Source organism: Lynx canadensis, chromosome D1 (assembly GCF_007474595.2).
Source record: "Lynx canadensis isolate LIC74 chromosome D1, mLynCan4.pri.v2, whole genome shotgun sequence".
Lineage (NCBI taxonomy): Eukaryota > Metazoa > Chordata > Mammalia > Carnivora > Felidae > Lynx > Lynx canadensis.
In genome coordinates, this window is record NC_044312.2 from 26,153,384 (window position 1) to 26,297,562 (window position 144,179).

Here is a 144,179-nt window from a genome sequence, read left to right on the forward strand (position 1 = left end):
CTGGGTGGCTCAGTCGGTTGAGCGTCTGACTTCAGCTCAGGTCATGATCTCACAGTTTGTGGGCTCGAGCCCCGCATCAGGCTCTGCGCTGACTGCTTGCTCAGAGCCTGGAGCCTGCTTTGGATTCTGTGCCTTCTTCTCTCTCTGCCCCTCCCCCGCTCACACTTTGTCTCACTCTGTTTCTCAAAAATAAATAAACGTAAAAAAAAAATTTTTTTTTTAAAGTTGATTTTTTTCTTTCAAAGATGCAATAAAGGGTAAATTACCAACTTGGAGAAAATATATTCTTTTTTTAAAAAGGTCTTTATTTGCATTTATTTATTTAATGTTTTAAATGTTTATTCTGGGAGAGACAGAGTGTGAGTGGGGGAGGAGCAGAGATGGAGGGCTGTCAGCACAGAGCCCGATGCCAGATTCGAACCCACAAACTGCTAGATCGTGACATGAGCTGAAGCTGAACGCTCAACCAACTGAGCCACCCAGGTGTCCCATTATTGATTTATTTTTAATGTTTATTTATTTTGAGAGAGAGAGAGAGAGAGAGATCGTGTGGGGGGTGGGGAGAGAGGGAGAGAGAGAATCCTAAGCAGGCTCCTGCTGTCAGCTCAGATCTTGGGTCTTGATCTCACCAACTGTGAGATCATGACGTGTCTGCTAAAATCGAGAGTCGGATGCTTAACCAACTGAACCACCCAGGCGCCCTGGAAGAAATATCTTCTTACTGTGTTTTGTTCCAAGATGTCTTGAAAACACCAAGTACATGTGCAGATGTGGAAGGTGGCCTCTATAAGTTAATGGAAGCTGTTTTTATATTTACAAGAGTATACAGAAACACCTGTGTGCATATACATGTTCATTTCCCTGTGTAGACATGATTGTCCTTTGTGGCTGGTTTGGAACTCATCCTGTTCCTAGTCTTGCAAAATTCAAACTTGTATTGGTCATAGTAATCATAGACGTTTAGACCACAGAGATGACATAATCCAACAACTGCATTTTATAGCCGATAAGCCTGAGGTCCAGAGAGCGGCTTGCTTAATGTTACCACATCACTGAGTTAGTGGGAAAACCAGTATAAGAATTTGGGTATGTTACAGGCTGAGTTTTATGCCCCCCCAAATTCACATATTGAAGCCTTAACCCCCGGTACCTCAGAATGTGACCATATTTGGAAAGAGAGTCGTTAAAGAGGTAATTAGATTAAAATGAGGTCTCTAGGGTGGGCCCTAATCCAATCCGACTGATGTCCTTATAAGAAGGGGGCACTGGATACCGATATCTGCAGAGGGAAGACCATTTGAAGATGCAAGGAGAGGATAGCCATCTATAAAACCAAGCAGAGACATCTCAGAAGAAATCAACCTGGTGACATCCGGATCTTGGACTTTTAGTCTCCAGGATTGTGAGAAAACTAAATTCTGTTGTTAAAGTCACCTGGCCTGTGGTAGGTTAACAGCAACTCCAGAAAACGACTACAGATGTCCTGACTGCAAGACCCATGCTCTTGTAACTGCCTCCACAGGCTAGTAAGAGGAGGCTGTGATGTCAGGCAGGAGTTCCCTGCAAGTTCTCAGCTGCTGATGGGAGGCTGGGGCTTGCGCTTGGCGTGGACAGAGGTCTCTGTCACCACGGCACTTCCCCAGCCCTCTCCTTACTCTTGAATGGATGTTATCCCAGGCTGCGCCTACACAACGCACAGGCTCACCCAGTGAATTAATTTCCATTCACAAGACTCAAAAGTCTTCCACCAGTGTGAGCCCAAAGAAGAGTCGAGACCAATGGTATTTTGTAATTGATAATAATGATGATGACAATTTTTGTATGCAGTGACAATAAATATGGCTGGTTTATTTGCGTGTCTTAACTCTCTTGACTGTAGTCTTACTGTGGGCGATGACAATAGTAATGTCCTCATTTTGTGTTCTTTGCTGTGGATGACAAAAATCCTCATTAGATGAGAAGAAAAATTATCAGCAATAATCCAAACAAACAGTGCCCCTGCTTTGGCATCAACACAAGTTCATTCAATTGGGGCCTCTTAGAAGCGCTCCTGCCGGCTCCCTGTTGACATACTGCCATCTGGTGGAGTGAGGCCTGTGGCTTGGCTTTCACAGTCTGATGTTGCCTGTGTCTTGACATATGTTTGTTCCCATGTCCTGCTGGCGTTCTTGACGGCTGTCCAAATTCAGGGGCGAGAACTACTCAGGCCCAGGTCTTTGCAAACTATCGCAGGAGGCACAGACTGTCTTTGATTTTTCTCCTGCTTTGCCTTCTAATGGTGCTAGTAGCCTGGTATTTCCCCCCTTTCTGGATGACTTCTTGAATTCTAGTCACCAAATTAAAATCTCTCTTCCTCGTCCAAATCTGTTTCATTTGCATAGAATTCACACTTTAGAAATTGCTTCAGAAACTACTCTCTCATTTGATTCTCAAACAACTTTTTGGAGTAGGCCCATCTAGAATATTAACCACATTCAACAAAAATTTATTGAATATTGGTTGTGCTCATACTAGAGAACTAGGGATACGAAAATGGAAAGACTAGGGCCAACTCAATCCACTGGGTAAGGGAAGGCCCAGGTTTAGAGTCCATATTTTTTATGGGACCCATGAAATTTTTAGGGACCCACGAAAATGTTTTAATTTATTGTAATGTCAGAAGAAAAAATACTTTTAGGTGGAAGAAAATGTGTTACTCAGTAATATTAATATATTTATCATTATGCCAATGCAAATTTTAAATACGATTTCACTACCTGTAAATAAAATTTTTAGCATTTTTCTGGAGGAAGAAGTCCAAGAAGGCAAAATTGCCTATAACCCCTTATGACTAAATGACCATAGGACCAAAATGCAGTCCTAGAAAAGACAGGAATAAAATTAGTCAGTGACACAAACAAAAGTAATATGAGTAGGGAGATTTTAGTTTTTGTCGAAATAGGATTGAAGTGTGTTTGACTGAACACAATCAAGAAAGCCAGAAAGTAATTTGTATGTGAGTTTACAAAATGCCGGGGAGGGAACCAGAGCTATGGTGGGGTTCATAAATGCTGAGGGTAGCTGGTGAACAGGTTGTAAGGCCCAGCGGAGATTCATTGTTTTTATTTATTATTATTATTATTTTAATGTTTATTTATTATTGAGAGACAGAGCAAGACAGAGCATGAGTATGGGAGGGGCAGACAAAGGAGGAGACACAGAATTTGAAGGAGGCTCCAGGCTCTGAGCTGTCTGCACAGAGCTGGACGCGGGGCTCGAACCCACCAACTGTGAAATCACGACCTGAGCCAAAGTCAGACGCTCAACCGACTGAGCCATCCAGGCGCCCCGGAGATTCATTATTCCAGGGATAACATGCAAGGGAATTAGGAGTTCTGGAAAAGAAGTCATCCTGAGACAACAGCCACAATGTTCCTGGCCCCACAAGAAAGTCTCGCTCACCCTCCTGAAGGGAGAAATGATTGAAAGGATGCCCATCACTTGGATTTCTCGCTTGCCCAGTTCTACGGGGAGAATTAAGGTGACACGGTTTATTGGCGAGCACCTGTGAGACCCTGTTAGAGCTCTCAGAAGCACTTTGGACAGGGAGACCACGTAGAGCAGGGCTGCCCTCCTGGTGGGTGTGATGTGATATCTCACTGATTCAAAAAAAAAAATTAATGTTTATTTGTTTTTGAAAGAAAGAACGACAGAGCGCGAGCAGGGGAGGGGCAGAGAGTGAGGGAGACACAGAATCTGAAGCAGACTCTGTCAGCTGTACTGACATCTCAGAGCCGGACATGGGGCTCAAACCCAGTGGCCACGAGATCATGACTGGAGCTGAAGTTGGACACTTAACCGACTGAGCCACCCAGGCGCCCCGCCCCCAATTTTTTTTTCTTTTTTCTTCCTTTTATTTATTTATTTATTTTTTTTTTTTTGCGAGAGAGCGACTGCAAGCTGGGGACAGGTAGAGAGAGAGGGAGAGAGAATCCCAAGCAGGTTCCATGCCCAGTACAGAGCCCGATGAGGGGCTCGATCCCGTGTCTGTGAGATCATGACCCAAGCCAAAAACAAGAGTCAGATGCTTAACCAACTGACCCAGCAAGTGCCCCTCACTGTGATTTTAATTTTCATTTTCCTGATGACTAATGATGCTGAGCATCTTTTCACATGGTTGTCATTTTTGTATCTTTCTTGGTGAAATGTCTAGTCCAAACCGTTCCCTATTTTTTTTTTTTTTAATTTAGGGTTATTTATTTATTTTTGAGAGAGCAAGAGAACCAGCAGGGGAGGGGTGGGGGGGGTGGATCCAAAGCAGGCTCTGCACTGACAGCAGAGAGCCCAATGGGGGGCTCAAACTCACAAACCGTGAGATCATGACCTCAGCCAAAGTCAATGCTTAACCAGAGTAACCCAGGCACCCCTGTGTTTTTTTTTTATTTTTAATTTTTATTTCAGCTTTATTGAAGTATAACTGATGTAAACAGCTCAAAGCTATTTAAAGTGTATATTGTGGTAATTTGATGTACACATACATTGTGAAAAGATCCCCCCATCTTAGTTAATTAACACATCCATGAATTCAAATATTTATTCTTTTTTTAAAAAACGTTTATTTATTTTTGAGAGAGGACAAGCAGGGGAGGGGCAGAGAGAGGGGGACAGAGAATCCACTGTGGGTTCTGTGCTGACAGCAGCGAGCCCAACGTGGGGCTTGAACTCATGAACCGGGAGATCATGCCCTGAGCCGAAGTCGACGCTTAACCGACTGAGCCATCCAGGTGCCCTTCAAATATTTATTGTTTTTTGTTGTTGCTGTTGTGTGTGTAAGAACATTTAAGTTCCACTAGCAAATGTTGATTTTACAATACAGTCTTATCAATTGTAGTTACCATGTTTTACGTTGGATTCTCACAACATTCTCATCTTCTAGCTAAAAGTCTGTATCCTTTACCAGTCTCCCTATTCTCTACCACTTTCCCTCCCCAGTCCCTGGCAACCACTTTCCTTCTCTCTGTTTCTATGAGTTTGAATTTTTTTTTTTTTTTTTTTTTTTTTTTTAGTTTTTCTTTTCAGATTCCATATGTAAGTGGTACCATGCAGTATTTGCCTTTTTCTGTCTGGCTTATTTCACTTACCAGAATGCTCTCAAGGTCCATCCATGTTGGCACAAATGGCAGGTTTTTGGGTGCCTAGGTGGCTCAGTCAGTCGAACGGCCAACTTTGGCTCAGGTCGTGATCTTGCGGTTTGTGAGTTCAAGCCCCGCATCCAGCTCTGTGCTGACAGCTCAGAGCCTGGAGCCTGCTTTGGATTCTATCTCCCTCTTGCTTTGCCCCTCCTCCACCCATGCTCACGCTCGCGCTCTCTCTCTCTCTGCCTCTCCTCCACTCAAGGTCTGTCTCTCTCTTTCTCAAAAATAAATAAACATTAAAAAGAATTTTTTTACATACATACATACATACATACATACATAAAGTAGGCTCGGTCACAACCCTGAGATCAAGACCTGAGCTGAGATCAAGAGTTGGATGGTTAACTGACCGAGCCTCCAGGCATTCCTCCTCTGCTCATTTTAAAATCAGATTGTTTGTTACTGCATTGTATTTTTATATATTTTGGATATTAACTCCTTATCAGATATATGATTGACAAATATTTTCTAATACCCTGTGAATTGCCTTGTCATTTTGCAGATGGTTTCCTTTGCTGCGCAGAGAGTTTTCAGTTCAATACAGTCCCATTTATTTATTTTTGCTTTTGGTGCCAAATCCAGAAATCATTGCCTTAATTTCTCTTTCTGATAGTTCATTGCTAGTGTTGTTAGAGGAAGTCTTTGAAGGGACGTGACCATCCGCTGACCCATGAGTTGGATCCATGCAAACAGAGGATCCTCACTCCCTTCCCTGTCCTTGGAATGTGTGTTCTGCTGGCCTTCCCCACACTAGAAGTTGCCTCAGAGATACAGCCTTGAGATAGTATTGTGTTGTTGAGGTCATGTGGACAGTATACATGAATGAACCCAGTTAAAGATTCTATATAAACTTTTAAGATTCTGGTGGGTGGGGGTGGGGATCTACTCATCTGGTGGCTAAGATAAGTCTCATATTTAAGTTCCCTTGCTTATTAAACCTACTACCTATCAACCTGGAGTGGTCTGTCTTTCTTGGGTCTCTCCTTGCCCTCCATGTAGGGAGACCAGTTTGCAAACCAACAAGTGTTTAGAAATGCAACTGATTTTTCTGTATTGCCTTTATATTCTGTAACATTACTGAACTCATTTAATAGTCCTAAGGATTTTTTGGTGGGGTTTTTATAGTTTTCTATATATAAGATCATGTCATCTGCAAACAGGGACAATTTTACTTTTTCCTTTCTGATTTGGATGCCTTACATTTTTTTTTTCTTTTTCTTTTTTTTTGTTAATTGGTCTGGCTAGGACTTCTAGTACTATGTTAAACAAAGAGGCAAGAATAGGTATCCTTGTCTTATTCCTGACCTTGAAGGAAAAGCTTTCAGGTTTTTACCATTGAGTAAGATGTTACCTGTGGGCTTATTATATTTGCCCTTTATCATGTTGAGGTTATGTTTGCCTTATACCTAGTTTTTTGAGAGTTTTTATCATGAATGTATTTTGAATTTTGTCAAATGTTTTTTCTACATCTATTGAGACGATCATACGATCATTTGTATCCTTCAATTTGTTAATATGGTGTCAATTGATTTGAAGGTGTTGAACCATCCTTGCATCCCTGTAATTCATTCCACTTGATTGTGTTGTACAATCATTTTAATGTGCTGTTGTAACTGGTTTGCTAATATTTTGTTAAGGATTTTTGCATCTGTGTTCATCAGGGATATTGGCCTGTACTTTTCTTGTAGTGTCCTTGTCTGGTTTTGGTGTTATGGTAAATCTGGTTTTGTAAAATGAATTGGGTAATATTCTCTCTGTTCTGTTTTTTGAAAGAGTTTAAGAAAGATTGGTATTAATTCTTCTTTAAGCATTTGCTAGAATTCATCAGTGAAGCCATTGGCGCTGGACTTGTGTTTGTTGGGAGGTTTTTGATTACTTATTCAATCTCCTTACTAGTAACTGGTCTGTTCAGATTTTCTATTTCTTCCTAATTCAGTCTTGGTAGCTTGTGTGTTTCTTGGAGTTTATCCACTTTTTCTAAACTGTCTAATATGTTGGCATAGTCCTTTGTATTTGTGTTGTACCCGTAGTTATGTCTCCTCTTTCATTTCTAATATTGTTTTTTGAGTTCTTTTTCTTTTTTTCTTGGTAAGTCTAGCTAAAGGCTTGTTTATTTTATCTTTTGGAAGCCAGGTTTTAGGGGTGCCTGGTTGGCTCACTTGGTAGAGCATGCGACTTGATCTCAGGATTGTGAGTTCAAGCCCCATGTTGGATGTAGAGCTTACTTAAAAATAAATTATTAATAAAAAAATAAAAACCAGCTCTTATTTTCATTGATCTTTTCTATTATCTTGTAAATTTTCATTTAATTTATTTCCTCTCTAATCTTTGTTATTTCTTTCCTTTTACTAACTTTGGGCTTAGTTTTTTGTTTTTTTTTAAATTCTTTGAAGTGTAAAGTTAGGTTGTTTATTGAGCTGTTTCTTTTTTAAAATTTTTTTATCTTTTAGAGAGGGAGAGAGAGTGTGTATGAGTGGGGGAAAGGAGCAGAGGGAGAGAGAAAGAGGATCTTAAAAGCTCCACACTGAGCATGGAGCCTGACATGGGACTTGATCACACGACCCTGGGATCGTGACCTGAGCTGAAATTAAGATGCCACTGACTGAATGGCTGACTGATTCTTTCTTTTTAATTAGTGGGATATTTATTGCTATGAACTTCCCTCTTAGAACTTTTTCTGCATCTAATACATTTGTTATGTTGGTATGTTGTATTTCCATTTTCATTTGTCTCAAGGTATTTTTTAATTTCTCTCTTGATTTCTTCTTCGACTCATTGGTTATTTAGTAGCATGTTGTTTCTTCACCACATATCGGTGTTTTTTTCTTCTTCTAGTTTTCTTACTGTAATTGAGTTCTAGTTTTATATCACTGTGCTGGAAGAGATGTTTAATATCAATATGCTTAAATTTATTAAGACTTATTTTGTGACCTAACATATAATCTGTCGTTGAAAATGTTCCATGGGCACCTAAGAAGAATGTGATTCTGCTGCTTTTGGATGGAATGCTCTGGAAGTATCTAAGCCCATCTAGTCTAACATGTCATTTAAGTCCACTGCATCCTTGTTAATTTTATGTCTGGATTATCGATCTATTGTTGAAAATGGGATATTGAAGTCCCCTACCATTATTGTGGTGCTGTGAATTTCTCCTTTCAGGCCTGCTAATATTTGGTTTATTTAATTATGTGCTCTTATGCTGGGTGCAAAAGCATTTACAAATATCATATCCTCTTGTTGGATCGACCCCTTTACCATTTTGCAATGACCTTTGTATCTTATTACAGTGTTTTATCACTTTTTGTTTTTTGTTTTTTAAGATTTCATTTTTAAGTAATCTCTACACCCAATGTGGAGCTCAAACTTACAACCCCGAGATCAAGAGTTACATGCTCTACCAACTGAACCAGCCAGAGCCCCTACGGTGTATGTTTTAAATTCTATTTTGTCTGATATAAACATAGCTACCTCTGCTTTCTTGTGGCTTCCATGTGCATGAAATGTCTTTTTCCATCCCTTCACTTTCAATCTGTATGTGTCCTTAAAGCTGAAACGAGTCTCTGGCAGTATACAGATGATTTCGTTTTTTTTTTATCCATTCAGGCACTCTATGTGTTTTTATTAGAGAACTTAGTCCCTTTACATTTAAGGTAATTATTGATAGGTATGGACTTAACTGTTACCATTTTGTTACATGTTTTCTGGCTGTTTTGGAATTCTTTTATTCCTTTTTTCTACTGTTGCTCTGTTGCTTTGTGAATTGATGATTTCCCACAGAGGCATGTTTAGATTCCTTTCTACCTTTTGTGTATCTACCAAGGGTTTTTGGTCTGTGGCTATTATGAGGCTTACATAAAACATCTTATATTTATATATTTATATATTATATTTATAACAGTTTATAACAACTTATTTTTTGGTTTTGCTTTTTTTTGAGAGAGAGAGAGAGAATGTGCATGTGCATGAGTGGGGTAAAGGCAAAGGGACAGGGAGAGAGAGAGAATCTTAAGCAGCCTATACATCCAGTGAGTGCAGAGGTTGATGTGGGACTTGATCTCACAACTGTGAGATCATGACCTGAGCCGAAATCAAGAGTCCCTTAACTGACTTAGCCACTCCGGGCATCCCAACAACTTAACATTGAATGCATACTATAACTCTCCATTTTTACTCTCTCCTCTGAGATTTTACGGTTTTGATGCCACCATTTACATCTTTTTACCTTGCATTCATTAACAAATTATTGGTGACATAGTTATTTTTAATACTTCTGTCTTTTAACCTTCATACTAGATTTACAAATGATGTACCCAAGATGAATACACTTACAGTATTCCGAACTTAACTGTGTCTTTACCTTTATCAGTGAAATTTATACTTTCAGATGTTTTCCTCTTACTAATTAGTGTCCTTTTGTTTCAGCTAGAAGGAGTCTCTTTAACATTTCTTATATTACCAATACTGAACATCTTTGTTTTTTTGCTTGTCTAGAAAACTCTTCATTTCTCTTTCAGTCCTGAAGGGCAATCTTGCCATGTAGAATTCTGCATAGACGTTTTTCTCTTTCAGCACTTTGAATATATCATGACACTCCCTTCAGGCCTCCAAAATTTCTTCTTTTAAAAAAGAATTTTTTTTTAACGTTTATCTTCAAGAGACAGAGAGAGACAAAGCATGAGCAGGGGAGGGGCAGAGAGAGAGGGAGACAGAATCTAAAGTAGGTTCCAGGTTCTGAGCTGTCAACAGAGTCCAACCTGGGGCTTGAACCCATGAACCACAAGATCATGACCGGAGCTGAAGTTGGACGCTTAAACCGACTGAGCTACCCAGGAGCCACGGGTCCTCCAAAACTTCTGATGAAACGTCTGCTGATAGACACTGTGTTGGCTTTTGTACATCAGATAATACTAACACTCAGTCTGATGGAATGGTCGGAATAGGAGATAAACATTATTTAGGTTGGCCTGGGGCAGGTGGAGGGAGGGCTCTTTGTTTTCTCTCAAACCCTTGTGATTGTCCAGACTGCTCTCTTTGTTCTCAGCTGAGGCTTCTTAATGTTTATTTTTGAGAGAGACAGAGACAGAATGCGAGTGGGTTGGGACAGAGAGAGAGGGAGACACAGAATCCGAAACAGGCTCCAGGCTCTGAGCTGTCAGCACAGAGCCCGACGCGGGGCTCGAACCCACGAGCTGTGAGATCATGACCTGAGCTGAAGTCAGACGCTCAACCGACTGAGCCACCCAGGCGCCCCTCAGCTGGGGCTTCTATTAGTTGAAGGTGTGTCAACACCTATCAGCCTCCCACAGTGGGGAGGGGGTCTCAGTCAGCACCTGGATGCTAGCTGATTGAAGCCAGACATTTAGGCAACAGCTTTTAAAGTATGCAAATAGGCCTTTTTCAAGGAAAGGCTAAGAGATGGGCATTTCTGTCTGCTCTTTCAGTGCTAATCCCTGGAGGGGAGGAGAGCCAGTTAAGAACTCTCTGTTTGCTAAAGTCCTGTGGAACTTGCAAACACAAACTGCCACTGACCGAGGCCCTGCGGGAGCCAGGTGATCAAGGAGTGCGACCCTGGGCAGGAGCCCCCAAGCCAGCCCAGGGACCAGATGTGTGCACAAGCTCTTTCCAGGGAGGCACCAGCATCCTGGAGCCGGACACGGGGAGAATGTGGTGACAGTACCTACTGACCTCGGGGAAGATCCCAGACAGCTTTTAGATGTGTCCCACTCCCCTCCCCTTTGGCAACTTCCAGTTTGTTCTCTGTAGTTATGGGTCTGTTTCTGCTCTTTTGGTTTCTTTGCTTGTTTTGTTTTTTTAGATTCCACATATAAGTAAACCGGTATGGTGTTTGTCTTTCTTTGTCTGACTTGTTTCACTTAGTATAATACCTTGTAGTTCCATCCGTGTTGCCAATGGCAAGAGCTCATTCTCTTTTATGGCTGAATAACAGTACATTGTATAGATAAACCACATCTTTATTCATTCACCTATGTTCGCTACTGTGAACAAAGTTGCAATAAACACAGGCCTGCATGTATCTTTTCAAATTAATGTTTTTATTTTCTTTGGGTGAATACACAGTAGTGGAATTAATGGATCATGTGATATTTCTATTTTATTTTAATTTTTTAATTAAAAGAATTTTTTAACGTTTATTTTTGAGAGAGAGAGAGAGAGAGACAGAGTGCAAGCTGGGGAGGGACAGAGAGAGAGGGAGACGCAGAATCCGAAGAAGGCTCCAGGCTCTGAGCTGTCAGCACAGAGCTGGACGCAGGGTTCGAACACCAACTGTAAGATTACGTACGACGTGGGGCACCTGGGTGGCTCAGTCGGTTAAGCGTCCGACTTTGGCTCAGGTCATGATCTCACAGTTTGTGGGTTCAAGCCCCGCATTGGGCTCTGTGCTGACAGCTTAGAGCCTGCAGCCTTCTTCGGATTCTGTGTTTCCCTCTCTCTCTGCCCCTCCCCTACTTGTACTCTGTCTCTCTCTGTCTTTCAAAAATTAAAAAAAAATTAAAAAAAAAAAAAAGAAAAGATCATGACCCGAGCCGAAGTCTGATGCTTAACAACTGAGCCACCCAGGTGCCCCTATTTCTATTTTTAATTTTTTGAAGAAACTCCATACTATTTTACACAGTGGTGGCACCAATATTCTGTGTGTCCTTGAATGTTGAGGACAGATATATCACACACGTCATCGATGCTGTGCTCGTCCTACCGTAATTCCATCAGGGGTTGATTTGTTCTATCATTGGTGATGTTACTCTGGTCACTTAACTAAAGTGCTATCTACCAGGTTTCTCCACTGTAAAATCACACTTTTCCCCTTTATAATTAATACTTATTTTGTGGGTAGGTCTTTTGAAACGCTGTAAATATTCCATTACTTATCCAACTTTATTCCAGTAGTTTAGGATATATTCATATTTCTTGCTTGAATTATTACTATGATGTTTTCTAGTGATTTTTCTTATTTCACCATTTCTTATACATTGACTGCTTAGCATTGGCTATAAGGAAAGGTTTTTTTCCTCTCTCCTCATTTATTTATTCATTTCTGTTAACTTCAGTATTGGCTCATAGAATCCTTTTTTTTTTTACTCAGTGAAATATAATTGTTTATTTTCATTATTTTGGTTCTTAATTTGCCCCAGGTTTGTCCAGTGGAAGCCGCTTCACACTATCCTCTTTGCCCTTTTGACATGTCCCCATTGGTCCTTTAACTCCCTTACTTTTGGTCACAATAGGATGTTCCAGGCTCATCTTGAATTTTTCTGCTCCAATCCTAGAATTGACTATTTCTCCTTTTACTGGAGAATGGTATTTGGAAACCAAAGTCTGGGTGTACAAGTTACACTCATTGCTATTAAGACATTGCTGCTCCAAAGCACACTTGGGTCTAGGAATTATACGCACACCTATGCACACACACTGCTGTGGGCTCAATTGTATCCCTCCCAAATTCACATGTTGAAGCCCTACTCCCCAAGAAGTCAGTATTAAAGATGGAGGCTTTGGGAGGTAATTAGGGTTAGATGAAGTCATGAGGGTGGGGCTCGCATTATGAGATCAGCAGTTTTATAAGAAGAGAAGGAGAGAGAGGATCTCTTTGTCCACTAAGAAGACAGTTAGATGTTTGCAAGCCAAGAAGAGGGCTTTCACCAGGAAATGAATTGGCCAGCATTGATCTTAGACTTCCCAGCTCCAGAACTGTGAAAAATAAATATGTGCTTATTAAGACACCTAGCCTATAGTATTTTGTTTTTTTTTTCTTTTTAATGTTTATTTATTTATTTTGAGAGAGAGAGAAAGAGAGGGAGCACGAGTGGGGGGGCGGGGCAGAGAGAGACAAGAGAGAGAGAGAGAGAGAGAGAGAGAGAGAGAGAGAGAGAGAATTCCAAGCAGGCTCCATGTGCTGTTAGTGCAGAGTCCAATGCTGGTGTTTGATCTCATAAACCATGAGGTCATAACCTGAGCTGAAATCAAGAGTCAGATGCTTAACTGACTGAGCCACCCAGGCGCCCCTATGGCATTTTGTTATAGCAGCTTCAGCAGACTAGTACACACACACACACACACACACACACACACACACACCTATATTTAATTATTCTTCCCATATGGAAGACCATAAGTTTATACCAACATCTCCAATTCCTTTCCAACAAGAGTGTTCCCTATAGCTTTCTCTCTTTTCAAATTTATGATTCCCTTCTCTCTGACAGTGAAAAACCTGGTTCCTGATGTCTTTGATACTTTTATGTAACTCAATTACCCTATATAACCAATCTTTTGATTCCACTGGATCTCACGTGGCCACCTCTTGCTCTGTCTACAATCTCCTGCCAAGCTGCCTTTCTGCCCAGTCTTCCTCTTTGTTGCTTAATGGCTCTGTGGCTGAATTATTTAAGTAGGAAGAAAGCTTGTGTTATTTTAAAAATGTCTTTTAACTTATTTTGAAATAGAATTTCTGTTCTCTTCTGTGAATTAGATGTTGACATGTTTCATTACCCAGTAAAGATGTTATTTTGTTTCTTGTTCTTTTATTTCTTGTGAGAATTTCCATGGGATTTGATTTGATGTTCGTTTTTATTGCTAATTTTTATTGAAATTGGTTTTCCTGAATGTTTAGAAGGCAGCATAGTTCACAGTGGTTCTTGTAACTTCACAGTAGTGTTGAAAAATATAGTGGCTTTCTTTCTAAGATTTCCTTCCTTTATCTTCATCTGGGTCTTTTCTTCCTTTGTCTTTGTTATCCCTGCCCTATGAAATTTTGATTTCACTCTTAGGACTTTCTCCTCAGTATGGGTCCTATTCTGGAAGGGAGTCTTGGAGGGTCAGTTTTGAGTTACAGAGACCAGGCTCTCCAGACCTTTCTGTCTTTACCTCGGCCTCCTTGCGCTCACTTACCATGGGGTTAGGCCAAACTGCTCAGTTTCAGCTGCTGTTCTCAAGTTAGATCACCACACTTTCCAGGGGATACCGGCTGCTATTTTGGGGTTCACCTGTTGTTGGCTTGTCAGATAAGCCATTACTTCCATTTGCATTCTCTCACACATATACCAACACCCTGCTGGTCTTGTACTGTTGGTAGTTGCCCTCACTGCTTGCATTTTACAGTTCATAGGGACACCTTGTCATTTGGTTTTCCCTGTAAATATCATCCATGGGTCTTTGGTTCTTCTATTAGTTATTTTATTCTATTAGAAAGAGTAAGAAATTATATGATCATTACATACTCTTTTTCTTGTTTCTAATTGTTTTCAAATGTTCCTATTTAGTTTGTGCAGGAACCAGATGAATAGCTGCCAACGATTACAGAGTAGGGTAAACTTAATCAGGTGGTGATGCTTATCACGGCTGCATTTCTGGAAAGAGCATCCTCACTGGAGCACAGTAACAGGGCTTTTGGCTCCTGCTCCGCAACCATTGGCCAAGATATCCCACAGAATATCACACTTGACATTGATGCTGTTTTTCTGTTTGTATCTGGAAGAAGGCATTAGAAAGCACTCCAGCTACCTTGGTATGACCCATATATGCTAGAGAGTGGGAGCTGAAACTTGCTTGCTACATCGATGAAATCACTAGGGTGCTGTGGTCTGAGGCATGTCAGGATATCCACCTCTAGGTGAGGCACAAGTTTCTGCACCTTGCACTGCTCACCACAAGGGAAGGGCACAGGCTATGGGCCTCTCTGGATTTTGGAAGATTGCGTATGATGTTTGGCTGTGCTGGTCTGACTCACTCATTGGGTAACCCCTAACGTTGCATATTTTGGGTGGGGCCCAGTACGAGAAGTCTTGGCAGGGGTCCAGGCTTCATTTCAAACTGCCCCACCAATTTTACTTATAAAACCCAGCAGACCTAAAACTATTATAAGTGTCTCTGGCAGACAGAGATGCTATGAAACTTCTGGAAGGCTCCAGTAGGACACCCCAGGGCATGGCCATGCCCCCTTCTGTGGACAGCTATTCTCTATTTGCCTGCTTGCTACTGGGCCTTAGCAGAGATGGAATGTCTGACTACGGGACACCAAGTAATTATGCAACCTGAATTGTTCTCCCTGAACTGAATCTTAACTGCTTGACTAAGCTATAACATTGGGCCTACAGAGCAGTATGTCATTGTAGGATGGAAATATGTCCAAGGCCAGGTCTGAACATGTCCAGAAGGCACAAGTGCTTCCGTTATTCATTGCTGTGGAACAAACCATCCCAGACCTTAGTGGTTCAGAACAAGGACTCATAGTTTCTAATTCTGTGGCTCAGGAATTCGGGAAGGACTTGGATAGGCAGTTCATCTGCCCCCTGTGGCATCTCCATGTTGTGAGGTCACTGACTTGGCTGGACTGGATCGCCTCACAATACCCGGCTCCTTGGGACTCCTCTTCCTGGTGACTGTCTTCCCACATGGCTGGTTTGGCTTTCCTCACAAAGAGACCTGGTGTGGTCTCTCAGGGAAGCTAGACTTTTTACATGACAGCTGACTCCCAAGAGGGAAAAGTGGAACTGAAGGTTCTCCTGAGTAGCAGGCCCAGGACCGTTCTGGTGTCACCGATGCTGCATTTTATTGGTTGAAGTCAGTTAGAAGGCCAAGTCAGAATCAATCTCTTTCTCTCTCTCTCTCTCTCTCTCCCTCTTTTGAGAGGGGAGCAGGGGGGGAGCCTGACATGGGGCTCTATCTCAGAACCTCGAGATCATGGCCCAAGCCAAAATCAAGAGCTAGACGCTTAACCAACTCAGCCACCCAGGTGTATTTTGACTCCACTTCTTGATGAGAGAAACAACATAGAATTGTGGCCACTATAGCTAGTACATTCTATGAACAGGTGTCTCAGATTCCCATGTTTTGTTTTGTTTTTTTATCATCAGCCATTGCCTCAAGTAGCTTCAGAAAACTCTGAAGCTGAAAGCAGCAATGGTTTATTGGCAGGTTGGCTGAGGGTTGACTGATTTGGGCTGACCCTGGCTGGGGTGATTTGGTCCTCCTCTGCATGTCTCCCATCTTCCTTCTGGGGGAAGTGACCCACCGGGTATATTGTTCTCATGGTGACTTCAGCAGTGAAAGAGTATGAGTAGACACAGAAGAGGTCTCAAGTCCAGACAGACACAGAACAGACACATCACTTCTGCTTCGTTCTATTGGCCAAACGAGTCACGTTGTTGAGTGAAAAGGTGCTGAAAATGACAAATGGATGGATACAGGGAATGGTGGAGAATTGGGGTAAATAATACAATTTATGACAGCACTTGAAGAGAACGGTAATAGAATGTGAGGTGCAAGATGTAGGTACAAACCAGTTCTTGTAGTTCCAAAGGAGTTTGAATTTTACTCCGTATAGAGGGTTTACATTTTTTATATGCCTCAGTTTATCTTTTTTTAATGTTTATTTTTACTTTTGAGAGAGAGACAGAGACAGAGAGAGACAGAGAGAGCACGAGTAGGGGAGGGGCAGAGAGAGGGGGGACAGAGGATCTGAAGCAGGCTCAGTTCTGACAGCAGTGAGCCCAATGTGGGGTTCGAATTCATGAACTATGAAGTCGTGAACTGAGCCAAAGTCAGACGCTCAACCGACTGAAATATCCAGGCATCCCTGCCTCGGTTTATCTTTAAAAACATTTCTTTTAAAGTAATCTCTGTACCAATCGTGGGGCTGGAACTCACAACCCCAAGAACAAGAGTCGCATGCTCTACTGACTGAGCCAGCCAGGCACCCCCCATATGGCAGGTTTTAAGCAGGAAAGAACTGGACCCCGAAGACCTGATCATCTCTATCTCCTACTTGCTCTTCGTTGACAACACTTTTCACTCGATGCTTTATGAACGCGGAGCTCATAGTTCTCTGCTTCTCATGACTCAGGCTGAGGTAACTTACAAACTCATTCATCAGTCGCAACTCAGAGTCTACTCTCTCAGAGGAACTTTTCATGAATCCCTCAGAAAGATTTAGGATTGCCTTCTCCCAGTGCACCTGGTAGAAACATCTTCATTATAGTCATTATCTTGTAATTGTTAGTTTATGCGGTAGTAATAGCCACCATTGGTTGAGTACCTTCACCGTATTGGTGTTCTGTGTATATAATTTCTAAACCTATGACAGCTTTGCTAATTAGTTTTCTTTGGCTGTGCAACAAATTACCACAAACAGCATTCATGTGTTAGCAGCTCACAGTTCTGTAGGTCAGAAGTCTGGTGTGCCAAGGATAGATCATCTACTCAAGGCTAAAATCAAGGTGGCAACTGAATTCTTTTTTTTTTTTTAAGCTTATTTATATATTTTGAGACAGAAAGAGAGAGAGCATGCATTCCATAAGTGGGGGAGGGGCAGAGAGAGGGAGAGAGAGAATCCTAAGCAGGCTTTGCCCCATCCGTGCGCAGAGCCCGATGCAGGGCTCGAACTCACACACTGTGAGATCATGACCTGAGCCAAAGTCTGAGAGTCAGACGATTCTTTTTTCCTTCTTTTTTAAAAGTCTTTATTTATTTATTTTCAGAGCGACCAAGCAAGTCAGGGAGGGGCAGAGAGAGAGGGAGAGAGAAAATCCCAAGCAGGCTCCACACTGTCAGCACAGAGCTCGACGCAGGGCTCCATTTCATGAACCGTGAGATGATGACCTGAGCTGAAACCAAGAATTGGATGCTGAACTGACTGAGCCACCCAAGTGCCCCAGACCTGAATTCTTATCTGAAAGTTCTGATGAACGTTTTGCTTCCAAGCTTAATCTCATCAATGCCAGAATTGAGCTCCTTGCAGTTTTAGTGCTGAGGGCCCCAGACTCCCTGCTGGCTATCAGACAGGAGCCGCTTTCCGCCTGCAGAGGCTGCCCACGTTCCTTACCACATGGTCCTTTCAATCTTCCAGCCAGCAATGGTGCACTGAACCCTTTTCTTGTTTTACATCTGTCTCTGACCTCTATGCCCCAATTTAAAGGCTCGTGTGATTAAGCCAGACCCACTCACATTATCTCCTTATCTTAAGGTCAGCTGCTTTGAAACTTAATTTCATCTGCAAAATCCCTCTTGCCATATCATCCCAGGAATGATATTCCATCATAATCACAGTGCAGAACATGAACTATATCACTATACAGAACACGTATACCAAGGGACAGGAATCTTGGGACATCTCAGAATTCTCCCACATCTGCTAAAGATTATTTTACTTTTTTGTGTCATCTAGTAAATATTCCTGAATTTATATGAAATGGATCATTGGGTTCTTTCGTTTTTCCTCACGCTGTTTTTAGATTTCTCTAAATTGGGAACCTACCACCACTGCCAAGGACTAAACTGTATTCCCTCTCAAATTCATCTGCTGAAGCCCTAACACCCAATGAGCTGGTATTTGGAGATGGGGCCTTCAGAAGGTAATTAGTTTTAGATGGGGTCATAAGGGCAGGCCCTTAGGGTGAATTAGTGTCCTTATAACAAGAGACAACCGGGGCGCCTGCGTGGCTCAGTCAGTTAAGTATCTGACTTCAGCTCAGGTCATGATCTTGTGGTTCATGGGTTCGAGCCCCACATCAGGCTCTGTGCTGACAGCTCAGAGCCTGGAGCTTGCCTTGGATTCCACGTCTCCCTCTCTCTCTGCCCCTCCTCCACTCATGCTCTATCTCAAAAATAAGTAAACATTAAAAAAAAAGAAGAAGAAGAGACAACCAAAGGAGACAGCTCTCACCTGCTAACACAGACCCTGCTGGTACCATGATGTTGAACTTCCAGTGTCTAGAATTGTGAGAATAAGTTCCTGTTGTTTAAGTTACCCTGCCTCCAGCCCGAGCTGCCTAAGACAACAATTTACAGCGAGCATCAGCAAATGTCAACTGTAGATACAATTGGTGCTGCATTCCCTTTCTAGGATATTCTGCTCCTTCTATATTTGTCTAAATAATCCAGTCATTAACTTTAAAGGGCATTTAAAAACATTTTTAAAAATTGAGATAAAACACACATAAAGTACACACTTCTTATGTTGACGGCTTCAGGAATTTTTATAAAAGTGTAGCTCCATGTACCTCCCACGTGGGTCAGGCCCTAGAACATTTCCAGCACCTCAGAAGGCCCCCTCAGACACTGCCCAGTCACTACCTTCCGCCAAAGGTAGACCCCATTCTGATTTACTTCACCGTGGATTAGTTTGGCCTGTTCTTAAAAATAATAGACATGGAATCATATTTCATGAATCTATTGTGTCCAGCTTCTAGCCCTCAACGTTTTTGTCTATGGAATTCATGCACGCTGTGTGTCTAGCAGTTGTAATTTATTTGTAATTGCTGTGGTAGCATTTCATTGTACGGGTGTAACACCATTTATCCCCTCTCTGGCTGGTGAACATTTGGGCTGTTACCGTTATGAAGAATGCTGCTATGAACATTTGTACATACGATTTGGTATGATTGAGTATTTTCAATTCTCTTAGGTATATACTCTGTTTAAACCCCTGTTTTGAATTATTTATGGTATATATCTAGGATCTGAACTGCTGGGCCATATGGGAATGCTATGTTTAGCTTTCTGAGGAGCTGTTTTCCACAGCAGCTGTACTATTGTATATTTGCACCAGCAATGTACAAGGGTCTAATTTCTCCACCTCCCTGCCAACACTTGTTATTTTCCATTTTCTTTGATTATTGCCATCCTAGTAGGTGTGAAGTGATAACTCATGGTGGTTTTGATTTGCATTTTTCTAGTGACTGATGTTGAACATTTTCTCGTGTGCTTCTTAGCCACTTGTACATTGTCTTTGGAGAAATATCTATTAATGTCCCTTCCCTACTCTTTAACCAGGTCATTTGTGTTTTTGTTGTTGTAGGAGTTCTTTTTATTCTGGATATTAAATGGATCTCACTCTTTACTTTGACTTCCTTATTTTCCCCCTCCTAAATAATCCTTGAGTCTCATAGAGTGTATTTTCTGAAAACCACTTCAATCTGTCCTTGTTTCTCTCATCCCCATTACTTTGGAAGTCCACTAGCTCTCACTTGGGTTAATATAGTAACTTCTGACCTGATTTCCCTGCCTCCGGTTGAATGTTCTTGCTCTGCTGTGGTCTACACTCTGCAAACGTTGTGGCCAGGGCTATCAGAAGCACTAATGTGGTTATGTCATTCTCCTGCCATAAACCCTTCCGTGCCTCATTGTTTTCAGAATAAAATATAAATCAATAACATAGCTTAAGAGACGCTTTATGATCTGGCCCTACTTTTCTTCTCTCACTTCCTCTTAACAGTCTCCCCTCTCAACCTATGCTTCAACCACACTCAGTGCTGCAAATCCCAACAAGACACTTTGTCTTGTCCCTCGGTCTTAGATGTTTTTCCCCACGTGCCTTGCGTGCTCTCCCCAATTCCTTTCTTCCCAGCTAAGTCATACTCTACCTTCAAGTCTTAGCTAAGATGACAGTTCCTCTTGAAATCCTTCCCTGATCCCTCTGGACACTGAGCTAGGTAACTCTCTCTCTCTCCTTTTTAATTTTTTAAAAATGTTTTATTTATTTTTTTAAGACAGAGAGAGAGCATGAGTGCGGATGGGACAGAGAGAGAGGGAGACACAGAATCTGAAGCAGGCTCCAGGCTCAGAGCTGTCAGCACAGAGCCTGACGCAGGGCTCGAACCCACGAACTGTGAGATCACGACCCGAGCCGAAGTCGGATGCTCAACCGACTGAGCCACCCAGGCGTCCCTACGTACCTCTCTTTTGTGCTCCCATAGTTCCCAGTACATAATCTTGGGTATCAATCTGTCTCTGTTATGGGTATATTATTCTGAGGACCAGGAACGTGTACTTCTTCCAATTTTAGTATATGTGCTGCTGAAGCGAGCACAAGAAATGTGTATTTCTTTGAACAAACATGGTGCCTGGGGTAAAGTGGGTGCTTAATGAATATCCATAGGATATACGATCTCTATGTTCAATTTGCACACATTAGATATATCACAAAACCACAGTGCACTGCCACAATTAAGACAATGCAGCGCAATGCAAAGAAGGAAATGCTGCCATTTAAGAATGTGTTATTAAATATATTGAAATATAACAATATCCTGTCCTTAACTCAGTTATCTGATTGGCTGAACAGTCATTAGGAGCACAGCACCTCAGCCAGCTTCTTAATCACTCTCCATGGTGTCATGGTAATTTAAGCAAGTCACGTGAATTGACGTTTTGTTTTGAAAATTTTGTTGAGGACAGGGGGAGTTGCTGTAGGTATGTACAAACTCGTTTTTCATGCCAGGCAACATTGATTTGCTCAGGAAGATCCATTCCAAGAAGAGAGAGGATAAGGAAATACGGGTGTTTGTTAATGAGAACATAGCAAAGTCAGCTTTGAATTTACGGTGTATGGGGTCAGGGCTTTCCCTCCTGGCAGGAAATGTTGAGTTCTTTCTATGTCCCTTCTTTCATATTCATCTTGTTATTAATATTTTACTTTTGACATTTTTCCTCCACCAGACCTTCAACTCTCTTTCTTCAAAGAGGGTCTATAACCTGAGTGAAGGGAGACCAGGTGTCATCTATGAATTCAGAGTCCTGTCGGTGCACCCGACCCATAATTAAAATGTAAAAGTAGGAACACATTGCTGAATACACGAGAGATCTACCAACATCAGCTAATTACATCTTGAGACTAACTTGAGAGAGTGAGCCTTTCCTTATGGTTGAGGCCTCCAAACCTATGCCAGAGGAGAGCCGCATCTCTCTTACACGGTGGTACTGCGGGCACAGTCCGGCATGCTCCAGCCTTTCTACTTGTACTACGTGCTTTTGTCGTATCCTCCCTTGTTAAATGCCCTTATTAAATAGAAGTAGAATTAAGTTGTATAAGACTATTTAAATTTTTTTTAACGTTTATTCATTTTTTGAGAGACAGACGGAGCATGAGTGGGGGAGGGGCAAAGAGCGCGAGAGGAAGACACAGAATCCGAAGCAGGCTCCAGGCTCTTGAACTGACAGCACAGAGCCCGACGTGGGGCTCGAACCCACGGACTGTGAGATCACGACTTGAGCCGAAGTCGCATGCCCAACCGACTGAGCCACCCAGGCGCCCCGACAATTTAAATCTTTGATAGTGAGACTATCAGGACTAAGACTAGGGTTTAGGGCCAGCAAAGATAAAGAGTGTCTCTTGATCCGCTTCACTATTTTAGGAAAGAATAGCAACTTCTGACACTTCTGTCACAGAACTGGGGTTGAGGAGCCCCCAGAGCAGAGAACCGAACTCTGTGCGGCCGCAGAGTTACTTAAATGTCTGCACTGAACACCCATCGAATGATAGCTGCTAAATTCCACCCGAGCTTGTCCGCGCCGAGATAATGTTCGGAAACCGTGGGACCGCGATGGGCGCTGATTCATCACCTCCCTAGCGCCGGTCTTCGGTGTAGTAATTTTTTCTGCCGGTAGGGGGAGACGGGATTCCACAGCACAGACGCTGCGCTTCCTCTTCATCCAGGAGAGGGCAGTGTCAGCCACTCCGCGGCCCTTGATCGAGGCTGTTCCCTTAGAATAGTCCCCTGATGTCAGGCGCGGTGGAAAGCCAAACTTGCTTGGCCCTAAAGCTCCGTCGGATGCCTCTGGCCAGATAACTAGGAGCTGAAAAACCAGTGAGAACTCAGAGAAACCCCAACAGAGGTCTCCATTCTATGTAACTGCCAACTTACTTTCTTGGCTCATGAAATTTCTGTTAACTTGTAACAGGTGACTGGGACTGTCTCTAGAGGATTTCTCGTGTCCTCCGAAACCCGCAGGGCACATGGAAGGGTGAAGGTTTGTATTAAACACCTGACTTTGATATTTTTTGACTTTACTGTTGCCATATCAGGCATATTGGTATTCAACTTTTCTTTTTATCAAGTGCTTAGTATTCTTCTTAATGCAGAGGATAAGAAAACTACATATTCATAAAACAGAAATCCATTAAAAATGTTTTATTATTATTATTTTAAATTAATTTATTTTTGAGAAAGAGAGTGTGAGCCAGGGAGGGGCAGAGAGAGAAGGCAATGGAAGATCTGAAGCGGGCTGTGTGCTGAGAGCAAAGAGCCCCATGCAGGGCTCCAACCCACTAATGGGGAGACCACGACCTGAGCCGAAATTGGATGCTAAATGAGTGAGCCGCCTAGGTGCCCCCCTCTTTTTAAATATTAACTGGGATCAGTGAGGGAGTATTGTCCCATAGAAAGTATGCTGTTGCGCTCAAAAGACCTGGGTTTGAGGGCCGCCCGGGTGGCTCAGTGTGGGATTCTTGGTTTTGGTTCAGGTCATGAACCCAGGGTCCTGAGATTAAACCCCATTGGGCTCCGCACTGGGCATAGAGCTTGCTTAAGATTCTCTCTCTCTCTCTTTCTCTATCTCTAAAAAAAACAAAAACAAAAACAGAAAACACCTGGGTTTGACACTAGGATTTGCAAAGATAGCAGTGTGGGTGTAAGTAAACCACTTACCTTTGGTTTCCTTATCTGTAAAAAGGAAATGAGACATGTCCTTTTTCATTCACAGGACTGTGTGAGGTTCACGCAAAGTAACACAATTGGAAAATTTCTGTAAATGAAAGTGTTATACAAATGTAAGATGTTATTGAAGTACAGTTTATTTTTTTGAACTTAATGTAATGTTTTGGGGGGAAGATGATAAGTGTTAATTGTAAAATCGAGCAGTACTCAAAACTACAGAAAGGAAAGTAACTCCCTTGAAATTCCACTATCAAGGAATCATTGTTAATGTTTGAACAGGCCTTCAGGCACCTTTAGAGACAGAGAGAGAGTACACGCACAGGGGAGGGGCGGAGAAAGGGAGACAGAAACCCAAAGGACCTCACAGTGTCAGCACAGATCCCGATGTGAGGCTGGAGCGCACCAACTGGAAGATCAAGACCTGAGCCAAAATTCAGTCATTCTCTTAACCGACTGAGCCACCCAAGCGCCCTAGAATTTATTGATCCTTAACAATGTGTCAACCATTGTCTGGGGCTTTTATGTGGAATCTTTATTTAATCTCACAGGAATGGCATTGAGTGTTTTTACTGCAAAGACAGAGAACTGAGGTTCAGAGATGTGAAAGAGATTTTCCCATTCTTGCAATTTTAAGATTTTTACAATTAACACATTTGCTTCTGCTTATAGCTTTTCCCGCCTTTATTATTATCTCTTTCACATCTGTTTGTTAGACGGTAACAAAATTAAGAAGGCTGCTTGTTTAAAAATATCAGTTCTCACACCTCCAGATTCCTGTCTGGGGAAAGAGACATAGCACTCCAACCACGTTGTTGTGTGCAGTCATGTCTGAGAACCACAACCTTGGTTTACATTCCTAGGTTGGGCTTTACTGGATTGATTCTGAATTTGAGACATAATGCCAAACTGCCTTCCAGAAATGTCATACCAGTTTATGTTCCCACAAACAGCGTGTGACTAATTTGGCCGCTTTTGTTTGGATCTCTCTGTATTCCACAATATTACCTTGTAGATTACTTCTTAGTTTGTCATCAGGACAGTAACCTACTTGTAGGCTACTGTGTGTGTGTGTGTGTGTGTGTGTGTGTGTGTGTGTCCATGCGTGTGCGTGTGTATTCTAAAGTTTGAATTCAAGGTCCAGCCCTACTCTTCAAGCACGTTAATCATTTTGTGGTCCTCAGGGACGTATCTGCACATTCTGTGTTCACGATACCCAATCTGCGTGTCTCCTCTCTTCAGCACCCTCCCTTCTGTCCTTTCCCTTTTCTGGTCTCCAAGGCAGTAAAACCTACTTTTCCAAAATTATACTAGATAGATGAAGGCATAAACTCTGCATAATTAGTCCTTACAGATGGAAAACAAATTCTGGTTCTTTCCATAAGAAGTCAACTATAATCTACCCTCCTTTCCCTGTTTGGACTTCCTCGTTCATCCCATTCTTAGTTCCAGAGTCTTTCTGCCTAATTCTCCAAAAAGTTTTGATCCTACCAACCTCAGCCTTGGCCACATGAACATCATTCCTTCACTGGACCCCAGATTTTATTAAGCAAGATTCAGGTTGAACTTCTAAATACAACTTCATATTAAAGTTCTAAATTCAAGTCTTTTTCTCTCTTTCAAAAATTATCTTCCTCATACCTGGGAAATTGGATTTCTTTTAATTTCTTTGTCCTTGAAGTAAAGATCTATTTTCTCTCCTAAAGGAGACAGAAAGCCTTTTGTTTGTTTATTTGTTTGTTTTTGTTTTTACTAATTTATTGACAATTAATCCTTAACAATTAAGCTATAGACATTTAACAAATTATACACAGACGTCAGCCTAAGAGATCATGCACTCTGGAATATTCAGTGGGAGGGTGAGTCATCTCAGACAATATAAAGTTTACATTATTCAATTATAACAATAATCATTTCTAATTGTGGCTTTAAAAAGACTTCAAATAAATGCACAGAAAACAAAGCCATATAAAACCGGACATGGGTAGGTTATCTGTACTTAATGTTGCCTGAAATGAACATAAAAGATGTTCTTCCAATGCATTTATTCAAGCAGGACCTTGCATTCTAATACAGATTTCTGAACTAAATCATTCCATAAAACGTTTCAGATCAGAGAATTTTTAGTCCGTAAGTGAGAACTGTAATGTGAAAGGAAAATGGAGTAATATGGGCAGAATGTTGGGCTGGGATCCCGAAGTGAGGTCACATGCTCATAGAAACGCTAGTAAGTTCCAGGGGGAATACACACTATTCTGTGATTTCTAGTATTGCCGCTTTTATTTTTCAACATTTAGGAAACACCAGTCTGGCCTAGTTCTGGCATAGTCCCAACCTTGAGAACATAGAATTCAAATGAGCACAGAACTGTCTCAGAAATGTGACTAAGTCATCTTCATACCCATGACATTTTGGACAGAAATTCTGTCAGAATACCTCCCAAACATTTACTTGATAAAAATCACAACCTCCTTCAGGAACTCTGGACTGTATTCTGGTTTCAGAAGCGAAAACCAAAACCTTTTGAGCTGTATCCATTTACTGACTTCCCTGAGAAAATAATCCATTGTTCTGCCTATACAAAGGACTAATTTGACTAATTTTTTCCCCTGGCTTGGCAGAACCTTTTATCGAACTGATTGAAATGACCAGATGTTTTGGCGGCTTATGTAGACATAATCTAAGAGACTCAATAATTGACTTAAGTAAACGTATCAGGATGTAGATTGGCAATAATATCGGGGATTCTCTGTTCTGTGATGACTTCAAATCCCTTTTAAAAGGGCAGGCTGCTTGTGTAATGGCAATGCACAGAGATTGGCATCACCCCATTCATTTACTTCGGTAATTTATAGCTGATTTAGATCTGAGCACCCCTGTAACTTTTGAAAGTAAGCAAGGACCATTTTGCTTCAGCGTATCTGCCGCATTGTAATCTCTCCTGATAATAAAAACATTCACTCTAAATAGCTCACAGAGGTCAATTTTCTCTTACGAGGCCATCTTCATAAGAAATATTTCAAATTGGGGTTTATTTTTTCAAAAAGGAAACGGTCTACATGCTGTTCCATGCATGAAGGCCTGCATTGTAACCTAGGCCGAACCCAGGACAGAAGGGTACTAAAAATGTGAAGTTTTGGCTGGGCAACTCGGCTCCTTTTTCTTTTTTCTCTGCAGATTATGGATTTGTCTTGAATTTGTTTAGCCAACAAGATTTTCAAATGTCTCTCCTTTCCCCCTTAAAAACATTTTTTTTGATGTTTATTTATTTTTGAGAGAGAGAGAGAGAGAGAGAGAGCAGGGGAGGGGCAGAGACAGAGGGAGACACAGAATCTGAAGCAGACTCTGGGCTTTGAGCTGTCAGCGCAGAGCCAGACAAGGGGCTTGGACTCACCAACCGTGAGATCATGACCTGAGCCAAAGTCGGATACTTAACCGACTGAGCCACCCAGGTGCTGCACCTCCTTCCCCCTTTTTAAAAATTCCTCTTTCTTACCCAGTTTTTCATCCCTCTTAAAAAAAAAAAAAAAAAAGTCTACAGACCATGAGCCCAGGCAGGCATGCACACAAAGGCACACCCTCTCTGCGTAGACCTAAGTGGGTGATTAGCACCTATGTCCACGAGTTTGTACAAGCTCCTTCTTTCTGTGGAACCTGGAATGCAGAAACCATTACCTTCTCTGACTGGCACACTGCACCCGGTGTCCCTGGTAAATGTTCTTCTGTATTCGCAAACGACAACCATACCAGCAAATTTCTTTAATCATTCAAAGCTCTCATGAGTGTTGTTTTACCTTCATGGGTTCGGAAGGCCGACTGGCCCCACCAGTCTTTCCCTGCGCTGGCTGACACAGGAGCCTGCTTGTCCTCGATTACGGGCCATGTGAATGTCCCACTGCTAAGTGCCTGTTCTCTGAGATCCTGCCTTGCTGGGTTGCTGACTAGCCCTGTGTTAGGGAACATGACAAAGAGTTCATGAGAAACCCAACCTGGCCTGCTTGAGGCAAAGGAGAGAATAAAAATATTTTATGAGATGATTTGAATGGGATGTCACCCAGTGGGTGCAGGATCAGGTTTGCTTTGTTTGTTTGTTTGTTGTTTTTTGGTTTGGTTTTGTTTTTGTGTTTTTTTTTTTTTTTTTTTTTTTTTTTGCAGACAAGAAAATGTAACAACTATAAATGAGTCAGTCTCTTGCGAAGTGCTCGTTAGAATGATTGACGCCTGCAGATGTGCTGAGTCTGTGGCTGTAGGTGCCAGATGTTAAGTAGCACTTGGGGACTCTTGGTGGCCAGGCCATTTCCTTTTAGTGAACAACAGTCCTCTGCAACACTCCTCTGCTTCCTCCTTCCCCCACTTTTTTTTCTTGGTGGATCCTGGGTTTTGAACATGGAGCAAAACCCAAACCCAAACACAGGCAAAATAGCAAAGGCTCTGATGCTTTTTAAAAAGCAGGTTTTTGGGGTGATGGTTTTTGGTCGCCAATTGAACTCAGGGCAAAGGTGGTGGGAGTGCTGTGCACGCGATCTTGCATGGACTCTTTCAACAAACCTCCAGTTGGCTGCCATCACCCACATGTTACGGTTGGAGACCAGAGGTCAGGGGAGTTACTAAGTGATTGGCCAGGATGGAACCCAGATTTGCCTGGCTCAAAGGTTTTTTCCACTTACCCCAGGGCTCTGCCCCACTGCACATTGAGATGTGCCTTTTCTGTTTGTAGTTCTCTCCTTGGTGAAGGGTTATCCTGTGGAGAAAAATGATGTCGAGGCCAGGGATGCTCTAAACACTCATATTTATTTTCACCACATTATGACAAAGATAGGAGAGATCAAATTTTATTTGCCTGGCTATGTCAGTTGAGATAATCAAAGCACACAGGCCATTGGCAGCAATAGGGCTGTCTCAGGTCACGATAACACCAGTAAGAAAGGGAAAGGATTCGCAAAACTAATGATATTATTTGATTTAAAAAATGTTTTTAAAGTTTATTTATCTTGAGAGAGACAGAAATAGTACAAATGGGGGAGGTACAGAGAGAGAGAGAGAGGAGAGAGAGAGCCCCAAACAGGCTCAGAGCTGCCAGCACAGAGCCCTACTAGGGGCTCATACCCACAAAGCCATAAGATCGTGACCTGAGCCGAAACCAAGAGTCAGACGCTCAACCGACTGAGCCATCCAGGCACCCCACAAAACAAATTATTTTAACCTGTATACCAAACTACTAAAAATTTGGAAACATTTGCACGATTAACTGCATTTCCAGTCTTCATAACATTTTAGAGCTCTGCAGATAGAGTTAATTGTCTTAGGTTTTTGTGGGTTATTTTTTCAGTTTAAACTTTTCCTCCAGAAAACTGTTTTGAGAAAAGACAGAAAGACTTACTCAGACCTTCCCAAGCTCATTTGTGGATTACATTTGTGCCCTCTCTTGAAACGATGCTTTACCGTGTATGAGAGCAGTTCTTGTAAATTAATATCATCATTACAAATAAGCTAGCCTCCTTGTATACCACCTTTAACTTTTTGTTGTGCAAGGCTGCCATGCTGGGCTCCACAGACGGCAGTGCGGGCATGGCCCTGGGGCCCAGGGGAATATTAACTTACAAGGCTTTCCCTATTTTGCTTTTACGTGTCTGAAACGATTTCAAAACTCAGCAACTGAAATACAAGTTATTAAATACACTTTACTAGAATATAAAAAGTTCTTTTGTCCCCCTTCCCTTCTTTGGAGAAAAGAGATTGGAAATGTATTTATAAGACCTTTGGTGTGGCTGCTTCTGAAGATCTACGTTGACACATAGCCCAAGGTTATAAAAGGATAAACTAAAAATCAAGCTGAGTTCATCTAGGGTGAAAGCCTGCATGCAATTTCAATGCTGCCCTAGAATTTTTAAAAACCACTTTGTTTTATTAAATTTTATGAGTTCTAGTTGAGTGGAGATACCAGGTGTGAACTGAAGTAGGAAAGAGGGATTTCTTGGTGTTTGACTGTCTGAGCCTCCTAACGTTGCAAAGATGTCCTTGTCCCCTTCTTTTTGGCTGGGCTCTGTCCCCAGGAATCAGGTGCCAGATGGAATGGGGGGCTGATTTCCTGAATTTTTATCCCTTTCCATGCCTGCCCAAGCGTGGCTCCCTGCAGACGGTTCTGTTCCTCTCTGTGTGTGTTCCCCTCCCTGGGCACCAGGGCAGACACTGCCTGGGTAGAGTCACAGGAGGCTGGGAAGTGTCTGTGCGTCTCCAGCAGCTGGAAAAGGTTTGAGTCTCTTTGGCAGATGTTTGCTGTTCCAGCCACTTCATTAATGTTGGAAACTAAACCCCTGACTATTCCTGACCAAAGCCCCACTTCATGATTGACAGCTGGGGTGTGCTTCCTCCCACAGAAGCCCTTTACAGTCTGAGAGAAGGAGAGAGGGAGGGAAAAGAGAGAGATGGGAGCAAAATGGGAATTGGGCTAGATGCCATTGCTAAAAAACCAAAAATATCAAGAAAAGAGAGAGGCAAAGACTCATTTGAGGAGAAAGACCAATTCAGTACAAGTTAAGATTTCAAGTCCCATTATATGCTTGGGTCTTTCACACACACGTTATGGAATCATCTCAGCTTTCGTGCATTCATTTATTCATGACACGCTTACTGAGAACCTACTATGTGCCAGGTGCCATGCTAGTATTGGTTAAACAAGATGAGTAAAACACCAGGAGCTCATTGTCCAGTGAGTGAAACAAACATGTAAAAGATAATGCAGCAAAGGAACCACTACCACCGAGGTAGGAATCAACAACCAGCCTTGGGGAGTGGGGAACCGTTTCACAGAGGAGGTGACATTTGAGATGGGTCTTGAACTAGTTTTTCAGGCAGGGATGGAGGGAGGGGGTAGGCTGTGGAGGGCGTTCCCATAAAGGGAAAAGCTTGTGTAAAGGCATGGATTATGAAAGGCCAACCTTGTGAAGTAGGTAGGTATTACGATTACCTCTTATAATGAAAAAATGGAGGCTCAGCTTTGATTATAAGCGACAGACAGGTCGAGGCTCCAGACTCCCGGGATCTGGAATCTCTCTCTGGCCACTACATCTGAGTCTTGTGCCCTCAGACCCCCTCTGCGAGGTGGAAAAAGTGGAAAATCCAAGGAGTTGAATAGAAATTCTTTAGCTATTTAAAACGCGTTAGATTTCAAATCGAAGGGCAGTGTGAGGGAGAGTGTGAGCAAATTTTGAGCCCGTGGTCCAGAGGCCAAGCGGGGAGCGGAGGTCCGGGGGTGGGGCGAGGCCAAGAGAGGCGAGGGCCATTGCCTCCCGCAAGGCGGTGAGGACTTTCCCTGCTGTCCCCTCCACGCGCTGCCTGCAGCCCGCCGTGTGGCAGCGCCGAGACGCAGGGACACAGGAGCGCGGCTGCAGATCCGGGTTTGAAGAGAGGGAAGGAAGAGAGGAAGAGGAGAAGGAGCAAGGGAAGGAAGAGAAGGGGAGAAAGAAAGAAACCAGGATAGAAGATGGGGTGAAGAGAAGGAGGGTGGAAGAGAAAAGAGAAGGGAGACGTTACACAGGGGAGGGGAGGCCGAAGTGCTGGGAAGGGGGGGGGGGAGGCAAAGGGATGAATGGGAAGGAAGAAGAGGAGAGGAGTTAAGGCGGTTAAAGGGGCGGAGAGAACCAGACGGGGAGGAGGAGGGGGAATAAGTCTGGAAAAGGAGACAAGAGGTGCAGGGGAAAAAGAGCCATGCAAAGACTGGCCCGGTAAGAGTAACTCGGAGTAAGCGCGTCCCCAAAGCGCCCGGCAGGACCGGACAGTCCACACGGGTAACGCTGAGTCCCACTCCTGGGTCGCCCGGTAAAAGGAGAGGCTGTCACTCAGGTGCGGCGCCTCAGGCGCTGGAGCACTCCGGGAGGTGTGCGCTGCCCGTGGGGTCCTCCCCACGCCGCGCGCTCTCGAATCCCACCAAACACTCGGTTTCTCGGCGCCTGCCAACAGCTCCGCGCTCGCCAGGGAGAAAATATAACCCCCTACCCCAAATTGTCCTCGGTGCGAGCGCCGCGCCCCTGGGACCCGTCCACAGCTCGTGGAGCAGCTGGTCTCCGCTCCGCCCAAGCCCTGGAGAACCCCTCTGGGCTGGCATCGTGCGACGGGGCCCGAGCCGAGCCGGGAGCGGTCCTCTGCCAGGCGCCGGACAGAGGACAGGCGGCGGGGACTACTGGCCACCGGGGCCCGGGGCGCTCCTGGGCCCAGCGCGACGACCTACAGTCCCTGTGGCGGGAGGCGCACCGCCGCCGGGACACCTAGCCGCAGTCTTCGCGGGCCCTCGAGCCGCCTGTGCGTGGAGAAGGAGAACGAACGAAAACCATTCTAAATGGAGAGGAGGGGACGAGTGGGGACGCTGGCACACGTGAACACTTCGGGAATGAAGCTCCCCAAAGTCTCCCTGCCGGCCCTGTCTGACACTAGGCTCTGATCCGGTTTATTGCTCTCTATGTTCTCTAAGTGCCTACTTATTAGTCCTCCAGGTGTGTCCCTTCCGTTCGACCTGAACCACCCGCCCAGGGGCTCGCGTCCGCTTGCTTCCGCGGCGACTCGGACTCCTAGGCGAGCAGCTCCGCAGCGAGCCCGCCGCGACTCCGGGCCGCTTGCAGGTTCCGAGCTGGATGTCCCCAGCCCCAAACTCGGTCTGGGAGAAGGCCGTCCGCGTCCGTCATTCGACATCTCCCTCTCGTGCATTTTCCTTCTGGCCCCACGCACACCAGTTCGGAGACAAAATCGTGGGAAACCGGTGCCAGCGGGCGGTTTCGGCCGGCCGCCGGGCGGGGTGCTAGGACGCAGGCAGCGGGAGCCGTCCGGGGCGCGGAGACCGGGCGGGGCCCCCCTCGCCCACCAATTCCAATAGAACGCATAAGTTCCTACAGATATTGATTGGTTGGAACAGACTCGGAGGTTAGGAGCCCAGCAAGAAGAAGGCAAGCCCCCCAGTAAGCACGTGTCCTCGCGGCTCTCTGAACGCTCAGCGTCTCGAGGGAACCGGGGACCGAAGCCGCGCGGCCGGGAGCGGCCGGCGATGAGCCGCCGCGAGTGGAGCTGACGGCACGAGGGCCCGCAGGCACCGCGGGATCGTGCTGCGCTGGCTCTTCCGGCGGCGAAAACGGTTTAAAACCTTTTGCTAAAACTTAAAAAAAAAAAAAAAAAGAACGCACGCCTTTGGGGGATTACTTTTTATTTTTACAATTCATTATTGGGATAACGCTCAGGGCAAGGGTCATTTACGGTCTGGGATCTCGTGGGGGGCGGTCAGGTTTGCGGCTCCGCTGGGGGCAGGCGCGTGGAGGGAACTCGAGGGAGCGCCGAGGGTCCTTGGGAAACGGGGTATAAGGACCCGCGGGTCGTCGGGGCGCCGGCCCTGGGGCCCGCAGCCTCGGGAGCCTCAGCAAGGACTCGACTTCTTCCTAGCGGGAGAACTAGGCGCGCCTCCCCGCCCCCCGCCCCGGGTGGCGGGTGGAGAGTACCGGACCTCCAAGGAGGTGCGCGGGGTCGCGTCCCGTAGGAGCGGCCGAGGCCCTGCCCGCGGGCGGGGGCGGCGCGCGCTCCCCGCACGGCGCGCACACCCGCGCGCGCACCCTCGGCACACACACCTGGAGCTCGTCCCAGGAGGGGGGCGGGGTGGAGAGCCAAAGCGAGTGTCTTAAAATAGAGAGGCTGGCAGAGCAGCGCGAGACGCCGCGAGGCGGGAGGAGGCGAGCGAGAGAGGCGGGCTCGAGGCGTGCAGGTCCGCGGCCGGCTCGCACGGGCGGACTGGGTGGGGTGGGCGCCGACGCCCCTCGGCGGCCGGCCCTCGGCGCGGCTCCGCACCAGGCCCCGCAGGAAGCGCGCGCTGATTGACAGCTGCGCTGTCCCAAAAAGGCTCGGCGAAGATGCTGATCTAGACGCGCGGCCGGCGCGCCCGGTGCCCGCTCCCCTCCGCGCGCCTCCCGAGCCCGCCGCCTCCCGGCGGCCGAGGAGCCGGGCTGAGGTCCCAGCCGGCGCGCCAGCCACCGCGGCCCCGGCCGGCCGGCGCTCTCCCCGGCTCACCATGCACTGCCACGCGGAGCTGAGGCTGAGCTCGCCCGGCCAACTCAAAGCAGCCAGGCGGCGCTACAAGACTTTCATGATCGACGAGATCCTTTCCAAGGAGACCTGCGACTACTTTGAGAAACTTTCCCTCTACTCCGTGTGCCCGTCGCTGGTCGTGCGACCCAAGCCCCTGCATTCCTGTACCGGTAAGACGCGCCGCCGCAGAGCGGGGGTGGTGGTGGTTAGTGGGGTGCGGTAGCTTTCGCGCCGTTGTCGGGAGCTTTCCCGCCTTCGACCTCCCGCGGGAGGGCGAAAGGAAGGGTCGCGGGGATTCTTGTGTTGTGCGCCGGCCCGGGGTGGGGGGCTAAACTAGGCAGCGGCGGGCATCGCACAGGCGTCCGCGACCTGGGAAGGGCCGGGCAAGGTGTCGATCGCGAGCTTGGAAGTGGAGTGTAGGTAGCGGCCCCCTAGGAGCGGCCGCTACTGCAGCGCGGGCGATCCTGCTCGCGGGAGAAGAGCTACCCCCTTCCCAGCGCCGCTGTGGTTTTCGGCCGGAAAGTTCAAACACTTGACCCGGTTCAACGCCTGAATCGTTGTTTCAGGACGTGGTGTTGTGGCTCCCCTCGAGTTAACTTGTCCAATCTCCTCTTGTCTCCCCTGGGAGTTTTACAAGTTAATTAGTATCCTGAGGTTCTCCACAAGATCCAGAAATCCTTGAACTTCACTTAAAAGGATCTCCCTCTGTGGCGGTAGTTCTGGAAGACGTCGCGTTGTGGTGCATGCAAGCTGAGGAGGTCACCTCTTTTTGTTTTAAGTGACTAAGAAAACAACAGGCATAACAATAAAAACATTCTTCACGTCTGGTTTCCTCTATCCACAAGACCTAACTCAGGCCAATAGGAAAGATAACATTTAATAAATACATTGAAAAAGTCGTAGGTTTGTGTGGAAAGTAAGTCCAAAGGCATTTTTAAAGCTTTGAGTGCATTAAGAGAAGCTCCAAGTTTCAAGGTGCACCCTGGCATTCAAAGGATTTAGGCTATCGAAAAGCAGGCATAGAAAAAAAAAAAAAGTTGAAGCAACTTTTATAAAAAAAAATAAGTTATCAGCTGTGGTTTCAACTGAAGGTAAACATTTAGTATTTCCCAACGAAAAGGAACTTTGAGTTTCTGTTTGTGGCATGGGTGCCATGAAATAATTTATATTGAAAAAGTAAAGCAAAGAGCTAGCAGTGTTTTTATTTAATTATTATTATTGCTGGCAGTGTTTTTAAAAGACTTTTTTTTTTTTTTTTTTTTAACTTTCAGGCCTGAAGCATCTAGTACATAGTTCTTGGAATCCTTGGTTTCTTGGATTGTCCCAAATACATACAGCAAAGTTATTTCAAAATAAAGTTGTTCCTACATGTATTTGGTTCTAAGATGAATACTATATTCAGCTATACCTTCGTAAAATAAATTTTATCTGTAAGGTGGGATTAGGCCTGATAGGCCATCAATCATGGCAATTGCAATCCCGAATTTTAAGAACCAAGAAGTATATGAGACAAGAAACAACTAAGACACTTTAGGAACGAGGTAGATATCCTTGATGTGTATATTTTTACATTTATGTGTCTGCCATGTGCAAACCCTCGAATGAATAGACTACATATATATATTGGGTAGGGGAGGTAGGCTGAATCTTGTAATGAGCATAAATTATCATGTGCTATAATAACTCAGACACCTTTGAGGAAAAATAAGATTTAATTACAAATTTCAATGCACCCTGCTAAGACATTGCCCTCCTGCAGGACCCTAGGACAAAACAGAACAAATCTGAACACCTAGGTGTGACGCAGGGCCGGCACAATTTTTAGCGACTTTCTGCTGTGTGTTGTCCTGAAGGCAGTTTTCCTGGCTTTTAGCAGTCACAGAATTGGATCATAGTAATAACATGCTAAAAAAAAAAAAAAAAAAGAATAAATTGCTCAGAAAACAGAGGTCCAGTCATTAATACGGGCTGAGTAAGTTCTATATTTCACTAAACCTTGTATGGGAAATCAGTCGGAAGGAAGTAAGTTGATTCATATGTAGTTTTGAGACTGTTAAGGGTGAATTGTACATATATCACGAGCTGAAAGTTTTGCTTAGCCTTGTGCTTTTGAAGTTCATTGATGGTTCGTATGAAAGGGTGGTTGTTGGTAATGGTTTTCTTGCCCTGTCATTTCAGTGTTTACTTTCTTTAGATTGTTCTTTTGAAAAGGTCATGATTTTGCTCTCGTTGAGATTTAAAATATAGAAACTGGGATTTGCCAGTGGAATTAAGCCCATAAAAACTGGCTACAATAGTCCATACTTTCGGATCATAAGCCTTTAGTGGGTTTACAATTACAGTTAAAGCCTTACGTGTATTAGATCATGGGAATCCCATTAGTGACTTCTCAAGGGTTTTGCAAATACCACACTTTCAAAGCATTTTTGTTGTTTTTAACAGTTATGTTCAAGATCAAAAATCTTAGACTGGATAAACTTAATCTTTTTTTATTAATTAAAAAACTGGCAATAAGTTGCTGGCATTCATCATACAACTATATATGTAAATATACATTTGCTGGATAAAGATAATTATTTAGCACTTTTCATAGAACTGATGTATAAAAAGTTCAAATCAAGTGAAAGGCACAAATTGGAATTAAAATTACTGAACTTTCTCATCGTTTGGTTTGCTGTTCTTAAGATTTAAATAACTACCAGAAGTGAACCTTGCCTGGTAAAATAATGAAGTAAGAATAAAAAAAGTTACCACCCTGCACAATAAGTATATAAAATTGGGGTGGAACAAAAGCCACAGCATTTAAAAAGCCTCTACATAATTAAGTAGTCCTTGTTGTTTAGATTTAGTAATCCAGATGCCAATTTATGGTACTGAATCTCCTCAGGCAGAGGAACATGTATTCAAGTAAACTGAGAAATGGAAACATTTTTCATCAGGCAGATCATCACCTGACAGTCATTTATTATTAGACACTCTAACCTTGATGGAATACTCACCTCCAAAAAAATTGTTGTTTGTTTTAACAGGCCCTTTCTTATTACAAATGCAGTAATTTTAGGCTTAGGAGGCTGTCTCTAAATTTACTGAAGTTTCCCAAGAGATGTTCTACATCACAAAATAGGCAGGGAGGACGGGAATCCTATCCTTTGAGGCCAAGCTAAAGGAACATTTGTCATTAAATTTAAAATAAAATTAAAAAAAAAGAAAAAAACCAACTAAGCCCAAAGAGAGCCTCCATTTGAAAAAAAAAAAAAAAAGTTTGTTATTCAGACCATCTATGAGGGGTGAAATATGTTTGGAATTTATTTAGTGTGTAACGTGTTTTGTTTGTTTTGTTTTGTTTTGTTTAAATCTGGTAACAGCAATCCCCAATTAGAATGGGAATATACTGCCGTTTAGAAATCCGTTAACATTCTCTCATACGTGTTAGAACATTGACAGATTAAAAACCAAAACTGAGGTGCAGTTGAGGATGTCATAAATACTATTAACTCTTGAGTACATTATTTCACCTTTTTGGTTGTGATTAACGTTTCTTGGGGGGAAGAGTAGCTTGGAGAAATCTGGTTCCTCAGGCTGGAATCCATTGCAAAGATACTGGCAGAGTCGTTTTTGAAGGCTCTCTCTTTCAGTTTGACCTTTAGAAACAGGCGGTTTCTAAATTTGAGGATTGTTTGGAAACGATGAATAGCCTGCTTCACAAAAACAAGGATACAATTTATCCTACGGGTTTTCATAGGGATGCCGAGAAACCAACCTACTGTGCTAATTACTTAGAGTTTTATTATAATTACTTATACTTATAACCTAGAATTGCCCTAGACTTGCACATGCACATTTTGGGGGAAAGGTGAATTGTAGATATTTGGGACATTTTCAGCCTGTGACCAGCACAGGGCTTTTTTAAATAATCCACCAAAACCTATAGGCTAATTCCTTTCTCCTTCTCCGGTGGAATGGTTCTGTTGGATTTCCCGGTGACCTTCGGTGGCCAGTCGTGTCGAGCTGACTGTTGCGGTTACAGAGCTGGAAGGGATCACAGAGGTCACAGTTAGAATCTAATCTAATCTCCCCAGTTAGAATATAGTTTTTTTTTTGTGAAGTGCTGGGGTCACATCAGTGCTTAGACACTTTCAGTCCACACTGGGCACTGCTGCCCTTCTCGTTAGGGGACTCAGAAATTGAGAAGACTTTGCCAATTTGGTTACACACCCGGGATAAATCCGTGTACTCACACCCAAGGGACAGTCAACCAGCCAATTAAAAGGGGCATTTGGGGAAGGGTGTTTATCTTAAGAGATGGCATTGAGAACATTTTATCCTTTGGTGGGTCCAAGAGAAACAAGTTCTTTCGGGTGGTGTCCTTGGGTTCATTTTGATCACAAAGATTGGGTGTCATCCCAGTGAAAAATGAAATGAGGTGGGGACATGTGTAATGACTTCTTTGGGAGTTGGACAGCCAGCTATTGCTTTGTGGAGTTGGCTTCCGTGATTCCCCAAGTCTCAGCTTGGTCTGTTAGTCTAAGACCAAAACCCACAGGATCTTGGGAACCTGAGCATTGAGGACTGAAATGTTAATGGAATAATGTAAACTGGGGTTTGGGAGAATGATCATTATCACCAAGCATTTGCATTTCTGCCAGAGGCAAATAGGCTTTTATTAGTAATTACTTATAACTGCTTCTCCTGTTCCCATTCTAAGGGTAAATAAAATGAGGGGTGCAAAGGATATAGGACTCATCCAGGGTCAGAATATACTTGGAGCTGCGCTCTTCTGGGATCCTCAGCTGTTGTCTCATTTACTCCTTAAATTTTGTAACTCCTTTGTTAAACAGGGAGGCTCAGGGGACCCTTCTGAGTCAGTTTGAACTAGTGAATAGAGTTTATTAGCAGCTTCTTCTCCGGTTCTGATTTTCCTAATAACCCATGGGAGAATGTATAGTTCACATGTTAAAATGCCTCTCCAAATGTCTACAGTCTTTTGTATCATTTAATTTAATAATTTCCTTCTACAGCTGTTTACACTTGCTTGGTGATGGCACTGTTATTGAGTCCTTGTGTTTAAGTTTATTGTAAATCTTGACTCACAGTTGGGATACTTTAAACATTCCTCTAAACTACCTGTAGACCCACTACTGAGCCCTTCTTTGTTCTTCTCGAGAACATATGATGGGCAGTTTGGAATTGGGATAGGGGAACATTATGACAATTTAATATTTTTGCTTACCATGTAGAATTTTGTCTTTGAACTCCACCTAAAGGGTGTTATCACCAACCGAACTATCATATTAATCCCGTGAAATATAACCAAAATGAAATGGTGTAGACGGTACCTCCTTAATGAAGCCAGTCTGCTCAAGTTCTTGTTGGTTGTACCTCTCTCGATTAAAACTGCATTTGGATACAAGCGTGGACTGCATAAAGTTGCTAGTTTTATTTAACCTACCTAGGGAATCTAAGTGAAAAGATTGTTAGCTTGAATGTATGTATCCCAAGAATCTATAGGAAAGCAGTAAGGATTATAAAAGCTTGTTTAAATTGTAAGGAGAGATTAAAATGAAAAAAAAAAAAAGAAAAGGGAAGGAGTAGGGAAAAAGTAAAAGAGCGGGTTTCCCTAGAACTCCTGACGCTTCTCCATTCAGCGTTGCACGAAGCCCCTGTCCTTCAGCATGACCTCCCCCCCACCCCCCAGCAGAACTCACGGGGCTTCTGAGATACCTGTCGGTGCATGGATAGTAAATGGCTAAAGTTGATTTTGCTTCCATACGTGCCGGACCCCTTAAAACAAGCCACCCGGAGTCTGGGCCGTGCCCAGCATTCAGCATTCACTGAGGGGAGACTGAAAAAATGTTAAGCCAAAAGCATTTTTAGGTGTCATTTGCATGTTGTTTTGCAGTCTGGGAGGAACAGAGATGAAAAGCTTAGGTAGGCCATGCGATCTGAGTCTCCCTCATCTGTACTAATCCTGTGAACTTTGGTGGGTGTCCCAGAACCTGCCCCGCCAGCGTGCGGGCTGCGTGAATCCAGCTCCACATTGAAGTTGACCCAGGGCCTGTGGCCGAACCCGCTGATGAACTTTTCAGTGGAATGTGGGACCAGAGGATTGGAACAGAGGGGCTGTAGGGATTGGGTTGAGATGTACAGATTTAAACCTCCTTTGACATCGTTCTTTGGGGAATACACCGCGGCTCACGGAGCTGGTGCTTGCAGTGTGGCACCAGAGATGAACCCCACGTTCACAGCTGGATCAGCCTCTTCACCGAGGGCTGCCCAGAGCCTACGGGTGTTCCGAACTGTCAGGAACCACGCCTGTAAGTGGCCCACTTCCCTCGGAAGCAGCATGACAAAGTGGGAAAAAGAGAGGGACTGTGGCTCTTCGGGTGAAGGCCCTTGACGCGTGTGACAAGCCCTTCTCGGCTGCCTCTCTGGTGCCTGTCTCTGTGTTAGCTGCCTGTGAGATTGGAGTGGTTATTTCTTCCTCTACAGCACAGTTGACGGGATTAAAATTGACATCAGAATGTATTAATAATGGGGTTCAATTCAGAACCTTGTATAAACTTGGTGATATTAACAAAACAAACGGTTCCAGAATGAGAAGTTTTTGTTTGTTTGTTTGTTTGTTTGTTTGTTTTTAACCAGAAAACCTTTGCAAACTCTCAGGATTTAATTTATGTTTATTGCAGCTTAATAGCAGTTAGAAAAAAAAAAGTCTTGTGAAAATGAATGCTCTAAATAAAAACACAGTTAATTTTCCATTACAGTGTCTAATTACTCATCATCACCAGGGCATTTTTATATGGCAATTTAACTTCTCGAAAGTGGAAACTTGGCATACGTTTAAGGAAGAAAGCAGTGCTCCTAGATAGGTATCAGAAGATGGTCTAATTATGTTTGGGCTAGAGTTGACTCTTACACATGACTGCCCTGGAGGAGATGCGGGGGGGCGGGGGCGGTGGGGGGGTAGAGGGCCTCACTTTAGTCGCAAAAGAAAGTCTCTGGTTTCTTTAGTGCCAGTTGAAACTGAATACGGAGGGAGATAATTCTGAACGTTAGATGATGTGCAAGTACATCTGAAAAGGGACCCTGCCAGTCACCAGCTGAAGCTGATGTCAGGACTACTTGATAGGCTTGGAGAACAGCTATATATGCTTTCTGACTCCACTGGCAGAGTTCATAAAGATGAACATGGCCTTTCTCCAAGGAAAGGTCAAGATACGACTGAATAGAAGCCAATCTGGGAGGATCTCACCATGAAACTAAATTAAGAGTTCAAGCAGACAGGCTTACATGATTCCTTTTTACTGCATCCTTCTAGCTTACCAACACGTCCTTAGCAGCATGTTCCTCTCGATATTGGGGATAGATAAACATTTTCACAATGTGTATTGAAAAGGATTGCCTGCCACCTCGGCGATGTCAGTGTCACTATTTAAAAAAAAAAACAAAAAAAAAACCCTTAGGTGCGATCAGTGATATGATGGTCCTTTGGCTTTTCTTATTCAAGGATCTCTTATGAAGTGTGGGAAAATGGAATGGTCTTGGCCTTGGTGCAGTCTCATGAAGTCGTGGCTGTATTTCCACCCCAGGAATACCTGGCGAGTTCCTGATACTGATGAACCTGCCAGCCTCCACCACCCACTTCCCTCTCCTCAGAGTTCTCTTCATTCTGTAACATAACCTTTGTTGAAATTCAGGATTATGGTCATTTCACAGACCGGAGCACAGCCGCTTGTAGACTGAAGGAAGTTCAAGGTAGATGTTTAGTTTAAGCAATATTTATAGGAAGCGACTTTGTACATTTAACTCATGGTAACTTACAAAGAACAGAGTCCTTGTTTTATCTCTTCTGTGGTGGGGAAATAGCTTGGGCACAGAGAGTTGCCCAGGCTTCTCTTCCTGAATCCTGCTTTATTTATCCCAAAGGCAGCTATAAACTTGAGATATGTTAGAAATACACTGAACCTTCTTATTCACATTCATAACAGTCATAGAAAGAGTGACTGGTTTTTTTGAGTGCCTGACATGTAATAAGCATGGGACTGAGTGCTCTATGATCAGCTTCAGATCATCTCTAAGAGGTAGGTGTTACTATTGCCACTTTACCAATGGAAAGCCGAGAAGTAATTTTCCCAAAGTCACAGGACACAGAAAGATCTCTTACAAAGCAATGAGAAAAAGGGCAGGTAGAAAAATTCGCCGTTCATAGAAATGAGTATCCAGATGGTAAAGATGAAAGGATGTTCTGCCTCACTGTTAATCAGGAGAACACACATTAAAATGAGATAACATTTCACACCCATCAGATAGGTGGAAATCAAAGAATCTGACTCTATTTATCGATGACAGCGATAGACATTCTCATACACTGGTGGTGGTGGGAATGTTTTTTTTCGGTACGATTCCTTCGGAGAGCAGTGTAACAATACCCGTAAAGCTATAGATACACATGTACCTTCCAGCCCCCGCTCCCCCTCTGGGCTGATGCCTTGTATGTGTGCAGAGGGACACCTGTTTAAGACTGGTCATTTTTGTGTTGTTTGTGATAGTGACAAATCTAAATCAAACTGCCCTTCAGAAGGAAAAAGGATAAAAGTACATGTGCTCCCTTTAAGCAGTGAAATTCTATACAATGAAAATGAATGGACCAGATCTATTTGTATGAATATGGATAAGTTTTAGAAATACAGTGTTGAGAAAAAAACAAATTATAGATTGATACCTACAGCCTGATACCATTTATATGCTGCTTGAAAACATGCAGACTGATACATATTGTTGAGGGAGGCAAAAGTATGGGATTAGGAAGGCGACCCACAGGTTTTTATTGTCCTATGTCATAGTTTATTAAGGATAAGAAAAGGCCTAATGTAAAATATGGCCAAACATCGAGATTTAACAAAGCTTCGTCGTGGGTATACAGATGTTCATTACATTATTCTTTTCTGTGTGTTTGAAATTTTTCGTAATATAAACATTGAAAAATGATAGTATGGGAGACCCTAGATGTCCATGAAACTCTTAATCTTGTGGACCTTTTGATGGCTTTCTTAATAGCTTTTCTGCCCTGAAACAGGGGAAGCTTTTAAATGCAGACCTTGTTGTATGCAATCTCACAGTGGGGAAATAAAAACACTTTATAATTAGATACATGTGTACAACTCTCACTAAAACAACCACTGTAGCTTCTGTAATTGGCTTTTGGATCTCACTTAACCTCCCCTGGCTGGATGGGGGCACTATTATCACCAGGATAGCTGCCGTTTCCCCAAGTAATACTTTGGCATATGAGTAAGCGCTCTCTGAGCTGGGCACTAGGACTAGGAGGTGATTGCTCCAAGAAGTGTTTGTTTTAGATATACATCCATAATCATGTAAGCAAGAGTCATTAGGTTTTTTTTTCTCTTCTTAGTGATGTTTAAAATCACAATAACTTTTTTTTTTTTTGCATCTTGCATTTGTATGTATTTGCTGATATGATATGCCCTTGGCTTTTGAGCAAGGTTTGTCCATTGCTAGTGACAATTTAACTTTAAAAAAATTGTCTGGGGATAGCTGTGAATACCAAAGAATCTAAATTAAAATGTAGCCTATTAGAGGGAAGAATGATGTCGGTATTGCCATATGAAATGACCGAGTGCTCCTTATATTTTGGAGCTGTGATTTTATTTTTTATTTTTATTTTTTAAAGTTTATTTATTTATTTGGACAGAGAGAGAGAGAGAGAGAGAGAGAGAGCAAGTGAGCATGGGGAGCGGCAGATAAAGAGGGGAGACAGAGAATCCTAAGCAGGCCCTGCACTGTCAGCACAGAGCCCAATGTGAGGCTCGAACCCATGCACCATGAGATCATGACCTGAGCCGAAATCAAGAGCTGGACGCCCAGCCAACTGAACCACCCAAGCACCCTGGACCCATGATTTGATTTTAAAACTTTGATATGTGGTATCAAGGCTTGTTAAGAAGGGATGAGAACTGTTACCATGGAAATCACATAGATAGCTGTGTGTTAGGAATAATAAATGGCCATCCTGTGGTTTGGAGAAGTTAACCTAGACCATATTACTCTACAGTGACAACTGTGGTGGCAGGTGCTTTGCTCAGCCTGTCTTAACATCCAAGACCTTTTTTCTTTTCTCTGCAAAATAGTTCCAATTTAGAAATACTGCTGTTAAGATATTTGACAAAAATGTGGCCTTTGGGGGCTTTATCTCTCTGCATCCCTCAAAGGGAAAATATTCTTCAGTGCGGCCCAAACAGGAGTTGGCCAACGTGTTTCCCTTTCTTAGACCACCCCTCTCTGCCTCAGTACAGCTGACTCTTGAACAACACGGGTTTGAACTGCACAGGTCCACTTACACATGGATTTTTTTTTTTTATATATAAATACAGTACAGCCCTGTGGATGTATTTTTTCTTGTGATCTTCTTAATAACATTTTCCTTCCCCCAGCTTCCTTGATTGTAGGAATACAGTACATAATACACATAACATGTAAGATATGTGTTAACTGCTTAGGTTGTGGGTAAAGCTATTAGTAATTAAGTTTTGGGGAGAATCAGAAGTTAGATGGTGATTTTCAGGCACACTGCAAACTCTTTCTTGTCCAAGAGTCAACTGTACATACAGAGAAGCAAAGAAATCTAAGTACTGTAGGGCCCACATCCCACCCGGACGATCTGTAGACAGTGCCACAGGGCTTTCTTTGGTGCTCAGCAGTGCAGCCACGGTCAGCAGCAGGAATTAATGACCACATCTAGAGGATTGTGGCCAAATTGGACATGACTGAAGGGACGGTGGATCTGTCAGATTTGTTGTCCATGAACAGACTTCCACCAGTTGCAGGAACAAGTTCTGCAATTTATCTTAACCTATGTAGGCACTGGCAGTGGCCAGAGTAGATCAGACGGGCTGAAATTTTCACCGTGTCTTACTCAGTCAACCTTCTGGATCTTTTCAGTGAAATCTTACTCCTCGTAAAATGGACCAGCTGGGCTGGAGGCAGTGAATGGAGAAAACATTATCAAGAAAAAGTTCCAGAGAGCTGCCGCAGGATGCTCTAAGTAGGATAAAATGCAGAAGGACCTGTTCTTGCCACCCGTGGAAGTCTGTTTGTTGGCAACAAATCCAACAGGTCCACCTTGGATCTTCTGTTTGGAACTCCTTGGGAAAAGACAGGCAAGGATTTAGAATATTTACGGTTACTTTTCAGCAAGTTTCACTGAGAGAGAGAGGTAGGAATCCTCCCAGTTCCAATCCAGCTTCCTTTTCTTCTCATGACTGAACATTTTACTGAAATAATTGGTAAGTCGCCCCAGAGGACATTGTTTTGGAGGACGTTGTTAATTGTGTTATCCCTGGATATCATGGCAACTCATTATTGCTCTTAGCACGTTAGACAGCTGTGTGTTCTGGAAGCATGTTTTCAATCCTCAGTTTAGAGTACAGCATAGAGGAGCATTCTGTGGGAGCTCCGGTTTTGTTTTTTTTCAAACTGGGACATTGAGCCTTGGAAGTTAGAACAATTAGCTGCATAAGCAGAGTGTTTCACTTGTCAGGTAACTGCAAAGTTAAAATAGAAATAATTATAAATGGTAACCGCGTGGCAGACACATTCCTGCATTGAGGCATTTACCTTAAAGGGAGACCCTCTCTGTAATAGTTGTGATCACTGCTTTTCCAGTGAGAAAGATGAGACACAGGGACACTAAGAAATAGTAACAAGGTCACATGAGTAAGTGGCAGAGTTGAGATTGGAACTCAGGTCTGTTTCTTTCAGTACAAAGCTCCGTACTGTATATAACCATATGAAAATGCGTAAATTAGAAGTCACATTTGTCCCTTTCCATGGAGTCCATAGAAAGTCTGTACTTTATATAAAGCAAGGCCCAATGAATGTGAAGGAGTTTACTTTGAACGTGGTAACTCCTTTACACATATTGCCAATCATTTAGTGTGTGCCCTCCAGTCTTTCCTTTCCTGAGATTATTTGGGTCTCTGAATGATTCTAGACAAATTCTCAGAAGCCATAAGGTCTTTGGAGTGAGATTGTGGACCTACCGCCTTCTGGCTGTGTGATTCTGAACACATCTCCTTGCCCCTGGATACTAGTGTCCTTCTCAGTATGACATTCCCAAGGCTTCTTTCCTTAAGGTGCTTCCATGAGCTATGATTCTTTGAATAAAGCTTTTCTGTGGGGGTCAAAGGTGGAATTCCTATTCATTCATTCATTCATTCATTCATTCATTCTTGTGACCCAGAGAGAAAGAATATGTATGCTTAACCACTAAATGCCTTGTGAGTTAAGACTTGGAATATTTTTCATGAAATATTCACTATTAAGTTTAGTGGGGAAAAAAAATCTGGCTATTGGTTTGGCATCACTTTAAAAAGAATAAGAGACTAATTTTTTTCACATTATATCTAATTGGGCTGGGGTAGGTTCTGGGAAACTCTGTTTTCAAAAAGAGATTGTAATGATTTTAGTGAAAAGTCAAGTTTGGGAGCCATTGTAGTGTAGATACCAGCTTAAAGGTGAGATTGATAAAATTTGTACCCTATGACTCAAATATAGGAAGCCGGTTTAATGGAATGATCCTTGTGGATGGATTTTGAGTCAGATGGCACTGTTTGACCTTAGGCAAGTTATTTAAACTCTCTGACTCTCAATTTCTTCATCTATAATGGAAAGATAATATTAACTGCCTAATAGGGTTAGTCATGTAGGTTAAATGAGATAATGCATATAAAGCTTTTAGCATAGTTCCTGGAGCGTAAGTGCTCAGTAATTGATAGCTTCGATTAAAAACAATAATCTTATAATCATAACCATGTCTTGGTTGTCTGAAGCACAGTCCTTTAGAGAAAGATCACTATCCTTGATGAATTAAACTCACGAAAAACGAAATATCCGTAAAAAAAACCACTTCACTCTAGGGCATTCTTGTGAATTATGTCATTTCACTAACTGCCTTTTGAGGCCTCTTGCATCCTGGGTGGTCTGGGAGCCAAGTTCAGGTCTTTATGAATAGACATGTTTGATTCCCTCACCTTTCTGTTTTATGGTATAAATTCAGAATTTTGTAAATTCCTAAATGAGTGGCACAAACAGGTCAACATGACATCGTCACAAACTGTGCTTTGTTATGTCATTTTTTACAAGAGTTGCTCAGGATTAATTACCTGTAGGAAACGTTTCATCATACAGCTGTGTATCTCAAGAACTGTTTTAGAAAAGTGGCAGAATTTCTCAAGTTTAAATGCTTTTCTTCTTTGAAGAGTACAGTTAGGGATAGTCTTGTACAAGAGAATATGAATATTCTTCTCTTATTTCAGAGTACTGAGAGAGAAAAATAATTCAGTTGTGACCTTTTTTGAGGTGATGTGGGAAAAGGTAGGTTGGGAGACAGTCATTGTCCTAGTATATTGGTCTGTGATTCACAGGGAGTTCCAAATAAAGCCCCTGTTCTACAGCTTTTAAATTGGTAGAGGGGCTAGTTGAAGATTGCATTCTGAATGGTAATGGTGACTGTTGTGTGGATGGGATTGTGTGGACAAGGGCTTTACATGGACTTCTCCTGGAATTGTGTTTCTCAGCTAGCCACTGGTGTCTTAGGAGATAAGTAACTGCTAATGAAATACTTTAATCAGTGAATCCCCTCCATAGTGTGAGAAAAATTCTCTTGATGAGGAGTTCTCGCCTTCCATGGTATGAAGGAAGCCCCAGTGAACAGGGTGGTACCTCTCTCCACCCATTTATCATGATGATTCCTACAAACAGTGTCTAATGACATCATTCAGTTTCAGTGGTGGGTTGGGGGCCAAGTGGAAGCAGGTGAAATAGAATGAGTTGATATGTCATTAAGGCCACCATGGAGAGGTAGTGATTGGCATAGAGAAGACTCAAGTGGTTCTCTAAATTCCTCAGAACCAATGTTGAAATAGGACTCAGTTGGAGATAGAGATTTTTGGCAGCTTGTTGAGAATTTTCTGGTAAAGCCATGAACTCAGAAAAGCAGTGTGTACATATGTCTATCACAGTAGTAGGGGCATAGGCAGAAATGGGTTGGGGATGAGAAGGAATGTTGGCAAGTGGAGAAAGGAAGAGTCAAGGGTAAGGAAACGGGTTATACTACTGAAGACTGAAGCATGGGTCCTTAGATGCCTGCTCAGCATGTATTGTCCCCAGCAGGAAAACAGATTTAAAAATGAGAATGGAATATTTCATTTTGGAAATTGCCCTGTGAGTACGTGCTTATTACCAGAGGCGTTCCTCATCACTGACAGCCATTGATGGCTTCTGATCGGGCAGTGGCCCGCCCAGCCACTCATGTTGCCTAATTATCATATATAGTAAGGATGCATTAAAGAATTTCATCATCCTGGGTCACAAAACGATCATTATTATTACATGATAATACAGTATGCGTGCAGTGCCAGGCAGGAAATCACACGTACTTGATATAAAGAGGCCATGTGGGAGCAGAGTTCAAAGTGGAAATCCTGTCAGAAAACCTTTCTTGGGCCCTTCACTGCCTCAGTTTCTGCTATTGATAAAGCAGACCTACTCCCCCATGTGTTGGGGAAGAGTGATAGATTAAGGAGTACTAATTTAATGCTTTGCAAAGATAAAGGTGTGGTGAACATGCACAGACTTCACGCAAGATTAGCCACGCAGTCTCAGGGTAGTAACGTACATGATTACTGTGTTTCTCTAGACCGCTAGGCCAAAGGCGAGCCAAATTTGGCCGGCCACCTGTTTTCCTACTGCTATGAGCTCAGCATGGTTTTTACAGTTGTAAATGGAAGAAGAGAAATCAAAAGAAGAAGACTTATTTTGTGACATGTGGAAATTACCTGAAGTCCCAATACCTCTGTCCATAAAGTTAGATTGGAGCAAAGCCACTTGTTTCCATATTGTGTTGGGTGGGCTTTCATACTTCAACAGCAGAGGGAAGCAGTTTCAACAGAGACAGTATGGCCCACAAAACCCAAACTATTTACTGTGTGGCCCTTTACAGGAAAAGTTTGCAGACCCTTGAACTAGACTACTGGAAGTAGGGTTCCTCTGTTGTGTAATAACGGTTATTACTGATCCACAACATGTGATGTCATCTTAGTTATTTCAGGCCACAAAATACCTCCTTTGATTCATCACAGACCAGGGTTCTGTTGTCATCCTGTGATGTGTGAATGGCCTTGGAAGTGGGAGTTTACTGGGAAATTTTGCAGGGACGCTTTTAAATTGAGACAAGGCTCTTGGAACTAGGGTTGAGTTTCTGACCCTTTCTAGAAATAACGCAAGATTTTTCTGCACCAAGAGAGGGGTTAACAATATTTACAATAAAGTAGTCAGGATTCAGTTGAATTCTGGGGACTTTTCTTTGCTGTCCTAACCCTCAGTGGGTTTTCCCAAAGGAAATCTGAAGATGAAAACTTTTTAGAGTCTGACATTACCAAAATTACTGACATTTTTCAGCTTGAGGTTTGGGTGACATTTTCTTTATTTTCTTTATTTTTTAAAAATATTTTATTTTTGGGGCGCCTGGGTGGCGCAGTCGGTTAAGCGTCCGACTTCAGCCAGGTCACGATCTCGCGGTCCGTGAGTTCGAGCCCCGCGTCGGGCTCTGGGCTGATGGCTCAGAGCCTGGAGCCTGTTTCCGATTCTGTGTCTCCCTCTCTCTCTGCCCCTCCCCCGTTCAGGCTCTGTCTCTCTCTGTCCCAAAAATAAATAAACGTTGAAAAAAAAAATTTTTTTTTAAAAATAAAAAAAAAAAATATTTTATTTTTAAGTAATGTCTACACCCAAACATGGGACTCGAACGTACAAGTCCAAGAACAAGAGTCGCACAGCTCAGGGCACCTGGGTGGCTCAGTCTGTTAAGCGACCAACTCTTGGTTTCAGTTCAGGTCACGATCTCACAGTTTGTGAGTTTGAGCCCCTCATTGGTCTCTGTGCTAACAGTGCAGAGCCTGCTTGGGATCCTCTCTCTCCCTCTCTCTTTTCCCCTCCCCCACTCACATGCTCCCACCCGCTTACTCTGTCTCTCAAATAAATAAATAAACTTAAAAAAAAAAAAAAAGTCGAAAGCTTTTCCAATAGAGCCAGCCAGGAACCCCTGGGTAAACTTTTACATACTTCTCACTTGACTTTAACTTCTTGTCTGTCCCTGGAAATAATAGCAATAATAATACAAGTTCTGCACTTACATGACCATAGCCCTCGATTGTGGTCACACATTCTGCCTTGGAAATTCACACATTTCGGAACTTTCAATTATTCAGGGTCAGGGGGCCACCAGACCTTTCAGGAAGAACAAACGATGATTCTCTTGGTGCCTCAGTGCACTCTTATTTTGTTTTAGGCACTTGGGTTAGGATGAGGCTTCTAGTGTCTGAGGCAGCCTTTGAGCTAATGGAGCCCTTTCGGAAGTGGGAGATATGAAATAAATTTGATTCATGATAACTTCCTACCCACTATATTTATCCAGTCACGGCACTGAGAATCCTTCAGACATTGCCCTTACCACTAAAATGGACTTGGAAAGAGGTGTGTATACTGGAAGGTAGGTTAACTTAAGAAGAAGAAATCACCGATGTCAGTAGGCACTGTTTGACCTCAAAGAGAAGCATACACGCTACCTCTGATTTTTTTTTTCTCAAAGAGAAGGTATACGCTACCTCTGATTTTTTTTTTTCTCAAAGAGAAGGTACACGCTACCTCTGATTTTTTTTAACTCCAAATGGAGATGAACTTGATTAAGGGACAGTAATAACAATGATAAACAAAATAAATATAAACACAAAATTAAATATAACATCAAACACTTATTTAATACTATTATTTCTTGCACTTAAAAATGAGGAAACAGAGAAATAGACCTCTTCTTGGATGGGATAGTATGGCAGAGGAGAGGAAATCACATTTTAGGTGGCATAGAGATTAATTATATTGGGAGATAATCTCTGATTTCTGCACTGCTAATATAGAAAGTGGGGGGGAAAAGCCCTACTCAAAATATATGGGTGGAGGAGTAGAGGAGAAATCCCAACTTTGTCACAAATAGGGAACTCTGTTGCTTAATTTGGAGCTTAGACTCCTGAAGGATTTCTTTTATTTATTTATTTATTTATTTATTTATTTATTTATTTAAATTAAACATTTTTTAAATGTCTATTTATTTTTGAGACAGAGACAGAGTGTGAGCAGGGGAGGGGCAGAGAAAGAGAGGGAGACACAGAATCCGAAACAGGCTCCAGGCTCTGAGCTATCAGCACAGAGTTCGACACGGGGCTCGAACTCACGCACCGTGAGATCATGACCTGAGCCAAAGCTGGACGCCCAGCTGGCTGAGCCACCCAGGTGCACCCCCCGCCCCCAAATTTCTCTTTTTGAAAAGTAGTGCTGCCTGGGTACAGAGTAGATCTGCAGCAGTATTTTAAGAAAATTTCTGATTTTCTCTTATTATAACTCATTTGATTTTCCTTACCTAGTTCTTTATTTCTAGGCTATAAAACTCCCCGGAATGATTAGGATATCTTTTTCCCCAAGGAATGGTGAAGTCCTGGCTGAAGTCCTAGGGAATCCATTAGTGTCCAAATTTGCCAAGTGAGTGAAGGGTGGGCGCTGTTCAGTATTTTACCCATCATGCTTTACTGCCTTAGGTACTGTTCCAGGATGGGTATAATTTAACTTACCTTATTGTTAAGATTAAAAAAATTAAATGTGAATAGATAAAACTGTTTATACAATATATATATACGGTATAAAGAATAACAATATAGTGAGCACCTGTGTGTGACTTCCACTCAGTTTAAAGAAAGGACATTTATTCTGAGGTTACCCTGTGCCTCTCCCCAACACTGCCCCATTCTTCTCCTCCATTAGAGGTAACCAGTATTTCCATTCTCTGTTCATATCCTGCTTTTCTCTGTAGTTTTACCATATGTTTGTATCTCTAAGTTACAGATTGCTTGACTTTGCTCGTTTTTTAACTTCATATAAACGTAAGTATGCTGTGTGTATTTTTTGTGACTTGTGTTTGCATGTAGCACTGCATTCCCAAGATTCATCTATGTTCTGTGTGGCTGCAGTGTGTTTAGTTTTTTCCTGGCTGTATACTATCCAGCGTATAAATACGCATTTACCCATTATGTTGGCGGACTTTGGGGTTGTGTCCAGTTCTTATTAGCGATATCATTGTTTTGAACATTCCTGTTAAATTCCTTTTCTTAAACCAGTGATCGGGAGTATTCACTTAAATAGTTTTTCTATGAAAAGCATAGTCTTACAGTTTAACGAAAATTGTAATATGTATTTTCTAAACAAATAGGTGTTGTTTTTATTTGGATGCCTGCTGCATATTAAATGGATTTATTTTTGATTGCTTTTTTGGTTAACTTTTTTCCAGAATTGAAAATGATTTGTATGTTTTATTTTCTAATGAATTGAAGCATTTATTGGAAAAAAAAATCCCTGGTAGAGGTTTTATATATTTTAAAAATAATTTTTAAATGTTTATTTTTCAGAGAGAGAGAGAGAGAGAGAGTGCGTGCAATCAAGCGGGGGAGGGGTAGAGAGAGAGGGAGACACAGAATCCCAAGCAAGCTCCAGGCTCTAAGATGTCAGCACAGAGCTTGATGTGGGGCTCGAACCCACGAACAGTGCAATCATCACCTGAGCTGAAGTTGGACACTTAACCGACTGAGCCACCCAGGTGGTTTTAAAATTTTTATTTTTTAATAAACAAGGTTGAAAACAAAGTAATCTTAACTAGAAGGTGAAGTACTTTCTTCTCTAAATGAAACATTAAGTAAGCTTTTTGTCATCCAGAGCAACAGAGAGCAAATACTGCATTATATAGGTAACGTGGTCTTTGCTCCACCCGTTTCCTTATAGACTAGAAAAGAAATGTTTAATTTGGACATTTTTCAACCTAAAAAGATAGTCGTTAAAAACTTTCTGAAATAATCTATGGAGTTGTACAAAGGCACAGAGGTTTAAAGCAGGTAGGGATCTATACTCCACCCCGCTGTCTTTGACTGGAAAGAGACCCAAAGCCCAGAGTAATTACGTTACTTAACCAAGACCACAGAGGGGCCTGCCATGCCTTTTAAATACAGCTTTTCTCAAAGAGCTACAGGAACCCACAGTTTCCTTTGTAAGTCATCAGCCGTTTTTCCCAGTCCTATTTTTTGCTTCAGTGCATCTTAACTTATTTAGGATCATTTAAAAAATGAAATCATTAATCAAACCTATCATGACAGTTTAAGGCTTGATTTTTAAAACTGCTTTTCCCCACCCTGTCAAGTGTGCTGACCTTAGAGAGATTTTATTTACTTCCCGGAGCCTGGTTTCTGTCACTGACAATATTTCCATTGTCTTGCAACTCAGCAGCCGCCATCGGTGTTGGAAGACAAGCACTAAGCTTGAAGAATCCTGCTGTAGTGTCAACAAATATTGGCACAGGCATCTCTTCATCAGCTTGTCCACAAACTGTCCTGGGGCTTTCCCTCTTAAGGAAACGGCAGCTTTGCAAGAGAGAGCTTAATGAGGTCATTTGGATTAGAGGGGGGTTAGGGGGCAATGAGTTCCATGCATTTAGGGTTGGGTGTGAGGCTTTTAATGTTCTTGGAATCTCGCCGGGCCCTCCCATCACACCCCTCCAGTGCCCTGTCCAGCCCTCTCCCTCTGCCCCCATCCTGAAATAGCCATGGTTCAGCGTGGAAGAAATTTGCTCCTCTAATCTTCCTGAGCTGGTGAGCTCTGCATTTGCCAGGGGAGGGGCGGGGGGTGGGTTTTGACTTGGTTCCCCTTAAGAACAATCTCTGAAAGCTTAAAATCCGTTTTACGAACGGAACAGGAGCGCAAGAGAGGACTTGGAGGCACACTGTGCAGATGGAGTTGGTGACCGAATAAGCTGCTGTGTGTTTCTCCGCCTCTCCCTTATTGAGTGGGAAATAGATACATCAGTAATCAGATGTAATCAGATGTACCCGTGCTCCTGGGTTTTGCTGTAGAGATTGACTGAGCTGCGTCTCCTGAATCTTACGTGGACAAAGGAATTTACCTCTGAAATAAATATTTAAAAATAGATATATTCTCCATGTTTCCTTATTTTTTTGCATCAGAAAGCCAGAGAAGGCGTCTACAGAAAGTCGGAGGGAACGGTGATTGCGAGATGCGTGGCATGCCCCCGCACTGGGGCACACCAGCTGGCCTCTTCTCCTGCCCTCCAGCAGCACCTGGCTCAGCTACTATACCGCACTGAAATTTTCTGTTTGTTTGACTGTCTCTGCTGTGGGCCTGTGAGTTTCCATCAGCCGAGCAAAATGCCTTATTCATCTTTGTGCGGCTGGCACCTAGCATAGTTTGGCACTTAGTAGGTACTGAAAACAGTGTGGTTTTGCACCTTACCGAAACTTGCTAAACCTGCTGCGATTTGTCTCTGCCTGGTGTCGCCTTCCAGCACTTCACTTACTGTAGGCAGTGTAGTCTTTTTTCTGCTCAGCTTCTCCCTGCTTCCTCCCTACTAGGAACCCATCTAGGAACCGGCATGCTCCTACACCTGCAGTTTTCACATGTTGGTGCTCCTTCCCGGACCCACTTTTTTTTTTTTTTTTTTTTTTTGGTCTCAGAATTTATGATATATACAGCTTATCACACACGTGGCTAATAGACTTTATTATCTGGAATTGTCTGCTCTGGTGTGAGAATCCTTAAATTTAAGGCCTGTCATTCAATGAAAGTGTCTGGTGCTCTAAGTTCATATCGATTGTACTTCCCCATGAGGGATAATGGTTCATTTCCAGTTAATCTACAAGACTAAAGTGTAACTTACTGGGGTGGGGGAGATGGGAGCTAAATGGCAGCTGTTGAACAGTGCATAGCAACTCCTCACAACGGCTTAAACATGAAAAGGGAATTGGAGTAATAGAATATGCTGGAATTTGATGAGGACACCGTGTGCTACAGGACATGGGATTGGAACTTGCAGTTGTAGACAATGACTACGCCTCATGAGACCAGAGCCCCTGAGCCTTTAGCCCTGCGATGCCCCAGAAGAAAGCCTGGTGGAATCACCAGCAAGGTTTCAGTGTAGCTCGGGGAGCTTTACCCTCCGTTGGCACGCAGCATCCATTCCTTGCTTCCTTACTTGAAACATCCATGTAATAGACATACAGTTCTTGCCACCTTGGTGTCATGTAAAGTTGATGATCAGAATAATTGCAAAACCTTTTAGAATTTTCAGAGATTGGTTGAAAAGCACTAAGAAACTGAAAGAATAAGTCACCTACTATATAAAACTGGTATGAAACATCTTTGCATGAAAGAACCTGGCCATTGCTGGCAGTTTTGGGAAGATGCCCTAAAATGTTCACAGCTTCACTTCCGAGTGTGACCCATTTGGAGATGAAATTATTAATGAACTCGCGTGCCTCTCTTTGTGCACAGGAAATTGTACAGACGGCTGTGATTTTATGCAAATCAGATTCTAAGCAAGTTTATCAAAACTTACAATGTCTACATTAAAAACTTTAGTGAGTTAACAATAAGATATCACCTCACACCTGTCAGAATGCCTAAATCAAAAACACAAGAAGTAGCAAGTGTTGGCGAGGATGTGGAAGAAAAGGACCCCTCATGCACTGTTGGTGGGAATGCCAAACTGACCCACCACCCACCCACAGACTGGTGTGGCCACTGGAAAACAATATGGAGGCTCCTCAAAAAATTAAAACTAGAAGTACCCTATGATCCAGTAATTCCACGACTGGGTATTTACCCAAAGAGTATAAAAAAATACTAATTCAAAAAGATACATGCACCCATATGTTTATTGAAGCATTATTTACAATAGCCAAATTATGGGAGCAGCCCAAGTGTCCATCAGTAGATCAGTGGATAAAGAAGATGTGGAGTGTGTGTGTGTGTGTGTGTGTGTGTGTGTGTGTAAAATGGAATATTACTCAGCCATAAAAAAAACCGAAATCTTGCCATTTGCAAAAACATGGATAGAGCTAGAGCTTATAATGCCAAGCAAAATAAGTCAGCTAGAGAACGAAAAATACCATATTATTTCACTCATATGTGGAATTTAAGAAACAAAACAAATGAACAAATAAAAGAGACAAACAAACAAAAAGACTCTTAGAATGCAGAGAACAAACTGGTAGTTGCCAGAGAGCAGGGGGCGGGGGGGTGGGTGAAGTAGGTGATGGGGATTAAGGGCACACGTATCATGAGGAGCACTGAGTAATGTACAGAATTGTTGAATCACTGTATTGTACCCCTGAAACTGATATGACACTGTACATTAATTATACTGGCATTAAAAAAACAGCCTTAGTGAATAAAATTTAACTCTTATATGATGGAGAGATCCACGTTAAACTTTCTGATTGAAACAAAGAAAAGGTAACAGCCCTTACTGTTTCAACTAGAGTTCATTAATAAAAAAACTATCAAGCACTTGTCCCCCAGGTGTTATGACAAGACTGGAGATAGGATGGTGACAAAGCATCCAGGTTTCTGCCCGCATTCTTGTGGGAGATGCACTGGAGTAAATACGAGGTCGCCAGTACAATATCAAATGGCAGATTCCATAATGGGGGTAGGTCAGTGTGCTGAGGGGCACCTAACCCAGACAAGGACATGGGGAAGCAGTTAGGGAAGGCCCAGGGAAGGCAGCCTCTAAGCTGAGGCCATCAGGATAAATAGGCAGGCTCAGAGGAATTCTAACTCATTTCTAAAATGAGTTCCTTTTCCTGAATGCTATGGCAAACATGATTGAGCATGATTTTGATGGTTGAAGAACTTGTGACCCTCAGGGTAGTAATTTTTATCACCAGTCTTTATACAGTGTTGTAAATGTAGTTGTATAAAATATTAGTGGAATATTAAAGATACTACTGTCTGAAATACATCTTTGGAAGTTGTGTTTTAAACATAAACCCGTGTAAACTCAACCTAATATTTGTATAGGAGAAGGACAATGCAGAAGGAGGGTAAATTGTGTGTTGTTGAATCATGACCACTGTTGCCTCAAAAATCTCTCCTTTTTCTTTTTTTAAAATTTATTTATTTATTTTTGAGAGACAGGGAGAGAGAGCACAAGTGGGGGAGGGGTAGAGAGAGAGAGAATCCAAAGCAGGCTCTGCACTGCCAGTGTAGCGCTCAACATGGGGCTAGAACCCGTGAACCACAAGATCGTGACCTGAGTCAAAGTCGGACGCTTAACCAACTGAGCCACTCAGGCGCCCCCCAAAATCCTCCCTTTTTCATCATTACTGCCTTGTAGGGTCAGTATAGTATCCATGTCTCTTGATGAGATTAGGTCTTTGTTTTACCAGAATGGAGGCTGCTTTGATATACTGAGTTTACTTGTAATTGTGTAATGAGTTCCTAGAGTGACTTACACTCCTAGAGTAAGTTGTACTTCTTTCGAACTTTTCTTTTGAACACAGATAGCATGCTCATTGGTGGAGTACTTGGAGGTTCTTAAATACCAAATAGGAAACTTAGGAAAATGCAAACTGTAGTTATGTACATACACATTTGCCTGCTTCAAGCAGATGCTCAATAAATGTTTGCCAAAGTAAATTTAATTGAGATCTTAACCATTCCCGGTTCACTGCAAAGTGTTAGAATCCTAGTTGCAACAGGTGAATTTAAAAAAGTGTGTCCTTCCTGTTGGGATGAGCACTGGGTGTTGTATGGAAACCAATTTGACAATAAATTTCATAAAAAAAATAATAAAGTGTGTCCTCGCTGTTCCCATTGGAATTTCAGTGCTCCATGTGTATTTCAGATTCTGGTTTCTTCATCATTTGGTTGGCTGAGTTCGTCCAAATCTGCATGGGAGGTCAGGAAACGTGTTGGTTCACTTCGTACAGAACACAGTTTGGCACTCTACTGGCAGAAGCTGTGTTTGATCTCAGTTCCAAATACTTGGCTTATAAAACCTTGACACAGCCAAGTGCCCATGATAGGGTTTGTGAGAGAAGGGGCCTGTGTAGTTCTGAGTCTCCTTGTCCTCAGAAGGGTTGGGATAACTGTGTCCCTTGGTGACAGGGGCTCAGCGAAAATCACGCCAGACTCCTGTACCTAGTGAAGCTACCATTTAGGGATTGTGGTTCCACTGTAGGGATATTTTCAGAAAGAGAAAAAGCATAACAACTTTTGTCAGTAGCTGCTCAAGGAACATCGTGGCAGACGACCTATATGACAGTCCATGTAGTCCATGTACTTCTGTGGTCGTCCCTGGGAGCTCCTGTCTGCCCCCTAGATTAGCCCATCAGTATTGCATTTGTAACATGGTGTATCAGCATTGTAATCTCTCCAGGAGTGTAGTTAAATAATCAGTTTATCATTCAGATTACAGTGAAACCTTGGTTTGGGAGCATAATTTGTTCTGGAAACATGCTTGTAATCCAAAGCACTTGTATATCAAAGCGAATTTCAAAAACTCAATTGTGATCATGTGATCGTGTGATGTTCAGCGTCACATGCTACTTGTATTGCAAGACACTGCTTGTTTAGCACGGTAAAATTTATCAGAGATGTTGGCCTGTCTTGCGGAACACTCACAGAACAAGTTACTTGCAATCCAAGATTTTACTGCACTGTTCTCCTGGGAAGACCTTCAGATTGGGGCACAGGGGGAGGGCAAGTGGTCCTGGAGAGCCAAGAGAACAAATTTGACTTGAAGTCAGCTGCTGCTTCTCTTGAATCTAGGGAGATGGTCCTTTTTTTTTTTTTTTTTTTTTAATTTTTTTTTTCAACGTTTATTTATTTTTGGGACAGAGAGAGCCAGAGCACGAACGGGCGAGGGGCAGAGAGAGAGGGAGACACAGAATCGGAAACAGGCTCCAGGCTCCGAGCCATCAGCCCAGAGCCTGACGCGGGGCTCGAACTCACGGACCGCGAGATCGTGACCTGGCTGAAGTCGGACGCTTAACCGACTGCGCCACCCAGGCGCCCCAAGGGAGATGGTCCTTTGATTAGAACCCTTGACCTTTAAAGCCAGAGGGTACTTGTGGCTGTTCATCAACTAAGCACCTTCATTTGGCACGGGAGAAACAGATTTAAGTCAGCTCAGAAAACATTCATTGAAGGCCTGCTCTTTGCCAGGTTGAGGGAACAGCTACAAAGATGAATTACCCCCTCAGAGCTTACTGAGTAGTGAAGGGATACAAATATAAGTCAATTTAAGTACTCTGGGGAGAGCACTGTGAAAGGTAAGCACAGAGGCACCGTGGGAGCACAGAGGAAGGGATTTAGCTCAGTCTGTGTAGGAGGCAGCAGGAAAAGGCTGGGGAAAGTTTTATGGATGAGAAAGCCCAAGCTGAATCTTAAAGGATGAATGAGAATTAGGCAGGGGAATGAGACTCCTGGGGGTGAAGCCGGGGGCATCCTGAGAAGAGAGAAAATGTGATCAAGGAAAATGTGGCTTGAGACAACATGGTATGTGTCTGGGAACTGCAGGCAGGTCAGTATTAATAAAATGTGAAGTGGTGCTAGGAGGTGAGGTTGGAAAGGAAGGGCCCTAATGCCAATGGAGGTTTTATTCTGTAGGCCGCGGAGAATCACTGCATGGGTCCAAGCAAGGGACTAACGCTTGGGTTTGGTCTGGGGAAGAGTCATTTTGGAGGATGGCTTTGCCAGGCACAAGATCAATGGCAGGAGAACCATTAGGAGGCTTTTGTCATCATGCAGGCGAAAGATGATGAACTAGGGAAGTGCTACGAATGGGCTAAGAAGGGAGCCTTGGGGAATCCCAATGGGCAGGAGAGAACGAGGAGCCTGAGCAGAACCCCAGTCAGAGAGACGGAAGAAGAATCAGAAAAGAGTGTCAAGAAGAGAATTTCAAAAGGAATACGTGATCAGGGTATTAAGTGCAGCCGAGGGATCCATTTAACTCAAGACTGAGAAATGTCAGGAGCAGCACTCTCCAAATCGTGGTCTGTGGGCCAGCAGCACCAGCGGTATCTGGGAGCTGGTTGGGAATGCAGACTCATGACCCACACTTCAGAGACAGGGTCTGGGTGTGGAAGTGGTTGTTGATGACCTTGACATACCATTTTCACTCAAATGGTGGGGACAGAATCCACACTGCGGTGAATCTGGGGGTGACTGTGAAATGAGAAGGTGAAGATTATACAGTCTTGCTAGAAACTTGGCGAAGATGGGAAAGGGAGAAATTGCCAGAGACGGGGATAAGTCAAGAAACCATGTTTTCAGCATGGCAGAGACCTGTGCGCCTGTGTTTTGGCTTCAAGGAAAGCAGAAAGATTGAGATTTGTGATTAGGAAGGTGGATAGAGTAAAAACAAATATGTAGGAGGCATAAATACCCTGACACAGAAGTAATCGAACAAATGCAAGGCATTGTCGTGTGTGGGATGGAGTGCTGTGACTGCTGTCCTGAACTCATGAGGCTTGCCTTTCAGTGCCGGTTCTGTGTTTCTGGGGATTCGCTGACAGGCATCACTGTGTGTGAATAAGAACCCACAGCTTTTTAAGGAACAGACCTGGTTTGAATTCTCAGCCCAGCACCATTAAGTTTGGGCAAATTATTTTAGACACTCTGAGCATTTGTTTCCTCATCTTTAAAAAGGGCGTAATAGGGGCGCCTGGGTGGTTCAGTCAGTTGAGGGTCCGACTCTTGATTTCGGCTCAGGTCATGATCACAGGATCGTGGGATTGAGCCCCGCAAAGATTCTCTTTCTCCCTCTGCCCCTTTCCCCCGCCCATCTCAAATGATAATAATAATGATAAAAGAGTAAGGCCTTTGAGTGGAAGGAGGCCTGTATTAAAAAAAAAAAAAAAGGCATAACATACCCACTAGACAGTATTGTTATGGTAATTACATGAGCAAGTGCATGTGTAAGCTCTCAGGGGTCACATACTAGGGTAGACCAGGTAAGCACCCAACAACTGTTTGAATGAATGATTGAGTTGAGTGTGTAGATGTGAAAATCAGTGCATGACTAGGCAAGCTTTTTCATGCTGGAATTTGCAATTTCCTTATCTGTGAAAAAGGGCCAATAATAGTGCCTTCTGTATACGATTTTATAACGAGAAAAATGAGCTATTTATGAAACACTGTCATGACATGTTAACACTTTTAGAAGCTAAAGGAAACGTTAAACTATGTTTGTAAATACTGAGACTGTAGTGGTCTGAGCATTAGCTGGTTGGTTAACTCCTTTTGTGACAGGTTCCTAGGAGACCCTCTAACGGAGAAATTGGTCAGTTAATCAATCAGGCGACGACCTGCTAACTGAATGTCTGAAGTATGTAAGATAACATTCTAGACACCAAGGGAGATCCAAAACAGACAGACAAACAGCAGTGAAAACCAGGAGGAGCATGAAGTCTCAGAAGAGACTCAAAAGAGACTCAAAAGAGGGAAGTGGTTCAGGCCAAAGTGAGGCGCTCAAACAGTGCACGGTCAGAGGACAAAGAGAGCATTTGCAAATCACTGCTTCTTTTATTATCATTATTTTTTTAATGCTTATTTATTTATTTAGAGAGAGAGAGAGAGAGAGCAAGAGAGGGAAGAAGAGAGAAAATCCCAAGCAGGCTCTGTGCTGACCGCGGGGCTCAAACTCACAAACCGGGAGATCGTGACCTGAGCCGAAATCAAGAGTCAGACATTCAACTGACTGAGCCCCCCAGGCGCCCTGCAAATCACTTCTTTATGCACATGTGCAGTACTTGGAGAAATTGGCACATAATAAGAGCAGCCGTGGAATGCCCACGGTGTCCCTGGAATAAAGTGTAGCAGTGCTTGAGGTGAAATGGTCTCCCCTGAAGTTCCATGGCTTTCTAGATAGAGCCCGGAGCCGCTGTGGTTCTCTGAGCCTCTTCAAGGTTTCTTAGTATTCCTGTTGGCTGTCTGGAGGGGAAGTCCCTGACGGCCATGTACTTGCAAATGGTTTCTTCCTTTCCATTTCTCCTTGCTTAGAAGCAGGGATAGCACAGCAGTGTCACAGATGTAATCTTTATCACGGAAATTGGGTGAATTTCGTGCTCCTTCGTGCTGCAAAGTGGAGTGAAATCTGGATCTGTCTCTGGGTGTTATTCCCGGTTCATCCATGAGGCTCCTGTTGGGTTTCTCCACCTTCGGCCTTCCCACGGGCAGCCTCCACTCTTGGGCCCCCATTTCCCCACATGCCCTACTGCCTTTGGCCACAGTGCTCAGTCAGCGTGAGCGTTTCCCCGGCCAGTGGTGATTGTGCAAGGCGTATCCCTCTACCTCACATGACTGTCCACTTAACGTTTATCATACAACTGAGTGGCATTTTTTGCTGTAGATTTGGTGTCGAACTGAAGGCACCTGGACACGAAAGCAAGAACTTAAGTCCCTCCGCCTTGTTTCCAGCTGGGATGCTCCTTCATTGCTTCTGCCACAAGTGGATTTTGGGTCAACTGGCAACTGGCACTTTCCTGAAGGCACAGAAATGTCAGCAGGGGTAAGGACAGCACCAGAACAAGGGTTAGGGTGCTGAACCAGGAACCCATCCTAAATAACGATTTGAGCACAGTTCTCTCTGAGAGCTAGTCTAGTGTCCACTTAACCCTGAAATCTCCCGGAAGGAGAAGTATTGAAACCATACGTGAAGTCGCGCGTGCTGCCACACAGCCATTTTTGTTACAGTTTTGACTGGAATTGCCACATCCTGAAGTAAACCCCGGTCAGATTGGACAGGGCTTCACAGGAGGCCACAGGCTGACGTGCTGAACAATGCTCTATTCACAGGTTACAAGGGCAGGCCTGTCTCATGTGCCAACCAAAATGGTGCCGGGAATAGATGTCACTCTATAGTCTTGCTTCAGGTGATTAGACCCAATTAAGAGGGTGACACATCGTGGAGACAGGGAAAGAAAACACAGAGGGTGTTGACTTTTCTCCCCCTCCCCCTCCCCCTCCACGGCCCAAGAGAGAAAGCAAGTGTTTGCCATCTGCTGCTTCCCGAGTCCGTGTATAAACGCTGGATACCTTTCATTTGCCGGTTGGCCTTTCCTACCTCTTGTCCCCCTTGGTTCATAAAACAACAACGACACTACCTGCCCTGTGAGAGTCATGTTGTCTTAATAAACCTGATGGCAAGTGCTTTTCTGTTTGGAGAGCCTAGCTGTTATTTCACGTTGCATTCCCAGGAAAATCCAAAGCCTGTCCATTTGGTGTGAGCAGGGAAAGGAGGGTTCCAACAGGTGCCATGGCAAGCTTGCCGGTGGAGGAGCCATTCGGAGGGCAGCAGGCTTGTTTTGATCTCTGCTTAGATGGAAGGCTTTAGTGGAATACCCTCTCAGGCCGGGAAGGGGACTCTTTGATCTCCCTTTGTCTAATAGGCAGAGCCCTCTTCTCTGTTTCCTCTAAGGACAAAAATAAACAGAGAAGCTGAGTTTGTGAACAGCTGTATAAACAATGCAATTTGGAAGTATGCAAAAAATATGTGGGTTATATATACATTCATACATATATCCTCTTGATCTGTGTTTTGCTTCCTTGTGACCATCGCACGATCTGAGAGAGATTTCCATCGGATGCAGTGAAATCCAGTCCCTTAATGCTCTGAGGGGTTTGAGGCCTCAGAGCATTTGGGCAGAAGCATTTCTTTCCCCTGGACCTGAAGCAGTTCTGAGACATTCCAACAATAGTATGATAGAACAGCCCTCTTTCATATGCCAAGGCTGTTCACCCTCCAGAGGGCAGGTGACTTGAGTTAACTGTCTCGTGGAGGTGACAAATTTACGCTTGTGCTATAGAGTCTGTGAGTCTGAAACCAAATTCATCTTCCTTCCTGTGCCCCATCCTTACAGGGAGGTCTTCCTTTTGACATCTATCACGTATTTAATGGGATCACCATTTGGTCACAGGCAGCAAGCTCTGGCATGAGTCTCCCTGATTACCCCTTTACCTCCTACCTCAGACCCATGTCCATAAAGTGTGTAGGTTTTCTTATTTGCCTGTCTCTTCACTGATACTCTTAGTTCAGGCCATTATTACCCAGACCAATGTACCAGGCCCCTAACTGATAATATACATTTACATTTAAACATGATAAATAGAAAAAAAAAATTAAAAAAAAAACATGGTAAATAGAAACCATTTTGGTAATGTTATAGGGTGGGCATACTTTGTTGGCTTCCAGGAGCACATTCAAAAAACACTGCCTTTCAAAAGACAACAGAGGTTAAGAGTACAGAAACTCTGTTTCGCATTTGAATGCCAGTCTCTCATTCTCCTCCATGACTTTCCCCCCCACAACCTGTCCTGCATGTTTTTGTCTTTTTATCTCAGTCACGTTGTCCCTTCTGCCTAAATGCTTGCATTCCTTCCGTCTGCCGATCAAAATCCTGTTAAATCGGAGTGCACTGCCACTCCCTTCCATGAACATTCGGGCAGAAGTTTTCACTCCCTCTACCAAGTTTCTAGAGGCCTTCTATTCTTTATTCCACATTTAATCAAATGCCTTGCTTTGTAGATATCTGTGTGTATTACTTACCTGTCTCCTTACTGGATTACAAATTCCTGACAAAAGGCTTCTTTTTTTCTTGACATGTATCTGTTGCTACAGAGCAAAGCATAGTACGTTGCATAAGGTAACTCTTAAATACTTTAAAAAAATAAATGGAGCATAGTAAACCATGGCAACCACACATTCATCTAATATCCTTAGTGCCTGTTGCTTCCAGCTTTATTGAGGTATAATTGACGGATACAGTTCTCAGATTTTTCAAGTATACATGATGATTTGATACATGTATCCACAGTGAAAGGATTCCTCCCCTCCCCATGGAGTTAATTAACACATTCATCACCTCACATACTTTCCTTCCTTCCTCCCTCCCTCCATTCTGTCTCTCCCCTCCCTCCCTCTTTCCTCTCTCTCTTTCTCATCTCTGTTTGAGAGAACATTTAAGTTCTATTCCTTTAGCAATTTCAACTATATGATATGGCATTATCAATTATAGTCATCATGTTCTCCATTAGATCTTCAAAACTTATTCATTTCATAATGATGGTAGCCTTTTACCAACTTCTCTTATTTTCATCACTTTCCAGACCCTGGCAACCAACCATTTTCCTACTCTGTTTCTATGAGTTAGGCCTTTTTTTTTTTTTAGATTTCATGTGTGAGATACCAGGCAATATTTGTCTTTCTCTTTGTGTCTGTTACTTAAAAAAAGTTTTTTAATGTTTATTATTTATTTTTGAGAGAGAGACAGACAGACAGACAGACAGAGCATGAGTGGGAGAGGGTCAGGGAGAGAGGGAGATACAGAATCTGAGGCAGGCTCCAGGCTCTGAGCCATTAGCACAGAGCCCAATGCAGGGCTCAAACCCACGAACCATGAGATCATGACCTGAGCCAAAGTTGAACACTTAACCAACTGAGCCACCCAGACACCCCTTCTGTGTCTGTTGTTTTAAACAAATGTTTAAGGAGCCCTTCATTAATAAAACTCAGAAAAAAAATGTCATTGAACTCCCACAATAATCCTGTGGCATAATTATTACTTTTGTCCTCATTTCACAGTTTAGAAAAATGGGGCTCAAAGAGGTTAGTGAATTCCATTGGGACCACCCAACTTGGTAGTGGCAGGGTCTGAACTCAAATTTAGGTCTGACTCCAAAAACATACATTTATATTTGGGGGCCATGTTGTCCATCAGGTGTCCCATGCAGATACAAGGCAAATAAAGCACTGTTCCTGCCTCCTGGGGGCTGGCAGGCTGGTGGAGAGGTGAGTGTGCAAGCCACAGTCCCATTGCAGCAAGATGGCTGCTGGAGGAGAGGCGCCTGCCATCAGGCACTGTTGGGGGCACGGGTAAGGGCACTTCACGAGAATCAGTGGACTGTGTCAGAGGGGGGTTTGTGAAAAGGATGGACACGTGGTTTTTCTCTGGGCTGGGATAACCAGTCTCAACGGGGATTGAATGTATAATTCTTCTTTAAGGTTTTAGTTCTGGTTAGCATGCATTTCCTGGTAAACAAAATTTACCCTCAGTTTTTGGATTTTTATGGCTTCTGAGGTAGTAGATAAGTCTATAAAATGCATAAAATAGATGAAGAGAAAGAGGTGCAGAGAGACCACTGGAGAGACTACAGGAATTTGTTTTAAAAATCAGGTAAATGGGCAAAAATAGGGGAAAGGGATTAAAAGGTACAGATTTGCAGTTATAAAATAAATAAGACATCGGTATACGATGTACATATCATAGGGATTACAGTTAATAGCATGTAACTACTTTGTATGGTGATGGATGGTAGCTGGATTTATCACTTCATAATGTATATAAATGTTGAATCACTGTTGCACACCTGAAACTAATATAAAATTGTATACTAATTGCATTTCAAAAATAAATAAAATAAAACAAGTGTTTAAAGAATTTTTTTAAATCAGGTAAAAAAAAAATAGAAAAAGCAACTGTGACTTTCTGTCTTTTTCATGCTGTGGAGAGAAGCCAAGGAAGCACTGCGTGGGTATCTCATGAGAAAAACCGACAGTGGTCTACCAAAGGGATATTCTAGGCAGAAGATATATCTTTCTCATGTTCAAGTGTAGATTCTCTGAGTCCTAGAGCCTGTTGAATGGGACCAGAGAGGCCACCTTGTTGACCCCCCCCACGTGCTGTAGGGCTTTCCTCCGCAGACTGCACAGGTTGCCACAAACTGCTTGCACGTCCAGTGGGGAGGAAGACACTTGCTGCTTCCTCGGCAGCTCCTTTCTTTGTTGGTGTTCATAAAGTTAAAGCCACCTACTCAGAATCTTCATTTAACACTCTGGAGCCATGCATTAGAAATCTCATTTTCCAGGTGAAGGCCCCACAAATATTTGTAGGCAGCTTCTTAGTCCTGCTAAGTCACATTTGCGTCAGTTTTCTACACCCTCATCTAATATATGCAGAGCATTTATTTTGTGTATTTATTGTGTATAAATATTTGTATAAATAACACGAAATACTTGCTAGGGATACAAAGATGATAAGACACAGCTTTTTGCCCCGTAGGAGCTCATAGTCTAGTTCAACTGGAAATTCCTGATGCGATACTGTTTCCATCACACTATTCTAGAGAGGTAGGTTGCATTTAAAGGGTGGTTTCAACTATTGGACCCAACGCTCTATGCACAGTCTGTGTTTGTACTTCATTAGTGATGCCTTGGCTGGGCTCTCTTTGACCTGTGATCAACTCAGATCCCACTTTCCACCCATCTGCACTCCACAAACAACTGTTCAGTCGGATGGTTTCCAGGTTGTATTTATTTAATTCGTTTATTCATTCCGTAAACGTTGAGTATCTACTGAATATTTGGGACTCTACTAGATCCTGTTTCTCAGATGCAGTTCTGGACCAAGATGTAGTTTCAGAATCAAGCTCAGTCTAGTAGGAAAGACACATAAATAAACGGATATTACCAATATGGTGGGAAAGTGCTCTGATAGAAATGTAGGCAAGATGCTATGCAGTCACAAACGAGGGCCACTGAACCCTCTCTGGGAATGAAAGAGTGCGGGGAGAGGGCCAGAGAAGGACTCCTGGAGGATTTGGTACCTCTGTGAACTCTTGAAACACAAATAAAAGTAAACCAGGTGAAGGAGAACCAGGCAGACAGCACACACTTTGCAGGACTGTTGGGCATGAAAGAGGCCTGAGGGTATTTGGAGGACTGGCTTGAACAATAGGCTCCCTGATGAGGGCGGAAACTGCAGAGGTGGGGAGGGCTTCTCCTGCCTTGCTAAAGAGATTGAATTTTGTCCTGAATGCCATTGAAGGATGTAGTTAGTAGCTGTGATTTTAGCCCCCTCCAAGCTTCAAAAATCCTGGTTGTGTCACGCAACATTATTACTTTTCTGTGACATGAGAGGATTTGGTTAGAACCCCTTTTCTGTTTGTAGCCAAATTTTGGATAATAAAAAGGGATAATAAAATAAGGTCTGAGCACCTTAACCTGCCTTGGAAAGTAGCTGTTAAATAACACTGAACAGGATGGCCAGCAGGCAGTGCACAGGCCTTACAAAGCCCGCTGCACCCTGTCTGACCCGGCCCTTGCCTGTCCCCGTGAACTCCTATTGTGTTTCATCTACATACATCTTCTTTGCTGTTCCTGAAACACGCTAAGCTCTTCCCTGGTCCCCTGCATATGCTGTTCCACTACCTGGAAAATTTTCTGTGGCTGGTTCTGAAACCTTCAGATTTCTTCTAAAAGGTCTTAGCCTCCCCATTCCCCAAACCACGCCCATATATTCTCCATCTTTCAACCTGTTTATTTTTCTCATAGTACTTACCATGAGTTATGATTATATATTTGTTTCCTTGTTTATTATTTATTGACGTTCTCTCTCTGTCTACATTGTAAGCTCTTCAAGAGGAGAGAACACGTCTGTTTTGTCAACTATAGGAGCTCAGGTAGGCAATAGTAAATGTGAAGGTTTCTGTGTGATACCAGTTGAATATGGTTGAACAGGAACTGTAAGAGAAGTGCAGTGACCTTTGCCGCCCTCAGCTAATCAAAGGGGAGTCTAATACACTATCCAGAATCCAGAGTAATGGTCACATTATATACAAGCTGGAATTGTAACAAGATTCCTTTCAAGTACATTCTTGGACAGGTTTGAAACAGGTCTGTAACACAGCAGATTTCACGGTCTTTCTGATTGTGCTCTGGTGACCCTCCCTCTGAAGCTGAGAGTCTATAAAGAAAGGCAGAGAGTAGATGTAAATGAGAATAATACGGTCACAATGAAGTTATGCTCAGTAAATAGCACTTAAATCTTTGGGGAGCTGGGCCCATATGGAAATTCTGTAACTAAATTTTGGGCTAACGGGCTAGGTGGAATCAGGAGAACCCGGTGAGAATTGGGATGAGGCTTATGTAGGGCAAAGATCACAGAGCATGGATTTATTAACCTAGAACAGGAAGACTGGGAGGCCTCATTATAGTCCAGCAAATTTGTTGATGTCCATCAGCAAATCAACAAGAATTTGTTGAACTGTATTTTGTTATTTGGTTTTGAGTAACTCTCAATGTTGGCCACACAGTAGAATCCCCAGGCCCTACCACGGTCCAGTTAAATCAGAACCTCTAGGGGCACCTGGGTGGTTCAGTTGGTTGAGTGTCCGACTTCGGCTCAGGTCATGATCTCAGACTTCATGGGTTCAAGCCCCGTGGTGGGCTCTGTGCTGACAGCTCGGAGCCTGAAACCTGCTTCGGATTCTGTGTCTCCCTCTCTCTCTGCCTCTCCCATTTGTGTTCTCTTTTTCTCAAAAATAAATAAATAAGCATTAAAAAAAATCAGAACCTCTGGGGATGGGGCCTGGGAATTAATATTTTTTAAAAGCTCCCAGTGTCGTTTTAATTTGTAATGGGAATTGATGCTCATAGGAATGGAGTCTCTGTGGAAGACCACCAAGTACAAAATAGGACTCCTGTCGTTAAGGTGCTTGATTGGAGCCTGAAATTTAATGCTGAAATTAAAGTGATAATATAAGGTGTGCCAAATAAGTAGTTTATAAAATACAAGATAATATTCCAAGATGAGCTTGCAATAGGGAGATATTTCTGTGCTTGAGCTAGCTGGGGACTCTTAATTAAGTGCCAAGTATGTGCTCAGCCCTGAAAGAAGTTCTCAAGGAGACACAGAGGAGACTAACACACAAGAAACTTCTGTTTTAGGGGAAAACAAAAATAACAAAGATGAAGAGATGGGAATGCAAACTGGTGCAGCCACTCTGGAAAACAGTATGGAGGTTCCTCAAAAAACTAAAAATAGAACTACCCTATAACCCAGCAGTTGCACTACTAGGCATTTATCCACGGAATACAGGTGTGCTGTTTCGAAGGGGCACATGCACCCCCATGTTTATAGCAGCACTATCAACAATAGCCTAAGTATGGAAAGAGCCCAAATGTCCATCGATGGATGAATGGATAAAGAGGTGGTGTATATATATAATGGAGTATTAGTCAGCAATGAAAAAGAATGAAATCTTGCCATTTGCAACTACATGGATGGAATTGGAGGGTATTATGCTAAGTGAGTCAGTCAGAGAAAGACAAAAATCATGACTTCACTCGTATGAGGACTTTAAGAGACAAAAACAGATGAACATAAGGGAAGGGAAACAAAAATAATATAAAAACATGGAGGGGGAAAAAACAGAAGAGACTCATAAATATGGAGAACAAACTGAGGGTTACTGGAGGGGTTGTGGGAGGGGGGATGGGCTAAATGGGTAAGGGGCATTAAGGAATCTACTCCTGAAATCATTGTTGCATTATATGTTAACTAATTTAGATGTAAATTTAAAAAAAATTACATTAAAAAAAAAAAAAGATGAAGAGAAACAGAGTCATTTGCTCCTAAGTTATGATTGGAAATTTAAGTGCACTAAGAATTCAAAAAGGTATCCTTAGATATATTTGGGACAAGTTTCTAATTGTAGGTGGAATTTGAGTTTCACCTTAAAGAATTGCAAATAATTAATTTAGTTTTATCATTTATAAAGCAAACAGCAAGGGCATACTTCTCTTCCCAGATACCATGAGAAACACTTTACATGGATTATCTTCTCAGTATACTTCGGAGTTACGTGTTGTTACTCTCTGTATTGCAGGTGGAAAAACCCAGGCTAATGAGGTTAAAAAAAATTCATCAAAGGCCACGCTAGTTATCACGTGGTGTTGGCTCTTGAGCTGAGCTTGTGACCACCCTCTGTAGGACCAGTGAGCAGAGGAGGGAGGCCAGAGTGAGCAAAGTGTGTTTTTTGTACATCGACTAAGTAGCAGGTTGGGTTGAGTAGCTATACGATTCTCTGGAAAGTAACCTGGGGACCAGTTCAAGTTGTCAGGGGTTTTGATGGCCATTTCGTGGAATTTAACTTCATCTTCTGGACCCTAGGGAGTCCTTGAAGAACTTGGAGGCAGGAAGTGCAATGATGAAAAGTAGTTTTTAGGAAGATCTTTGAGCCTGAAGGCACAGACAACAGTTAAACAGATGTCTCAGTGGTCAAGGCATGAAGCGCCTAAACAAAGTCTTTACGATGGGAAAGGGTGGGAACTGTGTCAGGCACTTCAGAGAAGGAGGACTGTCCTTTCTGTGCAGAGCTGGCAAAGCATGTAGGACTGGACAATAAATACCTCGCGGGTAATTTAGGCTTGATGTTAGTTTGAATTTCCTTACATTAGTAGATTTGGGAGTTAAGAGCACATATTTTCAAGAGACTATTTAGGGGAAGGCAAATGGTGATTTTTCTGGAATTATAGTCTATCTAAATTAGCGCTAGGTTTTGTGAGGATAGTATGACCTTTGATCTAGTTCAGTTCTGGCTATTACTTAATTTAGGCCCTGTGACTAAGCTACTTTTTATCTCTCTATTTATTTATCTATCTATTTATCTGTCAGCAGGCTTCACATCCAGCGCTGAGCTCTGTGCTGAGCTTGAACTCACCACCTTGTGATCCAGAGTCAGATGCTTAACTGACTTAGCCACCCAGGAGCCCCCCAAGCTACTTTATAAGTCTTCTCTAAGAGCTTCTGAGACAGAGGAATTACATGAAGTATAATCTTTGATCCTAATGTAGGACTCTGCTTGGCTGCTTTCTCAGCTTGCCAATCATTTCTCACTCCCCTGCTGTCTTCTCTTTAGTTTTAATTATGGCTACTAGGTACAGATCTTTCTTTTAACAACTTGAGACCTTTCTCCACTGAATGAGATGTTCTCCAAGTCTGGGATGGGAAACTTCTATAGATCCTTTCCTAGGCTTCCATAATGCTCTCTCGATACCTGAATCTTCAGTCATATGTTAGCACTACACCGGAATGCCCGCAGTAGGAAGACAGAACGAGTCCTTGTCAGCTTGTAGCTCTGTTGTGATTGTTGCCATGCACTGGCTTAAGAAAGACCCTGTGCCTTGATTATGGGTGTCCCAGGTATGTGAAAATACTACCTGAGCTAGGTGTGAGAAATTCAAGTGCATTATTACTAATGATTTTCATAAGGGCTAAAGAGTTTAGGCCAGAAATAATTAGGGCGAACAATAGAGCTGTCAGCAAATCTCCCAAATAATGAGATAGCAATTAATGAATGGACTCATTGTTCTCTTTGGCTCTAGGGCATTAAGTGTTTCATTTTAAGTCATGATAAGTAGTACAATATTGCTCCTGTATACCTTTGTTTAAAACTGTTAATTTTAAATGGTTTTACTATTATTTATAATTTAATATTTAATCTTTTAATTTAAAAATTAGATGATTCCTCCCACCTCAACCCCTTTATACTCCTTATGAGTAAACATGGTTTTTGTGCACTGAGTTCACTCCCTATGATAGGCCCCGTAATTAGGCTCTTAATAAATGTTTTGATGGTATTAATGATGATGATGAGTTTTAAGTGTGCTCCCGTTGCCTACTAAGACAGGCTCTTTGATGTTTCCCGTGACTTCATGGTGTGGGGCCAGGCTGGCCAGTTGTTCTCTTCATGGCTCTTTTCCCCTTTTAGACCCAGAAGCATCAGGAAAAGCCGTTCACCTTATTATTATTTATTTATTATTTTAGCAAAACCTGTAGGATGTCGTGGGAAAGTCTTTCACATAACTATTCCAGGCAGCAAGCTTTCCTTCCTCCAGCTGTCCAGAGGTTTCAGATAAGCAACATTGGTCACTCTACTGAGCCCATTTTTTATAATTTGTATATTAAATGCATCACCCGTCACCTTCAGCACCTCTCTCTTTTCCTCAAGAAAGCCCAAATGTTTACAAACCATTTCCCAGATCATGGACCATTGGATCCTGGAAAGTTTTGACTCCTTCTTGTAACTAAGTTGTTCAAAGTGTCATAAGCTGAGGAATGAACATATCCTTCATTGCATAAGATATGTTTAGACATTTATCAAGACTTGGTTTAACAAACTCCTCTCCTCTTACCCCAGTTGTCCCTTGTACCCTTCCTCCTGAAGAAAAGTGGTGACCATAGATGTTTTTGAAGTGTGGGGGTGGCTTAACGTCCCACCGATTTCCCTGTATCTCCAATGATACTGTTTCTGGAGACTTTTTATTATGGGGTCTGACATCACCTGGGCTTTTAGCCCCCTCGTTAGGCTTTTCAGAGTCCATGTCCAGAAAGACCCATCCAGTTTCAGAGTTGTGGACTTCCTAAGAATCTCCTGCCCCTTGCTTTATCCTTTTCTTTCATGGGAAGGATTGGATTCCATGGGCTGGCTGTTCTCCACATGGGCACTTGCAAGGCTTTCCCGTGGTCTGCAGGTGGGTTCAGGGCCAGGGGTTGGTACAGGAGATAAAGCTGAATGTGCTTTTTAAATCCTCACTCCGACTCTGTGAATTCTGCCACTTCGTGGCTCCATGTTTGGGAACCAGGCCAGTGTCTTGGTCCTCGATTGTTTACCCAGCCTTGGCAGATGGGTGATGTTCAGTGGTTGTTGTGGAGAGAGTAGGGTGTGGTTAGGGTGGCGGTGGGAATGTCAGTTAAGAAAGACTAGCAAAGGTTAGTGTGTTGAGAAGTGGGAGGAGCGCTGCTGGGGAATGGAGACATTTGGCAGGACATCCTCTTTCTACAGAAACTTTCTCAGAAATGGCTCAGGAGAAACGAATTGACTCAGTGTTTCTGATGGATTATCTTTGGCTATAATGCACAAAGCATTGTGAAACTAAGGATTGTTATAGATCCTTGAAATTGTGGAGTCTGTCACCTATACTTGGAGTTGGAACGTTGGGGCCGATAATTTACCTTTGAACTGTGACCAGCCAGAAGCCTTAATCGGTAGGTGGGCGGGTTAACAAGTTGTCACCACTAGTTTATATTTAATTACTGCTTGGAAAAGTGACGGCTTGAAACTGACTCTAATAACTTCATTATAGGCCTAAAAAACGTAAAAAATCAACTGTGGTTCTTCCTCTCCTCTGTGAGTGGATGGCTTCCATTGAGATGTTGGTATGGCATAATTTGGCTGCTGCCCAAGGCTATTTTTGGAGGCTTTTGGAGTGTCCTAGGAGTCTGTCTATCCAATAGATCTATTTATATGGTAAAAGACATGACAACACTCCTGCCTTCCACCAGTCCTTTGCTGAGTTGTGGGTTAATGATGTAGACACAGCTGGATCAGAGAGATACACTGCTACGTTCTGACTCACTCTCAGCCCCATCCCCCAGGACAGGAAAGACCCTGGAGTGGCCCTCATCTCATGCTCTTAGGCTGTGTGATGGGAGAGGGAAGGCAGGGTCTGGCCTGAAAGGTCCTAAATGGGCAGCTGGATGGAGAGGGCCACTGGAAAAGAGCTAATGCCCCATTAAGGGGGCGTGAGCCTGCAGGGTACATTGCATGTTTAAGCTCCTCTCTTTTTGGGGCCCAAACATTGCTTCGTCAAAAATCCTCTTTTCTATGCGGCATCTAAATAGCAGAAGTGAATACACATTGTGGATATCGGAAGGCTGAAGGCCCTTTGCAGAATCACCCTGTGTCTGTGCTGTTAGCTAAACTTGGTGTGGGAATTGGGTTCTGTAATGTTGACAGCAAGAAGGGAGATATTCTGGGAAGTACTGTGCTAGCCCAGAGGTCCCTGTCAGATGATGACAAGAGCCTACATTTGTATTGCCCCTTTCGGCTTATAATGATAGTACATATTAAGCACCGACTGTTACATTAACATTTCTATAATTTTCCATTTTCTGATTACATTTTAAGACCTTGTTCTGGTATCCATCTTATTTAGTAGGCTAAGGGGATCCTAAAATTTTAAATGTATACTTATTTTAGGGGCGCCTGGGTGGCGCAGTCGGTTGAGCGTCCGACTTCAGCCAGGTCACGATCTCGCGGTCCGGGAGTTCGAGCCCCGCGTCGGGCTCTGGGCTGATGGCTCAGAGCCTGGAGCCTGTTTCCGATTCTGTCTCCCTCTCTCTCTGCCCCTCCCCCGTTCATGCTCTGTCTCTCTCTGTCCCAAAAATAAATAAAAAACGTTGAAAAAAAATTTAAAAAAAAAAATAAAATAAAATAAATGTATACTTATTTTAAAAATCTGTGCCTGGGTCACCTGGGTTGCTCAGTTGGTTAAGCATCCGACTCTTGATGTTTGGCTCCGGTCATGATCGCACAGTCGTGAGATCAAGCCCCAAGTTAGGTTCCATGCTGGGTGTGGAGCCTACTTAAGATTCTGTCTTTACCTATCCCTCTGCCCCTCCCCTTGCTCACGTTCTCTCTCTCCCGTTCTCTCAAAAAAAAAAAAAAAAAAAATACTGTGCCTTTGATGTAATCTTGGTACAATTCTACCCTGCAATTTTTTTACCTTATTTTTTTCTGTTGATGGAATGACAGTTTTTTAATGTTTATTTATTTTTGAGAGAGAGAGAGAGAGAGTGCATGCACAAGTGGGGGGGGAGGTGTAGGGAGAGAGCAGGAGACGCAGAATCCAAAGCACGCTCCAGACTCTGAGCTGTCAGCACAGAGCCCGACTCGGGCTGTAACCCACAAAGTGTGAGATCATGACCTGAGCTGAAGTCAGACACTCAACAGACAGACATCCAGGCACCCCTGGAATGATAATTTTTGAGCCTAAAATTCTGAACTCAGAATCTAGTGAGGAAAGGGAACGTTTGTTTTTCTCCTTACTTTTCTATAGCATTTGCTAACTTGTTAGCAGCAAAGAAAATAAATTTGACTAATTAAGTGGAACCCAAAGCAATATTGATACAGATCTCTGGGGATAATGGTTTCAAGTTCTATGAAAAATGCCTCTCTACTTCTCACATGGTCAATGGGGAAATAGCTCATGGAAAATGAGACAATACCTGGGCATCTGGCTACAAATCTGAAGTTCTTTGCCCTAGTGTATGGCTTGGCTTACTTCTTTGGTCTTGGTAATAGGGTCATTATTGCTATGTTAGATGGATTTCAGAATGTCATATGTTGTTTCAACCCAAGCTGTTCCCCAGGAAACACAACTATTTGTTCTCTTTTCTGGCCCGGGCTAAAACCATGGTACCATCTTTCTTCCACGCAGAGCCTCTCCAAATAGGATCTCCTTTATATTTCAGAAATCTGTGAACTTCACTGGTTTTTCTGTACGTGGGAATATACTTTTTTTGGTGTCTGTATTTCTGTAGATTTAAATTTTATACATTGAAACATGTTGCTTCCTACTGGGAAAAAATTAATGCGATTGAAGAAGAAACAAAAGTATATCCTTGCTTGCCTTTTTCTTTTGGGAGTGGGGCACCATGTCATGAAAATTAGGGGGCCCTTGAGAAAGTATTGACTATTCTTATGCAATATGAGCCAACACCAATGCATAACTCATTAGTATCCCTTGGAAGAAGCAGAAGGTTTTAACTGTGTATGCATGTACATGGATTACCTGGACCCCTAGAATACCAGAAAGGAAAATCCCTGGGAAACTGTATTTTAGAATTTTGGAAGATAGTGTGATATAATTAAAAGAACATGTCCGTGAATCACACATATCCATTCAGATTCCAGATATGTGCCCAAGTCATTGATGACTTTTGTTGGGACTAAGAAGTAAATATATGCAAAATCTAGCCCACAGTAGTGCTCAGTAAGCTTTCCTTTTGGCTCTTCTGTCCATTGCCTTTTAGACATGGGTAAAATTTAAGAGGCATGAAACTGATTTAGTGGTTTGTTGACCCTCTATTATTTTAGAGAGATTGATCCTTCCTGTGGCCCTTGACACAAGATGAGTTACTATTTTTTTTTTCTTAGTGAGCCAGTCAGTGCCAATGTTGCCATCAAGTTGAAATATACAGATTAAAGGTCTACCTTTACATTCCTCCTCTCTTCCTAAACGTGTATTTGCCCAATTTAAGAGAAATTTCCAAGGAAAGTCTTTCAAATTGGCTTTGTAACATGTCAGATTATTAGCTGTTAATCTCTAAAACACTCAAGCTTTCTTGGGGTGATTGGCTGGCTCAGTTGGTAGAGTATGCACCTCTTGTCCTTGGGGTTGTGAGTTCAAGCCCCATGTTGGGCATAGAGGCCTCTTTCAATGAATAAATAAATGAATACATACATACATACATACATACATACATACATACATACACTCAAGCTTCCTTAAAAATAGGCCACATGATTACATCCACTGTGGAAAACAGTATGGAGGTTTCTCAAGAAATGAAAAATAGGACTACCATATGATCCAGCAGTCTCACAGCTGGGTATACATCCGAAGGAAATAAAGTCATTATCTCAAAGAGAGATCTGCACTGTCGTGTTCATTGCATCATTATTCACAGTAGCAATAACATGGAAACAACCCAAATGTCTATTGACAGGTGAATGGATAAAGCAAATGTGGTGTACACATACAATGGAATATTATTCAGCCTTAAAAAAGAAGAAAATCCTACCATTTGTGACAGCATGCGTGAACCTGGAGGACATTATGCTGAGTGAAATACGTCAGAAGCAGAAGGAGAAATACTGCATGATCTCACTCATATGTGTAGTCTATAAAAGTTGAACTCCTAGAAACAGAGAGTAGAAAATAGTTACAGAGAGCTGGTGGTTGGGGGCAATGGGAAGATGTTGGTCAAAGAGGACAGACTTTCATTCATGAGACGGATATGTTTTGGGTACCTAATATACAGCATGTGATGACTATAGTTAAAAATAATGTATACTTGAAATTTGCTAAGTGTGTTCTTGCCACACACCAAAAAGCAATTATGTGAGGTGATGGCTGTGTTTATTAGCTTGGTTGTGATAATGATTTCACAATGTGTACATAAATCATGTTGCACACTTTATACATGTATAATTTTTATTTCACAATCATGTTTCAGTAAAGCTGGAAAAAAAAAAAGGAAATTGCAAAGGCCCAGAAATTTCCAAAGTAGTATTTACCATGTCCTCTCAGATTATTAAAATCACAGTGGTTTGTAACACTAGGTTGCAGAGTGAGAGAGTTAATGATTGAAAAAAAAAAAACAAACCAGAACACATGAAGGAAGACATGTTTGAGGCCAACCAGTACTCAGCATTTTGGTAGCTGTTGTCTAGGCAGGCAATACGGTGACCTGAACAGAACATTTGTCCTTACCTCTAGGGGTGTGGCTTGGTTCAGACCTCGACCTTCTGTATTACTTTGTTTAATTCCATCTGCCTCACACATCAAAGACTAGGTTAGAAAAAGTAATCCCTGTGTTCTGTTATTCAGTGTGTCATTAGCTACAAATCACATGGCCACAAAGTCTTCATTGAACATGGTTAGATTTTATGCAAAGATAGTCTTCTGCCTGTAGTAGCTGCAATCTGGATCACCTGTGGGAAATAGGAGATGAGTCACACAGTTGATCACTCTGCTTCCTTGTGAACTGAGAAGATTTAGTAGTGCTAGAGAGGTTTACCTGCATGCATTAATAGTCTTGTTCTCAGCGTACTTGTTTAATTCAGCTAATACTTGTTCAGTTGGTGTCTTGGCAAAGTAGGGAAGTACCACATGGGAGGTAGAGATAGAAGGCAAAGACTTTACAGTTGGGTTGAGAAACCCAGAGACACACTGCCTCTGAGTGTCATTAACTGCTGATAAAATGATTGCATCTTGGTACCAAAAAGGGACCTTAAAAACCATCTAACTCCTCTATTTACAAATGAGGACAATTTAGAGAAAGACCTCATTGTGCCCTGAAGATGAAGTAAGCTTAATGGCCTTGTTGAGGGTAGAGTTGGATCTTAATAGGCAGGACTTGACTCCATGCAGGGAAGGGGAAGGCCTTCTTGCTGTACGGCACAACTCTTTGGTCCTGGTTGGCCAGTTGGGTAACCACGGTCCACATGATTCACGTTCACTGTTTTTATTCCTAATATTATCCCTTATTACTGTTATCCTTTACTGCCTACAAGAGCAAGACTCACACATGAGTAAGTATTGATGTTCTGCTGTATAATATTCTGATTACTGTTTGCTCTTAATGACTTGAGTAAGAGAAAGGGAGAGGAACTCATCCATCCTACCCAACAAGATCCTTCTACAAAATACACTGCTTCTCTTTTGTCCTCTCTTTGATAGGGTGCATCTCTCCAAAGTTTGAGTCCTTTCTGCCGCACAGTTCTGTGTTTCCTGACTTCATTCACTGTATAGCCTTTAAGGATACTCCTTTATCAGCAAACAAAGGGATATCAAGGGGAGGAGACTTGACCACAGAAATGGTATGACTGACTGCATGATCCCAAGACATCCTGATGAAAATGCCTGTATTATGCTGATCATTATGGCAAAGGGAAATATTCTGACCCCTGACTATATTTGGGGGGCCTTCCTAGACCCCAGTTGGCTTGAGAGCACTCTGGTTTAGAGACTTGCCTTGTTGTTCCAGCAGGGAACTCTTCCCACTGGCCCTACTCAGTGGAACCAGTTTCCACATTCGAATCTCTTTAGGTATTCTCTGGTAAGGCCCAAATGCCTTTTCATCCTGTGTTTTTTGTTTTTCTTAAAAAAATTCATTTTTTCTTTTACAATAAGTGTTTGGCGAATTTACATCCTTTTACCTATTTCTCGTCTTGGATTAGAATCTCAGCTAATCTCAACCTTACATCTCCGTTTAAACGACAGCCTTCTTGGAGCAGGCTGACCGCCTATATTTGGTTAAATCCTCTTGCTGAATGTTCTTTATAGCACCCTGCATTACTTCTTTCTTAAGTGTCTGCCATCTGGCCAGACCATAAGCTGGGCAAGGACCTGGTCTGTCTTGTGTACCGTTTTATCCCCAGTTCTTGGCACCGTGTCTACGCGAGGTATTCCATAATTTGTTAAATTGAATTGAATTTTATTCTCTTTTATCCCACTTTGCTTCTATTCTTTGCAACCAAAGGCAAGCTATGGAGAATATATTTAAGCCAGGATTAGAATGCATAGGGAGAAGGAGGAAATTAACTTGAATTTAGAAAATTACATTTTGGCATAAGATAGGTACTGAGTCTGGCAGGTGATTTTCCTTCTGGGTAATCAGGAGCTTGCCTGTGGACTCGTGGGGCCACTTGCAGAAAAGTAACCTCCTGTGGCTTTTTCTAGAAACTTCACCTGGGGCCCTGGCGTTACACACATTTTCCCAGCTTGCCTGGTGGAGATTCATATACTATGATGGTAGGTCTGTATGTGTCAGAAGGGGGGGAAATTTTAGAACTTAAGGCAATGATTTTTTTAAATAAATGTTTATTTATTTTTGAGAGAGAGAGGGAGAAAGAGGTAGAGAGTCCCAAGCAGGCTCTATGCTGTCAGGGCAGAGCGTGATGCAGGGCTCAAACTCATGAATAGCGAAATCATGACCTGAGCTGAAATCGGGAGTCGGACGCTTAACCACCTGAGCCACCCAGGCGCCCCAGGTCAAACGATTTCCTAGTGAGTAGACTCACTGAAAGTTAGTCATTCTTACAATTCTCTTTGGCCGTTTTCATGGAGCCTGTGCACTTCTATTGTGCTGCTTGTTTCTTAGGCAAGTTTGTCTTGTTTATTACTTCTTTTTCCTTTTCCAGCCCCATTGATAAAGACACACCTCAGGGCCCTGTCCTTGATCCTCTGTTGTTCTTAAGTGTTACTTTTTGGGAGATGGATTTGACATTCCATCCTTCAGTTCTGGTTCTCTGTACAGTCTCCATACCCACTTCCAGGTGCTTCTGGGGAGTACAGTTTGCAACTAACACTGCCTATTAGGTATCATCACTTGGGTGTCTGATCGTCACCACAAACTAAATAAGCCTCTGTAAGCTTTATCTTTCCTACCAGGACATTCTCCCACAGCAGACGTGCCACAGTTCCGGCAGGGGCCACTAGAGTCTTTGAGTCTTCCTGTGCCTTCCGTGTGTCCGCACCTGTCTCCCACCCCACGCTAGTAGTTTTCCAGATCCTATTGGTTTTTCCTTGATGGCGCCTCTGGAATCCATTCCTTCCTTTCTCCCCACAACCCAGCCCTTCCTCTTTCCCGAATCAGCCCTGTACGCTGTAGAACACAGCCATCTGTCCTGAATTCCTAGGGTTTTTATCCCACCCAGCATTTGCTGCATGCTTTTGTTTTCTTGTCTCCTTTTCATTTTAGTGGCTCATTTTCCCAGTGAGATAATTGGCTTCTTGAGGGCAGAGGTGAGGAATCATTTCCCTTCCTGTCTCTAGCAGTTAGTGTAGAGCTGAATAGCTGTTTGGTCAAGTTCACTGATGATAGTGACAGTGAACAAGAGGGATCTTCCTGGTTGGCTTTGTGTAGACCGCGTCCATGGGGTGCCAGGACCTTAGGTAGAAATTGCAAAGCACAAGGTATGAAGCAAAGGGTTGGATTAGATTAGCACAAGGGAGCAGTGTTGGGACTTCTCATCAATAGAAGTATCTCCAAAAATACAGAACGTTAGTGCCTTTTGAGTGTTTGGAAAAATCAGTGCCTTTTTTGGTATGGTCTTCACTGTTTAAAAATATTTCTTTTCCTGCTCATTATCTAATGTTAACCTTCAGCAAGCCTGTGGAGAAGTATCATTGCCATTTTATGGAAGAGAAAACAGAAGCTTGGGAATTCGGTTTGACCGAGGCCATTAGAGCCCAAGGGTGTCAGGAGCACATCTCCAGCCCTGATTGTCTGATTCCAGGTGAAATCAGTTCAAGTAAGGCATGCAGTTAAACACTAGGAAGATGCACTTGTGATCGTGTCCTAAAGAAGTTTGCAATCTAGTGAGAAATAGATGGGTAAACAAATTAATTCTTACTCCAAGGTTTGAATTAAGTAAGGGTGAATAAGGACACAAACAAAATGCTGTGGGCGCATGAAGGTAGGAGTGATTAATTCAGTCTTTGTACTAAACAACAGCTGCTCTGGGAAGCTTTCCGTCAGTGAGTGATTATGAGGTATGGATGAAAGCAGGTGTGGGTGTATGTAGAAAACAGAATGGCCAGGGGGAGAAAGACAATGCCGTCTCCAGTGTGTTCCTTGGCAGAAGGCAACGGGGGGTGGGGGAGGCTAGAGGGTGGATGGTGACCACATTTGGGTAGTCTGACATTCTAGGCCGGAGGGGAAGGTCCCTAAACCTATCGGCCCCAACCGGCTTTATTGATTTCACTGAGCTCTCAGAGTGGCCCAGTGTTTTTGTGGGCGGCTGCAATTTTGATGACATTGCAGGTTGGCTGTGATAAGACTGAGCCTGTCTCTTTGCAAAATCAAGAATCTGAAAAGATGGAATGATGCAATCAGCCTGCCGGGGTTGCTGTGATGGCCTCTGCTTGTTTTCCCAATTTCCTACATTTCTCTAAAGACCCCCAAATGTTTTCTCCCTGCTTCCTGTATTTTCCAACCTTTGCAAACCTTCTTAAGTTTTTATTTAGATGCTTATTCCAGAGTCTACAGCATGGCAGTCTCATGTACATTTTGGAATAAATATATCCTATATGTTTCTTTCTTTTTTTAATGTTTATTTATTTTTGAGAGAGAGTGCGAGAGACCGAGAGTGAGAGCTTGAGCAGGGGAGGAGCACAGAGAGAGGGAGACACAGAATCCAAAGCAGGTTCCAGGCTCTGAGCTGTCAGCACAGAGCACGACACGGGGCTTGAACTCACGAGTGGTGAGATCATGACCTGAGCCCGAGTTGGATGCTTAATTGACTGAGCCACCCAGGCACCCCTTATCCCATATGTTTCTAATTCATTTATACCTAACCTATCAAAGCACTCCCCCGCCGCCTTTTTTTTAATGAAGTAGTTCATGGCTAAGACATATTTGTCAGCCTTTGAGTTGGCCTCTTAAAAAAACATTTTCTCTTTTCTTTAGTCGTACAAAACCATAACCTGTAAAGGGGTGCATCCGTTTCACATTAGCTCTTGCTGGCCAGAAACGTGGTGGGTCACAAAGTGAAAAGGCCTCTCAGAGCATCTTTATATTTGCTTTCGTCCCTCTCCCCCTTTCCCATGCTTACAGATTATCCACCTAGACACACAGCGACTGAATTTTCATGTCTGGTTACCACTTCCCCTCAGCCCAGCCTTTCTTTAGCCCTCTTTCAGCATAAGAGAAGCCAAATTCATTTTCACCACCCATATCTGCTTTCTCTGCAGTTGTTAGAGATTGACTTTGGCCCATCTTGGGTCTCCCATCTCTGACCGCATCCTCCTTAACCTTGGGAAGAGTTGTGCGTTAGGCCCCTTAAGCGTTCTGTGAATTTTTTTATACACGTCTGCAAAGCCCGAGTAATGATTTCTGGAGTCTTGATAGTGATTAGGGGATGTCCAGCCAGGTCAGCCTTCCCACCGATTTCTTTTGCTCCCTTGCTGCTGTCTGTCTGTCTACATAGCTGTAAGGGCAGTTGAAGACCTCCATTTGGCAGATTCTGGAGTTGCGGTCTTGCTTTTCATGTGAAACCATAGATGACGAGAAGACCCACTTCCGTAGTTCACAGGGAAGTCTGCTTTCTTGGTAAGAACATTTATCTGCTTTCATTTGGCTGACTCACAGAGCATCAAGCAACTCCAGGGAAGGTAGGAAAGGAAAAGGAGGGAACAGCAATTAAATGCCCACTGGGCACTTCACATAAGGTAACGCATCTAAACCTCACAGTAATCTACATGGGTGAACTATTATTAGCCCTGCTTCATGGAAGGGGAAATTGAAACTAAGAAAGTGTTGGTAACCTGTTCAAGATCACTCCACAAGTCAATGGTAGAGACCCTAGTCTTTCCACTACCCCAGGTTACCTGCCAATTGGTAGAAATGTGAGCCTATGGGAATAATTTGATGTGGGTGATTTTATGACTTTTCCCAGGAAGCTCAGCTAGAGCTACCCAGTTGTCCCATTGAGTCTGTCAGGTTATCTGAGTATTTCTGCACCCTGTCTTTGTGTGTGTTGCTTTCGACCCTCGGAAGCTTTCAGCGGATATATAGGTCACACATTCCTGGAACATAAATCAGTCAAGCAGGCAGCTTAGAGATTCTTATCCACTCAGACCTTTGGCCCTCGCCTGTGTCAACCGGAAGCGTGGGTGTGGAAAGTCAATTTGGGGACTGGTATGTTGGAAGCGTGGAAGAGAGAAGCCCACAGGAGATGAGTAGGAACAAAAACTGTTCTTTGGAGATTCTGCTCTCAAGTTCAAGGACAGCTGTAGTTGGAGGGGATGGGCTTCTGCCATGAAAGGGGATTTCCTTTGAGGAGATGTGCCTGGAGTCAGCAGCCTGGCCCAAATGTGTTCACGTGCATGAGTTTACAGTTTTCAGAATCAGCACAACAGAAAACGTTCTGTTTAGCCTGCTGAATGTTCTGTATCATCCCCCAAATCCTGGGATGTCCCATGTCCTACCCACCACTAATGCACTCAGATTTTCTAATCCAAAAACAGATTCTAAAAGTGGCCAACCCTTTGGCAGGGAATGACTTCTAGGTATACTGTACACAGTTATGTGATATCCGTCCTCCCGCAAAACATTGTTTAGGGGATTGTTGGAAGGAAAACAACTATTAGAAAATGCATTCGTTGTGGTCGTGTTTACACCCCTTTTGTCAACTAGAAATGTGTTTGTTTAAACAGTGTCTTTGCTTTATTAGTCATTACTCTCTCGGTAGCAGATAACGTGCTTGAATTTCACAAGTGTATGTAAATGGTCCAGCATAGCAAGGCAGCTGTCTTCAGTCAACATTTTCACATAGTGATAATTCTCAGGGAAAGGGAAAGACATACTTAATACATAGCATTCTACATCATCTGACTTCTCAGTAACCGCAGTGCCCCCTAACGTGTGTGTTAATTTTAAATGTTTCCTTGCTATTTTTAAAACCTAAATCTGATTTTTAGCCAAAATGTAAAAATAGGGCCGATGATCCCACAGTAGTTTTGTGGGAATATGAAATGGGAGTTGCAAGTGCTTTGTGAAATTAAAGCTTGGGGCCAGTGGTGTTTTGTTGGAAATCGGGTCATATATTAAAACAAGAAGAGACAGCAAACAGCTGTGGCTCAAGTACGTTGAGTCTCACTTTTCTGCTCCCTGTTGGTTTGCCTTTCAGGAGACTCCATGCTCTGGAGCACACACGTTACCCACCCTGACTTCCGTTGCATCTGAGTTTGTGCTTCCCAAGTACCAAAAACTCAGCACAGTGCCTCACTGCAATTATATTATTTACAAGGGTGGTCCTGCTGAAACCCCCGAACATTTATCATCGTCACAGTGGCCTTGTCTGTGCACCTCCAACAACATAAGGTGCTCTCAGCCAGTGAATAGAGTGCAGCTTTCTTGCTGAACTTGCATTAGAACCTCGGGTCAGGATTCCTGCAGCTATAGGCTTTGGTGAAGGATATTGCCTTAGGTCACTGTCTTTCACTGGAAGTTTTTTTTTTGGTTTTTTTTTTTTGTGTGTGTGTTTTTTATTTTTTAGGTAAGCTCTGTGCCCAACATGGGGCTTGAACTCATGACCCCAAGGATCAACAGTTACACACTCTACTGACAGAGCCAGCCAGGCGCCCGTTTGTTTTGTGTTTAATGAAGGTGTTTTTGTTGTTGGATTTAAGTCTTTTGGAACCAAATTACATCAATTCCCAATTAGTGTCAGGTGTACAGCATAGTGATGTGACAAGTTCATACATTAAGCTGTGCTCACCGCAAGTATAGCTGCCATATGTCCCCATACACACTATTAACAGTATCATTGAGCATATTCCTTATGTTGTGCATTTTATTCCCGTGACCTATTCGTTCTCTAACTGAAAGCCTTTATCTCCCCCTCCCCTTCACCCATTTTGTCTATCCCCCACCCCCTCCCCTCTGGCCATCATCAGTTTGTTCTCTGCATTTATAGGTCTGATTCTGCTTTTTGTTTATTTTTTTTTTTTAGATTTTACTCATGAGTGAAATCACACGGTATGTGTTTTTCTCAGTCTGATTTATTTCACTTAGCATAATCCCCTCTCCATCCACCCATGTTGTCTCAAATGGCACGATCTCATCCTTTTTGTGGCTGCATAATATTCCATTATGTATATAATATGAACACACGCACCCACACACACCACATCTTCCTTATCCATTCATCCATTGTCTATTGATGGACATCTAGGTTGTTTCCATATCTCGGCTAGTATAAATACTGCTACAGTAAACATAGGGATGCATATATCTTTTTGAATTGATGTTTTTATTTTCTTTGGGTAAATGCCCAATAGTAGAATTACTAGATCATATGTATTTCTATTTTTAATTTTTTGAGGAATCTCCATACTATTTTCCACAGTGATTGTCCCAATTTACATTCCCATCAACAGTGTATGAGCGTTCCTCTAAAAGCCATTTTTAAGTGTTTATTTATTTTGAGAGACCAGAGAGCACGAATGGGGGAGAGGGGCTGAGGGAGAGAGAACATCTTAAACAGGCTACGGGCTTAGTAGAGAGCCTGATGCGGGGCTTGACCTCACGACTACAGGGTCACAACCTGAGCCGATATCAACAGATGGATGCTTAACTGACTGAGCCACGCAGGTGCCCCTAAAAAGCCATCAACCTGCCAGAGGATAGGGTCACCCAAAGAACAGTTTTTGCCTAAATTAATCTATAAGGTTAGTGTAATTTGAACCAAATTTTTAGTGGGATGCTAAAATTCAGTGGGAAACAGAAAATTTTGTTAAAAGAATAAAGACTTGTTCTGCCAGATAGCAAAACTCCCTTAAAAAACTATGATAATTAAAGTCAAGTGGTTGGCTCATAGATTAGTTCGATAGGTTGGAAGAGTCCAGAAGCAGACACATGTGTACATAATACAACCTGTTTTTAGGACCACATATGGCCCAGTGTATGTACAGAATTACATTCAAAGACAATGGAAATCTGACCACAGAAGCATTGAACATGAAGATCTTTAGTTTTTCTCAACAGGTATATTCATGGATTATATACAGTGTATGCCCTATTTTTCAGAAATCTTCTCTAAATAGCGTTTGCTCTCTCCAAAGTTGCAGACTCATGGCAGCCTCTAGAAATTTACCCATCTCTCTGATTTCCTGCCTCTCCGCCCCGCCACCTCCCCATACTGCCTTCATGTAATACTACCACAGTTGTGTTCTCTGTTTGTGACCACCTCCCCAGAGGGCAGCCCTTGGGAAGGGTAGTGCTGCTTTTCTGGACAGCAGGAGATTCTCAGGATTCTGGTGACCAAAATTCCCAATTTCATTTCTTTGGGAACTTAGTGTGTCTTAAAGCTGGCATTTTAAGTCACTGGACTGGTCAGTATATGGCGTTGACATTGTTGGCTACCCATTTAGAAAAAAATTAAGGGATATATTTATATTTCACAAAATAAACACTTTGTAACTACGTGTCTCAAAGATGAGCCTAGGTATTACTAGATTTGGAGCATCTATCTGTATGTTTGTGCTATATACATAGGAATAGTTATGGAAGTTTCTCTCTAAGTTTTAGGTTTCATAGTAATGAGAGGAGACTTGTACTTTATATATTTCTGATTTGTTTTAAATTTCTTTTGTAACAGATTGTGTTACTTTTATAATAAAAATGAAATAGCATTTTCATTTGCTTTGGGTAAATACCTAGTAGTGGAATTATTGCATAATAGGGTAGTTCTATCTTTAATTTTTGAGGAGCCTCCATGCTGTTTTCTACAGTGGCTGCGCCAGTTTACATTTCCATCAACAGTGCATGGGAGCTCCTTTTTCTCCACATCCTTGCCAACATTTTTTTATTTCTTGCCTTTTTGATTCTAGCATTTCCCTGCTGAAAGAAGATGTGTTCACACACACATACACACACACACACACACACACACACACACACACACACACTGGAGTATTACTCAGCTTTAATGGCAAGATGAGATCTTACCATTTGAGACAACCTGGATGGACCTAGAGTGTATTATGCTAAGTGAAATAAGTCAGAAAGAGAAAGACAAATACCATGTAATTTCACTTATAGGTTGAATCTAAAAAAAAAACTAAACAAATGAACAAACAAACAAAACGTAAAATCAGACCTGCAAGTATGGAGAACAAACGTTTGGTTGACAGAGGGGAGGGGTGTGGGGGGGATGGGCAAAATGGGTGAATGGGAGTGGGAGATGCAGGCTTCCAGTTACAGAATAAATAAGTCATGGGAATAAAAGGCACAGTATAAGGAATATAGTCAGTGGAATTGTAGTATGTGTGGTGACAGATAATAGCTACACTTGTGATGAGCACAGCACAATGTATAAACTTGTCTGATCACTATGTCGTACACTTGTCCGATCACTATGTCGTACACCTGAAACTAATGTAACATTGTGTGTCTATACTGAAATAAAAAAAAAATTAACCCTAAAAAACCAAAATAGTACCTAAAATATTTATTGACTGTTTTGGGGGCTTTAAATTTTATTTTTAATTTATATTCAGCAAAAATTCACTATTTTAGTGTATGGTTATGAGTTTTGACAAATGCGGCAATCAAGATACAAAACAGTCCCATCACCAGAAGTAAAGTGTAGTGTAAGGTATAGAGTGGTCCAAGCACTGTGTTGTATACCTGAAACAACTGTATGTCAACTACACTTCAATAATAATAATAAAAAAACCCCAGCCCTGTCACTTCATCCCTTCACCCCCAATCATTTTGTGTTACCCCTTTATAGTCAAATTCTTCCCTCACCCTTAATCTCTGAAAACCACCGATTTCTAGATGTCTTCTCCATCTCTAGTTTTGCATTCTCCAGAATGTCATGTAAAGCAAATTCCACAGCTTTTGAGTCTGGCTTCTTTCACTTAGGATAATGCATTTGAGATTCATCCACGGTGCTGCCTGTATCAAATAATTTGTTGTTCACTTTTTATTCCTGAATAGTATTCCATTATTCCACTTTATGTATGTATCACAGTTTGTTTATCCATTCCAGTTGAGGGATATTTGGATTATTTCCAATTTTTGGTAAGTAATTGCTAATAATGCCACTGTAAACGTTTGCATACAGATTTTTATATTTTCACTTGGGTCAGTACCTAAAAGAGGTGGGATTACTGGGTTATATGGTAACTGTAAGTTTAACTGTATAAGAAGATGCCAAAACGCTTTTCAAAGATGCTGTACCATTCTGCATCTCATCAGCAGTGTATGAGAGAGAGTTCCAGTTGCTCCACATCCTTGTCAGCACTTGATATTGTCAGTTTATAAAAATATTTAGACCATCCTAACAGATATGTAGTAGTATCTTATTGTTGTTTTAATATGCATTTCCTTAATTACTAATCATGCTAAGCATCTTTTCATGTACTTACATGCTGTCTGTTTATCCACTTTGGTGAAGGGTCCAAAACCTTTGTTCATTTTTTTTATTGGGTGATTTTTTTTAAGTTGTTGAACTTTGAGAGTTTTTTAAAATATATATTCTGGATACACCCTGTCCAGTGATTTGCAAGTATTTTTCTCCCAGTCTATAGCTTATATTTCCGTTTTCTTACTATTATCTTTTGCCAAATGAAAGTTGTTAATTTTGATGGAAACCAATTTTTTGCCTTTTTCTTTAATGTGGCATGCTTTGGGTGCCATGGCTAAGAATTCCCTTGCCCAACCCAAAGTCACAAAGATTTTTCTCCTATGTTTTCTTTTAAAAGTTTTATAAGATAGTGTTAACTTTTGGATCTATAATCCATTTTCAGTTGATTTTTTAAATAAGTTATGAGTTCTAGGTTAACATTTTTTTTGGCATATAGATATCTAATTGTCCCAGGACCACTTGTTAAAGACTATCACTTCTCCACACTAAATAGTTTTTATTTTAAAAGAAAGAATATGATTCTATCTAACATGAGAACTCAAACATCTTCTATCATGAAGAGAGAAAATTCCATAGACCCATTGGCTCAGAGGTGGCTAAGAGAGAGTCCCCTTTGCTCAGAATACCACAATATTTGCTTTACTATCAGTGTCATAAAACCAGAAATACTTTATACTCTATTGCTGGAGTTTCTAGTTGGTTATTGTTTGCCTAGCTCTTGAGAAGTTTTAATGATTTATGGGTATGAGCACCAATACATGAAAATTCTTTTTTTGACAAATTGAGCATATATTAAAACTTTCCAATGAGAACAAAACTGAAAGTTTTGTTTTTAAATTACAGAAGTAATACATGCTTATAGTAGAATGTAAATACAGTTGACCCTTGAATAGTACAGGTTTGAACCGCATGGGTACACTTCTATGCAGATTTTTTTCAACAAATGCAGTACAGTATGGTAAATGTATCTTCTTTTTCTTATTATTTTCTTAACGTGTTTCCCTAGTTTACTTTATTATAAGTATGGGTGTGTGTGTGTGTGTGTGTGTGTGTGTGTGCGCCTGCGTGTATAATGTAATGTACAAGATATGTATTAATCAGCTGTTTATCAGTAAGGCTTCTGATCAACGGTAGGCTATTACATTTGGGGGGAGTCATAATATTGTACACAGATTTTCAACTATGGGGTCAGTGGTTTCCTATTTCTGTTTCCTTTCCTTGCTCCTTTGGCAGGCTTCTCATCCTTTTTATGACCTCAGATGTTGGCATACCCCAGGGCTCAATCCTTGGGTCTCTTTACTTCCTTATTCCACTCACTCTCTCGGTGATGGCATTTAATCCTGTGGTTCTAAGTGCCACATATACTGCTATGAGTCAGGGTTGTATTCTCCAACCTAACCTCTTCTCTGAACTCGCGACTGGTGTATGTAGTTGCCTTTTCAGCACATCTACCATGTATAACGGCATCTTGTCTGAAACTGAAATCTTCGTTTCCCCACCTAATTCTACTCCTCACCCAGTCTTTCCTTTCTTAGTAAATGGCACCATTGTTCCTCTGGGTGCTAAGGCCAGACACCCAGATGTGTCATGGCAACTCACTGTAGCTCAGACATGACATCCGCCCTTCCACAGGCTCTTCCACCCCTAACTGTAAGGCACACGCGGAATTGACCACCTCTCACAACCACAGCTGCTACCTCTCTGGCCCGTGCCACTGTGGTCTCTGGTCTGGAATGTGGCCTGGCCTCCTGGCTTACTCCTTTGCTTCCCCTCCACCCCTACATTCAGTCCCCGACATGGCAGCCATAGGGATCTTCAGGACACAGATCACATCATGTCCTTCTCCAGCTCGGATCTCACCAATATTTTTATCTCATTCTGAAGAAAATCCTAACTGTTTGGCCTGGGCTCGAAGACCTTATGTGATCTGACTGCAGCATGTTTCTCCAAATTTTTATCTCCTGTGACTCCCCCCCCCCCCCCCCACTTTACTCACTCTGCCTTTTTTGCTTGACTTTGAACACAGACCATTCCCACTTTAGGGCTTTGCTCAAGCTGGTTCTGTGCCTGGGTGCTCTTCTCAAGATTCTCCTCTCCCCTGACTTCACCTGTCTGCCAAAACTGTCACCTCTTCCTTGCCTTGCCTCCCCTCTCAGAAGTATCTGCCTCCTCCTCACCTGCCCCATCTTCATAATCTGTTGTTTTTTTTTTTTAATTTTTTTTTCCAACGTTTATTTATTTTTGGGACAGAGAGAGACAGAGCATGAACGGGGGAGGGGCAGAGAGAGAGGGAGACACAGAATCGGAAGCAGGCTCCGGGCTCTGAGCCATCAGCCCAGAGCCTGACACGGGGCTCGAACTCACGGACCGCGAGATCGTGACCTGGCTGAAGTCGGACGCTTAACCGACTGTGCCACCCAGGCACCCCTGTTGTGTTTTTCTTCACAGAATTTATCACTACTTAGCATTATATGTATGCATATCTGTATGTATGTATGTATATACATATAGTGGATATATATATTTTTTTTAATTAAAAAAATTTTTTTACTTATTTAATTTGAGAGAGACAGAGAGAGCAGAGGAGGGGCAGAGACAAAGGGAGAGGATCCCAAGCAGGCTTTGCACCATCAGCACAGAGCCCGATGTGGGGCTCGAACCCATGAACTGTGAGATCATGACCTGAGCTGAAACCAAGAGACTAATGCCACCCAGGTGTTCCTTTAGCATTATATATTTATTTGTTTTCTGTCTACCTCCCTGACTGAAATGTAAGCTTCCTAAAGGTGGGACTTTATGTAATTCACTGCTATCCCCAACCTCTAGAACAGAGTACAGCCCATAGTAGTTGCTCAGTAACCATTTATGGCAGGATTGAATCCAGGATTAGATTAATACGTAGAGACCACTGTGCGCTATGTTCCACTCCCACTCCTTCTGTAGAGGTAATTACTGTTAATAACTTGACGACTAACTTCCTAGGCTTAAAAAAATGCGTTTATAAATACGGATACACATCTGGATTTTTTAATAGAATGCAGATTGTTCCATACCTTTATTTTCTCTCAATAATATATTTTAGAATTTTTTCACTTTACTTTATCCATCTTTCCATGTAACCTATCAATCAATGTATCTATCTGTCTATTTGTTTATATAGCTCTGTTTAGTGGTTACATCGTAGTCCATACTGTAGATGTACCACCAATCATTTTCCTGTTGATACGTGAGTTGTTTCCCTTTTTCACTATTATAAACAAGGCTGCAGTGAATACGCTTGTACATAAATCTTTGTGCGTATGGGCAAATTGGCCTCATTATAGAATTGCCTGGTCAGTAACTTGAGAGGCACTGCTTAGTTTGTCCTTTTATTAAAAAATTTTTTTAGAGAGAGAGAGCAGGGGAGAGGGAAAGAGGGAGAGAGGGAGAGAATCTTAGGCAGGTTCCATGCCCATTGTGGAGCCCGACATAGGACTCGATTCTATAACCCTGGGATCATGACCTGAGCCGAAATCAAGAGTCAGACACTTAACCAACTGAGCCACCCAGGCACCCCAGTTTGTCCTTCTAAAAGACTATACTGGTATATCACCAACAATATATGAGTGCCCATTTCCCCATATCCTTGCCAACGCTAGATATTACCACACTTCCAAAATATTTTTTTTTTTTTTTTTATAAAACATTCCTGATGAAGGAATTTGGCAACATGTGATTTTCTACAAATGTAAGCTTGATTTTCAACGTTTATTTATTTTTGGGACAGAGAGAGACAGAGCATGAACAGGGGAGGGGCAGAGAGAGAGGGAGACACAGAATCGGAAACAGGCTCCAGGCTCCGAGCCATCAGCCCAGAGCCCGACGCGGGGCTCGAACTCACAGACTGCGAGATCGTGACCTGGCCGAAGTCGGACGCCTAACCGACTGCGCCACCCAGGCGCCCCAAAATATTTTTTAATGTTAGGGAAAAAAGTTTAACTCTCTTCACAAGAGAAAGCAGAAACTCAGGTGATAAAAGCATTACTGACAGGTAGGTAACTAGGCAGTTGCCATGCTGGTAACCTCCAGAGTGTCTAGAGTATAAGTTAGCCTGTTTAATAAAGACTGTCCCTTTTAAAAGAAATGTCCGAATTAAAGGAATAAAGTGATTTGAGATGAGAAATACCTCATGCCAGTAAAGAAGCTTTCAGATAATTTTTTTTTTTTCAAGAAGTGACATTTCGTAATGTATACTGGGAGATCCAAAACCAGAGGCCCAGGTGTCCTTATTTTCTTGCTATAATTCATTCCCAGATGGTTTTTTTTTTCCTCAAAAAGAATCCACAACACAAAACCTCAAGTGTTAGCATTGGCTGGAGAGTTCATGGAAGTCATAGCCGTTGGTGATTTATTATTTAACAACTTTGTGGTTTGTACTGGGCCTTTCTAGAAGAACAAGAGAAGTTATCTGCTTTAATAACTGTGACTGGAGTCCAAAACAGAAGCATGGGAATGAATAAGAAGAGAAAAGCCAACCCGGAGGAGGGAGACAGAACACAAGCAGCCCCTGAATGTTTCTTTGAAATTGGTTCGTTTTAACCCAGAACTAGCATGAATGTTGCCTGGCTCACATGCCTGCCTTTGCCTTCGTAATGAGTTGTCAGGGCCAGGCCGAGTCCCCAAGGGCAGTCCCTATGTCTCCTCTGTATTCATCAGATATCAAAATGGGCTTGGGATGAGAGGTATTTTACTGGCATCAGTAAGTTAGAATTTGAAGAATTCTTTGAAATTATCTACTTTTACTCACTATGTGGATGGCAGGACTGAGGCCGGGAAAGATAAAATGACATATAGGTAATGATCATGACATTTGAAACATAATCCTATTGAATAATGAAAAGGAAGAGCTCTTTTACTTGAACTTTAAAGACGTAAGATTCTTGGACAGAAAAGTACTTCTGCCTTGAAATTCCTAAGGCAGGAGTGGCACATGGCTAGCATATATACCACCTTACGCCCCCGCAGATGCCCACGGCATTTCGGCAGACGTCATCACTCAACGTCAGCTCTCTTTTCTCAGCCAAGCTCTGACCCAGCCTGGCAGTCGTCCTCAGCACAGTGCTGTAGGCAGCCGGCCGTAATGGATCCGAGTTTCCATGTGAATTAAAATCTTTCTGTTTGTCCCCCTTCCCTAAATGATGTATGCATGTGGTTCATGATGTGATAAGAGTGGACTTCAAGCCAGAAGAACTTGGTTTGACTCCTGGGCCTTCTTGCTCAAAGCTCTAATCTCTGTGATGTTAGGCACGTCACTTAGCCTTTCACTCAGCCTTGTCTCTGAAATGAAGAAGTTGAATGAAATACTCGTTTTCTTTTTAAAGTTTATTTGTTTATTTTGAGAGAGACAGTGGGGGAGGGGCAGAGAGAGAGAGGAGAGAGAGAATCCCAAACAGGCTCTGCAGTGGCAACACACAGAGCCCTAAGCAGGGCTCAGACCCATGAAACTGTGAGATCATGACCTGAGCCAAAAACCAAGAGTTGACGTTGAGCCGACTGAGCCACCCAGGAGCCCCTGGATGAAATAATCGTTAAGCATCCTTCCAGCTCTGAAAAATGTTATGATTCAAGGTCTAAAGACCTCTCAGAAGGAATGCACAGTTATAACTATGTATTTTTACAAAGACCAGAGGTGATTCTCAGGCAGTTTGTATATTACAAACCTATTTGTATTCTCAAGTGTGTGTTTCTAGCTTTTTCTGACAACTACTTTTCATCTGCTCGGATTATTGACCCATAGTTCTGAAACCAGAATTCAGAGGTTTAAAAAAGATGGCGGGTGCTCCTGGGTGGCTTAGTCAGTTACGTATCTGACTCTAGATTTGGGCTCAGGTCACGATCTCACAGTTCATGGGATCAAGTCCTGTGTTGGGCACTGTGCTGACAGTGCAGAGCCTGCTCGGGGTTCTCTCCCTCTCTCTCTTCCTCTCTGTCCCTCTCCTCCCCCTTAAAATAAATAAATAAACTTTAAAAAGAAAAAAGAGAGAGGGGAAACGTCCACTTAACACCAGAGGAATTGCAGGACCCTCTTCCTGGCCGTGGGGACCTCTCATACCTCAGGCTGAGCACAGCTCACCCGCCCACCCAGCAGTTCTAGGTCATGAGTTGCTGCTGCTTCCCCTTCTTCCATTATACCTCCTCGTGATCCAGAGGCCCCACCAGTCAGGTCTCTGCAAGTGGTCCTCCGGGGGCCTCTGGCTTCCCTCCCCCGCTGGCTCCTCTTGTGACTTGCTTCCCTGTTTGTCTTCCAGGCCCTGCTTCCCTCCGGGCATACCCTCTCCTCTCAGTGATCACCCGACAGCCCGCGGTCATCTCCCACCTGGTCCCTGCCACCCCGGGAGCTGCCCAGGCATTGTCCTGCCACCCGGCCTCTGAGGCCACCTCTGCTGAGGTCCCGGGGGGCGAGGCTCTAGGCAGCAGCGAGTCAGAGACGGAGCAGCCCACGCCCCGGCAGAAGAAGCCCCGTCGGAGTCGCACTATCTTCACTGAGCTGCAGCTCATGGGCCTGGAGAAGAAATTCCAGAAGCAGAAGTACTTGTCCACCCCAGACAGGTGAGAAACCAGGGAGAGGACTGTCCACAGGGAAGGCCCTTGGGCAGGGAAGAAGACCCCTTTGGCTGTGTGTGGGGGATGGATGGCCACAAAGACTGTTTTAGAGAGGTTCCACACCACAGCAGGAGTCTCGTCCTTGGCTTCTGTAGTTCCCGCTCATTCAACAGAACCCAGCCCACGTGCACTCCTCACACTTAAGCCCCGGAAGCCTGCGTGTTGCTGAATTTATGCTCCTTGCTGTATTTAGCTTAACTGCTCAAGTATAATAAGCAAGGTCATGTTTAGGAAATGGTTGCCCAGGTTCTGAGCTGGAAAACGGGTTTGGTTTTGAAAAGCCACTTTACATGCAGGCTCAGGTGCAGTGGGGCTAGATGTGGAATTGGGACCCGGGACCTTCTGGGGCTTCTCCCTACCCCACGACTCCCAGCTGGCTCAGTGTGCTGGCCTGGCTCTTGCATGGAAAGGCCTGGATTAATTCGGTTGAGGAGCTATTAGATGTCCTGATACATGTGAGAGATACTAAGTCAGAACCACGTGGCTGAGAGGAGGAGGACTTGGATGGGAGGCCCTTCTTTAAACCCTTTTGAGATCCAGATCATTGAGCTATGACCCCTGCTTTACTCAGATTCTCACCTTATTTCTTTAATTTAGTATCTAAACTGCAGACTGTGCAAGAATGTATGTCTTGTCTTGTTTCTTCAAACTCACTCTGGAGATGTGGAAGTGGCTGAGCTAATGAGCGATCTATTTTGGGGGAGGATTTTCCAAGTCCTTTCTGCTCACTTCCTGGTCCGTGCTAGGTTTGGCCCTTAGTCCTAGCAAAGAGAAAGGGAAGGAAACCCCAATGCATCTCTTAAGCTATTAGTAGCTGTTTGATACAAATTTAAGTGAGAGGGGAGTCTATAAACCACTGACCAAAGGGCACACATTCAATTAATTGGGCACCCATCAGGGGTTTGCCGTATGCCGGGCACTGTGGCAGGGGTGATGAGTCTAGAAAGTCTGGATCAAGGGGAAGGAAATGACAAATGACTACAACACAGTGCATGGGTACTGGTGCCGGTGTGTTACCAAGGGCTGGAGGAGCACAGAGATATCGCTGAGTGTGTCGGGTGGGGATCGGGAAGGTTTCTCAGAGGAGGCAGCATTTACGAAGAGCTTTGATTCCAGAGGGAATGGCACTCAGAGGCAGAGAGGCACATCTCCCTGTTGAGGGAAAGGCAAGTGGTAGGGACATCTCCAGATGAAGGTGCATGTGTGGGCGTGGCCAGAGATGAGGCCGTGGGGATGGGAAGGCTCGTGGGCCTGGCCCAAGAATGCAGACTTTGTCTAGGCTGTCCATCAGCAGCCACCAAGCACTGCAAATGACATGGCCAGGTTGACATTTTAGACTCCTCACTTTGGTGGCACCGTAAGTGATTGATTTGAGAGGGAAGCGATGGAGCAGGAGAATGGGAGGGAGTCCAGGGATAGTCACTGAACACCTGAGTTAAGGTGGTGACAGTGGGACCACAGAGGGGAGAAGAGATTGGAGAACAGTTTTGAAGGTGGAATGGACAGAACTGACACTGGCATGAAGAAGAGAGGAGAGAGTGGGAATTCTGCGCTTCCAGGATCGGGCCACCGTAACTGCAGGTGTGCAAGGCAGAGGACAGACTGGGTTTGGTGGGCAAAGAGTGAGTTCTGCTTGAACTTGAGCATCTGAGGAGCCTTTGGGTGGACAGTGGAGACGTGGCTGTGAACTGGGGATTAACAGAAGGGATCTCCAGGCATCAGCAGCAATTTCGGTACCCCCGGCATGTGATGGAGAGCCTCGGGGATGTGGGCAACCAGGTGAGGTGGGCGCATTATTTACCACTTGTGTGGTGGTTTACCAGAAGGGCTTCAACAGGGTAAAACTTTAGGCTTATGTTCTAGAAGCCAGAGGATTCTTTAACAGAAATGTTAGTTCCTAATAAAGCTCCTGGGACTTCCGGATACCTGCCCAGGCACCTCTCAGGTGACCTACGTAGGATTGATTCACTTGCCTGGGGAGAAGGACACCATCTGGTTGGCATGGAAGCTGCCGCCTTAACCCGCCCTCTCCCGTGTTCCTCACCTCCCTATGTACGTGACCAGGGCCATGAGCACTCCCTCCTCCCACAGCTTTCTCCCTCTTCCCCTTTGTTTGTTTCTCCAGTTTCCTAGGTGACCCCATTTAAGCGAATATGCAGGGAAGTGAGAATTTGTAACGGTGGCAGGTAATGAGAGAAAGCTGATGACAGTGAAGCTGTTTCTGTAGCCAGAGTGAGTCAGGGGTGCATTTTTCCCAAGTGAGCTAACGCCATGTGCTAACACAACGCACAGAGCTGCGAACTGAGCCTTCCATTGACTAATGCACCTGATGGCCTCAGGTGAACCAGGCTGGAAGGCGCGGTGGGAGCCTGGGAGACCAGAAGCCTGTGGCATGGCCCCCTGGGTCCTTGGTTCTTCATGAATGACTGCCTGGGAAACAGCTCTCCGTTAGCGGGGGAGACCTAAGTGCTGTTGGCACCGGGGCTTTATTAGCTTCAGTCTGTTAATCACTTTCAATAAAACTGTTAGCTTCCAGGAGCCCTTTTCCTGGGACGGCCAGACGTACATGAATGCAGATTTAAGACAGGTTCTGAAGTTCCTCGGAGAAAGACTGTGTTTAGTATTGGAGGTTTAAATTGTGCAGGCTAGTCGGAGCAGGGGGGCTGGGCAGTGCACCCGGCAGTACCAGGAATTAGCACCTGGAACCTTCATTGCCGATACCCATTGGCCTTCCTGATGGTGATATGTTGCTCGTCACTCTCACGGGGAAGATAGTTGGAGCTGAGAACTCACACCTGGGAGTCCCTAAGGCTCAGGTTCTTGGCTCTGAAGGTTTGTGTGAGATAAGGGACCTTAGATCCACAAATTATGATCCTTAGAAACCTCAGAATTGTAATCCTCAAGATCCTGGGTCCCTTGAAAGTGGTGACCCCTGCTCATTATATCAAGGGTGCTCATCCCAAATTAGTGCTCTAGCTGTCCATACTTCTGCAGTGACCCAGGTTGGAGCCACAGGGAGACAGCTAGGGTTGGCTCAAGGAGACGGTCCAACCAGTTGATGCCCAGGTAGACCTGGGGTTCTTAACAATGTAGGTCAACAAAGTAGTTGTAATCTTGAGGACTGGGTTTGGAAGCCTGGTTCTTTTTCACATTTAATATGCTCCAATTGGGTTGTTTGCTACACCTTATGATGTGGCACCCACCCCTGCATTCTTCTCCACAAAAGCTTGAGCGAGGACTTCCCTTTGACAGATCTAACTTGTACAAAAATATGGTGGGTGGAGGGGAGCCCCTATACAGGAGGAGGACTAGAAGACAGACGTAAGCAAGTTTGAATTCTGGCTCCACTTCTCACTCTAGGATCATCTACCAAGGGTCAGCAAAGTTTTTCTTGTACAGGGTCAGCGAGAAAATATTTTTGGTTTTGTGGGCCATATAGTCTTTGTCTCCACCATTCAACTCTCAGGCTGTAGCATGAAAGCCGCCACGGACAGTACGTAACAAAACTTTATTTACAAAAGCAGGTAGCAGACAGGATTTAGCCATGGTTAACAAGAGATTCTAGTCTCTCCAAGCTTCAAATCTCTCATCCATAAGATGGGGAATACTTACTTCACAGCACTGTGAATGAAAGAAATAAGACAGCATATGTCAGGGGCTTAGCACGGGGGCCTGGGGACTCAAGAAATAGTTGCTCTGTTGTCAGAAGTAGCTCCAACCTCACACCTCCCAGGAATGGCTTTGACATTCAGGACTTTTCAGAAGGCTACAGAGAAATGCAGAACCGTGGTTAAAAGCAGAATGGGAAACAGGAGGGGCTACTGATTTAATTTCATTTGGAGTCTACCATTATAACAGTTTAGGGCAGCTACAAGGAATGAATCAATCCGTCAGAAGGTATTTTTGAGCAGGAATGAATCAATCCATCAGAAGGTATTTTTGAGTCCTTGGTCTGGCTTTAGAATGTGATAGGCACATTTGTGGACTCTGCCCTTGCAGTTGAGTCAGGGAGGCACAAATTATTCATGTGAAACAGTTAGAGAACACTTGAGAATGTGGAGCCACCTCGGTGAGGGCTGACAGTTGGGAAGGTACAGAGCAGATAATCCATGGGAGGTGTCATGGGTGTGGGGAGGCTCACCTGGTGGGGGGGGGGGGAGAGTGGCTTGAGCCAGATCTGGGATGATGAGCAGGATTTTGACAAGGATGATAGGTCTTAAATTTTCCTTTCCAGTATGGATTTGGGGGTCAGAGCCCTTATTTTGTGTAGGATCCCAGTAAAGACTCTGTCAGGTCAGAAAGAGGACTTTGCAGTCAAGGCTGAGAAATCCTCTTTGGGTCCAGTGTAGACAGTGAATGTTTCCAGGATGATTGCCCTAGGTATCTGTGGGTGTGGGCAACTGTTTTCTAGGTTCCAGAGTTTTATCCATGAGATTCTTGGAAAGTATAGTTTTGGGGGGAAGAACTGGTTTAATGGGGGACGTTCACACATTGATAGCAGTGCCAGAGTTGGTCAAAGGACCCCATCTCTACTGCCCTTTCCCTCCTTCCTCATCCTTCTTCTGTATCTCATGCCTTCTAGGTTGGACTTGGCCCAGTCTCTGGGACTCACTCAACTGCAGGTGAAGACTTGGTATCAGAACCGCAGGATGAAGTGGAAGAAAATGGTAAGAAAGAAGAGAGTGAGTCTCACCGTGTGCCCGTCATGATGGGAAAAATTCTTACTACAGGGCTGGTAAGGAGGCAGGAAGGACCATTTGGTGGTTTGGGTTCCAGAGAGTGTGATTCCTATCATGATGCTGGCTGTGGGGGGAGGCAGTTTGAACAGTCAGATAAGTCATTCCTCCTGACCTGGATTTCCTGACCAGAAGGATGTTCTTTTTCACAGTTTCCTTAGAAATAAAAGAAAGCCCACAAGCTTCTCAGTTGCTAGTTTTAACCCCACCTGCTAGCCTTTTCAAAGAACTTCCTTCCCCCTCCCACCAGTAGCTTAGAATAGAAGTCAGTACTCTTTGTTTATAATGACATATAGGACCCATCTGTTGTTCCTGTAGCTCTGTGTCCTGTAATGCAGTGATTCTCAAACTTTAGTGGGTATCAGAGTAACCTGGGTTGCAGGCAAAAACGTAGAACTCCAGGAGCCTCCCAACACCCTGACTGCAGAGATCTGTGACAGGGCTGGGAATGCATGTGCTAACAAGCTCCCAGCTTCCTCTGATGCACTTGATATAAGGACTACGGGGTCCCTAATACTGCTCTACCACCTAGCTAATGCCTCATTCCATCTTTGGTTTTTCAATGGACTGATGAACAGAAACATCTCTCTAAACAAACCCCCCAAAAAAACAAATCTACATCTCTTATGTTTTGAGGAACTCAGCTTCCTTTAAAAAAAACAACAACAAAAAAAACAGTTTGAAAGATGTGTTAAATCCAAACTTCCCAAGTAGTTGAGTGTTTCATTTCCAGTTTTGTAAACTGCAAGGGGAAAAGGTCAAAGCCCAGAGAACAGAGGTGAGCTGGGAAAAGAGGCTGGGAAGCAGCCTATTTTCTTTAGGGACCAGGAATACTCAGAAACCTCAGAATTGTAATCCTCAGAAACCTGGGACCTGGTCCTTTGTCAATCCTCACTGAATCCTACTGGTCCTTTCTCGTCTCGCATGGACCAGGGGGTCCAGGCCTGCTTGGTTGACATTCTAATTTGCTAACCCAGCTGGTCATGCACCATCTTCTCTGGCATTTCAAAGGCTAGAATCTGATTTTTTTTTTTTTTTTTATACAATCACTGGGGAATATTACCTTAGCTATTGGAGAATAGCTAAGGTAATTCTCCATCCCCTAGTTTTCAGGAAAACAAGTAAGCTAATAGATATTTTTAATAGCTAATAGATAGTGAGACATTGTCTCATTTTTTGTGTTTTTGTCCAGTAATTTTTTCTGAAAACTTTAGTTCTTGCTGTTGACTGCTAACAATGAGAAAAATAAATACGTTGTAAATTAATATTAATGGGAAACATTAAAAAAAAAAAAAAGCCAACAAGGCAGCATTTATCTTCCTGGAAGGAAATTCCTAGGCAAATCTCATCATTTCCTCTGGAAAGGCCTGAGCCTGAGCGGAAGGGATGTTCATGAAGGTGGAGGCCGGGTGGCTCGCGGAGTGCTTGCGAGGCGAGGCCTAGATGTCACTTGCGTGTACAAAACACACATACGCTGGGTGAATCAGCACGTGTGTTAGCCTCTCTTGTGAGCCATGCCTTGTCCTAGGCATTATGGGAAGTAACGAAATAAGATGTAAGCCTGCCTTCATGGCATTTGTGATCTAGCTGGGGAATCGAGGTCCAGGAAGCAGCCAGGGAGCACATGATGATGAGTTATAATTACTGGGTGGTGTATAAGCCCACAAGAGTTCAGAGGACAGGTATGTGAGAAGGGTGCCGGGAGAAGGTGCCGGATAAATGGGATTCAGTTAAATAGTGTTCATCACAACACCTCGAGAATGCTAACACACACGTGAAAACAATGGCGGAAACCTCCTGGGGGACTGATCTCAGAAAGAACCAGATCTGGGAGTTAGAAACCCTGGACCAAGTTCCCATGCCTGTCCCTCCCTGACTGATTTTGGGCAAGTCTGCCACCCACCTCCTTCCTCCGTCAATCATCATCGTCGACATCAATGTCTCCTGAGCGGCAGAGGCATTGTTGAAATCGGTTATCAGCAATCTCTTCGTGAGTCAGACGATTAATGAATTGACAGCTCGCCATCCCTGCCAGCACCGCCCGATGCCCGTGGGACGAGCGTGTGCCTTTGCCTCCGACGTCACTTGCTGGTCACCCGCCACTGTGCTACAGGCACAGTGTGAGCTGGTTATCCATGTCGTATAAGGCAAGATGGAAGTAAGTGAGCAGATTGAACCTCAGCGTGCCACAGGCCCACCACATTCAGGTCCCTTTAGGAAGCAGGAGCGCCAAGCTCTCCATTCACCAGTTATTTATTGAGCATATATTGGAGCACCAGGCAATGGAGATGCAAAGGTAGGTCATGAACCCGTCCGTTCCAAAATAAAATTAGAGCTAGATACTCAGTCAAGGAGGAGGAGACCGACCTGTAAAACTAGTAATCATTCAGAGTGATCAGGGCAACAGGGGGATTTACTGGGTTCAGAATCAGGATAGAGAAGGGAGGGCTTCACGTTGGTTTTAGTGGGGGAATAGAAGTGGGCCAAGCGAAGGTGGGAAGAGCGTCATGGGCAGAAATCCTTAGAGCACTTGAACTACTTCAGAATGGCCAGAGCTAAAAGGAGAGAGAGGGTCGTTGCTCAGTTTGTGGGTCTGAGTTCCGACTCCCCCAGAACAGCGAGCCATTGTTGGGGGCCTGAGCCTGATTGCCTCATGTTTTCCTGGTAAAACTCTTTCAAGGCTATCTCTTCAAGTACTGGGAGAAAAAGAAAAAGCTAATTGGGTAATAAAGATGTCTCAAGGCTAGTAACCTAATTGGAACTGGAAAAAGATTAGCACTTGATTCTGAGTTATTCACACGGCGGCCAACGATAGTGCTGCCAGAGGCCAGATAGCATCTCTGACTAGTTTTTACCGGTCAGCATTTGTAAGCTATAGCAGGTTGGGTAAATTTAATCTTGCACATTAGATGGGACGCTCACCCTCCACTCCATTTCTCTTTGGCTTTAGTTCCAGGAGGACCCAGAATGTTTTGCAACAGGCTGAAAGTGCCTCATTATTCAGTGATCTCTTTCAGCTCTAACACGCAGTTCTGTTCTGTGAGAGGATCCAAATGTATTCACTACCTTCCTGCCCCAGTCACAGAATTGGGTGGGCCACAGACCATGTACCATCATCAGCAAGTCTCCAGAATAGGCAACAATTCCACACAATGCTACCAGTTACTGTCTATGTAGTCTTGAGCAGGTTACTTAACCTCTGTGCGCCTGTTTCCTCATTAGTACGATGCCTAATATACATGTGCCTTATAGGGTTGTGGTGTTGACTGAGCTAATCCCTGTAAAGCTCTTACCACCATGCCTGCTGCATAGTATGCAGCTGAGAAATTTAGCTGCCACCCTCCTCCTCCTCCTCCTCCTCATTTACCTATCCATGCTTTCGGAGGCCAGGAGACACAAGCTGAAATTTCCAGCAGAATGTTTCTTTTGGATGAGAGCGATCCTGGCTGTTTGTTCTTTCTCACTGAGCACTTGCTGGGTCGTCTCCCAGTCAGTGTCTTCGTGTTTGGGGCCCTGCTTGAGGCACCACTGGGCCTTTAGGACAGAAAGGCTGCTGAACAGGGTGCTGGGAAGAGATTCATGCTGGAGAATCTGAACTTGCCTCTCACTGCTTGGGAACACTCATCAGTTTAGCAGACTCTCACTGCTCCAGAGAGCTGCAAATGAAGACAGAGAAAAAGGAGCAAAAAGCACCCCGGTTAATGAGTCCGTGGCCGAGGGTCTGCTGGGAGACTGCATAACTGCAGATGAATATTAGAAATAACAGGAGCACAGGGCTGCTCAGTGGTTGGCTCAGTTGGTTGGGCGTCCAACTTTGGCTCAGGTTGTGATCCCACAATTCGTGAGGTCAAGCCCCGCATTGGGTTTGCTGCTGTCAGCGCAAAGCCCCCTTCAGTCCAGTCTTCTCTCTCTCTGCCCCTCCCCTGCTTGTGCTCTTGCTCTCTCTCAAAAATAAATAAACCTTAAAAAAAAAAAAGGAAAGAAAAGAAATAACAGCAGCACATTTTAGGTATCCTTCGTACATTATGCACAATGAGCGTTAGATTCAAATAGGCAGGGTTTTGTGTTCAAATCCCAGCCCTGCCCTTGGCTTGCTCTTTGACCACGACAAACCACTTCTGCCTGCTCGGTTTCCTGTCTGAGTAATGGAGGAGGTAGAGGGTTCCTCCCTGCATTGACATTACAGCTGTGCTGTCAAACTCCCTGTCCCTGACCCAAGCGCCTCGGGAAGGGAAGAGAGGCCTGTCCTGACATCTTCAGCAACAGAACATTTGAAAAACAGTTGTAAAACTCTAGTTTTAGAGTTCTGAGGCAGACTGGCAGCAGGCACAGCTAATAGACGTAGATGGTGTGCAAGCTGTTTTTCCGAGAGGCATGTGACCTCAAGAGCAGTGGGTTGTCTGACTCTCCCAACCGAGGGAACTAAACTGGCTTTAGGAGTCATTGGGAAGGAGGGATCTGGGGAGGAGGGCCACAGGGTGCATGAGAATGTGCAGCTCCTGGAGTGGGGCGGTTGTGAGATAATGGCACATCTCAGGTGTGCTGGGAGGCAGGGGGCCAGAGGTTGAGTGCGGGAAGCAGCCAAGAGGGTAGTTATCTCCTAATTACTGCTTGTGCTGGAATGTTTTATTCCATTTAGAAAATGGTCTGATTGTTTTTATTATTATTTTTTTTCATGCGGTAGGAAAACAGCCAGGTGGGGTCTATCCAAGCTGTGTGGGTGGTGTTCTCTAATTGCTGGGCTGGACTTTCTTTTGCCAATTAGGTGGCTTCCTTAGACCTGCCCTTTTATAACTTGATTACTATATGGGGCAACTTAATTTTGTATAACCTCTTTTATACCAAGTGGAGCTGCTTTCAACATGTCAATTCCATCTTGGCACATCTGGGTGCTTTCAACAGCCTACACTCAGACTGAATTAAAAATCAGATGCTGACTTATGTGAAAAGGAATATATAGGGACACCTTCTCCCCAGAGGTGGATTCTGTCAGCATGTATCCCTTGTTAGAGGTCCCCTTCATATCTCTGTGTTTGCTGTTTGCATGGAAAGTACAGTGGCCAAGCAGATTCCTGGCTAGAAGGAGGTGTTTACTGAGAGCTAATGGGTTTCCTCGTGCCATATACAAAAAATAAAGTGAACCCCAGACCTAAATGTAAAAGCTAAGACTGTAAAACTCTTAGAAGAAAATTTAAGAGTAAGTATGCACAGCCTTGGATTTGGCAAAACCCGCTTAGCACACTAAAAGCACAAGCAACAAAAGAGAAAATAAACTGGGCTTCATCAACATTAAAAACCTTTGTGCTGTAAAGGACATCCTCAAGAAAGCAAAAAGACAATACACAGAATGGGAGAATGCATTTGCAAATCTTGTATCTGATAATGGACCTGTATCCAGAATGTATAAAAAGCTATTACAACTCAGTAATAAAAAGACAACCAGATTTTCAAATGGGCAAAGGATTCTTCTTCTAAAGAAGACACAGAGCTGGCCCATAAGCACAGGAAAAGATGCCAAACGTCGTTAGTCATCAGGGAAGTGCAACTTACACGGGAGACCACTTCCTACCCACCGGCATGGCTATAACCACAAAGATAGAATATCAAGTACTGGTGAGCATATGGAGAACTGGAACCTTCATATACTGCTGATTGGCATGGTGCCACTGCTTTAGAAAACAGGTCTGGAAGCTCGTCAAGAAAATGTAGTGACCCTATGACCAGCAATTCCATTTGTAGGTATGTACCCAAAAGAACTGAACAGATACTTCTATACACATCTTCATGGCAGCACTGTTCACAGCAGCCAAAAGGTAGAAGCAACCCAGGTGCCCATCAATTTACACATGGGCAGATGGAATGTGGCATATCCATACAGTCTATATTAGTTGGCCATAAAACGGAATTGAAATATCGATATATGCTACAACATGGATGACCCTTGAAAACATTATGCTGACTAAAAAGAAGCCAGTCACAAAGGGTGACATATTGTATAACCTAATTCATACGAAATGTCCAGAGTAGGCAAATTTGTGGAAACAGAATCAAGATCAGTGGTTGCCTAGGGTTGGGGAGCAGGGGCTGGGGAGAAATACAGAATGACTGTTAACAAGTGTGGGGTTTCTTTTGGGGGGCAATGAAAATGTTCTAAAATTGGATTCTGGTGATAGTTGTACAATTCTGACTGTACTAAAAATCACAGAATTGTCGATATGAATGGATGAATACACCATACACTGGTATGTGAATTATATCTCAGTAAAGCTGTTTTAAAAAAAGAACCTATGGTTTATTGAATTCATTCATTCTTACAATTTGGCACTGGAGATCCTGTGCTCCTCTCAAAGGAAAGAGTAAGTATTTAGTGGCTGCAGAGATGTAGTTAGAAGTTGCTTGCCTAGAGCCTGACGCAAGGGATAGATGTAGGATTCACCTTCAAGGAGCCTCTGTTCAACTACGGAAGATAAGATTAAGCTAGTTATGTAAGCAGCAAAAATATAGTTCGCTCCTAATTATCTGTGCTAATCCAGGTACTCCTGAAGCCCTTCTCACTAGCTGCTGAGAAAATCAACAACTAAACCACACCAGAGTACAGAGCCAGTGGAAGGACTATCTGTTATGTTCTAAAGTAACACATAAATATTTTTAGAGTTACCCCTTCGTAAGTCATGGTACCCTTGTGAACATCACACACTGGGATAATAATGTATGAGATCAGCAAAGGCCATTTGGGATACTGTTATTTTTCTTGCTTTAAATCTTTCTTCACCTCTAGGAAAAGGCTTGTTGTTCAATACCAGTTATTGAATGCCTGCTATGTGCAAGGGCTGAGTGGGTGGGACAGGCAAGTAAACATGCAGTGACAGTGGTTTATGAAAAGTGCTCGCATGGAGGGAGTGTAAGAGCTCATAGGGCATATGGTGGAGGGTGTTGGACTTCCACTTGGGAGATCACAGAAGACTCCCAGGAGAAGCACTATCTAACCTGAGTTAACCAGATGAGGAGGGTGGGAGGCCTATTCTGGACCGAGGAAATCTGCCATTCAGAAAAAGTTCTTGCTCTTTCCAGCACACTATCTGTTGGTCACCCTGTGAGATGAGGTATTATTATCTCTGTTTTGCAGATAAGGAAACTGAGGCTCAGAGTCTTTAAAGAACTCTGAACTCTCCCAAGGACAAAACAGAAAAGTAACAGAGTTAGCATTTAATCTAGTTATTCTGCTTTCAAAGCTAGCTAGAACTTTCTATTCTCTACTACATCCTTGAACACTATAATTCTATATTTCTTTTTTTTTTTTTTCAGTTTTTAAACACGTTTTTGAAATTTACATCCAAGTTAGTTAACATATATAATAGGGTAATAATGATTCAGGAATAGAATTTAGTGATTCATCATTTACATATAACACCCAGTGCTCATCCCAACAAGTGCCCTCCTTAAAGCCCATTGCCCATTTAGCCCATTCCCCCACCCAACACCCTTCCAGCAACCCTCAATTTGTTCTCTGTATTTAAGAGTCTCATGGGGCACCTGGGTGGCTCAGTCAGTTAAGCGTCCAACTTTGGCTCAGGTCATGATCTTGCTGCTCATGGGTTTGAGCCCTGCATTGGGCTCTGTGCTGACATCTCAGAGCCTGGAGCCTGCTTTGGATTCTGCGTCTCCCTCTCTGCCCCTCCCCCACTCACACTCTGTCTTTCTCTCTCAAAAATGAGTAAATATTAAAAATTTTTTAAAGAGTCTCTTATGGTTTGTCTCCCTCTCTGTTTTTATATTATTTTGCTTCCCTTCCCTTATGTTCATCTGTTTTGTATCTTAAATTCCACATATGAATGAAATCATATGATATTTGTCTTTCTCTGACTGACTTTGCTTAGCATAATACATTCTAGTTCCATCCATTTGTTGCAAATGGCAAGATCTCATTCTTTTTGATCACTGAGTGATATTCCATTGTATATATATACCACATCTTCTTTATCTGTTCATTAGTTGGTGGACATTTGTTGTCTTTCCACACTTTGGCTATTGTCGATAGTGCTGCTATAAACATTGGGGTGCATGTGCCCCTTTGAAACAGCTCATCTGTATCCTTTGGATAAATACCTAGTGCAATTGCTGGGCCGTAGGGTAGCTCTATTTTTAAGTTTTTGGGGTACCTCCATCCTGTTTTCCAGAGCAGCCACACCAGTTTGCATTCCCACCAGCAGTGCAAAAGGGTTCCTCTTTGTTCGCATCCTCGCCAACACCTGTTGTTGCCTGATTTACTCATTTTATCCATTCTGACAGATGTGAGGTAGTATCTCATTGTGGTTTTGATATGGATTTGCCTGATGATGAGTGATGCTGAGCACGTTTTCATGTGTCTGTTAGCCATCTGGATATCTTCTTTGGAAAAGTGTCTGTTCATGTCTTTTGCCCATTTCTTCACTGGATTATGTCTTTTGGGTGTTGAGTTTGATAAGTTCTTTATAGATACAATTCTATATTTCTTACATTTTTTTCTGATTACAGAAATATATGATCATTGTTTGAAAAAAAATTAGAAAATACAAAAAAAAATTTAAAAATGATTGATGATCTTGATACTGCAAACAAGATGGTATATAGTTGTCTGTCCTCTAGTTTGGATTATGCTGGTATAACCTGTTTTCCACAAAAGTATATTAATAATATTTCCCGTATCACTAAACATTCTCTTACATAATAACTGTAATGGTTATCAAGTATTCTCTGTTTGGGATATACTGTAATTATCTACCCAATCATATAGCAGAAATTTAGAGTATATTTCCCCCAGTTTTTGCTGTTAAAATCAATTCTTTGATGAACATTTTTTGCAGATCAATCTTTACATCAGTCTTTGATGACTTCCTTAGGCTTAATTACTAGAAGTGGAATTTCTATGTCAGAGTGTACACATTTTAAGACTTTTGATTTGAATTCTCAGATTGCCTTTTGAGATGGTTGTACCCTTTACACTTCCATACTGGAGTATGAGTATTTCTCTTCCTGCTTGCTATAAATACTGTCTTTTTCTTTTAACTTGTCAATTTGATAGAAATCACAGTAATATTTTAATTTTTTATTTCTTTCCTTACCATTGAAGTTGGATTTTTTAAACGTGTTTGTGATCATTTTATTTAATGCCAAAATATGTAATATTGACGGAAAATGAGTAATGAACATTTAACGAATAAAAATGTCTTTATACCCTAGAAGTGATGAGTTGAAAATCCTTTTTGCCAGGCCGTCACTGCTGGGAATGGATGGTATAGATGCTCTTGACTGGGAAAGAGGAGGGAGGAAGTTCTTTATTAGATTTAATGACCATCCTTTTTTCCCATATAGGTTCTTAAAGGTGGACAGGAAGCACCCACAAAACCCAAAGGTCGTCCCAAGAAGAACTCCATCCCCACCTCAGAAGAGATTGAAGCTGAAGAGAAGATGAACAGCCAGGCCCAGAGCCAGGAGCGCCTTGCACCCTCCCAGAGACAGGAGGAGCTCTGTGACACACAGGAAGCAAAAGCATGCGATGTCCCCTTAGAGATGCCAGAGCCCCCAGGCCAGCCCCAAGAGTTGCCAGTAGCCTCTTCGGAACCCCCACCATCAAGCTAAAATAAAACTCTTTGGGGGGAAGGGGGAGATGGGGAGGAATGGAAAGAGAAGGCAGGGAGAATAGGGAACTGCTTCCCAAAGCCTGGTAAACTCGGTGGGGGGGAGGGGGACGAGATCCGCGTCCCCCTCTCCCCCACAGGTCTCAGTGGTTTTCATCACAAGCATTTGATGAAGACTTGGCTTGCCTTAGGCCTTTCTGTTCCTGAAAGGCTGCTTTAGCCATGGGATGCCCTTGACGAAGGGAAACAGTGCCTTGGAACTGCCTGCCCCCACTGGGGTGGTGGCTTCGGGGCTGGGTGCAAGAGGCCTGCCCATGTTGCGAGCCCCACCTGGCGTGGTGGAGCACTGCTCTGGCTCTCTCCCTGCCAGCCTCTGGGCAGCCCGGCGTCCAAGCAGAGAGAGATGGAGAAGCTTGGGCAGCACGCCTGGCTTCCTTGCTGACTCAGCACTTAACTTCTGTAGTTTTGAAAGAGAATTTAATGGTTTTGGTTGGTTTTTTTTGGGGGGGGGTGGGGCCGGTGAGGGCGGACAAAGAAAAGTTGGGGGAAGGGAGTTCTGAATTATTAGACTTGTTTCTGAATAAAGTTTGTTTGAAGACTCGTGTGCCTTTGTACCCATTACAAGATGGTCAGGTGACCTGAGAACGGATACGCCTTGTTTTTCTTGCTTTTTTGAGTTGCCATCCCTGAAGCTGCAACGCAGATATGTTAAGAAAACTTTTATTTTTTAATGAAAAATAAATCTTTCAAAAGGATTGGGTGTTTGGTTTCTTCGGGGGAGTATATTTAGCCCTTTCTGAATATGTCTTCTGGAAAGAAAGACCCAGAGAGCTAGCCCGGCTCCCTGGGCTTTAATTTTCCCCCCGCTGTCAAATAAAAGATTGGGCTCTGCCCACCACGCCTCCCACCGCCTTCTGCCAGAGTCGCTCAGCCATCAGCCACTTTACACTGTAGCCTTCCAACTGTAAACATTACTTTTTTGAAGAGATGATAAATGTATTTGTTTCAAAAATCCAAAAAGACTTGCTCCCCACCTCCACCCTGCATAGGTAACCATTTTTATTGGTTTCTTGTTTATCTTTCTTTAAATTTTTTTTTTTCAACGTTTATTTATTTTTGGGACAGAGAGAGACAGAGCATGAATGGGGGAGGGGCAGAGAGAGAGGGAGACACAGAATCGGAAACAGGCTCCAGGCTCTGAGCCATCAGCCCAGAGCCCGACGCGGGGCTCGAACTCCCGGACCGCGAGATCGTGACCTGGCTGAAGTCGGACGCTTAACCGACTGCGCCACCCAGGCGCCCCTCTTGTTTATCTTTCTTTAAACATGGATGTTTAAAATTGGATCATTTGGATGATGGGCTCCGCCACTTTTAACAAAAGGGGATTTGAGAGCTCCTTGCTAGATGTGCTCTGCGATTCGAAATTTAAAATGATTCCCCAGCTTTCAGTAAGACCAGGAAAGAGGGGACTCCAGACTCGCTGAAGAACTGTGACCATCTCTTTGTCGCGCCCGCTGGCCCAGAGGCCTGACCTCACAGGGGTCCCCTTGATCTGCATTTCCCTGCACGCTCTCTGCTGATGTCCTGCTGGGCAGAGCGCCCACCCTGCACGCTGGCAGCTCACCATCCCACAGTCACTCTGGGCTCGGGAAACGTAAACCAGCTTTTAGTCATGGCCTCCGCTAGGGAGCAAAACGTGTCGCTTGTTCTGTGAAACAAATCACGTAATTCTTTTCAAAGGTACGTGGGACTGATCTGCTTGTTTTCGGTAATCCGGCTGCCTGCTTCCGTCCATTAACACCGACAACGAGAGAGACTGCAACTTTGATTTGGCGAGGCAATGCCTTCATCCCCTTCGCTATTGAGATCAGCAAAAAGAAAGTCTTTTTCTTATGTCTTGTGAACAAAGGAGGTAAGGATTTGGCCTCCGAGAACCAGTTTGTGCAGACCACACCCAGCCGTGTGTGAGGTTGCTCGCCCTGTGCGTGCAGAAAGCTGCCTCCTGCACCTCTAGTCCACCCCGAGGTACAGCTTTATGATCTGCCTACCGTGCGGTGACCCAGGGAGCCAGAGGATACACGTGGGCACAGTAAGCGGGTGGGCCTGTGCCAGTCTGGTCTCACTCCTAAGGAACTGCACTGTCCTGTTCAGCCCCATCCCAGAAAACTTTTCATTTGGATGCTGTTTTCCTGTGGTTGTTTTCGGGCTCTTGTCCAGGGCTCTCATACTGTCCTTTTCTTTCTTTCTTTTTTTTAATGTTTATTTATTTTTGAGACAGAGACAGAGCATGAGCTGGGGAGGGTCAGAGAGAGAGGGAGACACAGAGTCCGAAGCAGGCTCCAGGCTCCGAGCTGTCAGCACAGAGCTGGACGCGGGGCTCGAACTCACGGACCGTGAGATTGTGACCCGAGCCGAAGTCGGAAGCTCAACCGACTGAGCCACCCAGGTGCCCCTCATACTGTCCTTTTCTGACGTGTCTGGTAGTGACAGTCATCACACCAGATATGTGCACACACACACACACACACACACAGGCACTGTTTCTTTAATTTTTTTTCTTGTTTATTTTTGAGAGAGAGAGACAGAGCACGAGCGGGAAGGGTCAGAGAGAGAGGGAGACACAGACTCTAAAGCAGGCTCCAGGCTCTGAGCTGTCAGCACAGCGCTCCTGGCATGGGGCTTGAACTCATGAACCACGAGATCATGACCTGAGTCGAGGTTGGAAGCTTAACCGAGCCGCCCAGATGCCCCACACAGGCACCGTTTCTGACTTGAGGCCCTTAATCCTTGGCCTGTCATCTGTATTGTTTCTAGGGGTTGGAGGTATTTCAGTGGAGGGTTTAAGACCTCTGATGATCTTCCTGGTATTTTGGAAGCCTCGAGCCCAGTGTCACCTCCACTTGGGAGCCCTGGGTTTGTCCTCTGGCCTCAACTCTGTGTAGTCTTGCCCTGTGACTCCAAGATGGGTCAGGGCTGGGCCTTGAGAAGAGTGGGCATTGATTCCACACCAAGCCCTGCTCTCCCTCCATCTTTCCCTTTTCCTTCTAGTCTTTTCCATATTACCTCTACTTCCCAAGATATGTGATGGTACCCAGAAACCAACTCCGTAAGTTGTCTGAGGTGTGGTGACTAGGAGGCCGTGTGGCCTTTGCTAAACGAAAGCATTCTCTCCCTTGTCTGGTGTGCAGGATGGTGACACCATGAGGGTTCAGGGTCTTATTCTAGGGTCTGGCCACCTGATGCTTTCTGAGAATTTCCAGAGGAAGGGAGAGAGCCGAGGCCAACTGCCCACACAAGGAAGCAGACCACAGAGACCTTGGCCCTTACTTCTCAGTGTCTCTGAGCATCGGAGAATGCTTTCACAAGCACTTTTAGCTGATGCCGCCCCTCAGGCTGTGAAATGGGCTATTTCCTCCAGTTTTATAGGAAGCCTATTAACCAGAGAGAGGTTACCTTGTATCTCTGTCCCTGGGTCACAGAGCTGGTCAAGAGCCATGCTGAGAACCAGCCCAGGGGCCAGATTCCCTGCTGGGACCTTAGAGGTTAGCACTCCCTCCCAAGGCCACAAGGGGCTGTCAGGGGGGAGGGGGTGGGGGTGGGGTTCAGCAGCAGTGTGCCCCACAAGTCAGCCTCGTCCTAGGCAGGGAGGGGCTGGGGGCTTTCCTGGCTACCTAAGGTGAGGCTGCCGGAAGCCACCGCCTCTGCTCCCAAACCCTTGCATCTTTGATGTTAGAGAGCAAGGATTCCTGGAGCAGGTTCTAGACTCTCAGTAAGTGTCCCAAGTGTGTGTACCTAACAATGGGTTGGGGTTCTGGGTCACCGTACCCTCTGATTTGCTTCTACGTAGTCTACAAAGGTTGGCTGAGACATAAGGCTCAGGCCTGGCCTGACTCAAACAATAACCAAATGGGTTCCATGCTGTGAGCCTGTAGTCCTTAAATTAGTCCAAAGAGATATATCAGAAACCAGCCCTCACTAGGCTGGTTTTAAGTTTTCCTCAGAGACTAGTCCGGTCTAGAGCTGTCTTAGAGATGGGGTCTGGGGACCTCTGTGACCTCCTCTTCCCTTCCTCAGGTGGTTCAAGTTCCCTGTCCCTTTCATGACCTTTCAACTTGGTTCCACCCGGCCTTGCCCCACGCCCTGGGCTGGGCTGGGCCGGGCTGGACTTACAGGGTATGAAGCTCTTTCCTCAACAGGTTGTGCTTTGTCAGCCGGGTCACATGCTGTCCACTCAGCAGAAAATGAGCAGGGACTTTGCAGGACCGGAGTAAAGACTGTCTAAAGGGGTCCTCCCCCATCTCTCTCCTGCCTGGGCCAGCCACTTAGGTTAGGTGACTGCCTGATCCTCCCAGCAATTTCTGTAGATGCCGCCTAAATCTTAACCCCTATCATGTCATGCCCATCTTTGAAGGGCAGGAGCTATTGGGTTAGAGGGCTGAAATTTGCCTTGCACCCAAAAAAAAAAAAAAAAGGCAAACTTGTTCCTCAGGATTTCTGTTCACTGAATTGCTCCTATGTTTGCCTAAAGCCCTGAGGGGCTGCTGTGGCTCTTTGTCTGGGTAGGTACCCCCTTCACTCCTCTCTTCTCCGTTGCATCTTCCAGAGAGAGGCCACCCTCCTCTCTCTCTCTCTCTCTTTCAGTCCCACTCTGAGGGACTGTACCCAAGCTGCTCTGTGCCCAGGAGACAACGTCCTCTCTCTGACCTGCCTTGGCTCCCCTCTCCCTTACCCTTCTCAGTCATGTCTTCTTGCTCCTTATTTACCTCACCTCTTCTCCAGTCTAACCTGTTCATTCCTTTCCACCTCTTCCTCTTCATGCACCTGTTGTCATCAACACCATGGTCCTGCCATATTTCCAAAGAGGACATGGATTAGCCTAAATTCCTTGTTCTGAGTTCCTTTTCCTGTGCTGAGGGTCCCAAGGCCCGTGGGTACGTAATGAGAGGATCTGGAGGCTCCTGGTATCCTGTCGACATCTTCCTTCGATGTCCAGAGGCTTTGGGTTTTTAGTGGTCTGGTGGGCACAACTCGCTGTCACAAAGCCTTGTGGTCCCAAATCATGAAGCAACTCTCCTGGTCATTGGCCATTGTTAGAGCCACACTTATTGGCTTTAGGGCCGAGGGATGCCAGCACTTTTCCGACACAAGAGAGAAGGCAGAGGAAAAGATCTTTGGTGTCCATGGAAACATTCCCATCACGCAAGGGAAGCAATGCTTGGCCCATTTCCCCAGGACCAAAGAGGGAAAAGAATGATCAGGAGCCCATACTTGGCTCATGGTCAAAGGTCAATCTATCCCCTCCCTCCCCCATTTTGCTAATTCTTTTAGAAGAAGTATTGACAAGGCTCTGAGGAAAATACCCTCAGAAGAATTTTCCTCAAGGAGATCACAGGCAGTGTTGCAGGGGGCAGTCTGAGAGGAAGAGAATGCCTACTGAGACATTGGTCTAAAACAAAAATTAAAATCCCGTCTATACCAAAATCAAATCTGGTAGCTGATGGTGGGCTGGTGAAGTTGTTTGACCTGATGATTCATTCACAAGGTAATATGGAGAAATGGCTAAAGGAAGGTGAGTGCACCCTAAAGTATGCCTGGGAGGGCTATGGTGGGAAGGTTGCAGTGTACCCAGGGGCTCAGCTTTGAGGACTGCAGCCAAATCTAAAACTTTGGGATGGGCAGTATCCAGAGACATCCTTTCCGCCCACAGAGGGAGAAACTGAGAAAGACAGCAGTCATTTGAGAGAGGGCCCCGAGCCAGCCGGATGGGAGGCCAGTGCTGGGGTCCTCCGCCCTCTGGAAGCAGAGTGCTCTGGGCTTCTGTCTCCTTAAGTAGCACTAGCCACAGTTCAGATGCTTGCTCAGCATCTATCCTGTGCCTAATACCGTGCTAATGTGGGGTGGGTGGGGGGTGGGGGGATGGGGTGGGGGACAGGGTACAAAGGAACAGGGACCTGCCTTCAAATAAGTTAAAATCCTGTTGGAGAAACTCCTACTTTACTGGGTTTGGAAAAGCAGCAGGGATTCCAAAAAGAGTTTTGAGGTATTTACACCTGCCCTTCCCTGCGAGATGGCATTCTTCCAGGGCAAGAAAGGTGATTTAGTGTCCTCACCAGGCTAGTTCCACTAAGGGTGGTGGTGGTAGGGGGGGGTGTTAATATTTTAAGTAGGCCCCTTGTTCACCTGGAAGGGTGATTAACACTGGAACAACAGGTGTTTGCTAGATTCACCTGAATGTGCTTCTAATCCTGGATTGTCACCCAAATCCTGGGTGGTTTGGGGCTGGTCATTCCATCTGTAATCTGGGCACAGATGCTGAAAGGAAGGTGCTTGACTCCAGTCTGCCTTCATCTCCTTGCCTTCCACACTTGCCTCCCCAGTGGGCAGTGGATGCCAGTGGCCTTTCCTGTGTCTTCTCCCACCCACCTGACTGTGCCCACCCGGCCGTGCCCTGGAGTGGCCTCTACCCAGGGCTCCCAGTCAGCCTTTCATATCTCCAAGTCCACAGTGGCTGGGTGGGGACGAGGCCGCCACTGACTGCTGAGGGGGTGGTGGTAAATCACTGTGACAGGCTCCTTTCATACCTGACCTCCTTTCTTTCCCAAACCCGCTTCCCTTCTGTTTATTTTTGTTGCAGATTTATTAGACACGCAGTTAAGTGCCCATTTAGCTCTGCAAACTGTCATCACGCCTGCTTTATGAATAAGATCATTCACTGACAAAACCCTTTAAGCCTTTTTTTAAAAGAAGGTGGGGAGGAATGGGGCCGAGGAGAGGAGGAGGAAATAGTGCCCCAGGTCAGTGAGGAGGCCAAGAACAACCGAAACCCAAGCTGCAGCCTCTCCTGGAGCTCAAGAATGTAACAAGGGCCCTCAGAGTTGCCTTGAGTTCACCCTGTCCGTCAAGACGTGTGTCGTCTCTCCTGTGGGACTCAGGGGTCTAGAGTTCATTCTTTGTCCCCGCTGCCCAGGAGCAGACCGCTTGGGGCGGCTGCATGGTGGCTGTGCACCTGCTCAAAATGGTTGCCAGGAACCTCCAGGCATGTTGGGCTGAGTCCCTGCCGTTTGGGGATGCTTCGACAATGTCCTTGATCCGAGCCCTCCTGGTTCTGCCAGGGTTTCTTCCCTAGCACCTGGCTCCTGAAACACGCATAGCTTTGCTGAACGTAGCGAGACTCCGGCCTGACGTCTTTATGCACCCTGACTATTCGCCAGGCCCTGTCACCAGGACATTTGCATCATCACATTGGATCATCTCAGTAGCCCCGTGAAGCAGGCACTATTACCAGCTCCACTTCGGAGATGGGAAAGCCGAGACAACGTGGGGAACACTTCAGGCAGCTGCCTGACACCCCTGGGAGTGTACTTCTCAGCCCTGAACCGGGCCTGCCTTACTTAGACCAAGGCTGAGTTGACTGAGCCTGATCTCAGGGCAAAGCAGGGAGGTAGGCAGACTCCTTTGTCTCCCAGCTTCCCCTACAGGTGCCTTGGCCCTGTTCTCATCCTGCTGTAACCTGGGGTATCTTTCACAGCATAGCCTCGCGTTTGGGGTGCAGACAACAGATCTTAACTGTGAATGGTCAAGCCCTCCATCTACCCACTCACACCAGCAGTAAGTCCAGCCCCCCTCCCACCTTTTCTGTTACGTATCCACAGGCTTGGGTATAGTCGTTGTACTGCATTGTCATTTGCAGTGACCTGGGAAAGGGATGCTGGCACCAGGAGGAGGCTCAGAGGAAGGGGTCACGTCTGAGGCACAATAACCGGGCAGCATCCTCACTCTGGAATGCCAAGGAGTGCTAGCTGACATTGGCTTCCAACCCAGAATGGGAGCCTTACAAGTAGAAGCTTGAAGATGCTTGGTAGAAGCTGCTTAGAAGACTGAGTCCTCTGTTCTAGCTCTGAATGCAGCTGCCGCTCTTTCTCAGCAGCTCTTGGAGTGACCTCTGAGGTCAAAGCCAGCCTTGGAGCCTCGGCCATGGACCCAGATCATCACGCTCCCGCCCCTCCGAGACCCTAGAACCAGTCTTCCTCTTCCTGCTTCCTGCCACCCTCCTCTTCTTCTTCTTCTTGGTTTCTCTTTCAGCCAATTATTGTTTTTTAATTTGAAGTTTGTGTTCAATGTAAATCAGTTCCGTATGAGAAAGTCACTATGACCCTCCGCATAGTTACACAGATACAATGTACAATCAAAGCAGATGTTCAGCATGCAAACATGAAGAGGCGGTGTTCATTTACACATACAAAAGCTTGAGATGTGTTGGAGCTGGTTGTTTTGTATCCCTTTCTAAGGATGGCAAACATTTCCTTTTATTATCAAGGCTGCTCTGCCTATTTGCACCCTGGAACACGTGTGTGTGGTCATGACCGTCAAAGAATTCAGTGAGTGTATATTTCTAAAAAAGGCTTCTGCATACTGAAGGTGCTGTACAAGATTTCCTTTCCAGAATCCAGCTGGTTTTACACCAGTAAGTTGTAATTATTTAAAACACAGGCTGATACATAGGGCGCCTGGGTCGCTCTGTTGAGTGGGCATCCAACTTCAGTTCAGGTCGATCTTGTGGTTTGTCGGTTCGAGCCCCGTGTTGGACTCTGTGCTGACAGCTCAGAGCCTAGAGCCTACTTCAGATTCTGTGTCTCCCTCTATCTCTACCCTTCCCCCACTCATTCTCTCTCTCTCTCTCTCTCTCTCTCTCTCTCATAAACATTTACAGTATTTACAGAAATAGCATAAGAGAATTTTTGTGAGTTTAACTCACATGAGTCTCCAGTGTTCAATTTACCTTGTATTTTGCATCTTTTGAAATTTATAAATATGTGCTCAAAAAGGGTCTTTAAAATTTTTACATATTATTTTACGTATGCTGGAAAAAAAAGTACTAGTTTAAAGTTATTTGGGGCCATATTCTTGGAGCTAAAAGAAGCTGACTCCTCTTTTGGGGAATAGGAGTATATGAAGAGAAATGCCCAGCTTTTAACCTTTTTAGCATATAAATAGGGGTCTGAGTTTAAGAGCTGGTGTGTCCCTTAAGCTCTTTTTTTGTCTGTAGATTTCTCTTCCATTTCTTTTTCCCTCACCTGCAATTTATTTGCAAATTGGATATATTGTTGCTAGGAATGTATTGACATCAGAGTGAACTCCTGATGTATATTAACTTAAAAAAAAAAAAAAAGTGTTTCCTAGCTGCTTTTGGAAAAGACCGAGAACAATGGTTTAGCTCAGTAGCAGTGGAAACTCCTGGCACCAAATGATGATCTCAAAATTTTATTTTCCACTAAAAGGAACTAGGAATCCCTGGAAATGACTCATTCTAGGTCTGGGGCAGAAATTGCATAAGGTTGGTTTAGAATGTCTTGTACTAGAAGGCAGTGAAGCTTTCAAACATCACTGGGTCATGTCAAAAGGATCTAGGGGGTGGGGCGCCTGGGTGACACAGTTGGTTAAGTGTCCAACTCTTGATCATGGCTCAGGTCATGATCTCAGGGTTCCTGAGATCCAGCCCCACGTCGGGATCTGTGCTGACAGTGTGGAGCCTGCTTGGGATTCTCTCTCCCTCTCTCTCTCTGCCCGTCTCCCACTTGTGCTCGTGCTCTCTCTCTAAATAAATAAATAAACATTAAAAAAGAAAAAGGATATGGGGGCTAACTTGAGACTTCCACTGACTCCAAGTGGGGCCATGCTAGTGTCAGTAAGAATAATAACTGCAATGGATTGAAGTACATCAGATATGTATAAATCCATGTGTTCAGAAGTTAAAAAATAAAACCACTTCATCACCTTTGAAGGGCTGCCAGGAAACCAACTCATGCTTTTGAAAACTGGTAAATAGGGGCGCCTGGGTGGCTCAGTCGGTTAAGCGTCCGGCTTCGGCTCAGGTCGTGATCTCGCAGTCCGTGAGTTCGAGCCCCGCGTCAGGCTCTGTGCTGACAGCTCAGAGCCTGGAGCCTGCTTCGGATTCTGTGTCTCCCTCTCTCTCTGCCCCTCCCCTGTTCATGCTGTGTCTCAAAAATAAATTAAAAAAAAAAAACATTAAAAAAAAAATTAAAGGGGCGCCTGGGTGGCGCAGTCGGTTAAGCGTCCGACTTCAGCCAGGTCACGATCTCGCGGTCCGGGAGTTCGAGCCCCGCGTCGGGCTCTGGGCTGATGGCTCAGAGCCTGGAGCCTGTTTCCGATTCTGTGTCTCCCTCTCTCTCTGCCCCTCCCCCGTTCATGCTCTGTCTCTCTCTGTCCCAAAAATAAATAAATGTTGAAAAAAAAATTAAAAAAAAAAAAAAAAAAAAACTGGTAAATAAAGGGAAAGCATCGAGCTTTTACCCTATATGAACTGTGCCTCTAGGTAATGAAATAATTGGTGAGGGAAGTTTCTCTTTAGAGAAAATAGTAAGTAAACAAGGAATGACTGATTTCGAATATCACCATACTCGCCATATTCAGAACCCCCTGGAATGAATGAATCTGGGTGAAGTTCACCAAAGTATGCTAGTATTGCAGAATGAGACACAAGCAGATATGTGTATCCTGATAAAAGCCACTATCTACGAGGGAATCTTGCAAAAGACAAAAAAAAAAAAAAAAAAAAAAAATCGAATCTGAACCCAATCGAGCTCCTACCTCAAAACATTAATTTATAGGAAATCAAGGGACAGAGAAATGATGCTCCAGTGAGGCAATCAGCAAAATCCAGAAAATTTCCCCAATAACACATCCAAATGGACTTTCTTAACTCCCCCCACCAAGCATCCTCACTGTCCTACCTCAACAGTCACATTGTGGGGCACCCGGGTGGCTCAGTAGGTTAAGCATTCAACTCTTGATTTCTGCTCACATCAGGATCTCACAGTTCATGAGTTCAAGCCCCACCTCCGGCTCTGTGAGGAGCCTTCTTGGGATTCTCTCTCTCCCTCTCTTTCTGCCCATCTCCTGTTTGTGCTCTCATGCTTGCTCTCTCTCTTTTTTTCTGTCTCTCAAAATAAATAAATAAAACTTGAAAAAAAAAATCCAGTCACATCATGAACCTTGTCACCATCCCAAGCTTACCTACCTTGAAAGTGACTAATTCAAACATTTTACTCTGCACTTTCTGGTCACGACTTTTCGTGCTTCCCATTCTTGTTTCAACTGTTTCCCCTACAACTATTCTCAGATGCCAGCAGACTTCCATTCTGTAGGTTTATTTTCTCACAAACTATTAGCTTTCTTCTTTCCTCCTTTTACTCCTTATTCACCATAAGTTTCGTGCTGCATTTCCTGAATATCCTGAACCCCCTTATCTTTCTATCATCACTGTTTAGCAAAATCTGCAACCCCGTGTGACTAAGCTCTCTCTACTTCCCTGATGTCTGCATGAGAGCCTCAGATGCTGTAGGAAGAAATCCTGTGGAAGGGCAGAGGGGTGTTACTATTCACTTGTGCTGAGCAACCTCGGCGGTGCTCTCAACACTTTCCAGAACCCATTCTCCTTTTTATTAGACACACTGTGTTGCATCTGCAATGATGAAACTTTCCACTAAAAAAAGAAGCCATTTAGGGATGCCTGGGTGGCTCAGTCGGTTAAGCCTCTGACTTCATCTCAGGTCATGATGTCACTGTTCATGGGTTTGAGCCCCATGTCAGGCTCTGTGCTGACAGCTCAGAGCCTTGAGCCTGCTTCGGATTCTGGGTCTCCCTCTCTCTCTGCCCCTCCTCCTCTCTCTCTCTCTCTCTCTCTCTGTGTGTGTCTCTCTCTCTCTCACTCAAAAATAAATAAACATTAAAAAAATTTTTTAAAAAGGCTATTAGATGGGACTCCCTCAACACCCTGCTCCCAAAGGCACAAACCTCTGTCTCTGTCCCCAGCCTCTCCTTTCTTCCTCTTGTTACTGAAGAAGTGTCCCTACCCTTATGCACAATTACTTCTTTGACCTGTGTTTCGGATGCCCACCTCACACTTCTGGAAACTTTTCCTGTAGCTTATACCTTCTCATTCTCAGCTCTTCCAACTGTGCATCTATTATTAAATAGTTTTACTGAGGCACAATTGACAAATAATAAGTTTCACATAAAGTGTATAATTTGACAAGTTTGACATATGCATATACATGTAAAACCATTAGCACAATCAAGATAGTAACCATATCCACCACCCAAAAGATTTCCACACGCCCCTTGCTAATCCTCTGCTCCTGCCCCACTTCCCCAGGCAACCACTGATCTGCCTTGTGTCACTTGAGATTAGTCTGTGTTTTCTAAAGATTTATATAGATGGTATCAACCAACAAATACTCAGATGCTTTTGTCTGGCTTTCATTCAGCATACTTATTTTGCGATTCATTCATGTCATATATAAATAATTCATTCTTTTTAATTGCCGAGCAGTATTCCAATGTGATTCAAAACCAAAATTTGTTTACCCGTTCACTAGTTGCTAGACATTTGGGTTGTTTTGAGGTTTCGGCCGTTATAAATACAGCTGAAAAGAACATTAATGTACAAGTCTTTGTGTGGATGTCTGCTCCCTTACTCATGAGTAAGTACCTAGGAAAGGCTCGATCGTAAGGAAGGCTTATGTTTAATTTTTTAAGAAACTGTCAGACTGTTTTCCAAAGTGGTTGTACCATTTTACATTCCCACCAGCAACGAGTGAGAGTTCCAATTCCTCCACATCCTCACCAACACTTAGGATGGTCACTGATGTGGAGAACAAAGTCAAAAGAAAAAAAAAATTAAACTTCCTTATAAGTTAGCCCATTGGCAAGGACTTGGGACAGGCAGGGTGACCTTCTTCCAAGGAGCTCAATTGCCCCCATGTTAATACTATGTTAGAGGCAAAAGGCAACCTTAGCTTGACATTAGCCTGACCTCCAGGATCCCATAAAAATCCCTTTGGAAACTTCCTTTATCTCTACCTTGGCAAGATACATGTTAGCAATCATCCTCCAAGCATATGGACCACTGATATACATCTGAAGGATCTTGTGACTAAGGTTTTACCAGACAGTGGTGGATGACCTTTCCCCAACAACAGCTGGCCCCTCAAGGTCCTGGAAACCTTGCCTCCAAATTCTTTAGAGACTTACACTATCCCTACCCCCCCACCCCCGCTTTGAAAGTATATAATCCACCGCTCCTCGTAACCCCAATGCAGCTCTTGCTGCCCACAAGTCTTGTCCCTGTGCTTTAAAAAGTCACTCTTTTTGCACTGAAGACATCTCAAGAATTCTTTCTTGATTGTTCATTCTTGTTAATTTTAGTGATTCTCTTTTTTTTTCTTTTTTGAATAGACTTCACACATAGTGTGGAGCTTGAACTCAAGATCCTGAGGAGATCAAGACCTGAGCCGAGATCAAGAGTTGGATGCTTAACCCACTGAGCCACCCAGGTGCCCCCTACTTTTAGTGATTCTGATAGATGTGTTGTGGTTTTTCATGGTGGTTTTCATATGCATTTCACTAATGACTAATGATGCTGTGCATCTTTTCCTGAGCTTATCTGTGATCTGTGTATCTCCTTTTGTGGAATGTCTGTGTAAACCTTTTGCCCATTTGAATTGGGTTGTTTCCATTTTTCAATATACCATTGTCTCCAGCTCCTGACCTTTTTCCTCTTCCAGCCACACAGTTCCTGTGCTTACTCTCCCCGCCCCCCACTACTCAGTTGACTCCAATCCGGCTTCTGTTCTCTCACTTCACTCAAGACATTTTTGGGTTTGTTTGTTTGTTTTTTAAGTTTATTTAAGTAATCTCTATGCCCAACTTGAGGCTCGAACTCACAGCCCAGAGATCAAGAACCGCACACTCTATCTACTGAACCAACCGGGTGCCCCCAAACAGTTTTTTAATTAAGAATAGCTAAGACTTGGGGTGCCTGGTGGCTCAGTTGGCTAAGCTTCGCTTCATGGTTGGTTTGTGAGTTTGAGCCCTGCATCAGGCTCTGAGCTGACTGCTTGGAATTCTCTCTCCCTCTCTGCCCCTCCCCCCCCAAAATAAATAAATAAACATAAAAAAAAGAATAGCTAAGACCTTTATGTTTCTAAAGCCAGTGGACAATTCTAAGCATTCATCTTATTTGGCCTTTCCACATATTTGACCATTCCCTCATTCTTGGATCCTCTCTCTCTGAATTTGATGACACCATGCTCTCCCACTCTCCCTCTTTTGACATGCCTTTCATGAGTTCCTTTTAGACTCATCCTCATCTATCAAAGCCATTACATTCTTGCATCTTTAGGTTCTACATAGACCCCCTATTTTCTCTGTAATCTGTATTGCCTCCTTGATCCTTAAAGAGAAGACTCTGGCTGCTTCCATTTTGACCTTAAGCTTTCTAGTTGGGTTCTTCTTTCCAGGGGATCTCTTGGCTCAGGTGGAAGATCCTGAGGGCACAACATCCCCTGATGGGAACCAAAATCGCCTCCTCTGACAACTGTTCTGACATGGCAAGACCTCCTGTGACTGACCCCAAGACAATGGTCGACCTGACCTTTCCTGCCCACGTGCACGTGCCTGCCCACCTTTGCCCCACATTTTCCTTCTATAAACCTGGAAGTATTCTCGGCACTTTGGAGGCAGTCTTTGAGACACCTGTCTGCTGTCTTCCCAGTATTGGCCTCGTTGACATAACTTCCTTTCTTGTTTCCCCACCACTCCTCTCTCTGCCTTTGGATTTTGTCAGTGGTGAGCCCTGGAACTCGTCTGGGAACCCCTCCCCAGGTGCTCTGGCAACCCTGTGTCCTGGCTAAAGTCCATCTCATAAAAATCCACAACTTCAAATATAATTCAGTTGTCTACTTAACATCTACACTTAGTTGCTGAAAAATGCATCGTAAACTCAACATATTAAAATTAAACTCATGGGATTCTCCCAAACTTGGTCTTCCTTTCCTTCTTGAAAAACCAAAACCAAAACAAACAAAAAAACAAACAAAAAAAACCAGTAAAGGGTAGATTATGCTGTGTCTCTGTGAGTGGCGTTATCATCCACCAGTCATACAGGTCAGAAACCCAGAGAGCATTCTGGAGCCTTTCTACCCCTCATGCTTCTTATTTCTTTTTTTTTTTTAATTTTTTTTTAATTTTTTTTAACGTTTATTTATTTTTGAGACAAAGAGAGACAGAGCATGAATGGGGGAGGGTCAGAGAGAGGGAGACACAGAATCTGAAATAGGCTGCAGGCTCTGAGCTGTCAGCACAGAGCCCGACGCCAGGCTCGAACTCACGGACCGCGAAATCATGACCTGAGCCAAAGTCGGCTGCTTAACCGAGCCACCCAGGCGCCCCTCATGCTTCTTATTTCATATATTACCTCTATCCTATCACTTTGTGGCAAACACCATTTCTTATTAGCTAATTGTACTCACCCATTACTGAGGGAGTTAATTTTGCTATCTCTCATGAGGGTGTTTGATTTGATGTGGCTTGAAAATAATATAACAACAGTATAATAAGATATTTTGAGGAAAAGAAAGAAAACCCATTACATAACTTTTATTTCAATATATTAGAATTATTTTTATTACTTATTGTTAATCTCTTTCTGTGCCTAATTCATAAGTTAAATTTTACCATAGGTATTACACATAAGAAAAAACATAGTGTATATCGGATTTGGTGCTATTTGGGGTTTCAGGAAGCCACCGGAAGTTTTGAAATGTATCTCCAGCAGGAAAGCGGGGACTACTGTACAGAACTCAAATTTTATTTACTTATTTATTTTTTAAAAATGTTTATTTATTTTGAGAGAGAGAGAGAGAGAGAGCACATGCAAATGGGGTAGAGGCAGAGAGAGAATCCAAGGAGGCTCTGCACTCTAAGGGCAGAGCCTGACACAGGGCTCGATGTTATGAACAGCCAGATCCTGACCTGAACCAAAATCAAGAGCTGGACGCTTAACTGACTGAGCCACTCAGGGGCCCCAGAACTCAAATTTTATATATTCCCGGGAAAGGGGGAAAGGGAAGGAAATAAGTAGAAGGCAAATAATTCCTTTCATTCAAGTGACACAGAAGTGGTGACATCACTTCACTTGCATTTTTCACTGGTGGGAATGTAGCCATATGGCCATTCCTAGCTATAAGGGAGGCTGGGAACTGTGACCACTGTCTGATAAGCTTTGTGCTCAACTAAAAGTGTATTAAATTATGGAAGAAGTGGAAAAGAGATTTTGGAAGACAGCTAACACTCTGATATTCCTGCTACCAACCGCTTTGCTCTTTACCTGTGTATACTACAGTTTCTTGACTACTCAGAGCACTGAATAACTTAAGAATCATATCTGTTGGTTGGGGGATGTGATGTACTTGCAAAAGAATCAACCCAAGCTTCTTCAGGGCATCTCCGAGAGCTAACATAATTATATTCGTCCAAAGCTTGTATGCTGTTTTGTCCAAACAGTGTCTCAGTTTTTGTTTCAATTTGACTAGGAGGATGGCAGTTAACCTACAGGTATTTTTCCAAATGGAAATAAAGAGGGTAAAACCATAAAATGATCTTTTGAGAGGAGGTTTTATGTAACCGAAATTTCATGGAGCCATTTAAAAACATTCTAGCCGGACCCAAAGAATCTGTTCTCAAATTCATAGGGGAAGGAATATTTAAAACACGAAGAATGAAAAAAAAAAAAAAGATGAAAGAATATTTGATATTAAACCTGGAAAAGGAAAGTCAATGGGTGGGGCTATGACAGTTGTCTTCCGTGAGTTGCCAGCTTGGAAGATTTATTGTTTTCTGTGTAACTCAGTAAGGCTTGGTGCATGGAAGGAAAAGGGATGCTAGTATGATAGGAGTGAGTTAATCAAGGGGCACCTGGATGGCTCGGTCAGTTAAGCATCCGACTCTTGGTTTCAGCTCAGGTCATGATCTCGTGGTTGTGAGTTCGAGCCCCACATGGGGCTCCGTGGGGCAGTTCAGAGCTTACTTGGGATTCTCTCTCTGCCCCCCTCACTGCATCTCTCCTGCCCATGCTCTCTCTCTCCCTCTCTCTCTCTCTCTCTGTCAGAATAAATAAACTTAAAAAAAAAAAAAAGTAGGTCAACTTATATAACAAACTCCTAATTTTGATAGCTTAATTGTAAATAAAAACTGTGATTTCTTGGTATGGCAACAATTCAATGGGGTGTTCCTGGTTGGACCACCATTGTAGCTCTCGTCCAGTGGTGGTGCAGGGACCCAGGCTCCTAAGTGGACTGCATCCCTTAGGGCTCCACAGCCCTCTCCTGCACGCCCCGTGCTTGGGCAGCAAAACCAGGAAGAGGGACAGCTGCGGGAGATTGCAAGTTTAACGGACCAGCCTTGAAAATGGCGTGTATCAGTTCTAACCACATTTTATGGGCTAGAACTCAACCATAAGGCCAAAACTGTAAGGAAGATGGCAGAATACAGTCTAGTTCAGTAATAAGAGGAAATATGTTTGTTCGTTATTGACCCCATCTCTGCCATGGACTGCCCTTATAGTCACCAAATACTCTTTCATTCTTCTTCCCATATACAGATTTTCTCCTATCTCCTCAAAGAAAACAACCCCAAATCTAACTCAGCTATTGCATTCTGCTCCAATCCACTGTTCCCAAATATTGCATAGATCTCTCTGGCATATCCAGTTGAGGTTTCTTGTGGTGTGGACATCTATGAACTAAATGGATGAGTTGTCTGCCTGCCCTCAGTCTCCAAGCATCCATGTATCCCTAACAGACTATGATGGAATGGTGACTGGGTAGTCTCAGTAAGTTACCTTATTTACAGAAGGGAGAGTAGGAGACACACAATAATCACCGATCTACAATAATGGTAAAAGCACGCTGGGGAGCCATTATGAAGTCCCCCTACTAAGGCAGGGGATTTAGAGAGGGAGAAATGTTCCTTAGGTTAGACTTGATCTACTTTGAGAGGGTCTCTTTTGTCCATTGTTTTCTATAGCCTCTGAATCCACCCCCGGTAAGGTTCTTCTGTGTCCGCTTAAGTACATCTGAAGTGGATATTTTGGAGGATGCTTCCTTGGGGTTGTATAGCCTTCATGTACATTCATTCTTGTGTAAGTTTTGAGGCTCAAGGACTGTTTTGAGTCAGAATACAGTTAAAGATTTTTTAGTATGTTTTGTGGCCTCTTTGGTAATACAATAGCCTTAAAACGTTATTGGGATTCCTTTCTATTTGCTTCTAGTCAGTGCTATGTGCCAGTAACTGTACCTAAATTTCTTCCCCAAGCTTAATGCTCAACCTTGATTAGTTACTTTACATCCTCACCAAGTTTATTTGTTTCTTTGAAGCTAGCTGTGCTAATAGGCTTGGGTGAGAAGCCCCATGGCCCTCAATCTCGCCTTTACTAAAGGTCCATTTCTTTCCTGAACTTATCTCTTTCTTACAATATTTATTGAAGGCAGCCCATAGTAGCCAATGCAGACTACCACTTGGATGGATTGTTTTGGGCCGTCACCCCTGGAGCTGTGCCCTTAGAACCTACAGGCCTGCTTTCTGAGTTAGCACAGGCCAGTTTATACCAAATATTTTGCCATTGTAAATACCTTTCCCAGCCTTTATTACTAGTTTTCTTGTCACCTCACTGCTAAGCCATTGTCACATATCATAGTGGTTTTTGGGGGGAGGAAATGGCAGCACTCTATTTCAAGGTACAAAGTTTTATGCAAGTTACGTTATGCTAGTTGCTCTACAAGGCAGTCCCCAAATTTCTATTCCATAGCACAGTGAAATTCACTTCTTGCTCCGACAGTGGTCCAATGTGCATATTCCTAGTCAGGTGCTTCTCCTGGGGAGCTTTCCTCCAAACTGAGCATCAGGGACCTCATTTTAGGGGCTCTGCCATTTCTCCCTCTCTTTTTAAAAAATTTTTGCTTGGTTTTATTGTCTTATTCAAACAGATTTTTTTTAATCTTTTTTTTAAATTTTTTTTAACGTTTATTTTTGAGACAGAGCTGAACGGGGGAGGTTCAGAGAGAGAGGGAGACACAGAATCTGAAACAAGCTCCAGGCTCTGAGCTGTCAGCACAGAGCCTGACACAGGGCTCAAACTCACGGACCGCGAGATCATGACCTGAGCTGAAATCAAAAGCTTAACTGAGCCACCCAGGCGCCCCAAATAGATTTTTAAAAATTTTCTTTTCGGGGCGACTGGGTGGCGCAGTCGGTTAAGCGTCCGACTTCGGCTCAGGTCATGATCTCACGGTTTGTGGGTTCGAGCCCCGTGTCGGGCTCTGTGCTGACAGCTCAGAGCCTGGAGCCTGTTTCCGATTCTGTGTCTCCCTCTCTCTTTGCCCCTCCCCCGTTCATGCTCTGTCTCTCTCTGTCCCAAAAATAAATAAACGTTGAAAAAAAAATTAAAAAAAAATTTTTCTTTTCATCATGATAAGCATACTCTTTAGTCCCCATCACCTATTTCACCCATCCCCCCATCCCTCCCCGCTCTGGTAACCATCAGTTTGTTGTCTATACTTCCGAGTCTATTTCTTGGTTTGTTTCTATTTTTCCTTTGCCCTTTTGTTATGTTTCTTAAATTCCACACGAGTGAAATTATGGCATTTGTCTTTCTCTGACTTATTTATTGACTGTCTTATTTCACTTAGCATTATACTCCCTACCTCTCTCCATGTTGTTGCAAGTGGCAAGATTTCATTCTTTTTATGGCTGAGTAATATTCCATTATGTATATATACCACATCTTTTTGATCCATTCATCTATCAATGGACACTTGGGCTGCTTCTATAATTTAGCTATTCTAAATAATGTTGCAGTAAACATAGTGGCGCATGTATTCTTTCTTTTTAAAGTTTTTTTTTAATGTTTATTTATTTTTGAGACAGAGACAGAGTGCAAGTGGGGGAGGGGCAGAGAGAGAGGGAGACACAGAATCGGAAACAGGCTCCAGGCTCTGAGCTGTCAGCACAGAGCCCGACACGGGGCTCGAACCCACAAACCGTGAGATCATGACCTGAGCCGAAGTCGGACGCTTAACCGACTAAGCCACCCAGACGCCCCATGCATTCTTTTGAATTAGTGTTTTTATATTTTGGTGGTAAATACCCAGTAGTGTAATTACTGAATCCTAGGGGTACTTCTATTTTTAACTTTTGAGAAACCTCCATAACCATTTTCTATAGTGGCTACACGAGTTTGCATTCACACCAATAGTGCATGAAGGTTTCTTTTTCTCCACATCCTGGCCAACACCTGTTGTTTCTTGTGTTGTTGATTTTAGCTATTTTAACAGGTGTGAGGTGCTATCTGACTATAGTTTTGATTTGTATCTCCCTGATGATGAGTGATGTTGAGCATCTTTCCAGCTGTCTGTTGGCCCTCTGGATGTCTTCTTTGAAGAAGTGTATGCTCATGTCGCCTAGGGCTCTCCCATCTCTTAATGCCTCTCTCCATCCTCTACATCCAGCTGGCAGAAGAGGGGCAGAGAACAGAATAGAGGTTTCAGTGGCCCAGACCCAGAAGTAGGATATAAGCTTCTGCCAAGAGTGGCTAGAACTTAGTCACATTCCGCATCGCATGGAAAGAAACCCAGGATATATAGTCTTGCTGTGTTCCCAGGAAGAGGAAGAAATGGGTTTTCTGCACATCTAGCTAGAATCTGCCAAATCAAGAACAATTTTCATAATTATTACAACGATCTGGAAATGAGAGCACGCTGTCGCCGACATTTCTCCGTGGCAGATAACCATCTATCTGAGAGCAGAGATAATTACGTGTTGGGAACAAGTTGGACTAGATTCTCTGGGAGGTCTCTACCAGCGTTGTGGTCAGAGAAGACTAAGAGTCAACTAATAACCACAGCAACAAATTAATTAATTAATTAATTCACATAATTAATAATTATTAATTAATATGTTCACAGGGGTGGCTCAGTTGGTTAAGTGTCCGACTTCAGCTCAGGTCATGATCTCATGGCTCCTGAGTTCGAGCCCTGCATCGGGCTGTCTGCTGTCAGTGAAGAGCCCACTTGGGATCCTCTGTCCCCCTCTCTCTCTGCCCCTCCCCCTCTCATGCATGCTCTCTCACTCTCTCAGAAATATATTGAGTTTTTAGCTGTGCTGAGAGTGCAGTAGGCACTGGAACTTAACATGAGTAAGATATAGTTCTTTTCTCAAGGAGCTCTTAGTCTGGTAGAGGGATATAAGCTTGGGAAAAATGTGTTGTAAATCTCTACAAAGCACAATAGGGCGTAAAACATGAAGTGATTGTTTCCAACTATGGGATCAGGAGACTGAGAATGGAGAAGTTTCATAGAAAGGATAATGGTGGAGCTGAATCACTCATCCTACCTAATTAGAACAACACCCAGGCAGGCAGATGTTATTCCCATCATTCAGATGAAAAAACTGAGGCTCTATGTAGTCATGTAATCTGTGCAAGAAGAGTTGGGAGGTGAATCCAGGCCCCTGCTCTTTCTGCTCTGCTACACTTATGCAGACTATACATGGGTTGCTAAATTATAGACGCAGCAGTTATCGAGCCCAGTTTTTTAAAACTCAGCTAATCACACTGATGTTTACCTTCATTTCCCTTCTAATTGGTTTATTTGGATGGGGGGCAAGGCTAGTGAAGTTCTCTCTTGAGGAGACAAAATTCTTCTGGGCTCGAGGTTCTCATGCAGGCTGCCCCCTCACCATCGCATCCTTCTCCTTCCTCCCTTCGGTTCCTTCGGCTGCGTTCCACCCTTGCTGTGAAGTCCTCCCCTGTGGCCCTGGCTTCACGGAGCCAGCTCCAGCTCCGACCTTCTCTAGCACTGATGGAAATGGACTTGAATTGTTCTTCAGTTTGATGACTCTTACCCTCTTCCTCCCCCCGCAACCTTCCCAGGCTATAGGGCCCTCAGGTAGGGACCATCCTATAATTTCCCACACCCCCAAGTACCTGGGCAAGGGCTGAGCCCATGCTCAGGTCCCACCAGGTAATGCTTATGGGCTGACGGCTTTATTCAGGAGACATGAAAAGCGATGTGCTTTTCTCCTGATGTTTTATAATATCCTATTGAACAAAATATAAAGTCGGCAGCCTAGTCTGAGTCCTTTGTTGCGTTTGTGTGTGCGTGCACACATGCATGTGCAAATCTTGTTGGTCTGTGAAATCTAAGAGTTTAGGATCCATAGCCCTAGTGGGTGGTTCCCTAAATCTGTGGGATGTAAGGATCATTTGGGACAATAAAAAATAGATTCTTGGGCTTTGTCCCAGAACTGAGGAACTAGAAAATGAGGGCCTGGGGAATCCATGTTTTCATTTTTTTAAATTATTTTTTAAATGTTTTATTAACTTTTGAGAGAGTGTGAGCGGGTGAGGGGCGGAGAGAGAGGGGGACAGAGGATCCGAAGGGGCTCTGTGCTGACAGCAGTGAGCTCGATGTGGGGCTCAGACTCATGAATCGTGAGATCATGACCTGAGCTGAAGTCGGATGCTTAACCAACTGACCCATCCAGATGCCCCAGGGAATCCATGTTTTTTAAAAAAAGACCTGCAGGTTATTCTGATAGTAGGTGGCATTTAAATTACACCTCAAACAATTGAGAGGGTTTGGGCAGATGATGATGGAGGGAGAGGGGTAGGAAACGGCCTTCAGGGCAAGAAAAGTGTGAGCAAAGGTGTGGAAGTAGAGAAGCAAGTGTTTGGAATGACAGGTGGATGAAATGGGATAAATGGCCCATAAAATGGAGTAATGGGGTTTCTGCTCAGAAAGGTAGGTGGTGGCTACATTGTGACAAACTTGAACCTTCTGAAAACAGTAGAACTTTCAAGGAAGCACGGAGCAGGAAAAGGAGAATTACTGAAATCCTAATATGCAGTAATAATTGTCTTTGGGCAGACCAAATAATGTCTCACCTAAATATGTGTTATTTTCAATCGATGTGGATGCTGTTTGGATTACTAAAATATAACTTAATACACAAGATTTCCTGGCTCTTACAAAAGTAGCTTTTGGCTATTTTAAGCAGATGGCACAGTACGACTTCCATGTTGTAGAAAGCTGTAAATTTTTTTTTTTTTTTTACAAAAAGATTGAGAAGGGCTTGTGGGAACAAGGGGAGCCCCTGGAGGTTTTTGAGAAGAGTTACAGGTGCTCAGAGTGGGTGGAAGAAGGGAGCCTTGGAAGGCAGAGAGAGCAGGGAGGAGGCTGCTCACATAGCTCCAGGGTGAGGTAATGAGGACCTGCACGGAGGTGGACAGCAGTGGGTTTGATGTCAGCACCATATTTTGTGGCCTGGCTGTGAGTCAGCTGCTCCTTGCTCTTTTTGCCATGTGTCTGTCCTTTACAGACCCATCTGAGCCCCCATGTCTGTGCTGAGTTATATGCCCTCGAAGCAGGGGATGTGCCCCCTTTTTTGGCAGAATCCAGGCAGAGCAGCTGGTAATCAGGTTTTTGATGAATGTGTCTACTTAATGATGATCTTCCCACATAGCTCTCCTGGCTTGAAACGATCCCCCTGAACCCAGACATCTATTCCTCTGGATCAAATTATTGTCCTGAATGAACGACGACAGAGAAATGGGGCCAGAGAACAGCCTACTAATAATTCTGAGAGAGATCAGATTTAAAGAGGCGGCAATCCTTTAATCCCAGGTGATATCGCTTCCGCTGCGAACCGTGGAGTCCACATCACCATACAGAAGAACCTTGGCTGCAGTCCTCAGCCACCTGATCCCCAGAAGAGGCAGGGAACATTAGCTATTCCAAAAGTGGGCATGATGGGCTGTCTACTGGGGGTCAGGTGGGGCTGAACACTTAATTTTAGCCACAGCCTGCCTATGTTTCTTCTGGGAGTGATTGGTGTGACCAAGATGCAGAGAACCCTAATCCTATCCTGGCACAGAGGCAACCTGACATTCGCCAAGGCTCTTCTACCCAGAAATTCTACTTTATAAATATAGGGACCAGTACGCAAGATTGCAGCAAGGGTCAATGAAGCATGTTGCACGGTGATAGAGTGTTGGAATTTCCAGGAGGGAGGGGCATTCTTGGCACTAGATCTAGCCTTCTTGTCTTAGGCAAGATTGCATTGTGGGCTAATTTGGCTTCTTTCTAGATCACACGAACTTCCATTTTAGTGGCAGAAAGTCCTAGATGGATACAAGATCTAGATTGAGGTTTTTACTGATCCCTAAATCTCAGAGATCTCTGGGCAACTGAAATTGTGTATCTGTGTGCATTAACTCATAATTGTGCACTCTGGATATAAATGGCTATAAATTACAATCTTGTGTAGTGAACATTAATTATTTATTTGTGGTCATCCTATAACTCTCAATTCCTTCTTACATTTTGGTAACTTACTGTATTCTGAATCCTCTCTCCCCAAGGTAGAAGCTGGAAAATTCACAACTGCAGACCTCACCCAGCTGTGGTGCAATCATATGGTCTAGATTCTGGCAATCAGACACACCCTCATGAGACTTTGATTCAGAAGTAACAAATATGAGGAGAGAGCTATACATGAGTGATCAATCCTCAAGCAGCCGTGGTAGCAGAAGTCTCCAGATCTTTAGGAGTGGCAATGGTGAAATTTCTGGCTGTAAACTGTTGGGAGACTAAGCAGATGCACATTGTTTTGGCTGCTTACCTTCAGGATCTAGATCTCTTGACCTCCAGGAGATTTGATGAGCTACCTGGTATTCTTAAAACTTTTTTTTTTTAGCTTAAAGTGCCAGAATTACTTCTACTGTTTGCATTTAAAGACCCTGACAGAAAGGGCTAGTATCCAAAATCTATAAAGAGCTCACCAAACTCCACACCCAAAAACAATCCAGTGAAGAAATGGGCAGAAAACATGAATAGACACTTCTGTAAAGAAGACATCCGGATGGCCAACAGGCACATGAAAAGATGCTCAACATCACTCCTCATCAGGGAACTGCAAATCAAAACCACACTCAGATATCACCTCATGCCAGTCAGAGTGGCCAAATGAACAAATCAGGAGACTATAGATGCTGGAGAGGATGTGGAGAAACGGGAACCCTCTTGCACTGTTGCTGGGAGTGCAAATTGGTGCAGCCACTCTGGAAAACAGTGTGGAGGTTCCTCAAAAAATTAAAAATAGACCTACCCTATGACCCAGCAATAGCACTGCTAGGAATTTACCCAAGGGATACAGGAGTACTGATGCATAGGGGCACTTGTACCCCAATGTTTATAGCAGCACTCTCAACAATAGCCAAATTATGGAAAGAGCCTAAATGTCCATCAACTGATGAATGGATAAAGAAATTGTGGTTTATATACACAATGGAGTACTACGTGGCAATGAGAAAGAATGAAATATGGCCGTTTGTAGCAACACGGATGGAACTGGAGAGTGTTATGCTAGGTGAAATAAGCCATACAGAGAAAGACAGATACCATATGGTTTCACTCTTATGTGGATCCTGAGAAACTTAACAGAAACCCATAGGGAAGGGGAAGGAAAAAAAAAAAAAGAGGTTAGAGTGGGAGAGAGCCAAAGCATAAGAGACTCTTAAAAACTGAGAACAAACTGAGGGTTGATGGGGGGGTGGGATGGAGGGGGGGGTGGGTGATGGGTATTGAGGAGGGCACCTTTTGGGATGAGCACTGGGTGTTGTATGGAAACCAGTTTGACAATAAACTTCATATATTGAAAAAAAAAATAAAAATAAAAAATAAAGACCCTGACAGATGCACTGATTGGTACTTGGAATGGTTACCAGCAATAAACGTTCAAGGAAATGGGGACTTGACAGTTGGTTATCTGAAGTGGTTGCATTTGAATGCAAGGCAATGATTGTTTAGTTGGTGTTAGAGGAGGGGACTCTGGTAGCCTAGGAGGAACAGTGATGAAACAATTATGTAAACTGTCCCATAACCTACCAACCCAAGGCTTTGGTGGCCTTCATGTTGGAGGGCCTGAGAAATGTAAGTACTGTGGACTGAGCTTGATGCTTCTAACTCTGTTGGATGTTTTAAACAAAGAAAGTGTTAAAAGTGAAAAGTTTTAGCATATGAGACTATCCTGTAATCAGTTTCTATGCTATCTCTTGCAGCCACAGCGTTGAAATAGCTGAAAATAAAATTCACAATGGAACACCGAATTCTAAAATAGGTTGAATTCATTGCTTTAAGCGGATTCTTATGTGGAAGTTAGGACACTGGGAAAGAGTGAGGCATGAATTGGTATGGGGACATTTGAGAGCATCTCAATTCCCAAAGATTCAGCAGCAGGAGGGACTTTTTCCCTTCTTCATTGAGTCTGTTCCTGCATGATGTTACCTTAGAGGTAACATTTTGTCTTCATGGGCTATACTAACCACCTTGTATTGTCTTCAGATCTGTAATTAAAGTCAAATCCTTGGGTATGGCAGGGAGGCAATTACAAACTCAATCCATGGAAGTAACAAAAATGACAAGATTTTGCTAATTTATATGGTTAAAAACTGGGGAATATACTTGGTAATAAATGATAAGAGGCTGCGTGGGATAGGAGTAGAAATATAATTTTAGATAAGGCCAAGCTGATTAATATGGGTTCACTTAGTGGAGATTTTGAACTGAATATGTTAGCTCAAATAATTGAGAGTAATTTTAATGGTTTCTCATTTGGCTGGTTAAAATTTAGTCTCAGTGAGGATCGATGCCAAATAAAACTTGAGATGCTAGACATCATTAGGGGAAATATAGGAAGAAAGAACTCCCAAGACTTCAGAAAGAAAAAGAATGTTAGAGTGGATTTATCATGTGACCCACTCACTAACCCTCAACTATGTCCTCGAAAGTTCCCAGAAGACAATTCATTCTCTAAGACCCTGAAATATAACACTAGTGAAGAGAGCACCAATGGATTGGTGTATGTAGATACTGTTTTCTGCAGGCTGGGGATACATATGGAAGATGTTTCTGTTGAAATCATCTCTTTGAATGAGGATTATGGGGTAGTAAGGTAGCAGAGGTAGCAGGATTTATCCAATGAGAGGCAAGGCAAGGTTGATGTATGTATTAGTCAAGGTTCAATGGTAGATAGCAAGGACTTTGGTTGCTGGCCCAGATAAAAGAGCCAGAACCAGATTTTCCCTTCCACATGAAATATCCAAAAAGAGAGAGAGAAAGAGAGAGAGAGAGAGAGAGAGAGAGAGAAAATATAAAAAACAATGGTTTAAAAAATTAAAAATCAGATAAGGGAAATTATTTCTGAGAAATGAGAAACCAATAAAAGAACTCCTATGATAGCATCAATTTACATTCTGGAGACAGTTTCTTGATAACTCTCCTTTGGTGCACAGGGAAGGAGACCCAGGCAGAATTTGGTACTGTCCCTGAATTGAGGAGACAAACCTGGGAGTGTAGAAAGAACAAAAATGATTAGCATTTGCAGAGCGAAGGACCAAGAAGAAACACTTGAATAGAGAGAGAGCTCTGCAGAGCTGCAGAAGATCCCTCTTGAGTCTAAATATGAGTAAAGATTAACGAACGCATGTGAGGAAACTCCCCAAGGCCAGGAAAGAACCACATTAAAGAATTAGGATGAAGAATGTTTAGAATTCACACAGGGCTGAGAATAGTTCCTGTTCTCACCTGTCAAGAGTACAAAACTTCATAATTCATGAAGCATCAGATAGAGTCTTGACTAGTGGGAAAGTATTAGTCCTTAATGCTGTTCTAACACCAACACACTAAACATAAACACAAGATGTGAAAGAATCAGAGTATTTCCAAGCGATTGAACTGGATTGAAAAACAAAGCTACCAACTACTTAATAGAAATATAAAATTTTCAGGGGTACCTGCATGACTCAGTTGGTTAAATATCTGACTCTCACTCTCAGCTCAGGTCTTGATCTCAGGGTCATGAGTTCAAACCCCACGTTGTACTCCATGTTGGGCATGGAACTTACTTAAAAAAAAAAAAAGAACTATAAAATATTTAGCAACCAAACATAGTAAAATATACAGTGGCTAGCATCCAATCAAAACTTATCAAACATGCAGAGAAGCAGGAAAATATAACTTGTAATGAGGGAAGCAAAATTAATGAAATGAAACTGACTCAGAAATGACACAGATGATGGAATTAGAAAACAAAGTTATCAAAACAGTTGTCCTAACAGGTATGATGTCTGAGATGAAAAATTTGCTGGACCAGATTAACAGCAGATTAGATATTACAGAAGAAAATATTAGTGAATTCTTAGACTAGAAACAAAATTTCATTTCCAAAATGAAACATTTAGAAGAAAAAGATTAAACAAACCCGTTGAGCATCAGTGAGCTGTAGAGAAATTTCAAGCAGTGCAATATACATGTAATTAGAGCCCGAGAAGGAAAGAAGGAGTGGGTGACAGAAAAAATATTTGAAGAAATAATGACTGGACATTCTCCAAATTTGATGAAAACTTTAAGTTCACAGATCCCACAAGTTCAATAAATCTTAAACACAAAATACATGAAGGAAACTACACCAAGGCATATCATAATCACTTGCTTAAAATATGTGATAAAGGGAAAGTCTTAAAAGTAACCAGAAAAAAAAAATCATGTACCGAAGAACAAAAATAACAATGCCTGCAAATTTCTTGTTGTAAACAACACAAGCCAAAGACAGTGGAGTAACATCATTGAAATACCGAAAGGGGAAAAAAAATTCAACCTAGAAATCCATAGTCAGCAGTTTTCCACAAATGAAAGTGAAAGAGACTTTTTCAGACATTCAAAAGCTGAAAGAATTTATCACCAGGAGACCTATCTTGCAATAAATGTTAAAAAAAAACTCCTATAGGCAAAAGGAACATGAAACTTGTTGGAAATTAGGACCTACACAAAAGAATGAAGGACACCATAAATGGCATCTATACGGATCAATAACAAATATTTTTGTCTATTATTTAAACCTCCTGAAAAGATCATTGACAGTGCACACAAAATGAATAACAGTGTACTATGGAGCTTAAAATATGTGTATAAATAAAAATATGGGTGAAAAATTGATCTATACAAATCATTAAAGAGGACTGAAAATGGTAACTAGGTGGGTAAATATAAAAGACCTGATTTCTCTTTGTAAAAACCTTTTTAAAAGTAACCGATTAAACAAAAATAATAACAGTGCATTGTGGAATTTACAACATATGTAGAGGGAAAGTATATGACAACAATAGTACAAAGGCCAAGAGGAAAGAAAAAGAAGTATATTATAGTAAGGCTGCTATACTTCACGTAAAGTACTGTAATATTATTTGAAGATAGATTGTGATAACTTAAAGATTTATACTATAAGCCTTAAAGCAACCTTTAAAATGTTAATAAATTGTTATATATAACAATTGTTTTATATGTACATATATGAGTTATATATACACACACACACATATCTATCTAGATATCTATATCTATCTACATGTTGTGTACATTAAATAATTACATATATATATCTATAGATAGATATAAATATAGATATAGATAGATAGATAGAGATTGAGGGAGAGAGAGAGAGAGAGACCAGCTATGTTACTAGGTATGTGAACATATGGGATTGTCATGTCCTCTGACGAACTGACCTTTTTTTTTTTTTTTTTTAAATTTTTTTTTTTTTTTCCCAACGTTTTTATTTATTTTTGGGACAGAGAGAGACAGAGCATGAACGGGGGAGGGGCAGAGAGAGAGGGAGACACAGAATCGGAAACAGGCTCCAGGCTCCGAGCCATCAGCCCAGAGCCTGACGCGGGGCTCGAACTCACGGACCGCGAGATCGTGACCTGGCTGAAGTCGGACGCTTAACCGACTGCGCCACCCAGGCGCCCCCGAACTGACCTTTTTATCACTATGAGATGACTCTCAAATGAAATTATAAAGATACTCAATCTAAAATTGGCATCAAAAGAGGAAAAATGAACCAAAGAACAAGTGGAACAAATAGAAAACATATAGGAAGATAAAAGACTCAACTAAATGTAAATGGTCTCAGCATTCCAATTAGAAAGCAGAGATTGGGGCACCTGGGTGGCTCAGTCAGTTAAGCATCTGACTTTGGCTCAGGTCATGATCTGGTGGTTTGTGGGTTCGAGCCCCACGTCAGGCTCTGTGCTGACAGCTCAGAGCCTGGACGCTGCTTCAGATTCTTTGTCTCATCTCCCTCTCTCTCTGCCCTTCCCCTTCTCGTGCTCTGTCTCTCTCTCTCTCAAAAATGAATAAATGTTAAAAAAAATTTTTTTAAGAAAGCAGAGATTGTTGGCAAGGAAGAAGTCAAACTTTCACTCTTCATAGACAACATGATATGTGGAAAACCTGAAAGACTCCACCAAAATACTGTCAGAACTGATACATGAACTTAGCAAAAGTTGCAGGATATAAAATCAATGTATAAAATCAGTTGCATTTCTATACACCAATAATGAACAACAGAAAGAGAAATCAAGGAATTGATGCCATTTACAATTGCACCAAAAACCATAAAATACCTAGGAATAAAACTAACCAAAGAAGTAAAAGATGTGTACACTGAAAACTATAGAAAGCTTATGAATGAAATTGAAGAAGACACAAAGAAATGGAAAAATATTTCATACTCATGAATTGGAAGAAAAAATATTGTTAAAATGTCGATACTACCCAAAGCAATCTACATATTCAATGCAATCCCTATCAAAATAACACCAGCATTCTTCACAAAGCTAGAACAAACAATTCTAAAATTTATATGGAACCAGAAAAGACCCCAAATAGCCAAAGTGATGTTGAAAAAGAGAACCAAAGCTGGAGGCATCACAATTCCGGACTTCAAGCTGTGTTACAAAGCTGTAATCATCAAGACAGTATGGTACTGGCACAAGAACAGACACATAGATCAATGGAACAGAAAAGAGAACCCAGAAATGGACCCAACTAATCTTTGACAAAGCAGGAAAGAATATCCAATGGAAAAAAGACAGTCTCTTCAGCAAATGGTGTTGGGGAAATTGGACAGCGACGTGCAAAAGACTGAATCTGGACCGCTTTCTTACACCATACACAAAAATAAATTCAAAATGGATGAAAGACTTAAATGTAAAATAGGAAACTATCAAAATCCTAGAGGAGAAAATAGGCAACAACCTCTTTGACCTCGGCCACAGCAATTTCTTACTAGACACGTCTCCTGAGGCAAGGGAAACAAAAGCAAAAAATGAACTATTGGCATCTCATCAAGATAAAAAGCTTCTACATGGTGAAGGAAACAATCAACAAAACTATAAGGCAAACGACGGAATGGGAGAAGATATTTGCAAATGTCATATCTAATAAAGGGTTAGTATCCAAAATCTATAAAGAACTTATCAAACTCAACACCCAAAGAACAAATAATCCAGTGAAGAAATGGGCAAAAGACATGAACAGACACTTTTCTAAAGAAGACATCCAGATGGCTAACAGACACATGAAAAGTTCAACATCATTCATCATCAGGGGAAGACAAATCAAAACCACAATGAGCTACCGCCTCACACCTGTCAATATGGCTAAAATTAACAACTCAGACAACAGATTTTGGTGATGATGCAGAGAAAGGGGAACCCTTTTGCACTGCTGGTGGGAATGCAAACTGGTGCAGCCACTCTGAAAAACAGTATGGAGGTTCCTCAAAAAATTAAAAATAGAACTACCCTATGACTCAGCAATTACACTACTAGGTATTTATCCAAAGGATACAGGAGTGCTATTTCAAAGGGGCACATGCACCCCAATGTTTCTAGCAGTACTATCAACAATAGCCAAAGTATGGAAAGAGCCCAAATGTCCATCCACTGATGAATGGATAAAGATGTGGTATATATATATATATATATATATATATATATATAACGGAATATTACTTGACAATCAAAAAGAATGAAATCTTGCCATTTGCCACAACATGGATGGAACTAGAATGTATTATGCTGAGTGGAATAAGTCAATCAGAGAAAGATAAATAACCTGATTTCACTCATATGTAGAATTTAGGAAACAAAACAGATGAACATAAGAGCAGGGAAGGAAAAATAAGATAAAAACAGAGAGAGGCAAACCATAAGAGACTCTTAAATATAGAGAATAAACTGAGAGTTCCTGGATGGCTGGCAGGAGAATGGGCCAAATGGGTGATGAGCATTAAGAAGGTCACTTGTTGGGATGAGCGCTGGGTATTGTATGTACGTGATGAATCACTAAATTCTACTCCCGAAGCCGTGATTACACTATATGTTAACTAACTTGGATTTAAAGAAAAAAAAATAATAAAACAAACAAAAGAAAGCAGAGATTGTGAGACTGGATAAAATAGCAAGATCCAACTAGATGCTGACTTCAAGAAACCCACTTCAAACACAAAGACACAACTGGTTAAAAGTAAAAAGGTGTATAAAAATATACCATTCTAACACTAGTTTAAAAAAAGCTACAGTGGGTATTTTAATATCAGACAAAGCAGATGTCAGAAAAAAAGAATAAAAAGAAAGTATGTTCATAGTGATAAAGGAGTCATTTTATCAGAGGTTGTAACAATCCTCAAGGTTCATGCACCTAATAACATGGCTTTAAAATCTATGAAGCAGGGGCCCCTGGGTGGCTCAGTCAGTTAAGCGTCTGACTCTTGGTTTCGACTCAGGTCCTGGATTTCGATCTCATGGTTCCTGGATTTGAGCCCCGCATTGGGCTCTGTGCTGATGGTGCAGAGACTGCCTGGGATTCTTTCTGTCTCCCTCTCTCTCTCCCCCTCCCCTGCTTGTGTGTGCACGCTCTCTCTCTTAAAATACATAAATAAACATAAAAAAAAAAGTCAGATGATGCCTGCTAGATTCATACTAGCAAAACATAAATGCTCCCCCAATCCTGCCTCGTAACGACCATAAATGTAAGGATTGGATACTGGGAATTCAGCCAACCTGACAAAGACTCAATACAGCCATAACTACGCTTACTGGGCGAATCAACAGAAGCAGCAAAAACATGATTTCTACCTTCCAGATCTTATGGAAAAACATCAGGTTGGTGGAGCCTAACTCACATCCAGAGTCATAGCTGCAAAGGGTGCAAGAAAGGTGACTTTCAGTTTTCCTGCCTCTGTCGTGCAAGGATGAGGGGGAAATGGATGGCCACTGTAATAACTATCGTGATTTAGCAGGGCTAAAGTGGTAACTAGACTGATCATTAGCATTACTAACTGCTCATAGGTGCTCAAGGACTGAAATAGATGGTCAGTCCATTAGTGTTTTATCTGAACTCTAGAAAAGAGAAAAAAAAATCCTAGGTCTGGTGAACGGAGATGTGTCTCTAGTAACTACAACAGAGCATCATGGGTGCTCACTAAATTCCCAGTCCTCACAGTTCGAAATCCTGCAAGCAATTCTACAAGCCCAAGGAAATTACAGGGATTTGTGTAACTTTAAAGACTTAGAAGATGCAGGTGGAGTGATTCCTATCCATGTCCCCCATTTAACATTTAACTCATCTGTTTGGTGGGTGTAGAGAAGATTATCCTGGGAGCCAACATTTTTTATTATCCTACTAATGTCTTGCTTATTTATTTATTTATTTATTTAAAGTAGGCTCCATGCCCAATGCAGGGCTTGCACTCACGACCCTGAGGTCAAGACCTGAGCTAAGATGGAGAATCAGACGAATAACCCACTGAAAAACCCACAGGCACCCCTGTGGGTATAATTTTTTAGATACACGTGCTTTACTAACATCTTCTCCTATCCTGTGGCTTGATTATTCATTTTCTACATGGTATCATTTGTTGAGGGAATTTTTAAATTTTGGTGAAGTCTAATTTATCAAGTATTTCTTGGATGGTTATTCTTTTTTTTTTTTTTTTTTTTTTTTTTTTTGGATGGTTATTCTTTGTGAACCTTGCTGAAAACATCCTCGCCTACCTTTGGTCGTAAAAACATTCTCTTAAGTTTTCTTCTAGTAGCTTTATAGTTGGAGCTTTAAAAAAAAGTGTTTATTTACTTTGAGAGAGCGTGTAAGTGGGGGAGGGGCAGAGAGAGAGGGAGACACAGAATCTGAAGTAGGTTCCAGGTTCTGAGCTGTCAGCACAGATCCCGATGCAGGACTCGAACCCATGAACCACAAGATCATGACCTGAGCCAAAGTCGGCCCCTCAACCGACTGAGCCACCCAAGTGCCCCTATAGTTTGAGCTTTTTATGTTTAGAACTCTAATTCATTTTGAATTAATCACTGTGTATGAAATACAGCAGGAGTTCATTATTTCCCATATGGATAAGCAGCTGTTTGAGTATCATTTATTGAAAAGACTTTCCTTTCTCATTGGCTTGATTTAGTATCTTTTTGAGAATCAAACT

At 43.2% G+C, this 144,179-nt stretch overlaps 1 protein-coding gene across 1 annotated transcript; it reads left to right on the plus strand.

The window, feature by feature from the left end:
* Positions 1-33,657: 33,657 nt before the first annotated feature.
* Positions 33,658-110,416, plus strand: BARX2 (BARX homeobox 2). Its single transcript, XM_030332422.1, has 4 exons — positions 33,658-33,849; positions 95,224-95,524; positions 100,161-100,245; positions 109,666-110,416. The coding sequence occupies exons 1-4, from the start codon at positions 33,663-33,665 to the stop codon at positions 109,930-109,932; spliced, it is 840 nt and encodes a 279-aa protein (XP_030188282.1). The 5' UTR covers positions 33,658-33,662; the 3' UTR covers positions 109,933-110,416.
* The last annotated feature ends 33,763 nt before the right edge of the window (positions 110,417-144,179 follow it).

Excerpts from the sequence above, each read along its gene's own strand:
- BARX2 (XM_030332422.1), top strand. The coding sequence starts at position 33,663 with ATGCACTGCCACGCGGAGCTGAGGCTGAGCTCGCCCGGCCAACTCAAA. Across the intron at positions 33,850-95,223 it reads GCCCCTGCATTCCTGTACCG|GCCCTGCTTCCCTCCGGGCA; the intron begins GTAAGACGCGCC and ends TTTGTCTTCCAG. Across the intron at positions 100,246-109,665 it reads GGATGAAGTGGAAGAAAATG|GTTCTTAAAGGTGGACAGGA; the intron begins GTAAGAAAGAAG and ends TTTCCCATATAG.